Source organism: Lepus europaeus, chromosome 11, assembly GCF_033115175.1.
Source record: "Lepus europaeus isolate LE1 chromosome 11, mLepTim1.pri, whole genome shotgun sequence".
In the NCBI taxonomy this organism is placed as follows: Eukaryota; Metazoa; Chordata; class Mammalia; order Lagomorpha; family Leporidae; genus Lepus; species Lepus europaeus.
The window spans coordinates 56,505,283-56,649,461 of NC_084837.1; the positions used below are offsets into that span (position 1 = coordinate 56,505,283).

General features: G+C 41.9%; 2 protein-coding genes across 4 annotated transcripts; both read right to left on the minus strand.

Moving 5' to 3' along the window:
* Positions 1 to 12,222: 12,222 nt before the first annotated feature.
* On the minus strand, positions 12,223 to 74,098 carry SCG5 (secretogranin V). 3 transcript variants are annotated; one of them, XM_062205576.1, is made up of 6 exons: positions 74,007 to 74,098; positions 72,321 to 72,553; positions 33,016 to 33,165; positions 27,898 to 28,007; positions 17,444 to 17,497; positions 12,223 to 12,795 (listed from the first exon to the last, which is right to left on the minus strand). In XM_062205576.1, the coding sequence occupies exons 2-6, from the start codon at positions 72,544 to 72,546 to the stop codon at positions 12,700 to 12,702; spliced, it is 636 nt and encodes a 211-aa protein (XP_062061560.1). In that variant the 5' UTR covers positions 72,547 to 72,553; positions 74,007 to 74,098; the 3' UTR covers positions 12,223 to 12,699. The 3 variants fall into 3 exon arrangements, with proteins under 3 accessions (XP_062061560.1, XP_062061558.1, XP_062061559.1); XM_062205574.1 differs by having other exon boundaries at positions 27,898 to 28,010; XM_062205575.1 differs by lacking the exon at positions 74,007 to 74,098 and adding an exon at positions 73,797 to 73,978 and having other exon boundaries at positions 27,898 to 28,010.
* A 233-nt stretch (positions 74,099 to 74,331) lies between these two features.
* On the minus strand, positions 74,332 to 100,767 carry ARHGAP11A (Rho GTPase activating protein 11A). The gene is made up of 12 exons (XM_062205573.1): positions 100,134 to 100,767; positions 97,919 to 97,989; positions 93,239 to 93,335; positions 92,321 to 92,574; positions 91,507 to 91,670; positions 90,865 to 91,008; positions 87,470 to 87,544; positions 86,550 to 86,717; positions 82,314 to 82,437; positions 81,751 to 81,859; positions 80,398 to 80,536; positions 74,332 to 79,793 (listed from the first exon to the last, which is right to left on the minus strand). Exons 1-12 carry the CDS (start codon positions 100,260 to 100,262, stop codon positions 78,205 to 78,207), a joined length of 3,063 nt encoding a protein of 1,020 aa, XP_062061557.1. The 5' UTR covers positions 100,263 to 100,767; the 3' UTR covers positions 74,332 to 78,204.
* Between the last annotated feature and the right edge of the window lie 43,412 nt (positions 100,768 to 144,179).

Below are 144,179 nucleotides of genomic sequence, written 5' to 3' on the forward strand. Positions count from 1 at the left end.
AGCCCTACTCACAACATTTGTTAAATGAACAGATTAAAGAATGCAGTCATTCTCATTCTCCTTTGGGCTATAGTCTCTGTTCTAGCCCCATTTTCCTTGCTGCTGCTTGTGTTTCCTGCATTTTAACTGGAACTCACTGGAAAACTGAGCATCTCTGGATCTGTGCTGTCCAGTGCAGCCTCAGTCCGTAGAACCAGAGAGCACTGCCCTGTGTTTTATGTGAGCTCCTCCCATCGAGTAGCAGCCACAGCAGTAATGGCACAGACTCACGCTAGGAAATTCAACTGCACCCCGATAAACTGTCCTTGCAAAACCACCTGTGAGATAACATTCCTCAGACCCCAAAGAAATAAATATCATGTCCTGTAGATAGAGAAACATCAATTTTACTAAACTTATCACAATAAAGTGTCATGAGAAATTCATAACACATCATTGCTTTGTGTTTCTGGAAGTTTTTTTTAAGATTAATTTATTTTTTTTGAAAGGCAGAGGCAGAGAGAGAGAGAGAGAGAGAGGTCTTCCATCTGTTGGTTCAGTCCCCAATGGCTGCAATGGCTGGAGCTGCGCCGATCTGAAGCCAGGAGCCAGGAATGTCTTCCGGGTCTCCCATGTGGGTGTAGGGGCCCAAGGACTTGGCTCATCTTCCACTGCTTTCCCAGGCCATAGCAGGGAGCTGGATCAAAATTGGAGCAGCTGGGACTCTGACCAGTGCCCATATGGGATGCTGGCATTGCAGGTGGCAGCTTTACCTGCTATGCCATAGCACTGTCCCCATTTCTGAAAGATTTTAAAGATTTGATGTAAGGGGCCAGTGTCATGGTGCAGCAGGTTAAGCTGCTGCCTGCAATGCTGGTATCCCATATCAAAGTGCCAGTTTGAGTCGTGGATGCTCCATTTCTGATCCAGGTCCTTGCTAATGTGCCTAGCAGACAGAAATGTGGCCCAAGTGTTTGGACCCCTGCCACTCAAGTGGGGCACCTGGATGAATTCCTGGCTCTTGGCTTTTGCCTGGCCCAGCCAAGGTTGTTGCAGCCATTTGGGGAGTGACTCAATGGATGGAAGATCTTTCTCTATATTTTCTTCCTTTCAAGTAAATAAATGATCTTTAAAAAAGAAAAAGATCTGGTGTAGGAAGATACTTTAGTTTTCTTAGCCTGCTGAAAGAGCACAAAAGAAGAAAGCAATATAGAATAAGAGAAAGAATATGTGGGTATGTGGCCAGGAATAATACTCATTTTGCCTCTGAGTTTATTTATCTTTTTACTCTTTGTTAAGAATAGAGTCAATTACATCCAATGAGCATCTATAGTTTCAAATGTCACTTCCTTTACTATTTACTGGTGAGAGATGAAAGTGTCCTATCACAATTCATCTTGAGAGAATCAGGTGTGGCAATAGCGCTTTGTCATGTTTGGCCACATGAAAGAATAATTCTGTGAAAGAATAATTCCACACTATAAGAATGGTTCGGAAGATCCATACAGCGGGAGATGGACTTATTGGGAAGGTCTGGTGTCTCAGAATCACACATTTTTTTAGATCTGGTAGGATTTTGGGAGGCAAATCATTGCTGTCATAGTTCAGTATTGGAGTAGGTAACATAGTGGGTTCCCTGTGTTGCTACCTGCTTCCTTCCGGGGCTCTTAATGTGCATGTATTCTTTTATTATTCCAAAAATTTATTTTATTTATTTAAAAGAGTGACAGAGAGAGAGAGAGAGAGAGACAGAAAAAGAGATCCTCAATCCATTGGTTTACTACCCAAATAGCTACAATGATCAGGACTATAGGAGGCTGAAACCAGGAGCCTGGAACTCCATCTGGGTCTCCCACATGGGCAGCAGGAGCCCAAGTACTTGGACCATCCTCTGCTGCTTTCCCAGGCACATTAGTGGGGAGCTGGATCAGAAGCCAAGCATCCATGACTCAAATGGACACTCCAATATGGGATGCTGGCATCATAGGTGATGGCTTAACCTGCTGTGACAGAAGGCCAACTCCTTTTCATCTATTCTTATGCCATTGTTCACCAAGGATAAGGCCATATCTGGTTGTAATTGTGTGCAAAGTTTCTCCAAGTTGACTGTGTATCAGAATTGCTGGAGAAGCTTTAAAAATTTTGATTCTGGGAGCCTGCTGTAGACTACTGAATCAGAATTTCCTGGGCTGGGACCCAAGAATCTGTATTTTTACAAAGTTTTCCAGATGACTCTGATAAGCAGCGAGGTTTGGAAATCACTGATGTAGTGGAAAGATTTCCATTTGCACCTCAACCACCAACCTAAGCCACTTTAAACCAATCAACACTTGAACTATCAGGAAAACAAGGGAAGTGACACCTGCGTCAGAGTTTTTGGAAGATTAAAAGAAATTATACATGTGATCTCTCCCAATGTGAGTTTAATAGACCAAGTTGTTAATACTCTGCTGAGGACCTAGAAGCTTGCAGAGTTGTTTTTATGAAAAAGTGTTTAGCCTCCTCTTCTGCATTTAATTCCTTATGAAAGCCAGCTTCTCCCTTCATCAGTCACCAAGGATAAGGCCATATGTAGATGAATCATAGGACTATTATGCCATGTGTTCTAAGAGACTTCCAAGTTCATCGCTGCAAGAAACACTCAACATTTAATGCATATTGTTTTTCGATATCTCTTTCCAAATTGCCGGTACAATTTCCATTTCTGGGAAATTACATAGACATGTCTGGATCCAGTTCTTTTATCTTTGCATTTCCAACTGCTCTGTTTTCCTTCTTTCTTCCCATCAAATTCTCGTATTTTGACAGTTTTAAGACCAGTTCTTCCTTGATCTTTTCCTTCCTATAATGTACTGAATTGAAATGAGCCCATTCTCCTTGGTAAGCTTTCTCTCCAAACACAAAACACTCTGAAGTTCATATTCTCTTTCAGTGAGTGGGTTAACATCACAAAATGTTTGTGGTTTTATCCATCATAAACAAGAGTGTTTTAAATGAACTCTGTTTCTTCTCTCCCAAGAATCACAGAAAGTTTGGGACAAAATGAGATGAGTTTTCAAAAAGAAAAGTTATTTATTGAAAATAGTGGTGATAAAAATAGGCAAATTTTTTCAGTAGGAAGAATTTATAAACCGCTTTGATTTAAAGAGATCTCCAGCTAAATGAGGATGGAAACAGTTTTGCCTCGAGAAAGTTATTTACTCTGTTGAGTGCTCACAAAACATACTCAGTAAAGCCCTTTCTCTTGTGATGTGAGGCAGAAAGGCAAACTGCATATGAGAGCATCTGATCATAGTCATCCAGGAATGTTACAGTTTTTGGTTGTGTGCCCAGTAGATCTGAGCATATTAACAAACATAATATTAGCTGCTGACAGTGTTTTGCATCAAACACATTCATTTGCAAAAGTAGAAGAAATACATATTCACATCTTCAGTTTTCCCTTTACTAAAAAACAGGCTGCAATGTGGTTTGAGTTGTGAATCTATTGAAGACATCTTTGATGAATCAACAGTCAAGGCATATTTAAAAAGTGATTTGGAAAAACTCTCATGGGTTGTTATTGGGGTACACAGAATATTGGGGCATATCTCCATCCTCTTTTTGTCTCTTCAGTTGGCTCCTATCACTAAGTTTACCCACTGTTTTGATGAAAATGACTCCCTCTCTCTTATGCCAACCTCTCCGAGTACTCTGGAGTATGACTGACTTATCTTTTGATTCTTCTTGGATAATTGGTATCCTCTAAATAAGACACATTATTCCCTTTCTAGACACCCTAAAATAGCATCATCCAACATGTAATCTTTCCAAAACTGTAGAGGATAAATATGCTAACGTGGCAACCCTAAAACTAAGAACAACAAGAAGCCAAAGCAAAGTATAAATGATATCTTTCTCTGTCATTCACACTCTTGTACATTAGGGACGGTGGTGGAAAGAATGCTCTTGTTAACACTAACTATAAAATTTGATTTTTGTTTGCATCTTTGTTTTGAGCACTTGCTTTTTTAGAACATACTTTCTGTATTTCACTAATTAAAAAGGCTAGAGGAGACAGGTGTTTGGCCTAGTGGTTAGGTGCCAGTTAAGACAACTATGTTCCACATTGGAGAACCGGGCTTCAATTAATGCCCGGTTCCTGCTCTTTTTTGTTTTGCAAGATTGCTTTATTTGAAAATCAGCATGAAAGAGAAAAAAAGAGGGAGAGGGAGAAAGGGAGAGAGAGAAAGAGAGGGAACGCTCGATTTTCCATTCACTGGTTCACTCCCCAAATGGCCAAGGCTGGGCCAGATCAAAGCCAGGAGTCTGGAACTCTACCTGGGTCTCTCTTGGGTAGTAGGGGCCCAAGCACTGCTTTCCCAAGTGCATCAGCAGAGATCTGGATCAGAAGCAAAGCAACTGGGAGTTGGAGCTCTGCATCACAAATGATGGCTTAACCCATGTGCTACAAGGCTGGCACCCAGCTCCTGCTCTTGATTCTAGCTTCCTACCAATGCAGATCTTAGGTGGAAACAGATGATATCTCAAGTAGTTGAGTCCCTGCCACCCACTTTGGAGACCTGAATTCATTTCTCAGCTCCCAGCTTTGATCTTGTCTCAGACCATCCCAACCCTGGTCATCATGGGCATTTGGGGAGTTAAACCAAGAAATGAGAATGCTCTCGTTCTCTTGCTCTCTCCCTTCCTATCCCCACTTCCTCCCTCATGCTTAAGTAAATATTTAAGACATCTCTTTCATCTGGAAGCATTCACAGTAAAGAAAATTGCTCTTGCATTGAAACCTAGTGAATTCTGAATTTGGCATTCAAACTGAGGTGCAGCACAGTTGCTGTATGGCAGGAATTTTTTTTTCACATCAGTTATATGAGGTAGGTAGTCTCCATTTGTCTGAAGAAAAGACTAAGTTTCAGTGAGATGGAATTTCTTGCTCAAATTTGCATAACTGGGCCAAATGCAAATCTAATTCAAAATTTTTGTTTCTGACTACTCAAACTGTGACAGTACAGGATCAAGTGCATAGTAGTAGTGTGCCAAGAGCTGAAGATATATTTTTGTCAACCGTGTTATAAACTACATGAGGACAAAGCCTATTTATTCAACATCTTTGTGTAAGATTTCTCAATCCCAGAGCATGGCTTAGTTGCTGGCAACTAGAACAGCTCCTTGATATGTTGCTACTGAATGAGTTAATGAATATTGTGATGAGTACTACCAAAGAAAATGATACCAAAATGATAGTCTGCTTGTACTGGAATCACTACAATTATCAGATGCACTTTCTTCAGATGTTTTTCATCCTTCAGATGTTCAATCACTGTAGCTAACAACTGTTACAAATATGTTTGTGATTTCTCTGTTTTTTATTGGGGGAAATAGTTTATTGACAAGTTCTACTGCCACATTCAACTCAGACAATAGAACACTCAGTCTATCAGGATGAGCTGTTAGATCTACCTCAGCCCATCTAGTAGCAGCTCTTAAGAGATTCTTTCTTTATAACAACATTTTTCTAAATCCAGATTCAAAGATATGTTTCTACTAGTTTCTTTGCAAACATCCTGACATCGCTTACAAACTTCAGAAGCCACAAATAAATCTCCTGCCAGCTTTCTCCATGGATTTTCCTGTGCCCAATAGCGATCAATACTTCTTTCGCTGAATAGTTATGATAAGTCTCAGTGGCCCTTGCCTTCTCACAGGGTTAAGTGGCTGCCAAATCTGCAATATTCTAATTGCCAAACCCATGAGTATTTTTGGAGAAAATTTGATCCACACATTTCTGATTCGTCTACAATTAAGTCACCAAACTGTTTTGTGAGAGCAGACTGACTGCAGAAAATTCTTGGGAAGGCCTCTTTATGTAGAAACAGGAAGTCAGGTATATGAAGAATGAGCACCTTTGCATTCTGCTATGCCTAGATTATTGGATAAAACCCAGGGAATGTTGCTTTTTCAGTCCACAAGAAGAGTCTTCAAAAAGTTCATGTAAATACATATTATTAAAAAACACTATGCATGGATTTCAAAACTCCATGCACCAAAATAAACTTCTTATAATTTTTCCATGAACCTTTTGAAGTACCCTTGTATTCTTGGTTAGGTAGGTCTGCTTTCAATAGATCTGGTGAATAATGTCCCAGGAGCTGCTTTTGGGATTTGACAACCACTCCCCTGCCTCCTCCTTGGAACTCTTCCTCTGTCCGTCAAGTAAGGCCCCCATTGTCTGGCCAACCTACCCCAAGGTCTCTCTGCTCTAATTTTCAAGGTTGTTACCCTTGCAATGGATCCTAGTTAAGGACTAGCACATTCCCTATGTATTATTCACCTGGCCATTGGATATTCTCATGCTCAGAGGACCATTGATCAGTGAAAGTCCATGGTGTAATCTGAAGCTATGGCTGCCCACAGATCTGCCCTCATGGTGAGCAGGAGCACAATACAGGTCTGGACTATCACCCTTATAAAAGAGTCATGCACAGCCATCTTTGTAGAAAATTGAGGTGTTTGCCTGGAACTCTGCCCTTTGATACTTCCTGAACTGACATTTGGGCAATTACTTAGGGAAGAGGAAAACCTGAGAAACATGCACTTAATATCAGTCTGTAAATATCACCAAAGTGAGAGATGATACCACCTCTTTACATTTAGACTAAGATGATCAGCATTTTATGATTTCGTAAAATATTCCTATTGTTCGTTCTCTCAGGAAACAGTCACTGCCTTTGTCAGGTCTTGTGCAAGATATTAGGATGAAAAGAAAAACAGGAAACAATCCACAGCCTCAAGGAGCTTACAATGTAGTAGAATGATACAGACACAAAGTAAATAAGGATCAGGGAGCAATGTGGTCAGTGTGGTTCAGAGAGAATCAACAGAGGAATTCAAGGGACTTAAGTTCCAACTCTGCCACTTACTCATTGTAGTCTTAAGTCTTTTTTTTTTAAGATTTTTAAAAAAGTCTATCAATCTACATTTATTTATTTGAAAAGCAGAGCAATAGACAGAGGGGACAGTACAGACAGAGAGAGAAAGAGATAGAGAGCGACTCAGAATCTTCCATCCTCTGGATCGCTCTCCAAATGACCACAACAGCCAAAGCTGGGCTGGACCAAAGCCAGGAGCCAGGAACTCTACCCCAACCTTCTGTATGGGTGGCAGGGACTTGAGTATCAACTGTTGCCTTCCCAGGCACATTAGCAGGAAACTGGATCATCAGAAGCTGAGTAGCCATTACTCACATCAGCACTCCAATATGGGCCATGAGTGTTGCAGCAGTGGTTTAACCTCCTGTGCCACAATGCCAGCCCCTGGCTAAGTCACTTTACCTTGTGCCTCAAGTGCTTCATCAGTAAAGTGTAGATAGGGATGATTAAATGAGCCACACCTAAGAATATGCTCTATATATAGAGTCACTCTTGTTAGTATCCCCTGTGCAGGGAATGTATGGAAGTGTGCATCAGGATCCACAGGAATACAGAGGAAGTGGCTAAGAAATTAGTGAGGGCTACTTGATTTGGGGGAGAGAGGGATATATGACTTCATTTCTAGTTCAAGTTTTCTGGACAAAGATCTACCCAGTTTCTGGAAATCCATATTCTCGTAAGGTCAGCCTAAAATGTTTCTGAAATCATGAGATGAAGTGAACACACCCACTGTTGCATCCACCAGGCTTACCAAATGGCTCCTAGCATTCCAAGGTGTGGGACTGCCATGTGTCCTGAACATTCAGCATTTCCTGTTCCCTTGCCTTCTTCCTTCTATTCTGTCAGGTCTAGATTGTAAAGTTGAACAGTCTTTGGCCTATTCTACACACTCTCATCAGTGATCATTTGAAATATAAACTTGATGGGCCAGCGCCATGGCTCACTCGGCTAATCCTCTGCCTGCGGTGCCGGAATCCCATATGGGCGCCAGGTTCCAGTCCCGGTTGCTCCTCTTCCAGTCCAGCTCTCTGCTGTGGCCCAGGAAAGCAGTGGAGGATGGCCCAGGTGTTTGGGCCTTGCACCCGATGAGAGACCAGGAGGAAGCACCTGGCTCCTGGCTTGGATCAGCGCAGTGCACCGGCCGCAGCGGCCATTTGGGGAGTGAACCAATGGAAGGAAGACCTTTCTCTGTCTCTCCCTCTCACTGTCTGGAACTCTACCTGTCAAAAAAAATATATATATAAACTTGATAATGCTCCTCCCTCTCCCGAGATCCCCTTGACTTCTCTGCTCCTTTAGGATACAACTGAGACCCTTTGATGTGGCCCATGTTGTCTCTTCATGACAAAGTCTCGGCCTCCCTGGCCAGACTCATCCCTTATTTCCCCACATTGTGCTATTCTTTAAACAATAACCTGACTGGGTTTTCATGTGCCCTATTGTCTCTCTTACTTTAGTTTTGCACTTGCATTCCAATTCCCCTCCTGGCTTTGAGAATCTCCTTCAAGGCTCAGTTCAAGGGGTACCTCTGACTCCTTTCCTGATCTAACTGCTGTGGAGATGCTGTCCCTCTTCTGTCCCCCTACCCCTTGTACCTCCCAAATTCTTCTGTGATTCCTGTTGCTCTCTCAGCCTCTCCATATTGTGAGCTCTAGGGTTCATAAGTTATGTCTCCCTGCCTAGCACAGTGCTGACTGATGCAATGGTTCTGAGTGACTCACAGAACCGTAGGGAGAACCTCAGTGTAGGGATGCCCTCCACAGAGATTTAACTAGACGTCCATGAAAGTCTGCTTCAAATGTCAGCCATCTCTGTGTTTGTGAGGAGAGCCTGCAGACCACCAGGAGCAGACACAGAGTGGGGAGTACTGTTTAAGGAAACATCATGGATCCTTCTGATTATGTAAATGTATCATGATAAGATTCCATTGTCTTGGAGTAAGAATATTAACCAGACCTAGCCTGATTTGATTGGCCTTTAAAAACCCAACCACTTAGAGGGCAGGGGGAGGGTGGTGCAATAACACCATGTGCTCCTGGAGCTGGACTGCATTCTAGAAAGCAGCTGTGACTGTGAACACAAAGTGTTTAACTTCATTGCACAATCATGGAGCCCCATAGCACTTATTCTGGTTCTAGCTTTTCAACAGGTACGTGTCTAGGCATCATGCGAGACCAAGCATCAACAGCAAGATTATGTGGTAGCAAGACAAATCAGCAGTGGCTGACCATACTCCAGTAACCACCACCCTACAATACACACACACACACACACATGCACGCGCACACTTCAGGTTGATGAAGTACCTGGAGGCTTGTAGATAAATGTTTGGAAGGGCCTTAATGAGGGAGATTCTGGACCACTTGCCATTAAGCTAGATATGTGCTTGAGTGAAGAGAGCTGTCTGTGGCAGTATGTCAAGTTCTGAGCAATATGGAGGATTCCTGTTGACTTCACAGCAATGAGGAACCCAGAACCCAACCAACTGCCCCTTGCAGTCAGATGCTCTACTGGGTGGTCTTTCCTGCCTCAAAAAGTGTGCTCCGCGATGGGCATCTGGGGCAACAGTTGGGTTGTTCCTTGGGATGCATCCCATATTTGGGTGCTTGATTCAAGTCCTGGCTCCTTTACTTCCAATCAAGCTTACTGTTAATGTGCATGCTGGGAGGCAGCAGGTGATGACTCAAGTACTTGGATTCCTGTCCCTCATATAGGAGGCCTCAATTGAGTTCAAGGCTCCTGACTTTGGCGTGGCCTAGCCCTGGCTGTTGCAGGCATTTGAGGTGTGGAGCAGTGAGTTGAAGATCTTTGTCTCCTGTCTCTTTGCTTTTCAAATAAAATGAAAATAAATAATTTTTTAAAAGTATGTTCACTAACCTTACATGCCAGCACTATAAAAGGGTTCCAGGTGAGGTTTGGCTAAACAAAGATGCTGTTCTTGGATGTCAGAGGATATGCAGTCTCTGTTTTGCTTTGTTGTGTTTTAATTTTGTAGCTAGAGTGAGATTACCAGAGTCTAGAATCAGGGTGTATAGAGGTAACTAGGCTCTGAGCCAGAGCTACAATGACACCTTCTCAAGCTCAGCAACTCAGGCCTCTATCATCTTTATCTTTCATTCCATGGACTCTGTGATGCCACCCCCGAAATGCATGTATGAGCCCATCTGAGCCCATTGGACTTTAATGGTTAGTTTACCTGCTGCTTCCTTCCATTGGTAAGTAGCCCCCATTGGTAAGTAGTCTCCCATTATGCTTAGTCATTTCATGAAGAATCCCAGACATGTGCTTCTCAGCCATTTTTTAAAAGATTTATTTATTTGAAAGGCATAGTTACGGGGAGTGGGTGGGAAGGAGAGAGAGAGAGCTGATATCTGTGATATATCTCAGTGAAGTTGGGAATCAGCAAGATTTCAAAGGAAAGAGGAAGAGAAGAGGTGTTTCTGCTGCTGTTTGTGCCTGGTGCGGTAAATAGGAAAGGTTCTCCTTGCAAGTGTACCAAGGGGATAGAATTCTGTCCCAGCGGGCTTGGAAGCTCTGGGGTAAGAGGTCATGCTGCTTCTTGTTGAGTGGCAGTGAGCGTGGGATGGTGGATCCAGTGGATGACTCCAGTTTTCCAAAATCACGTTGCCTCCAGATAGCTGCCCAACCCCGAGAGACTCCCAACTCCTTGGCACAAATACTTCCAGCCCAGAATTGATCCTTTCAGGAATCTGAGGTGTGTCCTGGAACATTCTACATTGTTGTGAGCAGATGTGTTTTGAAGAGCCATCCCTAGAAGGTCCAGCCTAGAGACAGCACATGACTCACTTTATAGGTGGTGGAAGGAGAGGGTGGCTTCAGATACCAGCTATAGAAAACACTCAACAACCTTTTTTTAAAACTCTGTCTCTCCCAGCAGCAATAACAGAGGAAATTCTCTTCTAGAATGGCCCCATTGTCAACCCTTCCAGGCTAAATCTCCATGTGTCCTCATGTTGTATCACGGCTCCTGGGGGCCTCAGCACATTGTGCCCACAATGAAAATCCAATCAGGATTAATCACTGGTGGTGCCTGGTGCTGGCACCATATGCTTTACATTCTAGCTACTGTGCCCAGCATGCTCTTCTTTTGTTCTCCACATGTTCCTGGGGTTCTACCACCGCCTTTCTGGTTTCAGAAATCCTTGGCTGGAGCTCTGTGGAAAGACTAAAGACTGAGACAGGAGGTGACAATACTCCCCAACCCAGGAATTCAACATGTATCTTCTGTAGATGCAGCCCAGACTCTACCCAAAGACAGGGTTTCAGATCCTGTCAGCCTGGTGGGAAGTCGCCTTCTCTACTGCCCCAAGTTTCCTTCCTTTTTCCAATGAAAGTCCCTGCTCCTCATGGTCACTCTGCCCCTAACACCCAGGATGCAATTCACCACCTTGTGCGCCAATCATATTTTCTCTACCAAGGACCCTTCTACTACTTCTTACTAAAGTGTCCAGGGAAAACCCTTTTCATTAACTTCCTTTATGATTCCTCTCGTTTTTTTTTTTTTTTTTTAAGTTTTATCCAATGAATCTTTCTACTTTGTCTCACATTGCTATTTCCAAGCCAGTGCTTACAATTTAACCTTTAACTGTGGTTCTGTTATAGAAAATTTTAAATATACACAAACACAGAGAAGTAGAATGAACTCCCATATGTATGACCCAGCTTTGACAGTCATTCATTCATGGCCAATCTTGATTCAAATGTACTCCCAGTTCCCGCTTACCTCCTCCCCCATCACTACCACTAGCTTATTTTAAAGCAAATCAATAACATAATATCATTTCACCTATAAACAATACATATATAAGACATAAGGGATCTTTTTAAAACAAATATAGCCATAATAACCATATAACACCTAAACAGCACCAAATATCTGATCAATACTCAAACTTCCCCAGTTTTCTGATCAACATTTTTTCAATTTTACCCATTTTAGTAAAGGCACAAATAAGGCACACACACAATGTTTGATTCATGTGTCTCATAGCTTTTTGGGAATGTCTAATACTCTTCCACTTTTTACCCCTTACCACTTATTTGTAGAAAAAAAAAAAGTGAGATTACTTGTCCTGCAGAGTCTCCCTATTCTGGATTTTTCTGATTACTTTCAATGCTGTGTTGCACATGTCTCAGTTCTACCATCTGTAAAATGGAGATAATACCTGCCCTGCTTACTTCATATCATTGTCATTAGGATCAGATAACATCGTGTATGTCAGGTTGTTCTATTCAACAAAGAGACTGTTTTCTATAGTGTTCTAAAAGAAAAAAACACTTCACATACCAATGCTTGCATACACATTTATTAAGTTGCAGCCAAGTGAAGTGTGTCAACTCCTCCTCTTGAATACAACCTTCTTTATTGGTGTGTAACAATACCCAAGGGCTGGAGGCACCACATAATCAAAATCAAATGCCAGCTTTTCAGTCTTGACCGAAGCAGTATAGTCTCAAACACCATCGTATGCTGTGAGGAATCTGAGCATTTCATAGTCTGGCCTTTTAGTGTTCTTGACATATATATTTTAATGTTGATGCTCATTGCAGATCCACATAAAAGAAAAACAAAAAAAGAATAAAAGCTCTTATTCTAATTCAGCAGAAAGCAGAGCTGTCAGTGTGAGGGACAAGACAATATCAAAATGCAGCTGTTTTTCATCCACAATTACCTACATAAGAAACATGCTGTCATTCTTATGGGCTTTAGTAATGCGTGCACATAAGCAATAGCATGATCTAATAGGACACAGTTTCACCCAGCATCTTCTTTTTACTCTGGATCCTTATCTTCTTCTGAGAAATGGGGGACAGACTTCTTGGCAACAACATTGTCCAGTCTCTGCCCTTGTAGATATGGATTGACACTCTGGAAAAAAAAAAGTTTGGTATTACAAATGAACATCCAATGCAGGCATTTCACAAAGTGAATAAAGAATTCGTTTTTGCCTATTGGATTACCACAGTGGTACCTACTACCTACCAAATAATTTCTCTAGTGCACTAATGAGCATCTGACTGGCCTAAGGAATATTGTCTGACAGATGTTTCTAATTGTCTTTTATGCAACTACACAGTTCTTTGTAAGATGCAAGGTGATCTTTTTAAAAATTATTTATAATGCAAAGATTTGGAGTGAACCAGCCAACAATTCTTGCTACTAACTTAGATACCAAGCTCCATCTGAACAGAAAAATTATTCTGTGGCCCTATTTGGGTGAGAGACGGAATCTGAAATTCTTTAAGTTGTTTTAGAGTGTTAAGAAAATCAGAGTAGGGCCAAAGGAAAGTTAGCTCCTGAAGACTGGTCACAGATCATCTTTGTGCTGTGATTCCTTCTTCCATGTCAGTATCCTGCTAATGAGAATTCTTTAGGGGCTCTAGCAAATATTTCTACCTTCCCTCAAATTCAAAATCTGAAGATAAGGAACTTATCCAGAATGCACCTCTGTTTTTGACTCAAGGCTCCACGATTTGCAATCTTTCATCTGTTTGTATTCTGAATGGGTCAGGGTTTTTCCATTCCTTCTCTAACACACATCTATTTCTTGAGGTTTGGAATTGAACCTGAAATTGAAGCTTTATAACAGTCTTTTAGCAAGCAGAAAACATTCCAAGATTTTTGGAAGATATTGTTTATGGAAGTTGCCTTCCAATAATGGAACAAAAATATAAGAAAGAAGCTGTTTTAGTTATAGATGGTCAGAAATTCTGTTGCATACTAGCTCCCAAGAATGAATGAGTACAGAATGCTCATTACATGTGGCATGAATCTTTTGAAAAGTGAGCATTCTCCAAAACAGAAGGAATGGGACATGAGTTTAGTATTTGTAAGTGTCCTTCCACATTCTGACTGGTAAAAACATGAATCATGAAAAACTGAACTCATCACAAAGAATTACAAAGTGAACCATGTCCCTGTATATCTGAAGAGTGACATGTCACAAAAAGACAGTACTTTGCTAGGAAGTCCTCTTTAATATATTTAAGGCAATAAAAATTTTAGGCCCATTTTCCTGTGAACATTTTGAAGCTTGCTCATACTTATTTCAAGGAATACCAATTAGCATCATCTGGTCTACCCGAGGGGAGCATATCATAATCTTTGGGTAGTTTGAAACTGAAAAATTATGTTTGATACCATAAATATTTGTTTATATATTAGTAGTAATATTTATTTTGAAAATTCTATTGTATTATTCTATTCTATTTATGAAGGAAATAAGGAATTAAAAGGTTGATACACACAAGGCCAGAGTTGTGGTGTAGGGGGTAAAGCTGCCATCTGCAATGCCCACATCCCATAATCCCATATGGGTGCTGGTTCTTATCCTGGCTGCTCCACTTCCAATCCAGTTCCCTACTAATGACCTGGTAAAAGCAGTGGAAGATGGCTGCTTTGTACTTGGATGCAAGCATTGTATTTGGAACATCTGGATTAAGCTCCTTCTCCTGGCTTCAGCCTGGCCTACTGCTGGCTGCTGCAGCCATGTGGGGAGTGAACCAGTAGATGGAAGACCTCTCTATCTCTGTCTCTCCTTCTCTCTATAACTCTGCCTTTCAAATAAATCAATAATAAATCTTTTTTTACTTTAATAATTCAAATAAGGAAAATTGTAGATCTCAAATATTATGGAGATTCAGCATAAGAGTAAAAAAATTTGCAAAGTCATTTAAAGGAAAATTGCCCTTTTCTTTGTAAGGCAGTTAAGAACTCAGTTGGATTTAAGTATAGAGAGTCACATAAAATCATCTGGAGCTCTTGATCAGTGAATTTCATAGGAGAAAGCCCTTTTTTCCAGACTCAGAAAATGCAAAGGGTTTGGTGTTAGACAGTGGAGGGCAGAGGAGAAAATGAATGAGAAAGAAACCAGGGTAATTACTTGAACATTTTCTTGAGGTTTAACTCAACACTTAGGAGTAGTAATAGTAATGAACGTTGGGCTTTTTATTTTTAATTTTTAGGTATTTTATTTGAAAGGCAGAGACCAATGTGTATATGTGGAGAGAGAGAGAGAGAGAGTCTCTCACAGACACAGAGAGAAACGGATCTCCCTTCTGTTGGTTTCACTGCTCAAATGTCCAGAGCAGCCGGGGCTGGGCCAGGCCAAAGCCAGGAGCCCAGAACTCAATCTAGGTCTCCCACATGGGTGGCAGGGACCAAACTGCTTGAGCCATCATTTGCTGCCTCCCAGAGTACACATTCACAAGAAGCTCTAATATGAAGTGGAGCCAGAGCTCAGACCCAGGCACCCTGACATGGGATGTGCTTTCATAACATCCAGGCCAAATGCTCACCTTGTTTTTAATTATGCTCTAAGGAACTCAAGGCATTTAAATATTTGTCTTCTTCCTTGGGTGAGAAACTGATTGCGTTACACAGAAAACAATATTCCCATTCCACAGCTGGAAGAATTGGACCCTGGCTTGGTGTCCTTTGGAAACCCAAAGGAGACACTGAGCTTTACTGGAGGAAGCCTTGATTTTTCATGAAAGCTGACCTGCAATTTCATCTTGATTCCTACCATTGAGGAGATGGTTAAGGAGGTAGCTTCTGTTTCCCTATCAGTCCAGAGAGGCCCATGATTTATGGCATGAGAATAGGTCTTTATAGATGCCTGAAAATAGGAAGAACTTGATACCTCTGGGTTGAAATGACCTTTATTTTCAAAAATTCTAAGCCTTTTCTATGTGGAGGAAGTTGAGGCTGAAGCAAAATACTTTATAATATGTGTCTTAGCCAGAATTCTGAGTTTTGGCAATCACTGGTCTCATGGAAAAAGGACCTAAATTGTGATCCATGGTCATTTACTGACTCAAGGCAAAAGGAATGGTGGCCCAGGAAGTAGAGACAATTAAAGCTTCATGAAAAGTTACTCATTTTGGGTCAGTCATTGGTCTTATTTGGAAATGTCCTTGTTGTATCAGGGGTGATATTCAAGCCATCTTACTAGTAAATTATGTGTATTCTGAGATCCTAGAATAGAATTTCTTGATGTTCTCTCAAGAACACACTACACCCTTCAGGCCCTTCCTGTCACCGTCTGCCATTGGAAAGTGTAACCGCCAAGAGAAACCCCTAATAACTCCTCAACTCTCTCAAAGGAGATCTGTTTCCAGACGTGAAAGCTTCCTGCTTCTCACATGGAACATCAGTTGTGGGTCTTCAGTGTCTTGTCGGCAGCACAGGGGCTTGGAGCCCTCTGTTGTAGGACCTGCGGATAAATGCTGAGGCCAGAAAACACACAGCTCTCAAAGCACTTTCTGACTGGATTTGGCAGAACTATTTAGAATGGCTACAGTTATCTAGATTCCCAGATTGTGCCAGGATCTGGGCACTTGCTATTTGGGGTAAACAGTGTCCCTGGATGCACAATTTGGCTTGTAGGTTTTAGCTAGAGTGGTCACTGTCAGCCGTACTTCACTAATAGTAATAGCAGCTTGTGGCTGTCCCTCCATGTCCTCAGAAAAGGCCGGTGGACAGGCCTTGATGTCTAATAAGGTACCAGTGGGTCCATAGAGAGGACCCAGATCGCTTACTAAGTCTCGATACCATAAAATGCATAGGAAAACCAAAGCAAATTTGACATTCAGCTTTACATGAGGCAACACTGCATTTATAATAGTTAAAGTAGATATCCTAGACCACAGTCCCACCCCAGACAGTTCTGGGATGACCAATAACTGAGCCTATAAACAAATTCTGCCAACAAATAGGATAGATCTAGTGGGTTATATATCAACATGGCTAGGCCAAGAAAAATGATAGGTAGGGGGAATGAGGTTTGTTCATCACGTCTTTTTCTTGTCACTTCTTCAAAATTATTGCCTATAGCATGAGGTTCAGCACTTCCTTGTGTTTTTATATAATTGGGACCTATGCATGAATGGTTCTCCTCACTGGCCTAAAGATATACCCTTCTATACTCCCAGAATTTCCCACACATATGTGAGGGATACACCTTTCCCAAATGTGAAGGAGGTGATGGATTCACCTCAAAACCAAGTGTTCCTTGGCCAGCGCCGTGGCTCACGAGGCTAATCCTCTGCCTGTGGCGCCGGCACCCCAGGTTCTAGTCCCAGTTGGGGCGCTGGATTCTGTCCCAGTTGCTCCTCTTCCAGTCCCTCTCTCTGCTGTGGCCTAGGAAGGCAGTGGAGGATGGTTCAAGTGCTTGGGCCCTGCACCTGCATGGGAGAGCAGGAGGAAGCACCTGGCTCCTGGGCTTCCGATCGGCACAGCGCGCCCGCCGTAGCAACCATTTCGGGGGGTGAACCAACGGAAGGAATACCATTCTCTCTGTCTCTCTCACTGTCTAACTCTGCCTGCCAAAAAAAATAAAAGAAAAAAAAAGTGTTCCACCAAAATTTAGGAGCTAATGATTATTGCAGAACCCAAGGGCAGACACTCTGGCCTTGGTGCTCATCACTGTTCTGCCCCTCTGGGCTGCATGAGAAAGAACTCTGCTACTTTCCAACAACAAGCACCCCAACAAACAACCCGGTCAGCTGCAAGTTACCCTCCGCTTTCGTCTCTGTGCCCCCTTCATCTTCTCATACAGGAGTTTCTTGTTCTAGAATAGGGAGAAAAGAAAAGACAAATGGAGTATGGATCAAATTTGGTGAACGTCTATTTTAAAAGCAATACTTGGTGAGTCCCCTAGATATTTGCATACACATATTTTGGAAACAAAACTGGATGAAAGGAATGTTGTGTCAGAAAGATAACCACAAGAGAAAATCTGGTGGTGGTGCAGCTTTTAATAAAGTCCTCTGTAATGCCCCAAGGCACACCAGTGTCACCAACAAACACATAAACAGGAAAATACGACATTCTAAAACAAAAGGATGCTGGAAACCCATCTCCTCACTTTGAATAGTCTTTTAAAATAAATAACTTTATCTTACTATATAACTCTTTTTTATGAACTGTACCATAAACTGCTCTCTACAGCAGTGTCTGCCTATTAACAACAACCCTCCGTGTAAATAAATGAGACATTCTAACTTCTGCAACCATTCCTTCTGTGGCTGAAGTCAGGGCCCCCAGTCAAGACAATCGGAAAACCATTTGGTTTATAACGTTTTTAATAGAGTGAACCTTTTAAAAACTGCCAAAAACCTTCTTGGCAGAAAGGAAAGTTACGTTGAGGGGGAGAGCTCTGTTACCACAGTTTGTATAAGTGTTTCCACATATTGCTGTGTTTCAAACACACAGTGGACTTAAATGAGCTCTAGCGTATCAGACACATGCTCAGCAGATTTCCGTGCCATAGGATTATAAAAGACAGAACACTTAACCTGAAGGCAGAACGGGAGAAGGGATTTGGATGTTTTACTAGTGTTGTTTTGTTTATTTGATTTTTTTAATCAGAAGAGAAATAATGTATAAAAGAGGTGATTCATCTTGCACTAAATAAAACACCTTGACATTGACTTAGGAAAAACAAAAAAGAAAGAGGGAGAGACAACAGAGTTTTGGTAAGGAACAAGTTTATACAACCCTGTATCCTTCAAGCTGCCTGGTTATAAAGATTTTTTTAATGGTAGATTTGAAAGTGAAAATGACAAGTGCCAAGATAAGCTTCATCATTTTCATGTTCATTAAAATCCACCCCACCTGCAATTTACAACGTGTATCTCTTGCCCAACCTTAACTATTCAGGGAGGCTGTGCCAGAAGTGAAGGAGCCTCCGCTGCCAAAAACACTGATACTGGCTGCAGTTTCTATCTCCCGCTCCCTTGGGAAATGGATCAACTTGACATCAATAGGGAGAAACGGTAGATGTGCAGATCATTGCCTTGAGAAATGAGGATGGATATTGTGGCACTCACTCCCTGGGGCTGCATTTGTGTTTCTGTAAACTTGACACCATTGCATGCATAATAGATATGCAGAAGGGTGACCGGTGGGGGAAGGAGCTGAGGACACTGGTTTCTTCATGTGCAGCTGCCTGAGCTGGAGGGGATGGAGAGGGGCCCAAGACTTGGTATTGTGGTATGGACCTGCTACTAAGCCCTGGCAAATTCCACTGTGCCACCTGCAGTGTTAAGGCAGCATCATTTTAATTTCCTTTAGAAGATCTATAGAAGCCTTCATTAAAAAAAGAGATGCAAGACGTCTGGCAACTCTTTCTCTCAAAGCTGGTCTCTGCTCTCCCTAAGAGCTAGTGTTAGAATGAGGAGGATATTGCTCTATTAACCATTGCTATTTTATGGATTTAAAGGGGGAGGTTGGCAGGTATGGCATGGGAACAAAGTAAAGACGTATACAAAATGAACGAGAAGAAAATGGTCATCTCTTTTGACGCTCATTCCCTACTGGTTTCTTGGGGGAGTGGGGAACCTATCCTCTGTGTGAGCAGCAGGTTTGAGTTCATTAAAAGGACTTTCCCTTGTGCCATCAAGGTTTTGGACAACTGCCCAGATCCTGGTTTCAAATTCCAATCCTAAGAACAGAGGCGGGGTGGGGTGGGGGGGACCCTCTTTTCAGGAATGTCTGATTCCAGGGCTAGGGCAGGGAAAGTACAGGGATGAATGATTAGATCCGAAAGTAAGCACTCAAAATAATGGGATTAAGTCAAAGGGAAATAAAGATTAACTCAAAGAGATTTCCACTGGCCAAATCTAGGACAGTTTGAACATCAAAATAAACAGGAATCCGTGAATCCACACTGATAGTAAACAAAACATTCATAAATGAATAAGGAAGCAGGGGAACTCTTGCTTAGAGTAAACTGACATCTAGTAAAAGCAGAAAGCTAGTAAAGAAATCACACTTTACAACTACCACAGTTAATTCTGGTAAGCATTATTAATGGATGCTAAATTTGTTGTTAAAAGTTTAATGGGGTACAGAATATTTATACAGTCTCAAAATACCTCCCCCTAGATTAACTGTTAATCTCAAAGGGGAAAACAGGTAATTGTTCACTGGAGAAACCTGGTGGAAACCACTTTAACAAAGTGAACAAAGTTAACACTACCAATCCTGGGACAAACTGGCATCCCAGGCTTCCTGCTATAAAGTACTCAGAAGGCCATATCAAAGAAGGCATAGTGCATGGAAACCTGAGACAGATGTAAACTGAAAGGCCTTTTGACTTTTTGGACACATTGGTCCTTGGCCCTCATTGTCCCATGGCTCAGACTTTGGCTATGACCAGCTACTAATGAAGATCTATGGAAAGCATTTAGAAAGAAGTGTTTGCCTTCGGAGGCAACTTTTTCCAAAGCGAATAATTCAGCAGCTAACATATAAAGGAGGGTGGGGATAATTGACATCTAGAGTAGCCAGCCTTCAGTTACAGCCCCTCAGTGTTGCAGATACACTGTCTGAGAGGCAATCAGCCTTAGGCAGGACTTGACAAGACCTCTGCTCAGGTCACATGATCAACGAGCTCTGAAAAGACAGAGCATTTATACAGTTTTTAAAGAACTCTGGAACCAGATGGTTGAGTTCAAATCCCTGCTCTGCCAATCATTAGCTCTGTGTTGCTAAACAGGCTACTCTAATGCCTAATCTTGCATTTTCTCATCTGTAAAAATTAGAGCAATAAGGATGGGCAGATTGAATAAGATAATTGAGGTCAGGTATTTAATACAGTGTCTGGCACATAGTATGTGCTCAGTAAATAAATATTACTATTTCCTATTGTGTTATATAACACCATTACTATTGTTATTCAACTCTGTATTCCCATTACCTAACACAGGGCCCAGAAGGCATATGATGTGCGTTTAATAAATGTGTCTTGATGCATTAACAAAGAGAGGCATGCAGGAAACAAGACAGACGCTGATATTTATAATATGTGAATCATTGCTAAACATGCAGCTCAGCTCCAGTTAATGTCAAAAACAGGGAAGCATTATTAGCAAATAAGGAAGCAGGGTCTTGTGTGTAGTTCTATTGTGAAAGATGATTGCTTTGTTAACTGAAAAGATGGATGAGCTGAAGACAAGCATGAGACTATCACTCTACACAAATACTGAGGAAGGTTTATGGGCCCCAGCTTAGAAAAGCAATACATACTTAATTCACATGTCCATGTGAAGAGCAAGCAAACCATGTTTTATTGCTAGGTGGTAATGAGAAAATAAACAAGGAGACTTAAGTTTAAACAAATACATAATTACAGGTGATAAAAGATGTGTAAACATTGTCCCTGATCATTGATGCATAATAGCACTTTCTTTTTACGTATAATCCTGACTTCTGGTCTTTAATTCTGATATAGGTGAAGACTAGGAATGAGTGAGAGAAACACAAGTCAGTGTTTAGAGAAGCAACTAAAAGAATGAAGGACAGTGATTGGCCTTGCACTGGAATGCTGGGAGTGAATGAAACTTGGTGAGAGAAATCTGTAAACGTTTTCGGGAAGAGGAAAGTTGGAAAGAGAAGTTTCCATCTGTCCCATGCCATCACAGTCCTAACTGGGCTCTCTTCCTTCCAACTCAGACTTCTCCTTTGACTTCCTCAATGACTATTGTATCAAGCAGCTGTGCCGATGCTCTCTCCTGGGTCATTCATCTTTCTAGTAATTGCATCTGGCCTTCATAGTACAGCTAGAACTTGATGGTGAAAAATGCTAGCTTTGGTTCATCTTACTTTCATGCAATTCTTCTCAACCACAAGACTGGAAGCTCTGTGAGTACCAGTAGCATGTCTTGATGCCTACTGCATTCTGAGCACCCATCCCAGTGTCTGGAACAAAAACAGGCTCATTATCTTATTTGCTACTTAACGAATTTAATTCTGCTTCTGCTTGATCATACTTTGCCCATTTCTTGCACAGATCTTCCCAGTGCGCCTTTGTGATCTTTTACTCTTTCCTTCCCTCTCCCTGCTCCATTTTTTCCCCTGCCTCCTCCCTCTTTTCCTCTTTTTTAAAATGCCCTCAGTGGGAAGCTCATGCCATCCAACTCATATAAACCAGGTATATGTCTATTCATCCTCGTGCTATGAGAATCTATGCCATATATTCCAATTCTAGTTTCCCCCTTTGAAATACTTTTAATTCTCATCCTTCTGCACATGTTCCTAGCCATCATAGCTGGAATTACTTCCCATATTTCTTCCTGTCTTTAGTCTCTTGTTTTTCCATATCATCCTTTAATATACCATCAGATAATTTCATTTATAAACAGCTTTCATAATTCCAACCTCACATTGTCACATAGATGCTTTTCCACTTAATTCAACATATTTAAACTCTACCAGTAGTCTTGAAAATGGCTCTACAAGCCAATACTAGCTAATAGAACTGCCTATGAAAAATAGAAAAAAGTGCAAAATAGAAGTGTTGTTGCTTTAGCGTCCAAAAGGGGGTAATATGTGTTTGTTGAAGGCAGAGGAAACTGACTAAAGGAAGTGGAAACAAGATGGTGGGAAAAAGTGAAAGTGGCCATTAATGAGGATGGACATCTTTCTCTAACATGGTGTGGGAGGAAGGCATGGGGTTTAGTTTTGAGGTTTCAGTATTCCCAGTGAAGAAGGAAGCAAGGTCCTCTGCCAGAGGCCTCTCACCCACTCATTCACTCACTTATTTACAAGAGTCTTGACTGCCTACTATCATATGTGAGTTAGCACTACAAAGTAGATCCCTACTTTTCTCAACTGGCTCCAGTATTTGATTCCATAGGTCAACTTCAGAAACCTAGGCATATCCCATTTGATTTTAATCTTGTTTGGTTCATTGTTGCAGCCTATTGGGATCATCTTGAAACCCAACTCTGTCATCTGGTGTTAGCCATTCCACCTTTGTGGTATCTTTTGATAATCTGATAAGTAGGTGTTCTATGTTTTATTATAAACATTGGTAAAAACATGGAGGGGACAGTGCTAGGACAGGCAGGATCTAAGTGAAATCTCCTTCTCTGTTGACATGGATTCTTCAAGCTCCCTTTTGGTAATACTCTACTGCCTAGGCTGTATCTCTCCACCTCTTCCAATAGATCATAAAGGATCTTGTTAAATACTTTGCTGAAGTCCAAATACATCATGCACAATTTATTTCCCATGTCAAGCTGGCAAGTAAATGAATATTGGCAAATCAAAGAATACAATTAGATTGACAAGACTTGTTTTTAGTACACTGATGTTAAATGGTTATGATTTATTTCTTTCTGAGTGCTTATAAACAACTTATAACTAAGCTCACTGAGCACATTTTGTAATTTTTCCTTCCATAAAGTAGAATTGCATGTTCCTACATTCTGGCATTTTTTTCCCTGACTACAGAGACCACTTCCCTTATTCTAGAGGTCAAATTAGCAATTTTCCTCAGGACCCTTTATTAAAAAAAAAAACATAATTTGATAAAATCCTATATGATCTGCATGAAACACTGGTGAGACTTTAGGATGCATTAAGGCACAGACTGTGTGGTAGGTCAGAGTAGAAGCCTCTGGAGACTGGCCTTTCTAGATGGGTTTGGTATATTGTTACATAGTCACTCTAGCTTTAATACTTAAAGCCCCTCTGTCGGACCCTCGCCAGCAAGGGTCCAACGCAGTCACAACACGGTCACTGTTCATCGGTTCTCAAGGAACTTTCACTTATGGGGGTAAAAGGAAAGTGGGGAGAGGAGAAGAGAGGAGGAGCCGCGGCGGCCCGCCCAGATCCCAATGTCCCTTTATGCTGATATCGTCCAATCAGATGAAAGGGCGCGTATAGTCTCAGGTCGAAAGTTCATCTGTTTCACCTGGTTCTTCCTAGTTTATGCAGAGTCCATTCTGTTTCATCTGTTTCACCTGGTTGTTTTCGTAGGCCTTGTGGTCAACCGATTGCAAACCATGTAGATGAGGTTCCCACAGGTGGCCAGCCTACGGTTCCCCACAGCTCCCCCTTTTTTGTTATTTATGGCACGGAGTATCTGCTGCTGAGGGTCAGCAAGCATAGCCTGTCAGACCACTACAGATATTAATGATTTTTGTATGAAAAGTAAGGAAATTTGAAATTCAAGTCCTCAGGACAACAGAAGTGATTAAGCAAGACCTCGAGTAACAATGTTAATGCCATTTACAAAGGAGAAAACTGATACAAAAACATTCTTATTTACATTACACAAAGCTTAGGTGTTAGCCTTGAACGTAACTTTCAAAATACCTTCAAATATATCCAACTCAGGTCACTTTGCCGATTTGCTGCAGTACAAATCACATGCAACATCTTTTCCTTAAGACAAAACAATTCTTCAAACAATACTGCAAGTACATCACTAAACACTAAACACCATGAACTCAGGAGTTTTGCCACACTTTTTCCTATTCAAAAAACTTGTAGCATATAGAGCTATAGCCAATGCATCGCAATTAGCTACCATATATTCTCCTATTCCCCCTTTTTGTTTATTAAAGTTTTTAAGTACAGGTGAGTGTTCAATTACCTGCCCTTGGGGGTTATAGGGCACACCTGTAACGTGCTTTATGCCAAGTTCTTTTAAGAATGTAGCAAAATGGGCCGAAGTGTACGCTAGCCCGTTATCTGTTTTAATAATTTTGGGTACCCCCAAGCGGCAAAGAACTGTAGACTGTGTTGAATAACCTGTTGAGTTCTTTTAGAGCCGTGGCTGACAATTCCAGAGAACGTGTCCACCGACACGTGCAAACTGCTCTGGCGTTTTTGAATCTGCGTGATTTTAAGGCGTTCTTCAACCTTCTGTAAGATTGCAGCTGTATGAGGTGAGGCGAGCTGTGAATCGCCTTCCAAAATGTTTTACAATAAGGCCATATCCAGTTTAAGTTACCACATAATTTTTGGAAGTCATTTAAGGTCTTAAGTCCTGTGGTAAATATAACAAAATCTAAAGGAGCCACAGTAGTTGGTGTTAACCTTAGTCCTAGGTACTGGACCACGGTGCCCTTTTGAATCTTTTCTGGTGCAATTTGTAATCCCGCCATCTGCAAGCATGAGGTTAGCATGGTAAACGCTCTTTCTAGGGTGTCTTCTCTTGCAGCTGCTAACAGGTCTGCAAATGAAGTTGCTCTAAGACATCCTTCTCCCATAAAGTTACAGGGATGGCACACACGTAAGGTTGTACTTTGCCTGTGGTGCCTTCTTGATCTTTCCAATCTAGCACTTGCGCTTCGGGATTGGGCAACAGTGGTGCCTAATCCTACCAAGGTGTTATCTCCTTCCTGGAGGGGCCATGAAGGAGGCCAGTCTTGTTTGGAGATAATACTAACATCTGCGCCCATAACTAACAGCTCCTTGATTGCCTTTCCTTTTGATAATAAGAGTCCATAGTGGGCGCTCGCCAAGAGTCCTAGTGAGGGCTGCAAAATGCTTTCCTTGATTACCTCTAGTATCCTTTACAAGGCTTATTATTAGCAGCTGAGCGATGGGCTGCAATGGCAACAGCTGCACTATCCCCTTAGATTGGAACGTTACTTTGAGCTGTGAGCAAGGCAACTGAATAAGCCCCGTTATAACCACTAACCCCTTTAATGAATTTGTAGGCCTTCCTATAGTAATGCCTAAACCGTGGATATCATCCATGGGCTCCCGAGGTTCCACATCTATTGCCTGGATTCCCATTTGAGGTGTTAAACGCTTGCCGGTCCTTTTGAGACGGTCCTACTCCTCCCATGGTTTGTCCTTCCACCCACATTGAGTTTTCGGACCCCTGGGTGTGGGGGCCCGCCACTTTTTGGAATGTACTATTCTGGCCACTTGATCTGGTGGGCGATAGGAGCGAATTGCCTGCCTTATCTTGCTTGGAATAGCACTCATTTGCCCAATGGTTGCCTTTACCGCATCGAGGACACAGTCCTGGTTGGCGTCCCGATTGTCTGTTCTGTACATTCCCTTTTCACGTGACCTTTTCCACACTTAAAACATTTTCGTCCTAGCCCGTTCCTTGGAATGGCCTTCCATGCCCTTCGAGCTAGTTCACTTACTTGCATCAAAACCTCATTAGGGCAACCAGCCTGAGCCTGTTCGTCATTAAAAGCTCCTTTCTCATTTAGCATATCCTCGTTTCAGGCTGGCTGACCATTCCTAGCTTTATCATGGGCCTGAGCCCTCGCGAGCTCTCTGTAAGCCATGGACCAGAGGAGGAAGTCTCCCCCACCAAGCACTGCCTTAGCTAGGTTCCTCCAGTCCTCTGGGGCTAGTCCATCGGTGCCTAGGTTATCTAGGACCGCTTTAGTAAAGTTAGCATGTGGTCCATATAGTTGTACTGATTGTTATAATTCCTTCAACAGTTTATGGTCCAGGGGGGTCCATCCCCGGTTGCCCTGCGCGTCCACTATCACAGGGAAAGCCCGATTTATGTGGGGATATTCTTCCCACTTAGGGGGAGTGCCTCATCCTGCCAATTTTTCTCAAGGAGGTTCTAGGGAGAAGCCCCCACCTTTTGTCTCTCTCATAATAGGGGGGTGCAGAAGGAAGGGGTCTCTCATCCTATCTCTGTCCCGACCCATGTTGGTCCTCTGTCTCCGTCCTCTTTGTCTCCGTCTAGGCTCCCAGATTGAGATTCTCTCTGCGTTTCCTCTAGTAAATCAGCCCCTTCATCTAAGAGGGCTGCTGTTTCCTCCGAGTCATTACGGAGAGCTTGGTCGATCAGTTGCCATAGCCTAAGGACTTCAGGCGATTGCTCTGCTGCCCTCAGTTGTCTTCCGACCCCACGCCATTGTTCCTGTTCTAACTCACCGCTTTACAGCGGCCGCTTTCACGGCCATCCCCGCTACTTTTTTAAAAGACAACTTGGTTGTCGAGGAATTCCTTTTTTCCCGGTACCAACCCCAGACTTTACCGCCTAGACTCCCGTGTTTTCCACACGTTCTAATTTTTTTCCCGGTACCAACCCTAGACTTTACCGCCTAGATTCCCATGTTTTCCACACGTTCTAATTTTTTCCCGGTACCAACCCTAGACTTTACCGCCTAGATTCCCATGTTTTCCACACGTTCTAATTTTTTCCCGGTACCAACCCTAGACTTTACCGCCTAGACCCATGTTTTCCACACGTTCTAATTTTTTCCCGGTACCAACCCTAGACTTTACCGCCTAGATTCCCGTGTTTTCCACACGTTCTAATTTTTTCCGCGGTACCAACCCTAGACTTTACCGCCTAGATTCCCATGTTTTCCACACGTTCTAATTTTTTCCCGGTACCAACCCTAGACTTTACCGCCTAGATTCCCATGTTTTCCACACGTTCTAATTTTTTCCCGGTACCAACCCTAGACTTTACCGCCTAGATTCCCATGTTTTCCACACGTTCTAATTTTTTCCCGGTACCAACCCTAGACTTTACCGCCTAGATTCCCATGTTTTCCACACGTTCTAATTTTTTCCGCGGTACCAACCCTAGACTTTACCGCCTAGATTCCCATGTTTTCCACACGTTCTAATTTTTTCCGCGGTACCAACCCTAGACTTTACCGCCTAGATTCCCCTGTTTTCCACACGTTCTAATTTTTTCTTTCCTGCTTCCAGTGACCGGTCCGACTACCTGAGTCACGGCACCATTTGTCGGACCCTCGCCAGCAAGGGTCCAACACAGTCACGACACGGTCACTGTTCATCGGTTCTCAAGGAACTTTTACTTGTGGGGGTAAAAAGAAAGTAGGGAGAGGAGAAAAGAAGAGGAGGAGCCGCGGCGGCCCGCCCAGATCCCAATGTCCCTTTATGCTGATATCGTCCAATCAGATGAAAGGGCGTGTATAGCCTCAGGTCGAAAGTTCATCTGTTTCACCTGGTTCTTCCTAGTTTATGCAGAGTCCATTCTGTTTCATCTGTTTCACCTGGTTGTTTTCGTAGGACTTATGGTCAACTGATTGCAAACCATGTAGATGAGGTTCCCACAGGTGGCCAGCCTGCGGTTCCCCACACTCTCAACCAGAAATTTCTGGAAAATCATCTTCTAAACATTTTTTTCTCTCCTCCTACCCATACAGCTCATCTCTGCATCAGTATCTTCAGAGTACCAAATACAAATGTACTAGCAACTGAGATTAGACTTACCCATTTGCCCAAACCTGGGTAGTCATGTTCCGGATCAAAAAGGTGCTGGTGCAACTGGAATTCTCGACTGAACTCTGCTGTGTCAGGGGTGTTTTCTAGACATCCATCTTCTACTGCAAACAGCCAAAAGTTTTTGAGGAATGGCCAACACATTTACCATTATTCTCAGAGTTAATTTATCAAAAGCAACTACATATCCAAAAGTTAGAATCCATTTACATCAGCCACTCTAAGTCACTTTCCCTCTGGGATCCAGACTCCATGGTGGATGTGACTATTCATCCCTAATTCCCACTCCCATGGAAGACACTTATTGGCTGTGCACCAAACGCACTTCCCTTTCCTCTCTAGCACACTACTGGGCTAATTTTGAAGCCTTGCTTTGCAATCAGGTGGAGTCATATGCTTGAATTTGGGCCAATAGAATGTGGGTAGAAATGATGGTATTCCACTTCCAGCTCTGGCCCATAAACATCTCACATATCATGCTCCAGTCCTTCCCCCTGCCCCATTTGCTGATCTGTGTGCTACATGTTGCCATCCAAGGCAACTGTGAATGTCAAGTTTAAAGGTGGTAGTCAGGATGCCGAAGCTTCCACCTTCACCACACTCTTGCCTACCTCTGGCAGGCTATGACATGAGTGAGAAATATATTTCTGTTGTCTTAGGCCACCAAAAATGTTCCATCTGTTACAACGGCAAGGATTTCCTTAACATGTTTTTCTGCTCCACAGGACTCATTCTGTTTTCTCCTGGGTGAGCTCCTTAGAAAGTACTCCTACTTCTTGGATAAAGTACATTATGTAACAACAATCAACACATGGTACTTGATGTTGAGTGTTATAATGGTAATAGCTTGAGCTTTGGAGTCAGACACACTAGAACTCAAGGACCAAAATCCCAGCTCATGGGGCTAGCATTGTGACTCAGCGGGTTGAGCCTGCAGTGCCACTGCCTGCAATGCCTGCATCCTATATGAATACGGGTTCCAGTCTCGGCTGCTCCACTTCCTAGCCAGCTCCCTGTTAATGCACCTGAGAAAGCAGCAGAGGGTGGTCCAAGTATTTGGGTCCCTGTCACCCTGATGGGAGATCAGGATGCAGTTTCAGGCTCCAGGCTTCAGGTTGGCCCCGCCCCTGCAGTTGCAGCTATTTGGAGAGTGAACCAGTGGATATATGATCTCTCCCTCTCTCTGTCTCCTCATTCTCTCTCTCTGTTACTCTGCCTTTCAAATAAATAAATAAATAAATCCTAAAAAAAACTAAAAATAACCAGGTCAGATCCCAACTCATAAGACATTGATGGGTTTAGTTTCTTGGGAAAGTTAACTTATCCTCTCTAAATTTACTCATTAATCTGTGAGATGTAAATAATCTTACTTAAAAGGTTTGCTGTGAGGAATAGAAATTGTGAGAAGATAAAAATAAAAGATAAGTTTATTTTGGTGCAGAATTTTTTATAATTTCACACACAGTTAAAAAAAAAAAGAAAAAAATTAAAAAAAAAAAGAAATTTGGTTCACTCTCCAAATGCCTACAATAGCCAGGATTAGGCCAGGCTGAAGGTGGTAACTAGGAGCTCAATTCAAGTCTCCCATGTCTGTGGTAGAAAAAAGCCAATTACTTTAGCTATCACCACTGCTTCCAAGGGTCTTCATTAGCAGTAAGTCATAGTCATGGGTTAGAGCTGGAAACTGAACCCACACGCTCTAATGGGGACGTGGGTGTCTTAACTGGTGACATAAACACTAAGCCAGGGGCCGGCACTGTGGCGCAGTGGGTTAAATCCCTGGCCTGCAGTGCCGGCATCCCATATGGGTGCCAGTTCTAGTCCCGGTTGCTCCACTTCCGATCCAGCTCTCTGCTATGGCCTGAGAAAGCAGTGGAAGATGGCCCAAGTCTTTGGGCCCTTGAACCCATGTGGGAGACCTGGAAGAAGCTCCTGACTTCTGCCTTTGGATCGGTGCAGCTCCAGCTGTTACAGCCATCTGGGAAGTAAACCAGTGGATGGAAGACCTCTCTCTCTCTGTCTCTATATCTCTCTGTAATTCTTTCAAATAAAATAAATCTTTAAAAAAAAAACCCACTAAGCCAAATGCATATGCCCATAGTTTTCTCATAATACACATTTCCAAACATTTTTGAAGATCCCTCATGTGCATGCATTTCAAATTTTTTTGCATCAAAATAAATTTATCTTTAAATCCTATTTTCATGGACTTTTTCAAGTACCTTTGTAGAAAGCACCTGGCACATAATAGGATCTTAAATATGTTTTAGTTCTCTTCCTATCATCTCCCTTTAAATGGCAGTTTATATGATGTCTGCTCTTTGAAATGAAGCATGTCTTCCATTTAAACCAGAGAAAGAAAGTTACTCTTCATGTTGCTTTTGTCTACGTTCTATCATTACTAGGCAAATGTTCTAAAAATGAAGCTTTTTTTCCCCATCTCTAATGTACTTTATGACAGTAAAAAAAAAAAAAAAGGGTGGAAATGGGAAGGGAATTTTGTGCAGGACTGGGAACAGAAAGAGGGTCCTTTATCAAAGAGATAATGAGGCATCAAGGTCAATATGGTGTTGGGGTCTATTTACAATTAGCCAGTTTGTCTAACTCTTGGGACCACGCTGAAACCTTCCAGCAGCTTTAAGCATACTATCTCTCAGCTCTTAGTGGCATAAAGCTAATGTGGAAGTCAGCATTTGGACAAATTCCTTTGCACCACTAATGCAGTGCCCCATTTCTCACCGAGCTGTTCACTTTTCACCAAAGCAAGAAAATTCAGGCAGTCTTCAAATGGTGGCTTTACAATCTTTCACAACTGTTTCCCCAGTACCTCTGAGTGGACCCAAACTGAGATGGAGAGAAAGAGCCCTGCTGGAAGAACTGAAGGTTATCTCAAGACCTAAAAATGTGCCCTAGAATCCAAAGCCTTTTCCCTGAGACTGGGAGATGGCTTTTTGGGTACTGCTGCTCCATCCAGGATGAGTGGGCCATGATTCAGAGATGAACATGGCATGGGAGGAGGAAGTCAATGTTTTATTCGTGGGTTGCTCAACTGTGCTGGGCTGTGTCATGCATAATTTGAGGCTGTTCCCAAGAAACTTCTCACAAATAAGGCTAAACTTGGCAAGTGATTTCCTTCTTAGAATACAAATTGTGGTAGAGCAAAGAATGAGGACCATGTTCACTTAACGGAAGAATAGCAAAGGAAATGGCAGATAATCTGGGATGAAATGTCTGGAGATGAGGTTGCATCCGACTCCATCAGCCCACCTTGATTGCTCTCCTCTCAAAGCTCCAAAGTGCACAAAACTAGGGATGGATTACATGGGTCTGCTGTATTCTTTTTTCTTTTCCTCAGGACAACTTAGAACAACACTGCATGTTTCCTTAAGGCTTTGTCTTCTTTTTACAAACGAAGAGACTGAGCCCATGAAAGTGAAGTTTAGCATACTGTAGCGAAGGCCAGAATTCAGACCTCTTAACTCAAATGTTGGGCCTCTTTCCACTCTCCTACAATAGTGGGTCTCAGACTTCAGAGTGCACCAGATGCATGTGAAGGCCTGATTACCACACGCTGGCCAGGCTCGACCTCCAGACTTCTGGATTCATTGGGTCAGCGGTTGGGCCTCAGAATTTGCCTTTCTAACAAGTGTCCAGATGCTGCTAATGCTGCTGGTGGTGGGGTCACACTTGAACTTCAGCACTGTACTCTACCTAATCAATCAAACAGACCTCCAGAGAGACTGCTGCTTTCCAAACTCTGAGCTGATCTTTCTTCTTCAGCTTCCAAACCCTACAAGCAAATAAAAGGTGGCTGAAGTGATGGAAGCCAGGTGGTGACTCAGATTTTCCTGCCATCCTGGGCCAACAGCCCCATACTGGCTTGGTCAGATTCAGCTACTTTGGTTGTTCTCAAGATGGAAGATCTGTACCCCATGGAAAACAGAGGCCTCACTCTAAATGGAACAAAGAGTAACTTCTTTTAGAGAGTGTCTTTCAGAGAGAGGCTACCTTGTGTTCAAGAAAAGCCAAGGGGGACCATTACTGTCATAATTTTCAGAGTAAGGCAATATGTCACGGTGTTGTCGTACACAGTCTTGAAGCTGAATAATCTTGGGAAAGTTATATTCCAAGCTTCATATTTAATATAAAATATTATAATAAATGCCAACTATTATTATTGCCATTAGGCTTAGGGAAAAGGAACACCCTGGTGCTAGAAGTCAGCACAAGCCCAAGGAGCAAGGTGCACTAGCTACTACTGACAAAGCCAGTTGTGATCAGGATGACAATGAGTGAGTCTTAACTCTGTGCTGGGTGCTGAATGCTTTATATGGATAATTTCATATAATTCCCACCATGACCCCCATTTTGTAAATGAGGAAACTGAGATGCAAAGTGTTTATTTGTTCAAGGTCACATAAGTTTCCCTTGAACTTGAACTCATGTAGTCTGAGTTTTGAGCCTCTGTCCTGGTTACCTTTAAGGTAAATTGCTCAATGGTCAATATAAGTGCAACCCCCTCACGATACCTTTGGCATAGAAGGTAGGAAAGTAGAAGGGATACATGAGTTACATGAGTAACACGGGAAAGTTTCAACCTTCTTCCTTAACCAAATTCTTACTTTCCTGAGCCCCTCTCTATGCTAGCCCCTGGTTTCCAAATAAACAGGATTTCAGGATAGATGCTAACTGGGTGTTGGTCTGGGACATAGTTGATGTGCTGATTATTAAGAGAATGGAAATAAATAGGAATGAATTATCTAAAAAAGTAACCAGTTCCAAAGATGCTAAAATCAAGCAGAGATTGTATCATCAAAGGGCAAACAAATTTCTCTCTTCTCATGAAAAGCATAGCAAGTGCAGAAAAGAGCATCAACTCCTAAAGAAAGAGAGATGGAAGGTAAAGCCTTGGTGAGGGAATCATAAGTGTCTCTGAACGTCAGAACTCACACAAGCGTTCTAGAAGAAATTGCCCTGCTCCTTCTACTTACAAATGGGCCTTCCAGATATAAATACCAGTGCTGGAAATATTTGTAGCTAGTGTTTGAATTTCTGATTTTTTTCTCAATGCCTCTACTTTCTGTGAGAACCCAAGGGCATGTCCATTACCTGTTTTTCCAACGGGACAGGGATTGGGAGGGTCTGGGTAGCCCTGATCATCACTAAAGTCCTTAGGAATGTTGTCACCAGTCAACTCTGCCACGATGTTGGGGATGTTGCCAAAAGGACCCAAGTGTTGCAGACCTTCATGAGCTCCACCTGCAGGGAAATGAGAAATAGTTCACTGCAGTGCAGTTTCATTCATTTTAATTGATATTTATCCAGGCATAGCATAGAGGCAAGGCACTGTGTTCTACACTGCAGGGAGAGAAACAATAAATGAAATAGCTCCTTCTCTCTGCTTTAGAAATGTAGTAGCAGACACAAACACGCACTATAAATACATCATTTCCACACAAGGAAAACTGTATACTTGCTGTAATAAGAGAGTTAACTCAACATTATGAGAGCATGGAAAAGGAAGAGTTTCATCTCTTCTTGAAGGAGTTGGAATTTGAGTGGCACCGACACATATGGGTAAGGTTGTAAAAGCTAAGCATGAGGCATGGGACAGTGTTAGGGGCTAGAAAGGGAAGCCATTGCCTCCCATGAATATTAGGCTGAAAGTACATTACAAAAAAAAAAAAAGTGTATAAGAACAAATAGTCATGATCATCATGCCATTCTAGCTCAACCCCTTTAAAATTTGGTGTATTTACCCTTTTCTTCTCTGTTTATTTTTATACATTAATGTTCATTCATTTCTCATTTAATATTAAAGCATGGGCATCTTTCCATTTGTCTGCATTGTCTCAATTCCCATAATCATAAATGGCTATGAAGTTTTTTATCCAATGATTGAACCAAGACATAATAGCCATTCCTCTCTTATGAGACAGTGTTTCCCAATTTACTTTAGGCATTTAATATTTTCCATACTTGGGATTAGTTTTCCTCAGTCTAGATTCCCAGAAGTGAAATGACTGGGTCAAGGCTGTAAACATTTTCATGGCTCTTGATACTGCAATACCAAATTGTTTTCCATAAGGAAGGTGCTGATTCACGAAATGCCACCAGCATAAAGAAAAGTGAGAACATTGTTTTTACAACATCCTCACCAGCACTGGGTTTTACAAAAGTAAATTTCATGTTTTTTCCCCAATATAAGTTTAGAAAAATACAGCCAGACAATAATTTAGAGAAATTACAAACATTTCGCCACGTATTTACTGGCTAGTTTTAATTTTGTGTGTGTGTGTGTGTGTGAATTCCCTGTTTTTGCTCTTAGAATTATAATTTTCTCCTATAAGTTTATATGAACATTTTACATAATAAAGATATCAGGCCTTTGACTAACATTTTAAGCAAATATATTTTCCCATGTCATCTGACTTTCAATTTTGGTTATTACTATACTATTTTGCCAACATAATTTTTTAATATTTTCATAGTTAGATTTGTTGTTTTTAATTCTCTTTTGTGATTCTATTTCATCTTTCTAAGTTTACAAAGTCATTGTACCTTCAGTAGTAATATCTGGATATTTCTTTTAGTTTTCCTGTTTTATAAGTTAACTCTTAAATCCATATGCTATTTATTCTAGGGTATTTAAAATAGTTAATCAATTATACCATCAATATTGGTTAAATAATCCCATTGTTTCCCACTTACTTCATGCCTTAAATAAATATTAAGGTGCTTTATACTTACCAAAACCTGCTGAGCACCAAGACACAACTGTGGATATAAACAATTTTGATTGCTTAACTTGCTTTACTTTATATACAAAGGCACGTCAACTTCGGCACTTTCTTTTTTGTAGCCTTAACATCCTGTAAGGTTTGGGAAGTTTTCTTTTCCAGCACCAGAGCAGAGCATTTCTTAGAATCATTTCAGATTTATCAATTCTACCGGGGCACAGGAGCCCCTCATTCATGGTTCCCGTTAATGCACAAACAACCTGAATATAGTCTGACATAAGAAAAGCCAATTCAAAATCAAAAGAAGCTTTGGTGGACATGAAATTAGAGCCAAATCCAGCAAAAATAACTGCATTTCCAATTCCATGAGAAGAATGGTCTTGCCAATAAGCCAGACAAATTAAACCCAGGAGGATGAGGCTCCCTTCTCTCTGGATGAGCACTTGCACTTGCATTTGTGTTCTTGGCTGAACCAAGCTCGTTTTGATTGACACTTTTTTTTCCTTTGGGAATGTTAATACTTCCAGTAGTACCATGACTAGATCCCTGTGTCCTAGGAATCACATTGACTCTTTGAAGTCACTTTGTGTCACTTTCCATTAGTGATGTTTGATTAAAGTTTAACAATATTATCTCTTTTAATTCTTCCAACACCCAAATACACATATCACTAGTTTCTGGTTTTTTTTACATTTAAATTTGTTATTCTATTGCTTTGATGACAGTGGGTAGCCTGCAAATTTTCTATATATTGGACTATCATATCATTATTTTGTAAATTTTTTCATGTGAGTATTTAAAATAAGGTACTCTATATGAGCCACAAATGTCTAAGTATAGCTAATTATTCAAAATTTTAGATTATATTCTTTTTAGTCTTTATTCATATTTTATCTCTTTAATCTATTAATCTTATGACTATATATTTTATCTATTACTCCCAGTGAGTCTCTTATCAGTCTCTTATTTCTTACTGTTTTCATGTTATCATTTTGATGGTACACTAGTTGACATATCCAGGAATATAAATCCTTCATTTTAATTGTGTCAGTAATTTGCTGCTAAATAAAAACTGACAAATCATATCCTAATTCCTATTTCATCTGTTAGTTTGACATTCTTTTTCCATTGATATGTGTTTGATTGGTAAATCCTTGATCATCCTTTTATTTTTAAACTTCCTATGTATCTTTCTGGTGTTTGTCTAATTCATACTGTGTTAGCTACTTTCAGAGATATTCTGGGGATAAATATTTATTATTCCACACTAACTCAAAAGCTGCAAAAGTTAAACATACATAACAGAGCACGTGGTATTGATATATTTGAAGCTTTGTATAATCTTGGCACTGCAGTCACCACTGTGCTTGCTATAGGGCATGCTCTCTGGTGTGTCAAGACATGTCTCAACTTTTGAAAGCACCCTAGCATTAAGTGCCAGGAATTATCCAACTTGGCTCAAGGGAGAATGCATGTCTTAATGCTCCATTAGTAATTAATGAAGGAAGCAAACACAGTTTCCCTTATGGAAGGCCTGCCAAGGCTCTGTTTACCTCTGTGCACCAGTGCCACTAAAATGAATGCAGCACTTGTTAGGAAGCAACAGATGTTTAGAAGCAACAGATACATTAGAACACAGGCTCTTTTAATCCCACATTTAATGACATCAAATCAAGAAACACTCACTGAGGTAGGACCTGTGGGAGATGGGAAGAAGTAAAAAATGCTATCCTTGGCACTCCAGGAGCTGCGATTTTATAGGCAGCTAAATATGCATTTAGAAAACAATTTTACGATTTTATAGTTACATATACAACCAAATGCCAGTTATCTGTTTCATTATAATGTTTATATTATTTCAATCTCTTGTGCCTGAAGCCAAGCCAATCACAATGTTATGATGCCATGATATTATTTAGTCCATTCATCCCAGTCTTCTTAACCATCTTACATTAACTGCACAAACAACTGAACATATATTTGAAAATTATTATTCAATTTTTAAAATATTTATTGAGCACAATCTGTATCGTATGTCAAGACCTGAACTAGTACGAGAGGATCAATGATGAACCAGACAAATGTGGACCCTGTTTACAGCCCAAAAGGATTCAAAAACAAAAGAAACGTCTTACAAAGAAGCCATTCCTAATGCACTTGCAACGTAACTGGCATACTACAGATGTCACAGTGATGAAAAAGAAGTATCTAGCCCAGACCTAGGTCATGGAAGGCCTCCTACAGGAGGAATCACACCTAGGGTTATGTTAGGTGCGATAGAAAGCATAAATGTGAAAGACATGGTTCCTGGGGTTGTGGTGCAGTAGTTTAAGCCACCATTTGTAATGCTGACATGCCATACTGGATTGTCAGTTGGAGTCCACCTGTTCATCTTCCAAACCAGCTCCCTACTAATGCACCTGGAAAGGCAGCAGATGATGGGCCAAGCACCTGGGACCCTGCCACCCAGGTACAAGGCCAGGATGGAGTTCCTGGCTACTAGTTCTGGTCTGGCTCAGGCTTGGATATTGTGGACATTTGGGCAGTGAACCAGCAAATGAAATCTCTCCCCCCCGCCCCATTTTTCTTTCTCCTTCTGTCAGTCTACCTTCCAAATAAACAGGTAAATTTTAGAAAAAGCAACATGCTTGCTGTTCTCCAATCAGTTTTTTATTCTAGTTGATTACTGGAGAATAACACAATAAGCCAGCAGTTCGTAATAAGAAATATTCCCCCAAATAATTCACTGTGGTATAAGACAATAGGCCACTGTACAATGGTAGATTGGAGAGAAGTTCAGATCTTCTCTAAGCCTGAGATGCTCTCTCTCCTGACGCTCAGGAATGAAGTGAGAAGAATTGAGACAGAGTGGGTGTAACCTAAGTAGAAATAAGACTTCCAGCACTGTATGTGAAAGGCATGAGTCAACAGTCCATGAGGTTCCTAAACTTTAGAGGTCTGCTGATTTGAAAAGCAATGCCATTGTTAAAGACAGGACCTCTACTTATAGCTTTGAAGCATAATTCATTAATTCTATCCTGTGATAGTGATTTATTTGTTTCCACCACAACCACAGCTTGGTACAAATGTCTCTAGAATAAAAGGAAAATATTGCATTTTTCCAAGTGAGTTTTAGGCCCAGTTCTGTTTATATAATAAAATTGCTACCATGCAGCTGTTTATTTCAAAGCTTTAGATATCAAATCATTGATAGATTTTCTTTGTGTTGTCATAGCAATAAAGTTCCACTCGAGGCAGTGAGAAAGCAAAAGGGAACCTGAGTTTGTCTGATCTGGGTCAGAGCTCTTAAGTCTCCTTGGCCTGTCTGGAGCCCTCCATAAAAATATGCCCAGCACTTGACCACACCCTGGCTGTCTTCTGCATTCTTATCCCCTGCTTTGGGCCTGGATCCTCCCTCCCCTGCACGCTCCCATATTAGCTGGGTAGTTCAGCCAGGAGATTGGCCCTGTTTGCAGTGTCTCCGTGGCCTGGGCTATCTGATCAACCTCTGCTCCCCACTTTGCCACCCATGGATCTGTCGAGTCTTTAGCATAGAACCCAGCAATGCTCCTGAGGACCTCCAGTGGGGGTCCAGTACCTCCAATGCTTCCTCATCCAGAACGGCACTAATTGTGTCTGGTTAATCAAAAGTTCCTTTCAGTTTTGAATCCATTTTCTTGCCTTCCTAATTTTAATCAGCTGTTGTCATCTAGTAATGAAAATGTGATCAATTGAATACCTACTGAATACCTAAATTTTTACCAGGTTCAAATAGACATGAGCTTTTTGTTGTACTGGTTGAAGAGGGTTTTTTTAGCTGTCTAGTCCTCCAGTAAATCTCTGGTATCACATCTTATCTTGATGTCATTTGACTCCTAAAAGTAGTACATAAAAAACAAAATCTGAGTTAACTGAGGTTCCCAATTACTATAACAATTACTGAAGGATATGGTTTTCCATATAGCATCAAAATGACTGAAATATCCTCTGTAAGTTCAACATTTATTTAAGCACTGTAAAGGAAAATATTCACTATGAAGTTAGATGAACACTTTATTATTTTTTAAATTTTCATTTATTTTTATTTTCCTTGAAGGGCAGAGAGAGACAAAGATTTTCCAAATGTCTACAATAGCTAGGATTAGGTCAGGTCAAAGCCAGGAGCCCAGAACTCCATTTGGGCCTCCCATATGGGTGGTAGGGACCCAAGCACTTGAGCCATCATTTCTACCTCCTAGGATACACATTAGCAGGAAGCCAGATGGGAAGTGGAGGAGCCAGGACTCAAATCAGGCACTCCAATACAGGATATGGGTGTCCCAAGCTAGGACAAAACTACTGCACCAAATAGCAGCACTCTTAAGTAAATATTTGAAAGGGTAGCTTGGGAATATGACTTCGCACTTCATGTTAAATGGGACTATTATTGGGAACATCAATGGCTATATAGAATTATCACAGTACGCTCTTGGGGTATTAAAGAGTATGTAGCAAAGTGTTCAGTGGTTTCAGCTGCTATGGACTTTGTTCTTTCTCTCTTCCTTCCTTATAAGCTATTAATCTTAGTCATCCCAAATCTTTCTCATGTTGATATACTATGTAAACAAATCAAATGAATGTAGGCCAAGTTCCTATGATTTCCTTCTTCTAATTTGCTTTGCCATAAACACATGTGGGGATCTTGTTAAAATGCAAATTCTAATTCATCAGGTGAATGGTTGGACTCAGGTTCTGCAGTTCTAACAAATTCCCAGGTGATGTTGATGCTGCTGGTCCATGACCTACACTTCCAGTGGCCAGGGGCTAAGAAATGAGAGAGCTAGGCTTACAAGAACTATGTAGAATACATTCACTCTGAGCAAGCCTATTGAGCCTGCTTTCTGGAATTTGCACTATCCAGTGTGGCTACTGAGAGCTTTTTAAAAGATGAAGCTGGGGCTGGTGCTGTGGTGTAGCGGGTAAAGCCACCACCTGCAGTGCCAGCATTCTATATGGGCATCCATTCAAGTCCTGGCTGCTCTACTTCCAATCCAGCTCTCTTCTATGTCCTGGGAAAGCAGTAGAAGATGGTCCAAGTATTTAGGCCCCTGTGCCTGTGTGGGAGACCTAGAAGAAGCTCCAGGCTCTTGGCTTCATATTGGCCCAGCTATGGCCATTGTGGTCAACTGGGGAGTGAACCAGCAGATGAATGGAAAACCTCTCTTTCTCTCTCTTAATAAACTACTGCTTTTCAGAAGTATGTTCGAATTTCAAGATTCTTCTTTCTCACCAGAAATTAAGGCTTTTATATCTCTTTAGGGGGTTACTACACAGGGTGAATTCTGAGGATGGACATGGACAGAAATGACCCAATTCTTTTTATTTCTTCGTTTGAGCCCCCTTGACTTACTCAGGCTACAGGAAGCAGAAACATGGATAGTAGACTAAGACTGTCAGTCCCACCCTTATGCTGGCCAGTCTTTCCAGGTTTCGCCCCTGTCATCGAGAGCTAATTTGCTTGTCTTTCTCCTTGGCGGTGGTGGGTGCAGTTATGTGTGGCGAAACTGTCTGAGTGCTGCGCTAGGAAGGAATCTAATGAGCGTAGAAGTGATGGCACTTTTGTGAAAGTATCTGTTTACCTCAAGTTGTGGGAAAAATTAAACTTCTTGGGGCAAGTCAGACGTTTGTCAGCAAGGCGGTCAGTGTGTCCTGGGACATGGGGCTCCTCTCGGTTCCCTGGTGTCTTCGTGCTGGCGGTGTCCTGCCTCATCACCTGCCATGCTGCTCTCTGGCCTCTAGAGCCCATGGCAGTTGCTTTCTTTGCCCCCTCTTTCCTTTCTCTCCCTCTTGGCTGAAGCCGGGGAGCCTTTTCTGTCTCTCTACTTTCTGTCCTCGGTTCTCCAGGTGCTCTCTCCCAGGCCCCTACAGCTTGTCCATCAGGAGTCCTAAGGAGAACAGACATCTGCTGGGATAACCCATCTGAGGGCTCCAGGCTCCCAGACCATTGACAAAAGGAAAACTGGTCACAGCTTTATAAATGAGGTATTGAGACTCGCTGGAGGAATGAAGGACGAGACCACAGTGTATTTTTAGCGTCTGCTGTTTGTGGTCACATAAGTGAAAACTGCTGGATCCCTTCCCTGCAGCTCAATGGCTGGTATTCAGGGAAGTGCGCCCACTCCCTGCCAGACGCTCCTCACGGAACTCCCTTTTTATGAGAGGGGTGACTGGCTCCTTGGCACCAGGCGGCCCCGCCACAGTTCTCCTTTACTGCCCAGTTGCGTGATTTCATGGATAGCCTCAGTGTGGGGTGAGGGGTCCTGATGAGACTCTGCTGGCTGCGAGCTTGTCAGGGTGTTACCAAATTGGGAGGCAGAGTCTGCAGGGCAGGGTCACTGTCTGGATGCTCCCAGCTTCCTGGCAGGGGGCAGCACTCAGACATGAAGGGAACATGGTGGCCAGGACAAAGCTGACTGCCCATCTCAGAGTGGTGCTGCTGGTGCCTGCTGCAGAGCGGGATGCTGATGCCCTGGTCCCGGACACTTTGGGCCCCTTGAGGGAGCTAGACTCCATGAGAAGCCTGCATTATCCTGGCACATGGTTCTACCGACTGTGGCTTGGAGGCTAGTGTTCATCTCTGGAGGATGGAAACCCACTGCAGTGGATCTGGATGGCCACAGAAGGCCCAGTGGGGGTTCTCCTGCTGCCTTGATGAGTGGAAACAGTGCTGGAATTCTGGACTTGAGTGGAGCACCAACTTGCTGAGGGGCCTTTGGCAAGTAGCCCTCACCTAGGACTCACTTTTTCACTTACTATTATGAATAGTAATTCTCATCTTACTTATTCCACTAGTGCACTTTGTTTTTTAAAAAAGAGATTTATGGAGGCTGGTGCTGGGGTGTAGTGGGTAGAGCCACCGCCTGCGGTGCCAGCATCCCATATGGGTGCCAGTGCAAGTGCTGGCAGCTCCACTTCTGATCAGCTCTCTGCTGTGGCCTGGGAAAGCAGTGGAAGATGGCCCAAGTCCTTGGGCTCCTGCAACACCTTTTACAGAAAGAACTTTTATAGCTTCCTGTTGGGGCCTTGGGTTCAAGTTTATGTTCTGCCATGTACTATGCTTTTCTGATAACCTCCCAATCTCGTTAGCCCTTGATTTCCTTTTGAACCTGGGGATAAGATGCTTGTGGGAGGATAAAATGAGATATTGCATATCTCTTACTTTTATTGCAAAACTCTTACTTTCAGGCCTGGCGTGGTGTAAGTACTTGATAAATGTTAGCTGCTTTTATTATCCGTTTAACATTTCTGCAGTCAAATGCTCTACCACTGAGCTATATCCCCCCCTGTTTAACATTTCTTAACAGCATATTTACTAGAGCCCAAGTTAATGATCCTACATATTTTTCATTCATGTGACCACAGTCCTGTGTTTGGCGTATTAAGCAACAAGGTCTCAAAACAGCTGAGCTTGGGAACTGGCTTCTGGTACAGTGTGTTAAGCTGCTGTTTGTGACTCTTACATCCTATAACATAGTGCTGATTAGAGTCCCAACTGCTCTGCTTTCAATCCGGCTTCCTACTAATATGCCTGGGGAGGCAGCAAATGATGACTTAAGTACTTGGGTTCCTGCCACCCATGTGAGAGACCCAGATGGAGTTCTGGGCTCCTGGCATCAGCTTGGCCAACCCTAGGCTGTTGTGGCCATTTGGGGAGTGAACCAGTGGATGGAAGAGCTCACTCTCTCTCGCTCTCTCTGTATTTCCCCCTCTCTGTCACTCTACCTTTGATATAAATAAATATTTTTTAAAAGTTGAACTATTTACTGACATCAGTGCCTCCTTATTGATTTTAAACTAAAGAATTAATACTTGTGTGGGTGCAAACTGTTGAAAGCTTTACTTAATATATGCTAAATTGACCTGTACATAAAGATAATTGAAAATGAATCTTGATGTGAATGGAAGGGGAGAGGGAGCGGGAGAGGGGAGGGTTGTGGGTGGGAGGGAAGTTATGGGGGGGGGGAGCCATTGTAATCCATAAGCTGTACCTTGGAAATTTATATTCATTAAATAAAAGTTAAAAAAAATTAATACTTGTTCTCATCCTACTAAACTTCAGGGATGGTCTCCCATGTCCACTCAGGCAGCAGAATCCTTTCTCTCAGGGAGCTTGCCCTTCAGTCACAGGGGACAACACCTATCCATATGCTATACGGAAAGAGAAAAACATGTCCTAGAATGAGAAAAGGAGCACGACTGTTTGCACTTAGCGAAGGATATTGTCGCCTCAAGTCCCCTCCCTAGTAACAGATCTTAGTGTAAGCTGTTTAGAATGGTGGGGGCTTATGTTGCAATACCCAAATTCTCTAAACTCATGACATATGACCCCAAACACACAGCACTTGGTAATTGAGAAAAACAAAGGAAGGATTCTATCTATGCTGAATTGGCTTATTTGTTGATTTGCCTCAGGGCAAGGTGCTGGCCCAGGCGGTTTGCTAGTTTTATCCTTATGCTCTGAGTTCAAGTTTGGTCCCTCATAGGGACTGACCTTCATAATCCACAAGGGCAAAAACAGTCCAGTCTTGGCATCCTGTTGTCCCTGCAGGGGAGATCTGAATAGGGGTAAGTTTGTTGGCAGATAAGCAAAATGAAAGGCATCGTTTGGATACTTTGTCTTGAAAAGCATTTGTTTTCATTCTTCTTCTGCCTTCATGTGACGATCTAAAAATCACAGGCTCCTTCAAGACCAAAGACAGCATTATCATCATCTACTCAGAGGCACGCAAAGAGTGAAGGCAGAAACGCCGGATCTAAGCGTGCTGCATTCGTAGCTTTCACATCTACATGTGGTCCCAATTTAGGATCACAAGCAGAGTTGTTTATTTTAGAAAAGCTTTTTAGTTCACTTTTAAGGTATTTTGCTAAGACACTGCTTGCTTTTCAAAAGAAGAAAATGTGTATTTATTTCCCAAAGTGGTGTTTGTTTTGGCTGTTTACTCATTTGCAAAAGTTCAAATTTTATTCTATGAATTTAAGTAATTTTCCTGCAGCCACCACAAACTCCACCCCTCCCCAACACATACACACAAAACCCAACATTAAAATAAGATAATTTGGAAATGAGGCATTTTTTAGGATTGCTGTGAATTTAATAGGCTTTGAAAATGCCATTTTGAATAGGTCATTTGCAAATAGCATGTTCAGCTCCTTCATATAACTTTTATTTGCTGCCTGAGATGACGTCTCAGCTTGGCAGTATGTATGGAGACAAAGCATATCTCTAGACTGAGGTTAAGGTCCATTTTTTGGTCCTTTAAAAATTTTATTCTTGAGGCAGGTGTATTACCTAGTGGTTAAGATGTGGTGAAGATGCCAGGATCCCACATCAGAGTACCTAGGCTCACTTCTCAGCTCTGGCTCCTGATTGCAGCTTTCTGCTGATGCAGACCTGAGAGGCGACAGTGATAGCTCAAGGAACTGGTTTCCTGCCACCCACGTGGGAGACCTCAACTGAATTCCCAGATCCTGGCTTCAGCCCCAGCCCAGTTGTGGCCATTGTAGGCATTTGGGGATTAAACCACTAGATAGGCACTCTGTGTTTGTTTCTGTCTCTCTGCACCTACCTCTCTGCCTCTCAAATTTTTAAAAATGTTTAAGTTTATTCGTGCTGAAATTGAATGGCTTAGCTAGAGGTCAGAGTAGAGCTTAAATTCAAGTATCAGCAATTGTTGAAAAATAGTGAACTATAAAATTGTGGCCATCAGGATTAGGAAGGATGTGGACAAAACAGTGAAAAAGTCAAAATTCAAACCTGCGCCCTCTAGAATCTAGTTGTACAGAGATCCCTATGGCCTCTAGTTATTTAAAGCCCCCAACTGCATCTCCTTCATTACGCTTTTTAATTTTTACTTGTTTATTTACTTGAAAAGCAGAGAGACAGAGACAGAGAAGGAGAGAGATCTTCCAAGCACTAGTTCACTACCAAAACGCCTGCAGCAGCCAGGTTTCGCAAAGCCAAAGCCAGGAGCCTGAAACTCAATCTGAGTTTCCCATACCAGTGACAGGGACCCTAGTATTTGAGCCACCGTCTGCTGCCTCTAAGGGTACACATTAGTGGATTAGGAATGGAGCTGGGACTTGAACACAGATTCTGAGATGGCATGTGTCCAAATGGCATCTTAACCATTGTATCAAATGTCCCCTGAAACGGCACTGACTGATGGCAGCCTTGGATCAGAGCCTCCCTGCTCCCAGTGACAGTTCCTCTGGTCATTCTTTTGGGTTAATAACACAAGGAGTACCAAGTAATATGGGGACTCTATTCCTGTTTCATATACAGTTGCTTCCTCCACATCAGCAAGTTCCATATCTACCCATTCAAGCAACCATAGATCAAAAATACTCAGAAAAAATATTGCATCTGTACTGAATAGATATAAACTTTTTCTTGTTTTTATTACCTCAACAATATAACAACTATTTATGTAGTATTTATCTTGTATTGGACATTGTAAGTAATCTAGAGATGGTTTAAAGTATTTGGGAGTTGTGGATAGGTTATAGGCAAGTAATATGCTCTTTTATATAAAGAACTTGAACATCTTCAGAGTCTGGTATTCATAGGGGGTTAAGAACCAATTCCCCTAGCTCCTAGACATCAAGGCACAACTGTATTTGCATCTTAGAGGTCTTCTAGGATAATGATTTTAATTTAGAAGTAGTGACTTCTAGGCTCCCAATGTACCAGCTGAAGAGACAAGCAAGTGTGTGTCAGATTTTCAGGTACAGAAAAAGCACAATGGCGGTGATGATCCTGGCAGGCAAGCAGACGTCAAAGCAAGAGATGTCAAAGGCAAGACCAGGACCAGGTGGATATATGTAGAGTTCATAATTAACGACCCAGCACACAAGGAGGCAGGAGGTAACAGTTTAGGAAACATGGAAGCAATAAACAGGTGCACTCACAGATAACATCACTATCAAGACATTGTGATAGTGAAGGGGACCTTCTGTCCTAAAGATCTAAAGTTGTCCATAGTTTCTCTTAAGGCTCAACTTTCGAGCCAGCCTGGGATTCACAGGGAGAGCAGGACCCTGGGGTGAAGGCATGAATAAGTGGTAGCAGACCATGACGAGCCCATTACGGATGAGATAGAGGCAGGAGGTGGCAGGGCCTGGTAGTGCTGTGCCATCCAGGGGCCCCTTCCATCAGCTGGCCTGCTGTTGACGGTCCCCTTTCTGAGGTTCTGCATGGCCAGGGATGCAGCACCCTGGCCTGGCCTAGGCACACATGGTTTGGGAATGCAGTTCTTCCATTATGTCAGTTCCCTCCATGTGTCTGTAGACTAAGACAAGAGGACTCGACTGGGGTCCAGAAAGGCCTTCTGTGCCATGACAAAGAACATTCTCATTTGGCCTTGTAAATTGGCACCTGCATTAATTTTTGACTCCCTAGTTCCCTTTCTCTGTTGAAGGCTGCCATAAATCACTAAGTGCCCTTTTTAACCAACTAGGATGAAGTGTTTCAGAAAACGTCGATCTCCTTTTAGGACATTTTCCCCTATTTCTGAACTTCTAACAGTTATTACCTTTTTTCCTTTAACTCGAGCCTTGTGAAGGGAGGGCAGGTGGTGTGTGTATTGGTGGGGAGGAGGGAAGTTCTGATGAAATCCTGTACAGTTAGCAGTGTTTGTACTGTTCCCATCTCACACAAACGTTCCCAACTTCTTCCTTTTGCATCCTTGCAATCTCTGCCTGTTCTTATGAGCAGAACAATAAAACCACCACCACTAATAACAAATGCTTAGTGATGTATCCAGTATGAACTATGCACCAGGCATCGTACCTGGAGCTCAGATTCACTGGCACATTAGAAAAGACAGACTCAAACGTGGTCACAAAACTGCATGGAAAGTGATCAGCGATTTATACTATGAAGTCCAGAAGAGAGGGACCTAGCAAGGCACACCTGGACAGTACTGCACTCCACATAGGCACTGAAAATACGTAGCTTACATAATTCTCTTGAATTTAAAAATGGAAAAGTCTCTTACCCACACATGGTAAATAGGGGTGAAGAAAGCATAAGGAATTCAAATTCATAAAGAATGCTGGGGGTGGAGGGACACATGGCACAGTTTTGATGGGACCCCTCTTGGGACACCAGTGGGTTCCTGCCACCCACTTGACACAATCAGTTTGAGTTCCTGGCTCCCAGCTTTGGCCTGTACCACCCTAGCTGTTGCTGGTATTTGGGGAATGAGCCAGTGGATGGTAGATCTCTATCTGTCTCTGTCTGCCTTTCAAGTAAACAAATTAATACTTTTATTGAAACAAAACAAAAAAGAATGTCAAAATTAAAATGGCTTCAGTCTCTATCCACTTTCCAGACAAATGTTTAAATAGACCAACTGATGAGAAAAATGTTGGCTTGGGTAAATTTCAGTCTCTCTTTATATAGTATACTATACATAGTACTGTCTGATAGAAGTATAATGCAAACCATGTGTACGGTTTTGAATTATTTAGTAGCCTTATTTCAAAGAGTAAAAAGAAACAGGTGAAATTAAATTTAATAATTTATTTCATTTATCCCAATCTCTCCAAATTATTATCTTTCCAAATTATTATGTAATTGTTACCAAAAAATTAACGAGATATTTTGCATTTTTTTTGCACAGTCTTCAAACCATGGTGTATAGTTTATACTTAGAGCTAATGCAAGTGTTTCAAGTGCTTAGTAGCCATGTGGGGCTGGTAACTACCATATTGGACAGGGTAGATGTGTAGAAAAGGTTAGGCCTGGCTGGCATTCAAAAGTTTCTGCAGGTTCTGCTCAAGTTTGAATCTCAGCTCCTTCACACAGGCTGTACAATTCAGTCTGTAAAATGGAGATACTAGTAATACCAACCTTAAGGATTTGGTATGATAATAAAATGGTCCTTGTGAGGATTTCTGAATGAATTCTGGCAAATATTAGGTGCCTAGTAAGTGTTAACGTGGTCATCATTTTATAATGCACAAGTTTTATACTACTTTAAAACTTATGTGATTCTGAACAAGTTATCTTCCTGCTTGGAATATTAGCTTCCTTCTCTGTATAACCAGGGTGATAATAATACTTCATTGACAAGATTAATTAGTATGAACAAAGCATTTAATGTAAGTTCATTTTTTTGCCCCCTTGGAGTCAGGTGTCAATGAACAGAGAAATAGCCAAAGGACCCGCTGAAGGAGAACAGGAGTAAACAGGCCTGGTCCCTGGAAAACAGCATAGTCACAAAGTAAACAAGCTGCAGGCAAGACCCAAAGGGGTCCAGCCTATCTCATGTGCTTCTTTTGTAGTCCCTTTTTGTGGTTGTACCCACCCCAAAGAGTTCTCAAATCATTGCCTTGAAATCTATTAAAAATGCATTTTTGCATCACAGGCACTTTTCCCCAAAATGTGCCTAATGCTATGGAAACAACTAGAATAACATGAAGAGCCTGAATAATCCATGCCTCTTCTCAAGAAATGCATTTGCATTTTGGTAAAACCACATCTTTATCCAATTTTGTTTATTTAAATGATCACATCAGCATTTGGTCCTGTTTGTTTTGTTCTGTTTCTTTAAATCTGATGTCTGCCACTTTGTGAAAGACAGAGTTGGAGAGGAATCTAGAATCTAGTTTCTTAACAGCAGCAGGTTCTCTGTCTCACAGGCTGATTAAGAGAGCAAGTATCTGCATCTTACATGATACACTGAGATGTATTAGTAGGCAGTCATGTTTAGTATTTTAAAGCTAATAATAATTCAACACCTTTGTGTTGATAAGAAGAAAAACTTGGAAAAAAGAAGACCTACTTTTTTATTCTGAGATTGAAAAATCTCTAATGGTAATGGCCTTTATTGTTTTCCTACTTAGAAGTTTGTTTTTTCATATTTAATGGCTCATAGAGGATTTTGAGATGAAAACTTAAAAATGTTAATTAAAACCATATTCTAAGTATTCTTCTGCTCTTCTGGGTATTTGTTTACTTTTTCTTCAGATTGATTTGTTAAGAGTTTTGGAATTACCAGGGAATTGCATTTGAGGGTGTTTGAAATCCATGATTCAAAACAGGGAGGGACACATGGGTGATGAGATTGCTTATGACATCAGAAACGAGCAGCTGTTCCCCAAAGTATCGCTCTGGAACCCTACACCTTGGACTTGAAGGGGAGGTTACAAGCCCTGCAAAAGTTTTAGTACCCCTTCGTGCGTTAAGGGTTTAGAAGGCTCATTTCCGAATGATAGTAAAACTGTCATGAAAAACAAAATGAGTTTGGCTGATACTGAGTGCTCAGTCATTTCTCCCACCAATGGAAAGGGAAATTTTGATTAGAGCAAAATAGTGTTTGATTTACCTACAGAGACTTATGACTTCTCACATGGACTCCCTCCTTCTCCATAGGCATTGAATAAAACCAAGGATAGCAATAAAAAATGAAATCATGCAAGCATAACAAAAACACCTTCCACTAAGCCAGTTCTCCTCTTGTATCTAGATTTCTGCCTATCTCCACGTTGCATCTTTCAGAAAGTGGCAGAAATCATATTTAAAGAACAAAACAAATGAGACTGAATGCTGACATAATCATTTAAATAAACCAAATTGGACAAAGATGTCATTGTACCAAAGCATACATAAAGTTCTTGAGAATAGGCACACGTTACTCAGGCTCTTCATGTTATTCTAGTTGTTTCCATAGCATTAGACACATTTTAGGATTTGACGCATAAATGCAATTTGATTTTTAATTTTCTTAAAAGCTTATTTAGGTTGGCACTGTGGCCTAGCAGGTAAAACCACCGCCTGCAGTGCTGGCATCCCATATGGGCGCTGGTTCTATTCCCGGCTGCTCTACTTCCAATCCAGCTCTCTGCTATGGCCTGGGAAAGCAGTAGAGAATGGCCTAAGTCCTTGGTCCCCCACACCTTTGTGGGAGACATGGAAGAAGCTCCAGGCTCCTGGTTTCAGATTGGTCCAGTTCTGGCCGTTGCAGCCATTTGGGGAGTGAACCAGCAGATGGAAGACTTCTCTCTCTCTGCCTCTGCCTCTACGAAACTCTGCCTTTTAAAGAAATAAATAAATCTTAAAAAAAAAAAAAAGCTTATTTAGAAGGCAGAGAGATAGAGAGAGATCTTCCATCCATTGGTTCACTCCCCAAATTGTACAACAGTCATGGCTGGGCCAGGCTAAAGCCAGGAATCCAGAATTCAACAAGGTCTCCCATGTAGGTGGTGGAGACCCAGATACTTGAACCACCATCTCGTGTTTTCCATGGTGTACATTAGCAGGAAGGTGGAATCAGGAGTGGAGCCAGGCACTTCATCACAGGATGTGGGTATCTTTACTGCTCGGTCATAAATGGGCTTTTCATTCATTTCAAGGCAGTGACTTGAGACTGAAGGAGCTTTGCTGGTTGAGTACAATTACAAAAATATCACATAAATCATGAAGTATTCATGCAGAAATCCCAAGGGATTTTACTCTTACCAACCTCTAACTTTCCATTTGATAGGCAGAGAAAGAAGATTCTTTGAGAGTTAAATTGGAGACAAAAGCAGAGGCTGGACTCCCCTAGCCTTTCCTGGCCAGACCACAGCTGAGGAGGGGGATTGGATCAAGTGGACCTTTCTGCCTTTGTGCTTAACTCCAGGGTGATGATGTGGCTCCCTTGCCTCTCCTGTTTGCCCCCGATCCCTTACACATGTCAGATGCTCAGTTTGTATCTATTGATGGATCAACAGATGTTCAGTTTGCATCTCTTCATTCTGTGAGAGTAGAGGTGACTGTTCCTAGACTTAGATTTATAGGAAGTGAATGAGAGCCTCTTCTTTGCATAAACAGCTTGGAAGACCCTGCGCCTAATTTTGTATCTGTTATTTTGCATTATTTTTCTTTTTTCCCCCAAAGAAATCTTTTATTTAATGAGTACAAATTTCATAAGTACAATTTTAGGAATATAGTGATTCTTCCCACCAAACCTGCCCTCCAATCCCACCTCCTTCTCCCTCTCCCATTCCCAGTCCCACTCTCCATTAAGATTCATTTTCAATTAACTTTATACACAGAAGACCAACTCTATACTAAATAAAGATTTCAACAATTTGCACACACATGCACAAAGAAACTGTTTAAGAATAAGTTCTACAGTTAATTCTCATAATACAACTCATTGAGGACAGAAGTCCTGCATGGAGAGAGTTAGTACACAGTGACTCCTGTTGTTAATTTAACAATTAACACTTATGTATGACATCAGTGATCACCCGAGGCTCTTGACATGAGCTTTGGATTATTTTTCTTGAAAAGAATTTCCAAATTGTGCACTTTGGACTTCGCAAAGTTTGACTCTGCTCTGGATGGCTCTTCAATTCCATTTCTGGATGCCACCATGGGTTTTACACATGTCACTACTTTAACTCCTGTTCTTCCAAAGCAAATATACCTTAATTTGCTCTGTAACCATAGGTAAATGAGGCCTGGGTTTTCTCATTTCTGGAAATGAATGGTGATGGAATATGACTCTCCCAATCCCAAAAAGAGAGAGACATGAGGCATGAAGGCTCAGTGAGACACCAGAAGGTGGTAAAACCTTTGGTGCCCAGGCCATAGCTCTGGGTGCTCCTCTAATAGCTGGTATATAACCTTCAGCAAAGAATTTCACTTCTCAAAGCCCCAATTTTCTCTACTATGCTATGAGGAAGGTAAACAAGATGCTGCCTAGACCTCAATCTTTTCCTGTGATACCAAAACCCTAACGTATGCGGTGTCACGTTTCACATCCATCCTCATGGGATGCTCACAATAGTTCTACAACTCATCAATAGACTGTTCTCAGCAAGCCTCAGACTTTAAACTCAGTGTTCTTTCTGCTGTACCATATTGCAGATGTTTGCCAGCTAACTCAATAAATGAAGCTGATGTCATTGGTTTGATGGGCTTCAAATAGGCAGTGTTGTCATGCCCAGCTGACAACGACAGTCTGACATGACCCAGCAGTAGCAGTGCTGCCTGTGGATGTGGCAAATGTGGGGGTGCAGTTGCTTTCCTACCAGAGATGTCGGATCTGAAGCTGCAGCTGGTACCACCAGCCTACAGGAAAGGGCCATTTTCATTTTAGGCATCCGTTCAGAACCAGATTTCTTCCATTACTTGACTGTTAGGCTGTCATATCACCAGGGGGAGTGAAAACAAAAACCAAAACAAACAAACAAAAAAACCCCTAAGCATCCTGGAGTCCCCAGAACTACCAGCTTTGAACTCCTGGAGAGACAGTAGGCCAGGAATCTTTCCTTTTAAAAGCTTTCCAGTGGGTGAGCATTTAACACAGTGGTTAAGTTGGCTCTTGGGATGCCCGCATCCTATATCACAGTGCCTGGTTTTTGAGTCCTGGCTCTTCCTTCTAATCCAGCTTCCTGGGAGGCAGCAGGTGATGGCTCAAGTACTTGGAGCCCTCCCACCCATGTGGGAGACCTGGATCGAGTTCTTGGATCCTGCCTTCAAAGTGGCCAGTTCCTGGCTGTTGCAGGCATTTGAGGAGTGAGCCAGCAAATGGAAGATAACCCCCCACTCTCTCATGATACTATTAAGTATAATAATATAATGAAAATAAATGAATAAATTTTTTTCAAAATTTCAATATGATTCTGATGATTCACCAGGTAGAAAAATCACCTTCTATGTAGTTTTTTCATCCTAATAAGACTAGAAATACTTCTTCACTTGACGAAATCAGTCTACCTCACTTCTCAACACCTTCTCCCAAAAGTCAAGCTGATGCAGTGTTGGCCAAGACAAAAACTCCATGTATACAAAATGTCCAAGACAGGTAAGATCCACAGACACAAAAATTAGATCAGTAGGAGCTGGCGCCATGGCTCACTTGGTTAATCCTCTGCCTGTGGTGCCGGCATCCCATATGGGCACCAGGTTCTAGTCCCAGTTGCTCCTCTTCCAGTCCAGCTCTCTGCTGTGGCCTGGGAAGGCATGGAGGATGGCCCAAGTGCTCAGGCCCCTGCACCCGCATGGGAGACCAGGAAGAAGCACCTGGCTTCTGGCTTCGGATCGGTGCAGCGCGCTGGCCGTGGTGGCCACTGGGGGAGTGAACCAACGGAAGGAAGACCTTTCTCTCTGTCTCTCTCTCTCTCACTGTCTATAACTCTACTTGTTAAATAAAAAAATATTTTTAAAAAAAGTAGATCAGCGATCATCAGTGATCAGTGATTTGAGGGAAGGGGATTAAAGGGAGGAGTAAGGGGGCAGAGATGGCAGTGGCTTATAGGAGTGGAATTTCTTTAGGGGAGTGATAAAAACATTCTAAAACTTAGTATTGTGAATATATCAAAAACCACGAAACTGTATACTTTAAATGGGTGTATTGTATAGTATGTGAATTATATGTCAATGAAGTTGCCATGTGTAATTTTTTAAAAGTAGTTCTAACCTTCTCCTCCTCCTACACACACACAGATGCACGATTATTGGCAGGTTAATTACAAATGTCCCACTAGTGAAGGTCCTATGTATGTGATTGGAGCTCACAGTCCTTGTCACCTCACTCACGACCCCTTGCATTACCCTCTCCTCCTCTCACACTAGAGAAATTTAAATCGCTCCGGGCCAATGGCACCACCTGGTGGCCATCACAGAGAATTCACCAATCAAACTGCACTACCCACTCTCTCACTGTCCATGGACCTTGTAAGGAAGCCATTCTTTCCTCTTCCTCTAACTTCAAGGCTCAGTTAGGTAATCTCCTAATTAGACAAAAGCATTATCTTTCATCTCTTCTCCATGCTCTTGCCCTAAGTTTCCCTCTACTGCTGCTAGAAAGTTTAAAGAACTTCAGTTATATGTCTGCATATGAAAACAGAAAGTAGCAAATCAAATTAGATGGGAGTAACACACTTTATTAACAAATATTTCAGAGACTAAGAGAGGCAAATAGCTATATAATAGATGGAAAGATGATCAGTTTTATTGGTAATCAAATCAATGAAAGTTAAAATGACTGGGTGTAACATTTGCCTTTCAAATTCAAATATGTTTTAGAATGTTTACTTATTTTCATCTATTTAAAGACAATAGAAGAGAAAGACAGTGAGCTTCCATCCACTAGTTCCTTCTCCAAATGGCCACAATGGCCAGGGTTGGGCCAGGTGAAGCCAAGAGTTGGGAACTCCATTCAGGTCTCCATGTGGGTAACAGAGGCCCAAGCATCTAAGCCATTATCTGCAGCCTCCCAGGATGTATTAGCAGGAAGCTATGTCAAAGGCAGAGTGGCCTGGACCCAACTAGCATTCTGATATAGGAAACAGACGTTCCAAACACTAATTTAACCCACGATGCCCTAGCCAAATTAAAATATTTTTAAAAGGTAACACTCATAGTTAACAAGTGAAATAGGATGCCCATGAACTAAGAGAGAGACAGAGAGAGAGACAGAGAGAGAGAGAGAAGCACATGGGTGCAACATTTAGAAAGAGAAAGAGCCATGTAAGAACATGTGGGAAATAGAGTCTAAAAATATGTGCAAAGCTTGACTCAATCATCCTTTCATGGGAATATACACCCTAGAGAATTTATCAGGAGTCTACAAAACGATTTGTATGCAAACATGTTCATGGACGCAACGTTTATGATGAGAATAAACTGGAAAAACTCTAAATGTCCAACATTTGGGGAATGCTTAAATTGTGACATAAACATATAGTGGGATATTATGCAGTTACTAAAAATAATCACATTGATTTATTATAATGTAGGAAAAGGATCTTTTTATAATATTAAGTATAATTATCAATATAAAATATTTATAGCATGATTCTTAAAACTACACAAATATGCACTCAATAAAAGATGGAAGAAAACACAAATGTTGAAACTGGGTATCTTTATGCAGTAAGATTATGAACGATCTATATTATTGATTTTCCAAAAAATATCCACATTGACTTTTATTACTTTCATGATAATAACTACTTTCATAAAAATAATGTAATTATTTTCAGAAGAAAAATCACTTAAAACATAAATAATTGAAGACATTTTCTTCGGAATATGTCATGACAGAAAAAAATAAAATAAGGCCATCAGAGAAGTGATTCTCCCCAGCAGGGGACATTTGACACTATCTGGGGACAATTCTACAGGCATCAGTGAGTAGTGGCCAGGGGTGAAGCTCCCAACAGAGCACTGTCTGGCCCTTGTGTGAATAGTGCCCAAGAGTCACATACATAATTCGAATCTAGATCCTATGGCCACTTAGGTGTTCGACCTTGGTACACTGCTCACCCACATGAAACTCTGATTTTCTCTTGTAAAATGGAATCATCTGCATACAATTTCTGAGAATAAAATAACAACATATAAAGTATTTGGCACATAGTAGCTACAAAATAAATATTAGTTCTCTTCCCTATGAATACTATTACTCAATTTTTTAAAAAAGATTTATTTATTTGAAAAGCAGAGTTAAAGAGAGAAAGGGAGAGATTGAGAGAGAGATTTTCCATCTGCTGGTTCACTCCCTAAATGGCTGCAAATGTCAGGGCTGGGCCAGGCCAAAGCCAGGAGCCAGGAACTCCATCCAGTCTCCCACATGGGTGGCAAGGGCCCAAGCACTTGGCCATCATCCACTGCTTTCTCAGGGAGTTGGCCTGAAAGTGGGGCAGCTTGGACTTGAACTGGAGCCCATGTGGGATGCTGTTGTCACAGGTGGCAGCTTAACCTGCTCCGCCACAATGCTGGCCCCCTATTACTTACTTTTGTATTTCCTTTTGCTAGGGATTATAAAAAAACAGCATTTTAAGCCTTCTAATTACATCTTCAGTATCAATTCTGGAGTCATGTCATCTTTGAGGTTCTCTCCACAGACTAAGAAAATGAATCCTTGAAGGTTCTACAATCTGATGTTGGAGGCATTTGTCCCAAGTACTGGGAGCCATGCGGGAGGAAAGCTGGTCTCTTGCAGGCAAAAGGCTGCATCTGCAAAGAGCACAGGGCATCTCCCATCACCCAGCTCTGCCACATGTGAGTGACTTGGGCTCCTGTGGCCACTTGGATTACTGGCATTCTCCCCTCTGCTGCGTGAGTTCTATTTACCATTTTGCCTGTGGACATTAATATGGTGTAGAGAGAGAAGAATTCTAACCCCCAGAGACCCTTGTTCTTATTTCATCTCCATCAGAGCAGTGCTGGCACTACCTGCTAGAGCCGTGGGTTCTCCTTCCAGCTGCCTCTCAGCCACTGGGGTGGCACTGAAGAGAGTTGAGGATCATTCACACACGCTCCTCAAGGGCACGCAGCAAGCGAGGTGATTGGACTCATCCCAGAGCACGGACACATTGAAGCAGGAGCAGGCTTCTCCTGGGATGGGGAGCAGGCTCTGAGAGGGAGCCATGCAGGGACTACCCATACTTACTCTCCTCACAGCCTGGGATCCCGTGCAACCTGACCACTCCCTGCCTGCAGGCACGTCTTGGCCTGTCCACAATCCAGATCCCTAGGCACCAAAAGTCTGCCCGTAAAAAAGCCAGAGGCACTTAGCAGGCTCCACTGTACTGTCTACAGATCTAGTTAAATGAGAGCCAACTGCCGAAAATTCTATTCGCCAATCATACATGAGAACAAAAATCCTTCCCATATTAGCATAATGTATCACTTGCTGTCAGAATAAGCACTTTTCAGACAACAGCACCTGCACTGCTGCCATGGTTTTGCACACTTCAGCGACCAAGGACTATTCGGAGCCTGGACAGGCTCAGCAAATGGGCTCTCCCATCATCCGCTGAAGGATTCACAAAAGAAGGAAAGCAAGCTAGAGACAGCAGAGACCCGCTGGTTCAGTTCAGAAGACAGGCATCGCTGGTCATTAACAGCAGAGGGATTCCTCCCAGCAGGCTGGTCCATTCCTGCTGCTCAAGAGGAAAACGTTAGTCACTCCCATCTTGTCCACGCTGTGCAGGGCTTGCTGACACAGGCCTGCTGAGCTGTCATACCAGAAATCTGGCATGAGGATGATCCCTCGGGCCTCTGCAGGGCAGGCCAGCAGCCTAGCAGCCATAGTGTCTGTCTCATGCAAAGAGAAACTTGGACAAGCTACAGGGAAAATGACTTGTAGCGTCATAGCTGTCGCTGCCCCCACGCCTGCCACAGCTGCCTGCTGCAAGCACCCAGCTTCCTGGTCACTTCAGCTCCTCAGGAAGTCAGAAGAAAATGTGTCTTCCCTCTGCATGCATCACCATCCATGAAGGGCACTCTGAAGTGAGATGAGCAGTCTGTATCTGGCCCTCTGGGAGCTAACAGTCTAATGTGTGCCAGTGATCAACCACCTATGAAAGGCAGGGCTTCCAGAGGAAGGATCACTTTACAGATGACTCGGCACCTGCAGCCTTGCTGTTTCTGACAGCCTCAAACGCTGAGTGATGGAAGAGCCACCTACCTCCATTCCCTAAGACTGCAATGGGGTTGGGGCCATCTGTGTATCTATGAGTATTTGGGTCACACAGAAAGAAATATCCAACCCACCACTCCACTCCATAGCACTCCCACTGCCACTGTCACCATTGAAGGTATCTCCAGGTTTGGGTCAACCTCTGTACCTGCAAGAGGTGTGAAGGGACACTCTGCAGGTAAGGCGCAGGTAGGTTGTGGAAAGCAGGAGCCTCCCGGGGTGAGCCCAGGGCCCTGAGGAAGTGGGAAAACTTTTGGACAGTCTTTTATGCATCCAGTCTTCCTCATCCTTCCTCCTTCCATAACCACCCTGCACTCAACATACTTTGACTAAAACGTTTGTTCCTTCTCAGGTTTTCCTTCCTGGACCTGAATCCCCATACTCTATGTCTGATCTAACCTTCAAGGAAGCCCAGTTCGAGTTTGATGGTGATGTCCTTCCTGGGGGGTCAACACTCTCCCCTTGCCTGAATCTTTTTAGTGGAGACGACAGCCTGACCCACAAGCGTGGCCCTTAGCTCCTAACCTACTATGGTGCAGGTGCATATTTTAATTCTTACGTCACTTCCTCTCACCTAGACTTCAAGCTCCTTAACCGAGGGCTGCCAAGTCCTAATAAGATGATGGATGAGACCTACTGCTTTTCCTTGATGTCCCCTGAATATCAGTTTGTATCTCATCCATTTAGCCCACCCACCTCGATGGAGTGAGGCACTTGATGAAGACATGGTTCATTATTTCTTATTCTACTCATGTTTTGTCACTTGTGCACCTCTAGGTAGAGGTACCAATGGAAAATGCTACTAGGGAATGAGAAAGCATGGAGGAAAGCAGAGAAATCCTGCCCCATTCCTCTGGTCAGAGTTCAACCTTCACTAAAAAGCTAAAAGAAGATAATACTTGACTCTTCTTATTTCACAAAAATCCTATGCAAATAAATGAAATGTATACTTATCGGCCTTGGAGTGAGTACATCAGGGCCATAATTCCTGGCACATTGCAAACATTTGGTAATTGCTTGCTGAATGAGTAAAAGTGGAAATGTGCTAGTTGATATTTTGATAGAATGTTTGGGAGGTGGTATTGATCCTGAGCCACTAGAGATGCCAGCATGTGGACACCTGCTTCCAAACCAAAAGAGGCAGCTTCCCAATTCAGCTGCACACCTTCCTGGAATGGCCATGTCTCACATCCACAAAGACATGCTTCACTATTGCCTTGGCAGCTGAGGTAATGATCTTCTTGACTTTGAAACTCACTTCTAAAGCCTACCTCATGGCGATGTGTAATATTGACAAAATCACAAGGGCAAGAAATGGAGAGGAGCCAATTTGAGTATGGAAAAGTTGCTATTTACAGTATTTTCAGAAAGCACTCATTCTAACTATGGCCCCACTTTGCTAATTCCCAAGGTTGACACCAACGGGGAAGCAGAGCACTTAACAAGGTCAGGTGGGAGACTGACTGCCACAGTTTACTATACAACCACCAAGGGCAGATTTCTTAGGCCCTGCCAAGAACAATATCAGAAACAGGGAACACAAGACGAAAAGATGACCAGGTTCCAACTCTGAAGTGGTTGACATGTGGAGATACACGGGACAAAATGCAAGAAATAATGACCATGAGAATGGTGCTTCATACTCGTGTAACATTTTACATTTCCCCAAATGATCTTCTAGTCATTATTTACAGTGACTGCCGTGTCAACCTTGTGAGATGGACTGGACGGCTTGTCTCCCTCGTCATCCTGAGAAACAGGTCTGTCGAATTTAAGGGATTTGCTCAGTGCCACGCGGTCATTCAGTCTGAGCCAGGACTGCGTGCCCTGGGCTTCCTGCCATGGTGCTCTCTCTGCTTGCTATGCAGGACCAGCCTCTCCTCACTCTCCACACCACATGCCCCTTCCTCTACTCAAATCACGTGGCACACCCTGGTCAAAAGTGTATGCTGGGTTTCAGTTGTGGTGTCATGCTGTGGTCTGCTAAACCCTTCCAGCCTGCTTTAATAACTCTCTTTACGAACTGTGGTGGCCAAGGTATTTGCACCAATTTGTTCCAAGAGGGCAGTCTGTCAGAACATTTGCTTCCTGAAGCTTCACGACCCCAAAGAACCAGCCGCCCAAATCCGCATGTGGTTTACCACGACTCCCAGCATCATTACAGTTTCTCAGCTAAACATCACAGGATTATACAAGTCTACGGGGATAGAAGACAGCTGCTTGGAGAGATGCATTCAAATCTAACACAGCTGGCTTGCCAGTGCACTCGTCAAGCTGGAGCTGTGCGATGGTGGGCAACTTTAAACTTTTTAACCATTATAAAGGTTATATCAAATGAGACGGAATGCAGAAAACCCTGTTTGCAAACCATAAAATATTTCATAAAATTTAGTTACCACTATTGCCTTTCCTACATGTGAATGATCCACTTTGTCAATTATCTGTGGAAAATTGCTCGTGGCAGCTTCCCAGTGACTCAACATGCTTCTTGTTGCCTCACCCTTGTTCCAGATGGCAGGTCTCAGGTGACAAGCAACAGGGTCCCAGCTGGAATGCTCTGGGCTTGGGACAGATTGTATGGGGCAATAACTGTCAGAAGTCTGTTTGCATGAGGACTGAGATACCTCCCAGGAGAAGCTCATACTAAAGGGCAGAGGCATCTGGCTTGCTGACACTGAGGCAGGGCTCACTGAAGCCTTAGTGGCCAATGGGAGGAATGGATTTTTAGTCCCTATGGTGCCCACTGCTTAGATTGACTCCCTGTCCAACCTGCTATGGGGATTCTATGGAAAGTGGAAGCTAGAAAGTGGTGGGGGAGCTGTTTTTCTAAAAACTCACTAGGATTTAGGGATCCTAAGGAATTCTGTCTTGACCCACTTGAGTGGCTATCACAAAATACCACAGACCGGATAATTGACAAAGAACAGAAATCTATTGCTCACGTTCTCGAGAGTCCCAGACTGAGATGCCAGCAGATTCTGAGTCTGATGAGGGTTTGTTCCTCGCAGCTGGTATCTTTGCACCTTCTATGTGTCCTCACACAGCAGGAGGGACAAGCATACCCCCACAGGCCTATTTTAGGAGAGCACCAATCCCATTCATGAGGGTGGAGCCCTCATGACCTAGTCACCTCCCAAAGGTCCCACTTCTCGCTAATGTTGCATTGGAGATCAACTATGAACATGGTAGGGGGCATACATTCAGACCACGGCACACACTGAGGGGTACTTCCTGTGCCCACCCAACTCAGCACTCACTACAACAGAACACCCTGAGGATGCAACCACTGGAGTCGGGGAGACAGCAATAGCTTGAGGTCACTGGAGTACCCAGCTGAAAGGAACAGGGGATGGAAAAGGGGGAAATGAGGAACCCCCACAGTAATGGACCAGCTCCTTATGCTCAGGATCACACACAGGGATGCTCTATGCCCTTTGGGAATACTGACAACACTGTGCAGGAGCTGAGGTCCTCAGTGAGCAAATGTGAGAAAAGCCAGTACACTTGGGGCTCACTGTAAACATGTTCCAGATGTACTTGAAGGTGGTGAAGCTGGAATAACACCAGTCTCATTCGCTGGTGTCTCCAAGGTCGGTGTGTTTCAAAGGAGCAAACACAGTGAGGTTCTTTCAACAAATATTCAGTGAGTGTCTATTATTTGCCTGGTACTTTCCAGGCACTAAAGACACCAAAAGCAGGGCAGATATTGCGTCGGCTCTTACAGATCTGATGTCAGCACAGTGAGGAAGGCAAGCAATTCCTCCTCATTGCCAACTCACAAAGAAATTGTCAGTAATGAGTCCAGGATAATCTTTAAAGAGAAACACCTACTTCACAATTTGGCCTAAGTTCAAGCTTGAGCGTATCTGTGCCTAGTATCACCTAGCCTGAGAAGCAGCATGAGAAGAGATGAGAACACTGGGGTCAGTCTCTGAACCCACAGACAGATTCTGAGGTTCACACTGAATATTCACATTCCATTCAAAAGTCAGGTTGAAGCTCGGTCTCCAATGCCATGGTAATCCAAAGGGCCCAGAGTGTTCTCTCACCCCTTCTGCCATGTGAGGACATGGTGAGAAGACAGCCATCAATGGGCCAGGCAGTGGGCTTTCAGCAGATACCAAATGTGCACTTCCTAGCCTCCAGAACTATGGCCAATGAACGTTTGTTGCTGAAGCCACCCAGCCTATGGCATTTTTGTTACAGCAGCCCAAACAGACTAAGACAAACTCTATCCCTAGATAAGTCAGTTCTCTGAGCTTCTTTTTTCTACATTTGTAAAATGTGGCAAGGGAATGCTGGGAGGAGAAAGCACCATACTGTGCATGAAGACAACTGGAGATCCAAAATCTAGAAATAAATAATCAAAAGTGCAGCATGATCTTTATGTATACTAAGATCAATTTTCTTAGGAAATAGTGGCTTGGGGCAGGCGTGTGCAACAGCACAGCCACTACTTGGGATGCCTACATCCCTTATCAGAGTGCTTGGGATAGAGTCCCACTTCTGCTTACAATCCAGCTTCTTGCTAATGAGGACCCTGGGAAGCAGAAGATGATGGCTGAAGTACTTGAGTCCCTGCCACCCCCATGGGAGATGCTGGCTTCAGTCTGGCCCACCCTTGGATGTTGCAGGCATTTGGAGAGTGAATCAGTGGATGGAAGATCTCTGTTCCCTTCCCGCCCCCTTGTTCTGTCTTTCAAATAAATAAAAATGAATAAACAAACCTTGTGAAATGCTTTTAATTTAAAAAATAGGGGATTCTTGCTAACTGTATTGCTTAATTTTATATGTCAGCCTATCTCGGTTATAGTAACCAGTTGTCTGATCAAGTTGTAAGCTAGATATTGCTGTGAAAGTATTTTTTGGATGTGATTAACATTTTTTTTCCTTCTTTTTTTAAGATTTATTTATTTATTTGAAAGAGTTACAGAGAGAGAGAGAGGAAGAGATAGATGGTTAGAGAGAGAGAGAGAGAGAGAGAGAGAGAGATCTTGCACCCACTGGCTTACTTCCTAAATGGCCTCAAAGGCAGAGAAGAGCTAGGCTGAAGCCAGGAGCCAGGAGCTTCACCCAGGTCTCCCACAGGGTGGCAGGGGCCCAGGCACTTGGGTCATCTCCTGCTGCCTTTCCCAGGCACATTAGCAGGGAGCTAGATTGGAAGCAGAGAAGCAGAAACATGAACCAGCACCCATATGGGATGGTGGAGCTTAACCTGCTGTGCCACAACATGCCCTGCCCCCAGGTAATTAACATTTAAATCTTTAGGCTTTGTGGAAAGCAGATTACTCTCCATCATATGGGTGATCTAATCCAATCCATTGAAAGCCTAAGCAGAAAAGACTGAGGTCCCCTGAAGGACTTGCCTTCTGACCCCAAATTACCAATTCCTGAGGGCCAGCGCCATGGCTCACTTGGTTAATCCTCCGCCTGCGGCGCCAGCATCCCATATAGGCACCAGGTTCTAGTCCTGGTTGCTCCTCTTCCAGTCCAGCTCTCTGCTGTGGCTGGGGAGGGCACTGGAGGATGGCCCAAGTGCTTGGGCCCCCCTGCACCCGCATGGGAGACCAGGAGGAAGCACCTGGCTCCTGGCTTCAGATTGGCGCAGTGCTGGCCATAGCGGCCATTTGGGGAGTGAACCAACGGAAGGAAGACCTTTCTCTCTGTCTTTCTCTGTCTCTCTCACTGTCTAACTCTATCTGTCAAAAAAAAATATATTACCAACTCCTCCCGGGGTCTCCAGCTGGCTGGCCAGTTCTTGCAAATTTTCAATTTAGCCAGCCCCCACAATTATGGGAGCCGCTTCTTTAAAATAACCCTTTCCTTCTCTCTATACTACCTTATTGGTTCTGTGTCTCTGGAGAACCCTAAAAAGCAAAATGTCTGGGTTCTAGTGGCTTTCATTAAAAAATACTCTGGGGTTCAAGCCTGTCTGGGCTTCAACATTCACAGAAGTGAGCATTTCACAAAGATTGTGCTGCAGTCAGACAGCTGGCACAGCAGTTAGCCATCATCACCCAGCAAGCTGAACGTCAGCAGTTGCGTTGCTTCCCTGTGTCCCTCTTTGCCACTCCAGACAGCCACATTTTATTGAAAGAGAGAACTGAAGATCTCATATGATGCAAAGCCTACATAATTCCAGAACAATCCAAATCAAGGATGACGACAATCTTGGTGTATCAGCGAAAATGCAATAAGCATTGTTTATAATTACTAAGCCTTCTACTTTGAAACTGAGATTCTTGACAAATTGTTATTTTGGCAAGATTCGCATGACTTCACATTTTGTGAATGTAGTAAGACCATGCTAAGTTTTTATATCACACTGTTGCAATGACACAAAGTGCTTGCACAAAATTCCCCAATGGCCCATTAAAAAGTTATTTTCCATTTGTGTTCTAAGCTTTTGCCTCACTAAAGCAGTTATTAGTGTTAAGCAAAACAATGGACAAAGATAACACCCTCTAGATCTTTTGATCTTGGATTTTATTCTACAAGATGTTTGGGAGTTATAACATGTAAGTATAAAAAGTTTATCATGCAATTAGCAAATAACTAGTAGTTAGATTATGAAAATAGTTAAAAACAGTGTTGTCTGAAATTTCAAAATATTGGAGAGCAGAGGGACAAGTATTTGGCTAATTGGTGAAGTTGTTTGGGTTGCCTGCAACCCCTATGAGAGTGCCTGCGATGCAGTCCCACCTCCAACTCTGATCCTGCTTCCTACTGATGTGTACCCCAGGAAGCAGCAGGTGATATAGCTCAAGTACTTGTGTCCCTGCATCCATGTGAGAGACCAAGATGGAGTCTTGTGCTCCTGGCTTTGAACTGGCCTAGTCCTGGATGTTACAGGTACTTGGGGAGTGAACCAGAGTCTCTCTCTCTCTGCCTTTCAATCAACAATAGTAACAACAAAACACAGAGATGAGGCATATGAGATGTATAAGCTGGCAAGAAAAGAGATTTAGGAGACTGCATTTCATTCCTACATTCTTATTTTAATTAAGCAAGTGGCTAGAAATAGTCCCAAACATCAGCAGATACCTGAGGCCAAACCTCCCAACTTTGCAACTCTGCCTCTTTCATTTTGCCCAATTCAGGAAGGACCCAAGACCCAGGTTACACCGGCTTGAGTTCTCAACCCCTTCCACCTCCTCGGACGCTGCTCTTCACTCCCCATCTCCAGCTCTTAGCAATTACCCCTTAAACAAGTTCAAATCTCTTGTCCTGAAACAGTCTTAACCAAAACCTTCCTCATCTATACATTCCCTACGCTCCTACCCCCAACACACACCTTTGCCCAACTTCTACTCCCTCCTCTCCCCTTCACCTGTGTCTTCTCTCTTGTTTCCCATTATCACCTCAGGCCATCAGTGTGGTTTTCATTCCCACCATTCCACCGAACCAGCTCTGCCCAAAGCCCCCATTCACCTCCGTGTTGCCTCAGCTGGTAAACACTTCGTACCCAATGGGCTTATTTCACATTCCCTCTCTCTCTGCTGACTTTGACAGTGGTGACAGCTGTCCCTTCTTTTCTTTTCTATTTTTTTTTTTTTTAAGATTTACTTCTTTCCCAGGAACATTAGTAGGGAGCTGGATTGGAAATGGAGCAGTTGGGACTAGAACTGGCACCCATATGGGGTGCTGGCACTGCAGATGCGGCTTAACCCACAATGCCACAGCCCCAGCCTGATGGCTGCCCCTTCATGGGACACTCTTTCTTTGCCTTCTTTATATTTCATCTTTCTAGCCCTTCTCCTTTCTGGTCAGTTCTGTGTAGTCTCCTTTGTAGGTTCGTTGTCTACTTTGCCCTTAGGCGTTGGGTCCTCCAAGCCATGGTCTTAGGTGCTCTGCTCCTCTCATTTCATACTCACCCAGGATAAGCTCATTTACTCCTATAGCATCAACCACCACTAATATGGGGATGACTCTGAAGACCTTTCCCTTTGCCCCCACATCTCTCCTGTTAGACACATACATAACAGTGTGCCTTCTGGACACTTGTACCTGGATGTCCTGAGGCATATTAGATATACATAAAAATAAGTCATCATTTTCATCTTCCCAATTCTGTGCCCCTTACCCCCCCACCACCAAGAAAATTTCCTATTTCTTTTTAATTTCTCTATCATTAGCCATGCATTTGTTCAACATAGAAAACTGTACATCACCCAGGGAATATTTTAGGGATTTAAGTTCAGGGCAGGCTCAAGACAATCTCAAAGGACATGGGCCAAACTGGAGGCCCTTGTCTTAAACTGTTAACTCAGTCTGAGGCCATGGTCTACTCAAAGATAACTCATAGGGTACAGACATCTGGTGCAGGGATTCAGACCTCACTTGGGACACTGGCATCCCATTCTGGAGTAACTGGAATCAAGTCCCAGCTCTGCTCCTAATGCCAGCTTCCTGCTAAAGTGCGTACTATGGAGGCAGCAGTGATGGTCAAGTACTTGCTCCTGGGCACCCATGTGGGAGACCCGGATGGAGTTCCAGGCTCCTGGCTTCTATATGGCTCAGTCCTAGCTGTTGCTGACATTTGGGGAGTGAAAAATGAACCAGTAGAGGGTAGATTTCTTTCTCTCTCTTTCTCTCTCTCTGTCACCCCCTTTCAAATAAGTGAAAAATTGGGGGGCAAGGAGCCTATAAACCCAGTGTTCTCATTGATGCCCCCTAGATGAGGATAACTCAGATCTAGGATACCCAGATCAAGAGTCATCCCTACACTCCTTCCTCTGACTGCAGAGAGAGACCAGGAAAAACAGGTTCCTGTACTGTTCTTTCATGTTTATTTCTCTTCATCTCAATCTTCCAAAAGGAGGAAGCTGTTGCCTCCCTGTGGCAAAGTAGAGGTACTGCAGCTCCTTTACCTAGGCCACAAACTGGCTGAGAGGAGACTCCTTAGGATCTGCTTCCTCAAATAGGCTACCTTACAAGGGACTATTTTCACACTTGTTATTAAGAAAATAATCTTGGTCCTCTTTATTTTGAAATAATAAATTCAGATTTCAAAAGTCAGTCTTATAAAAAAGAATTTTGGTCTTTTTGTTTGGCAACATATGTTTAAAATTATTCAGGACTATCAAATGCTAATACTAATAAATTTCTATCTTAATGGTCCAGTGTTTGGTATTTCACAATGCTAGATAACCGATGGTGTAAAATTATGGGGAAAATGAAGATTTGGTACTTAGAAGATTATTTTTTGCCTGAGGTCGTTACCATACTGAAAACTAAAACATATTTTCTGGTTTGATGCATCCAAGCCCAACATTAGTGTCAGCTGGCAGAACCAGTTTTGACTCCAAAGAGTTCTCAACCCACAGAAAACATCTCTGAATTGCCCCCCTGGCCAGCTGGTAGGCTTACTTATTTCTGGGGGGTAAAATAACAACAGTAGTCATTTAGTAGTCGTGGAGTTAAATGAGCAAACTTGGGCTTAGGGGTAGATGGACCCTGCTGAGATACCAGGTGCACTGCAGCATATCTAAAATGTACTGCTATAGAGGGTGAGTAATCAATAATAAGATCGGGGCAAGTCATTAAAGAGTTAAAGGGGCAGGTGTAGTGGTGCAACAGGTAATACTGCAGCTTGTGATACCAGCATCCCATCTCTGAGTGCCTGGTTCAAGTACTGGCTACTCCAGTTCAGATCCAGCTTCCTGCTAATGCATCCTGAGAGGTAGAAGATGAAGACACAGGTACTTGGGGCCCTTCCCCCATGTGGAAAACCAGGATGGAGTTCCTGGCTCCTGGTTTCAGCTTGGCTCAGCCCTTGCTGTTGCAACAATTTGGGGAGTGAAGCAGCAGAGGGCAGATCAATCTCCCTGTCTATCTTTTTCTATTACTCTGCCTTTCAAATAAATAAGTAAATGTTTTTAAAGGGAGAAAGCAGGCCTGCAATTTGGTTACTAACAACATTTACTGACTGACTGCATGTGAGTGAGCTGTAGCCTCGTTGTATACATCAGTTCCCGAAAAGTTGCCAAGATCACACTCCACTGATAAATAATCTGACCATGACTCAACCTCAGTAATCCTTGCTATCAAAGCATGTGCTGTTCATATATATAAAGTGTATACACACACACACACACACAAAACATCAAATGGGTTCCCTTTTGTCTTTAGTTTGGGCTAAGAATATATACATTTGAAAAAAAAAAATGTTCCCTACCAAATTCTTTTTAAGGTGCTCATAGAGAAGTAAAAAAATAATCCCCACCACTCCCTGGGTGTATTGGGCTAATGCCTCCTCTCTAGTGACCACTTAAAGCTACTAACAATCCAGAGACTGCCTACCAAGTTTTCAGGAACCCTGAAAAGTGTACTTCTAGTCTAGTTGGCCCTCTGCTGGTTCAGTTCAGAACTGTGAACAGTCCTGAAAACCTGCCCCTCTTGCAGAAAACTGCTCCTCTTCCCAGTCCTCAGGCAGGCCCCAAATCTTGGTATCACCTTTGATTCTTCCCTTTCAGCTCCTGTCTCCACCCCACCAGCAAATCCTGTTTGCTTTAGTATCCAAATATGCCCACAATATGACCACATTTATATAGCGATCAGACTAGTACATCTCTCACCTGGACCATTACAATAACCTCCTAACTAACCTCCCTCACTCTGCTACTCCCTCCCAATAGGGGTATTTTCAGCACAGCACTCACAGAAATCCTTTTAAAAGGTAGCTAGCCACAGCACAATGGCCAAAGACAGAAATGACTTCAGAAATACACTCAGAGTAAAAGCCCAAGCCCTCACAGGACGTTAAAACCCTATGCAATCGGTCCCTCTGCCCCCCAACATCCTGCCTCCTCTTCCTGCCATTACCCCAATCTCATTCTCACCTCCTGGAGTCTTTGAACTCCAGCCATACTAACCCCTTCCTGCCCATGTCTGGCTTCTGCACTTGCTGTTTTCTTTGTCAGTGAAGTCTCCCTCCATAGATCACAAAGTTAACTCTCTGGGCTCTTTCAGATTTTTGCCTGCCTTCCATGTGGCATATTTTAAGTACTTTCCTCCATCTCTTTCATTTTTTTTTGCATTCTATAGCACTTATAACCACTCACATATTATATATTTTACTTAACTACTTTTTGAAGGGATATATTTCCCTGCTTTGCCACTTTGAGGTTTATGTTAATTTCCTCAGTACCTTAAACAATGCCTGACAATAAATACTTGTTGAGTTGAAACATGAAAGGTAGCAGAGAATGAGAAGTGAGGAAGTACAACCAGCAGTTTTGCAATGTTAATTTTAAGAAGCTTTTTTTAGACAGTACTTGTCAAGATCAGCAACTTCCATGCTAAATTCACTTAGATTGTACTCTCTACCTTCATCCTATGCAGCCTCTTAGCAGCATTCAACACACTGGGTCATTCCCTTCTTAAACTCCTTTTCTTGCTGTAAAACAAAGCAGAAGAATTGTACAGTAACCAAAAGGGATATGTGATGAAAGAAGGGAACTTTTTTAATAGAATGTATGATTATACTGACCTAACGCCTAATTTGGAGTGAACCCAAATCCTATGCTTAAGAGATTATATAGGCTGGTGCCGCGGCTCACTAGGCTAATCCTCCACCTGTGGCGCCAGCACCCCGGGTTCTAGTCCCCGTTGTGGCGCCGGGTTCTAGTCCCGGTTGCTCCTCTTCCAGGCCAGCTCTCTGCTATGGCCCGGGAAGGCAGTGGAGGATGGCCCAAGTGCTTGGCCCTTCACCCACATGGGAGACCAGGAGGAAGCACCTGGCTCCTGGCTTCGGATCGGCGCAGCACGCCGGCCATAGCAACCATTGCTATGTGGTGAGAATATGCTGAGAATGCACTTCTGGGCACCACCTGATTTCTCATCTAGTGAGACCAAACAGAGAAGGCAATTAATCCAGGCCAAACTCCTGACCAGTGGAACCTGAGATAAATAAATGGCTGCTGTATTAAGCTGCTAAATGTGTGGTCATTGGTTACACAGTAATAAAAAACTAGAACACAAGTCAGACCCTTACTCAGCCCCTGAGAGGGGAGATGTAAGGTTGCAATGATAGCACACTGCTTCATGAGTAACTACGGAAGCAGAGTTTTCTATTCTGAATGGTCCTGATCCCGGCACTTCATACCTCCCTGGTTTTTCATCTGTGGTCCTCTGATGAATTCCTATTCAAACTTCAAAACCTAGGTTAAGGGGCTGGCTCTGTAGCGCAGAGGATGCAGAACAGGCATCCCATATGGGGTGCTGGTTCAAGACCCAGTTGCTCCACTTCTGATCCAGCTCCCTGCTAATGTTCCTAGGAAAGCAGCAGAGGACAGCCCAGATACTTAGGCCCCTATACCAACATGGGAGACTCAGAAGAAGGTGCTGGCTTCCTATCAGCCCAGCTCCAGCCGTTATGGCCATTTGAGGAGTGGGCTAACAGGTGAAAGATCTCTCTTTCTCTCTGTAACTCTGCCTTTCAAATAAAATAAATCTTAAAAAAAAAAAAACTAGGTCAAATATTGCTTCTTCAAGGAAGTATTTCCTATATCCACCCCGTCCATTCCTGAGCCACTGTCCTGCTCTCTGCTTCCACTGCAGCAGCCTGTTTGTGCATCTGCCAACACCTGTGCCCAGAAGAATTGCAATCACTGTGCAGGTGTGTGCCCACTCCTCAAACTGTGCATCTTTCAGGGCAGAGCTGCCCCAGTCTCCTGCACAGTGTCCGGTCCATACTGAGTGCTAAGTAGTTGGACACTGAGTGAAAAAAATGAGGCACTGGATACACATAGGCTTCTGGTACCCAGGGAAGGGCTGCTTTTTTATTTTATTTTTGGCATAGGTGATGAGGCCTCAGGTATTAATGGAAACTTGGAAAGCTTCTCCATGACAACAGCTGGATGACTAAGCAAGCACTTCCTGTGTTTACAGGGCAGATATTAACTCTCAAAAGAGCTGGTCTGAAATAGATAGGTGTGCTTGAAGCAATAGGTGGCAGGCACTGAGGGTTTAGGTTCTCTCAAAAGGGATGATGAGAAACCCTGTGTGATTTGTTCTGATTTCACACCCTATGCTGTGTTTGCATGCTTGATGACTCGAAGTATTTCTATTAACCTTCTCCTGCAATCAAATGTTAGCCTAAGGAGACAACAACCTCACCCAGTTAGTCTTACTCAATGCATTAAAACTATGGGTAACAAGACAGCGATGAAAATCATATATCAACAATGTTCATGGCAATCACAGAACCCTGAGGCAGACAGCATTTTTAGGAAACCATAGACTCAGGCAAAATTATGCTTCACCAATCCACAGGGAATTATATTTGCTGGTTGTATGTTTTGAGAAAGTTTAGAGAGATAATTCATATTTTTCCCACGGATCCACTCCTATGGACAAACCTTGGAACTGTAAGGAAACGCTCCCTCGCATTTCACCTAAATTGCCCATGATACTCACTTAGCATCCGCCTCATGGAGAAAGCCACTAGGCAGAGAGGACACCAGGGAAGGCAGGGAAATAGGGCACCAATATGATGCTGCAGCTCTAGTTCACAGGAACTATTTTAAGCTTCTCTTTATGAAGAAATTATTAAACAGTAAACATGTGAGTACTGCTGCCTCACAAAAGTATTACAGTCATATTGTCAGAAACTCAGCAACCTGGAAAAAGCTTCAGGGGAAAGGGTTTTGCTACCCTAGAATAATTTAATTATTCTTAATTTATTATTCAATAAGATTGCTACATTTTTTAAAGTTTTAACTTAGTCCAACACTTTAATATCATCACCTCTTTTGGATCCTGTAGGTATATTGGAGTTAACCCTAAGAATTAAAACCAGATCCTGCAGGTCCTACATTTTAAGGATTTTTTATAAGCACTGGCTATTATTGAGGCTGATGTTGTGGTGTTCTGGGTTGAGCCACCATCTGCATCGCTGGCATCCCATATGGGCACCAGTTCAAGACCCAGCTTCTCCACTTGATCCAGCTGCCAGCTGATGCACCTGGGAAGGCAGTAGATGATGGCCCAGGTACCTGAGCCCCTCCAACCACGTGGGAGACCCAGAAAAAGCTCCTTGCTCATGGCTTTGGCTTGGCCCAGGGCTGGCAGTTGGGGCCATTTAGGGAGAGAACCAGTGGATTGGAGAACTCTATCTCTCCCTCTCTGTCTCTGTAACTCTACCTTTCAAATAAGTAAAATAAATCTTTAAAAGAAAAAAAAGGGGGGGGGGGCAGCGCTGTGGCACAGCACCAGTTAGAGTCACGGCTGCTCCACTTCCCATCCAGCTCTCTACTATGGCCTGGGAAAGCAGCAGAAGATGACCCACATCCTTGGGCCCCTGCACCCATGTGGGAGACCTGGAAGAAGCTCCTGGCTCCTGGCTTCAGATCAGCACAGCTCCTGCCACTGCGGCAAATTGGGGAGTGAACCAGATGAAGACCTCTCTCTCTCTGCCTCTCTTTAACTCTGCCTTTCAAATAAATAAATAAACAACAACAAAAAAAAAAAAGCAGAAGAAGAAATAAAGAAAAAAGGAAAAGAAAACAGGAAGGAAGGAAAAAGGCATCTATCTCAGAATATAATTTCCTGAAGATTAGCAGTGGGGGAACTCATGGAGTTTGGATTCCAGTCTTTATTAAGGAATAGCGCTAGATGCTGCTTCACTCATTCAATAAATATTGACAGGGTGGGCATTGTAGCACAGCAAGTTGAGCCACCACTTGGGATGCCCACATCTCATATCAGAGTGCCAGCTGAAGTTCTAGGTGCTCTGCTTCCAATCTAACTTCCTGATAATGCATCCTGGGAGGCAGTGAATGATGGCTCAAGTGCTTGGGTCCCTGCCACCCACATGGGAGATCCTGATGGAGTTAATGGTCCTGGTTTTAGCCTGGCCTGGCCTGGCCCTGGCTGTTGCACTGGGTGAGGAACCAGATGATGAAAGATTTCGCACTCTCTCTCTCTCTCTGCCTTTCAAGTAGATAAAAGTAAATATAAATATTTTAAAACAAACATTAATTGAGCATCTATTATGTACCAGATTTTGTGGTAGAGCTACAGCTGTGAGTTAGAGAAGATCCTTGGTCACACAAACCTTATATTCTCATGTGAGTTATATGTATTTACATATGTATACAGCATGTAGAAGAAGAAAAGAAAAATAGAAAGAGAACATAGACTCTCATAAAAATGCATTATTTTAAATGCTAATGGATACTTTAAACCATCAGAACACAGTAAATACCTTCAATGCTCTGTGGGCCCACAAGATTCATGGCCTGGTGAGCTGGATATTCCACCCGTGGCCTGGCAATGCCCAGCTGCTCCATAACACCATGGAGCAGTCTCTGGATGTCTGTTTCTGAGACCCGGTCAGGAGTCCGGGGACTGTAGGCAAATGCTGGAGTCCCTCCAAATGTGAGCCAAAACAGTAGCCCGGATAGCATGGTAGAGAACATTCTGGATATCATTTTCAACCTGCAGAAGAGATAAAGCTCATATTGGCCACAATTGGCAATTGTGCTGATGCAAACAGTTAACCACTGCAGGTTGTGGTTCCAGAACCACTCCGAAAGAAGTTGCAATGGAAAACCCTTAGGGGTTTGGTTTTGTGTTAAGTGTCTGCGCTACTCAGGACAGCACAGTGGGAAGGTATTAAAGAAGTAAAACAGCAGGTGGTACCCAGTTCCCTCTGTACTTGCATTCTTGAAAAAGCAAGACCAAAATGGCAGTTCTCACCCACTTATTTATTTTACATTTTCTGCAGCTCCCTTAAATCCAGCATCCTCACCCCGCCCCAGCAACCCCCCCCCCAGCACCACTCTTCCCATCCCTTGGTAAAACAAAAACTTACTTCAATTTTGAGAAACAATAACATCTTCAGTTTTCCCAGTCTCAGGGAAGAACAGGCTAACAAGAGGGAATTACCTACATACAGATGGTCAAGAAGTGCAGAAAGGCTGGGAGTGGATAAAAAACACTTAATGTTTTTGAGATCCCCACCCAGCTATCTGGTAGGTGGGTGTGCTTGCTGAGCCACACACTACTCAGGTGGTCTTGGGCAAGAACCTCTGCAAAAAGGGGGTAATAAAAACATTTGCATTATATAGAGTTGCCGTGAGGCTAAGTGTGCAAATGCATGAAGGAGGGTATAGGACAACATCCGGCACAGAGTGAGCCCTCTATATTCTGTCATGATGTTGATAACACCACCTTCCTAATTCTGGAGGTTAGGATTTGGGGAGGTAGTAATGATGAAAGAGCAGGTGAGGAGAGAGAGGAAGCTAATCCAAGGAGTTAACAGTTCCTACACGTAGGCTTCTGCAGTTATGCCTGCAAAACAAGGTTCCACTATTCATGCAGCTTCCCCTGCTGCTCTGGCCCTTCAGGATGGATGCTGCGAGCAGTGGACATGCAAACCCAACCCTGCTCTTGCACCCAGGGGTGGGGTGTCAAGGCAGTCTGAGAAGGCAGGGCCCTGCATTTTCTTTCCCGAAACAGAAATATTCATTCCCTCCAATTTATTTTTCTGCAAACGAAAAGGCTTTCTCTAGTCCCCCAGTATACACCACCAAGCTCCGCAATGAGCCACAGCTCCTGGTTGCAACAGCAAAGTCTGCCATTCTAAGAAAAGACCGGTGGCAGACAACCAGCCTCCTTATCCCTCTCCATCTTCCCATCGGCTGAATGTGGGTGATATTTCCTTTCCACCCCTGCTTACCCGCGTTGCGATCTGAGGAACTGTCCAATCTCCTCCCTCGGTTCTCCTTTCTCTGTTTATTGCCAACTCCCTCATCCCCCTCCCAGCCTTTGTCTGACCCCAGCCTCCAGCTCACTACGTCATCCCCCAGTCCCCGATTCTTGATCTCGAAGGACCGCATATTTCTGGATAGAGAGCCACACTGGGCTGAGTCATCGGCAGGGTACTCACCCAGAGGAAGCCCGACGAGCCTACCGCGGTGTGGGCCTGGGTTGGGGTCGGGCCGGGAGCCTGGCGAGCTCGAGAGCGTGTGCGTCACCTCCCTTCGCATCTTAGCTCCGCCCTGGCCCCGCCTCCAGCAGGTGGAAGCGGCCTCTCCAGGGATGCCCAGAATGTGCGCTAAATGCCAGTCTTTGGCCAGGAGCGCTTCAACCCCCGCCTTGACTCCGCAACCTTCTAGAGAGCCCCTTTCTTCCACCGGCTGTAGAAATCATTCATTTGCTTTCTCAGTCTCAAAAATTACATAAACGCGGTGCCAGAGAGCCTCTTTAATTTTTCGCCACAATTTTAATTTTGTCACGTTCTTAGAACTGCTTTTTTAAAGTCCTTTAGGTCAGAAGGAGAGGCAATAGTGGGAGTGAAGAAGGTAAAATCCTGAGAACTTTAAATGGTAGTAGCAAACATTGCTTTCAGGGGCCCTTTTATTTTGCAGGAAAACTAGGGGGCGGGTATTTCATTCAGAATGCTAGAAATCTCTGAGTATGAGCTGTATTATTTCTAAACTTTCACAACCACCAAATAAAATTCACCAGGCCTGAAGAGAAACCACATTCCCAGAGTATTGCAGAATTACATCCAGATAGACCACTTTTGTTAAATGACTGAGCAATCCTGAACTTTTGCGATTTGTTCAGATACAATTGAAATGTAAAGCCATGCAACACAGAATTGAAAATTTTTCTGTCAAGACTAGGGATGAGTAAATAAGTAAATAGTAGTAGCTGCTATTAAAACCAGGGGCCTGAGAATAAGTAACTTGAAGGAGTTAGAACTCAGGTCTCTTCACCTTAGCTCTGTGGGAAAAACCCCTTACCATCCGTAACAATTTCATGCAACAGAGAGGCCAGCAACATTCATTCACAAGACACAAGATCTCTTGTTTTGAAGCTAAGCCTTCTCCTGGGCCTTTTTCTTCCATAGCTGCTCTTCTCTGTTTGCTTCTTGTTTCAGTTCATGTTAAATCCACAAAACCAAAACTATGTATTGGTTCCGGCTTCAAAGACTGTTGCAGTTCAGTATTTATTATTATTTTTTAAATTTTATTTATTTATTTACTTTTTGACAGGCAGAGTGGACAGTGAGAGAGAGAGAGAAACGTCTTCCTTTGCCATTGGTTCACCATCCAATGGCTGCCGCAGCCAGCGCACCGCGCTGATCCGAAGGCAGGAGCCAGGTGCTTGGGCCATCCTCCTCTGCACTCCCGACCAGACCAGAGCTGGTCTGGAAGAGGGGCAACCGGGACAGAATCCGGCACCCCGACAGGGACTAGAACCCAGGGTGCCAGCGCCACTTGGCGGAGGATTAGCCTGTTGAGCCACGGTGCCAGCCCTCAGTATTTATTATTGACACATAGTTTTCCAGGTTTTAAAAAAAATTTTTTTTTTTTTTAATTTGACAGATAGACAGTGAGAGAGGCAGAGAGAAAGGTCTTCATTCCGTTGGTTCACTCCCCAAATGGCCGCTGCGGCTGGAGCTGAGCCGATCTGAAGCCAGGAGCCAAGTGCTTCCTCCTGGTCTCCCATGCGGGTGCAGGGCCCAAGGACTTGGGCCATCCTCCACTGTCTTCCTGGGCCACAGCAGAGAGCTGGACTGGAAGAGGAGCAACCGGGACTAGAACCTGGCACCCATTGTTTTCCAGTTTTGAATTTTACTTTAGCACTGTCCTCATTTTATGCTTGGGAAAATGAAGAAATTCATGATCTATTGGTTCTGTATTAAATGGACCTTTGACTGAAATCCATCAAAATTTACTTCTGTGAATTTTTTTTATTTCCAAAGTAGCATATATATCCTGGACTTGATTATGAAAACTCTGATTTAAATTCTTGGTGTTCACAGGATGTTGTCAAGCAGCCTACTTAAGTAAGTTGTATATACTCTGTTGTATTGTTCTCAACAACCAAATTAATATTATATCTTTAAAATTACACTATCAAGTGAAAAGAATATTTGATGTTACTGCTCATGTCCAGACACTTCTGATGTCCTTTGATCAAATATCCCATAGCTTAATAACTTGAAAACTTAGTATCTCCATGCTATGTAAGAAAACAGGAGCAAGCATTTGGAACAACTAGTAGTCACCACTTAGGACACCAGCATCTCAGACTGCCTGGTTGGACTCCTGGCTCCTCCACTTCCAATCCAGTTTCCTGCTAAATGAGCACTCTGGAAGGCAACAGGTAATGGCTCAAGTATTTGGGACGCAGCCACCTATGTGGACTGAGTACCAGGCTCCTGGCTTTGGCCTGGCCAAATGGTCAGGGCATTTGGGGAATCAACCAACAGATGGAAACTCTTCCTGTCTCTCTACCTTTCAAGTAAAATGAAAATTTAAACATGAGAGAAAAAGATAAAAGATCAAATCAAGTCAAAAACTCACCTTTCCTGACTGTTCCTCCAACTATATCCCTCTAAGCTGTTTGCTCCTATTCTCATCCTCTCCATCACAGCTTTCAGCTAATAAAAAGGGGGGTGGCACGTGTGTATTTTTAAATAAACTTCTTTTGTTATTAATTCATGCTCCAGAAAAGAAAGCATTTCATATTATTTACAGTTAATCTCCTAAACCCCTTTACTGAATTAAAATCTTCCAATTCAACATTTCATACTCCCCTCTATGGCTATAAGATTATATTAATGCATTTTCAAATTCAAAAGTGAAGTCTAAAAAACTGTTTTAATCCAGACAACATATATCTGAATGTACAAATATTTCATCTTTTCTTATTAGAAATACTATAAACATCTGAAATGCAGACCTAATTTACATTACAAACTTGTTTTTGTAACAGATAGACATGTTTATATCTAACTATTTTTACAGTCTTCAGATAATTCAAATACTTGTTCTAATAAATGACTGGCTTCTTTCTCAGAAACATGAAATAGCTTTGAAGTAACAGTTGTGCTGTCACTAAAACATCTGATGACTTGAAACGCCTCATACACACATCTTAAGTCTGGCTGCTTCAACTGCTGTGCCACACTGCTCTATTCTGCTCCAAATAACATCAAAACATGGCATTCTAACAACTGACCTGCAAAACTGTCTTCACGGTTGATTCTGTGTGCTTCTTCCTTCTTCTAGTACTTTTATTTAAAGATGTCATTTCTAGTAACATACATTATAAATTCATTCAGATTTGCTCAACAACTTAGTATAAGTTCTAAATGGCACTTTGGATTTCAACAGTCTCTGGCCAATTCATTTTCCAGAAAGCTATTTTTAATGTCTATGCTAAATAAATAGCATTTACACACAAGTCAAAACAATCGAAGGGTTTTTATCCCAAGTAAAATGTAGAGGTGCATCAACTATTTCAAATTCTAAAATCAAGCATCTTGAATATATAAAAAAAAAAATCACCTTTATTAAATATTTTCAAATTTAATTATTCCTCCTTAAATAATCCATTTTTATGTTGGACTAAACAGGTACAAGTGTATTTGTGCAAATTATCTTTAAAAACAAAGTATGGCTTGAAAATCATCAATTACTTCTATATCATAACCCATAAGCACACTTGAGTCATTACTCTGCCTTAGTCTGCCTTAGCCATTATTCTTAATTTCACTGAACACATTATACATCTGTAGGCAATATCAATCAAATTATTCTACCCCAAATAATAAAGTACTGGGAAGCCTTGAAGCAAATTAATTTATAGTGATTTTGGTAAAGATAATAAACACAATAATCCAATTTAAGACATAATATTTGCAGGGCTTATTTTTTCCCTTTTCAAAGTAGAAATTTTCTGCAGAAAACTTATTTGACCTGGAGGAATACAGGAAACAGGCACAACTTGCTCCATTTTTCCTATCACAAATTAAAAAAAAAAAAAAAAAAAAACCATGTAATTTTCAAAAACTAATTTCTTACAAATCCAGGTAACTTCTTTAAAAATGTAGAGTAACCTCTGCTTTAAGAGATCATGATAAAACTTAAAAGGTGCCACAATTAAGAAAAAAGTCATTTGTACAAGCATGAACATCCAAGTTCTTTGTGCAGTGAAATTAAAAATAGTTCAGAGAAAATCTATTGCTTAACATTCATCCCAAGTCACAAACTAACATGTAGATTATCCTGTAACTCACATCAATTTCTAATTTTATTTACACTAATGACAAGTATAACATTTACTAATTACAAGTCTACAGGTTTGCTTGTTGGTAGTAGTTGAGCTTTTCCAATAGGATTTTTGGGGGAACCTTTGTACCAGACCCTTTCTCTTTCTGATGGCTTCCTAAGGACCCTGTTATTTTTCCCAGCAGAAAAGCCTATATTTACAACAGACTTTAAATTATCATGATTAGTCAGGTCATCCAAGGGAATTTTAATTTGGCAATCAGATACCACCCCCTGTTTACAAACTCGGGTAGATGCAAGATTAGGATTCATGGAATCTGGGTGCCTCTTTGTTTTTGAGAAAGACTGAGATGTTAATTTTACACCTGATTTTGAAATTGTATCATTTGACGATTCACAAGATGTAGACTTCTGTTCCTTAGAACCTGATTTGGCACATGAAGTAGAAGAATCTTTTGCTGTACTTTTTACACAAGAGGAAAGAGCACCGTCACAGCTCACTGATTTCACCAGAGGAGAAGCTGCATCACCAAGCTGACTTGCCAACTTACGTCGGACAGGTTCTCTGCTATATTCCAGCAAAGAATTAATTCTTCTGACAGACTGGCGGACAGGTGTACGCTGAAACTTCAGAGGTGACTTCACTTTTGTTCTATTTGGTTCATTTAAAGAAAGCTTGTTAAACCACTGTATGTGATCTGAAACCTTTCCATGCTCTGTCACTTGTAAACTTCCAGAAACCATTTTATCACAGGGTTCTACCAGGGACTGCTGCTTAGCAATTCTCCTAGGCCGAGGTTTTGACATGTTTGTTATATTATACACACTCTGCTGTGAAGAAGAGGATTTAGCCTCATCCTCCTCAGAAGCAGTGTATTTCAGTAAATTCTCTTCAATCACATTCTCATTCTCCATTAATTTTGTATTTAGGTTTTTGCTTGGAGATTGCTGTTTCTCTGTTTGTTCATCACTGGTGCATTTTTCTTTGCTTAAGTTATCTTTTGCCATATTTGAATGAACATCTTCTTCATGTTCTACTTTCATCTGAGTTGAGCAACACTTTACAGTTGCTTCTGTACCAAATTTTTGAGTTTGATGTGGTGAGAAGTCTCTTTCTGAAAAATGACTTTTATCTTTACAAGTGTAGTGATCACATTTTTCATTTGATTCTCTCACAGTTAAATCATTAGTTTCAAATAGATTTTTCTCTGGGCTATTTTCTATAGCAGATGTTTCATTTGATTCTATGTTAGCCACATCAGTTACCGATGACTGCCTGTGATTTATCAATACATTAAGATTACTCCCAGATTCAGAAAATGCTCTCTGAATTTTTACCAAAGTCTCTGTAGTCAAATTATTTTCATCCCCACTAAGAGAGCTTCCTGTTACATTGCTATCATGTGGATTGTGTAAACTGGAAGGAGTGAGTTCATACAACGTAGCAGGTGACTTCTCAACTGTAATATCAGGCTCCAAAGAAGAGTTTTCCACCTCAAGATTTCTCACTATTGGAGAATCTTCATTTGCATCCATTTCTTGAAAACTTGAATTACTAGGCCCTGTCCAAGACATCCGATAACTTGTTCTATCTAGTCGCTCTGGAGTTAGTAAGTTTTCCTCAGATTTACTGATCTTTTTTGAACCTAAAATAAAATGGTTCAGTACTTTTATTCTTTTATATTTGAACTAGTTTTTTAAATATTAACCAAAGACATGACAAATAAATATACTAAGTATCCAATTTCAATAAATTAAAGACTCGTGTTAAAAGAATACTTTAAATAAGAATGTCAAACACTTTCATATTTATATTTATATGCATTATCTAATTATTGATAGAAAGATGTACTGGCAATTCAAATTTTTACTATTTAAATGCGAAGTTTAATTTCTAAATAGCAAATTATTTAATATATTTTACCAATAAGAAAAGCAACTCAAAATAAGGGGCTGTTTTTGCACGGCAGTTAAGTTGCCACTTAAGAGAACCAGGGTTAGAGCTGTGACTCTCAATTTCAGCTTCTTGCTAAATAAACTGCACTCTGTGAAGCAGCAGCCAATGGCTCAAGTACTTGGATCTCTGCCACCAATGTGGGAGACCTTAATTGGGTTCCCAGTTCCCAGGCATCTGGGGAGCAGTAGATTGGAGGTCTCACTGACTCTTTCAAATACAATTAATTAATTATATTTAAAAACCAACTTAACACAAAATTTTTTGGAAAAACTTATAGTATTACAGAAACATACCTTTCTTCGGTAATCCTTCATTAATATCTGGGCTAAAAAGCAGACCTGTTTTTACAGATTCAATTTTATTTTTAAAATTTTGTTGATTTGCAAGTCGCCGACCAACATTTTCATATCTGTTGACACCAGAACAACCATTCTGTACAGAGAAGAAAAGTTGAAACATTTTGGTTATGAAATAAACCTGGTTAGTTCAAAATAATCAAGACGAAGTAAATTTTTTGTGGTGCTCAAAATCAACAGCTGACTTAAAAGGCACATATACCTGGGAAACAATTTTATTACAAAACAAATATTCTTGCCTAATAATAGAAACTACAAGCCTGTGATTTAGCTACCAGACATTCTGACAAAAAATAATAGCATATTAATTAATTAAAAAGAATTTTTGTACTGATTCTGTGCCAGGGTCAGTTCATAAATAGTGAAAAGGAAGAAAACCAAATCAAAATCTTACATACATGGAATTTATATCCTAGATAGATCAAAACAAAACCTCAGGTCTTAAAAGTCCAGTTTGAACTATAGTACAGCAAGGGCAGAAGTGGGTAGATCTGTTAGTAGGAGCTTATTGGAGTAATCCAGATGAGAAATGATACAGAACTTTAGGAGATGGAATTCAAAAAGTAACCAGCAAATAAACAAGGAAATAAAATACACCAAAGAGGAGCAATTCATCAACAGTGTCAAATGTTGTTGACAGGCCAAGTTGAGTAAGTTATTTGATATTTGATTTTTGATTTGAGCATTGTTAAATTTGTGGGTGACCTTGATGAGAGCAGTTTCAAAAGAGTGTTGGGGGCCGGCGCCGTGGCTCAACAGGCTAATCCTCCGCCTTGCGGCGCTGGCACACCGGGTTCTAGTCCCGGTCGGGGCTCCGGATTCTGTCCCGGTTGCCCCTCTTCCAGGCCAGCTCTCTGCTGTGGCCAGGGAGTGCAGAGGAGGATGGCCCAAGTACTTGGGCCCTGCACCCCATGGGAGACCAGGAGAAGCACCTGGCTCCTGCCATCGGATCAGTGCGGTGCGCCGGCCGCAGCGCGCTACCGCGGCGGCCATTGGAGGGTGAACCAACGGCAAAGGAAGACCTTTCAGTCTGTCTCTCTCTCTCTCACTGTCCACTCTGCCTGTCTTAAAAAAAAAAAAAAAAAAAAAAAAAAGAGTGTTGGGACAAAGGCCTGACTATAATTGATTTAAGCAGAGTAGAAACAGGAACTGGTGATACTAACTCAGATATAAGCGTTTGGTATGAAGAAGTATGGGACGATAAAGAAAGGGAGAGTCAAGAGGGCCTCTTAGAATCGTCAACAGATTTTTGCTACTATAAGCAGATCAATAAAATAATACGACACTTACTACATCTCTGCTATTTTTCCCCAGACTAAATTTCAAACGAAGAGATCTTCGAACCTTTTCTTTTCTACTGATTTTAGGAGAGAAGCAGCCTGCTTTTCCTGATTCCACCCTAAAAATAAAGGAATTTAAAAATGCCAATTTATAACACAAATATTCAGAGAAATTCTTGCAAAACGAAATTGAAAGTCCATAGCAAGTCATATTGCCAATAATGGAACACAGAAACAATTTTTTAAAATCACTTAAGATACCATGTAGGAGCATACTACGTTTACATTTGAAAATGTTTATCATAAAAGTTATTTAGTCACTTATATAATCAGATCATTAGGATATACTAGCTTTCTAAACTAACAGGAAATTATACTGTAAAGCAGGATTTTAAGGAAGCAAAATAGACTCAAATCAGGGAACATTTTTCTGGTTGATAGATAAGGACAGCTGATTTATAAGTCAGGAGAATTTTAAAAGCATGATTCAAATATGATTTTCATTGAAAGACAAAATATTTTATGAATATCAAATATTTATCCAATATAAACAAACTGTCCTGGATAAATTACCTGCAAACACTTTTGCCCGCGATCCTTTTACTTCGCCTTAGCACACCTGCATTGATCAAATGGTTTCCACTGACAGGAGAGAGTGAACTCTGAGATGATCCTCCTGGGCTTGTATCACAGTGTCCTATAAAAATAACCACATATATAAAACATACTTAATTTCTATTCAAAGTGTAAGATAATAATAAAAGCAGCAAATAAATCCTTAACTTTGACCCCTAAGCAAAAACAAAAATCACGTAATTTCTGGTTAGAAAACTCAAGAGTCAAATACCCAATTCATACCACCTCTCCTACCAAATACTGATTTAATTTTTCAGTGACAACTAAAAGTTGGATTAAGTATTACTCCTTTTTTGGTAATGTTTATTTTCAGCTACTAGAAAGTCATACACACACACATACACAAAACCTTCTAACCTCTGGTTTACTTCCCAAATGCCCCTAACAGCCAGGGATGGGCCAGGCTGAAGCCAGGAGCCTGGAATTCCATCCACAATTGCCAAGGGGATGGCAGGGGCCCAAGAACTTGGGCCACCACCTGCTGCCTCCCAGGTTATATTAGCAGGAAAGTGGATCAGAAACACAGTAGCTGTGATTCCAACAAGCACACTGATATGAGATGTGGGTATCACAGGTGGGAGCTGAACCAGTTGCACCATTACACCTGTCCCCAAACATTACTTTTATATTGAAGTTATGCTTTAAACTCTTAACAATACAAGGGAAAGGATGGATCCTGTTACAGACTAGAAAAAAAACAAGCTTTAGAGACAGACATGAGTTTGTCCCACCACTTGCTAAATAAATTTAGACTTTGAAAATGGACTTCACTGATGAATATAAGCATTACTGTAATGTACACAAAATGTCCAGCAGTGTCTAGTATATTCGAGGGTAGTTCAAAAGTTCATGAAAAAACAAAATTAAAAGATAAAGTATTTTTGGTGCAAAATAACTTGAAATCATATGTTTAAAACTACATAGATTTTAAACCTTTTTGACCAAAACAAAAATTTTTTTAAAAGTTTCATTATTTATTTATTTGAAATGCAGAGTGACAGAGAGAAATCTTCTATCCACTGTTTCACTCCCCTAATGGCTGCAACAGCCACAGTTGGGCCAGACTGAAGCCAGGAACCAGAAGCTCCATCCTGGTCTCCCACGTTGGTGGCAGGAACAAAAATACACAGAGTTTTCCTGGCACATTAGCAGGGAGCTCGATGGGAAGTGGAGTAGTCAGGACTCAAATTGGCACTCTAATATGGAATGCCAGCACTGCAGACGGAGGCTTAATCTGCCATGCCACAATGCCAGCTCCAACATCTTTTAACTCAATTTTCCCATAAAATTTTTGAAGTGCCCTCATAACATTATTATCAAAAATAAACTACTGACAAGTCTCTCAGTATCCAAGATACAATTACTAGCCAACTGTTGGTCTCCTCATTCTGGGTTATAAATTGTCCAACTCATATTTCTGACAAATAAAAACTAATCATCTATAACAGTGCCTAGCCACTTAGCTGCTGCTACATTCTGACAACAACTGGTTGTTATAACATAAGTTAAATTTAATTAAGTTGTTTAAAATCATTTATATCATTAACTAGTACTAAAACAGTATTTTTACACTTTGTGTCTCTGTGAGGGTGCAAATTGATGAAATCTTAGTATATACTGAATCGATCTTCTGTATATAAAGATAATTGAAAATGAAAAAAAAGAAACCTGGTGTTAAATTGGAAATTGAATAGAAAATTAATTAATTTTTTAAAAATATCATGTAGGATCTCTGTCTTTAATGTGCTGTACACTATTATTTAATGCTATAACTAGTACTCCAACAGTATTTTTTCACTTTGTGTTGCTATGTGGGAGCAAACTGTTGAAATCTTTACTTAATATATACTAAACTGATCTTCTGTATATAGAGAATTGAAAATGAATCTTGATGTGAATGGAAGGGGAGAGGGAGTGGGAAAGGGGAGGGTTGCGGGTGGAAGGGAAGTTATGGTGGGGGAAGCCTTTGTAATCCATAAGCTGTACTTTAGAAATTTATATTCATTAAATAAAAGTTTAAAAAAAAGTCATTTATATCATTAAATCAACTACCGTATGAAGAAAGTGAAATAGTTACTAACAAAGCCTCCATATATCTTTTAGCTTATGTTTGAATCGTACCCAGTAAACACTCAATAAACATGAACTTTCTCAACTTATTATTATTGATAAAGCATTCACAAAGTTCCAATAACAACCATTACAATGGCTTTTGACTGCCTTTGGCTGAAGAAAATTTTGGTGGCCAATATAATACTTTCAGTATCACATGGGTAGCTTTAAAGTCATCTTGAGAAAATGTGCCTGTGATCACAAGGAGGCACAGTCAGAATACATGTCACGCATTTAAGAAATAAAATATAAATAGGTACTCTGAATTGTAGATTAATGTTGCCTTTATACATTAAAAATAGCATCAGAGCTGTTAAAGTTCAAATTCAGAAATGAGCCTATCAATTTTGTATTATTGAATTGTGGCTGACTTTTTAGCAGGGCCAAAGAAAAATGATGAATTAAAAATAATGGAATTATTTTTGCACTATTATAATTTTTAGTAAAGAAATTCATTAAGCAGGCTCAAGCTAATGTTAAAATAACACAAGAATGTTTAACTTCTTTTTGGGCAACTTGAAAAAGAAATCAAAAGGCTCACTCTTTGGGGAAGATGTTGTAATGGTAATAAGCAAATGCAGGCAGAACTACTGTTCCTACCTGTCATTTGGAAAATGACTTCCAAACTGAACACTTTTAAATATTTAGAAAACATCAAGCTACTTTAAAGAAACTTCAAGCTCCAACTTCTGAATCCTGAAAGAGCTACAGAAATGTTTCAGGAGACCAGCATTTTGGCATAGCAGGTGAAGCCACCACCACCTGTGGTACTGGTATCCCATATGGGGACCAGTTCAAGTCTTGGCTGCCCCACTTCTGACCCAGCTCCCTGCTGATGTGCCTGAGAAAGCAGAGGAGGAAGGCCCAAGTGCTTGGGGCCCTGCACGCATGTGGGAGATCAGGAAGAAGCTCTTAGCTTCTGGCTTTGGCCTGGCACAGCCCTGGCCACTGCAGCCATTTGGGGAAAGAACCAGCAGATGAAAGATCTCTCTGTCTCTCCCTCTCCCTGTCTTTCAATAAATAAAATAAATAAACCTTAAACAGTTTCAGAATTTATCATTACACTTAAATGAACCATATGTGAACTCTCAAAAAATATAAAGAAGATGCTTTTCTTCTGGAAAAACACCAAGATGGTATTCTGTTTGACTCTGTAATAAAACAAGGAAAATATAAGCCTTTCTAGTAATAAACAAAAAGCAGCCTTTTGAGGAGGGGCTCATAACTCAGATATTGAATTCAAGATAAAACTTTTAACTGTCTGAAATCAACAAAATAAAATCTAGGAGGGTCGCTGTGGCATAGCGGGTAAAGCCTCTGCCTGCAGTGTTGGCATCCATATGGGTGCCGGTTCAAGTCCTGGCTGCTCCAATTCCCATCTAGCTCTCTGCTATGGCCGGGGAAAGCAGTAGAAGATGGCCCAAGTTCTTGGGCCCCTGCAACTGTGTGGGAGACCCGGAAGAAGCTCCTGGCTTCAGATCAGCGCAGCTCTGGCCATTGTGGCCATCTGGGGAGTGAACCAGCAGATGGAAGACCTCTCTCTCTCTCTTCCTCTGCCTCTCTGTAACTCTGCCTTTCAAATAAATAAATAATTTTTTTTAAAAGATACTTAAGTACAACATTTTAAAAATACACTCCTCCCCAAAACTAACTCACAATGGTAATACCTCCACTCTGGACTCAGAAATGATCAAATTCTTGGCAACTTGACTCAACAACAAGCAATACAGTCATAGCTATAGATACATAATTAACTAAAGGAGGATGTAGACATCCAGTCTCTTAAAACCTCAGCATCAGTGTTACCCACAAACACAAAATTCTCACTTTTATTATAATTTTCAATAGATATGTCCATAGACACAGACACACACACACACAAGAACTACTGTCTAGTTTTAAAGGTATGGGACTTAATAAAAATTCAGAGATTTGATAAAACAGAATAAAGTTCTGGTTCTTAAGAGTGTTATTAGTAGGAAATATCTCTTTGCCCAGAATAGCCACTCATGCTAATAGCCACTCATGCTAATCCAACTACATAAAAATTCCATTTGCTACCTGATACTGGCGTAGAACTGCTACTGAAGAGATTACTCGGCAACAGCTCAAAGTTAAAGTTGTGCTTGACAGACTTCCTTTTTTTACTTGAGAAACCATGAGAAGAATCTACTGGCAGTTTACGTTTAGCATTTGGAGTAAGAATCACTGGTGATCCAGATAGCTGGGCTGAAAAGAAAACCAAATCAATTTGCTGTTTCTTCTATAGAGTTGATAAAATACAAAGATTTATATAATTTCTTCTTATATAGCTATTATTTAGAGCTAATCAAAAATGGGGAGATACATTTTCATTCTCAAATACAGGTTATATAACTAAATTGATATTCTTCAACTACTTAAAATGAAAACAGGGAAACAGCACAACTCTTAAGAAATAGCAATAACTGAAACCAAATACACAAAAATTGAACATGATACATATTGAAAAATGTTAATATAGGGAAGAAAATCATAGGTCAGAAGTTAAAACAAAAATGGATCTAAACATTATTTTTGCCTCTCCCAACTATTAACCACGGCATTTCTTCACTCTGGAGAACAAAACAAAGAATCACTTTTTCTGTTATTGGCTGAATGTTAGTCACAGCAAATTAAGATAAAAAAAATCAAAACACATAACAATAATCTTCTGGTTCTTATACAAAATGAACTACAGCCACTTTCTCATGTTCAATAGTATACAAATGATAAGCAACCACAAATCATAAATAAGAGATGAAACAATAGCTAAAACAATTATTACCTACCATCATCTCCACTGTAATTAGCAATGTCACAACATAGTATACACAGTACAACATCTTCATTGAAATGATACTGGATATGACTAAACTAAATTTGATCATTAACCAAAATAAGTTAATAATTTTTATACAATACTACCAAAATTTTCATTCAAATAAATAATAAATACTTACTAATTCTTTCTGGTTGAGGTGTAAAGGTGGGTGTTCTGGTAGACCTAAGTTTACTGAGTGCTCCATTAACAAAATCTGAAATGCAAGGCACATTTAATTATATAATCAATTATAAATTAACATATACCTATCTTTCACCAATTATTCATATTGAAATTTGCAGTCTTCTTTCAATATCTAACTTCGTATTAGCTTATACATTTTAAAGTTATTTAAAGCCTTTAAAATGAATTAATTTAAAATAACAAATAGAAATATATGAATGGGTATATTTTCCTTTAATTCCCCATCCTTTAAAGACAAAATACAGAGTGAAATGCAATACAAACATATACAGGGAAGGGAATTACTACCTGTTGAGGCAAGAGATAAAGAACTGAAATGAGGCAGAAGCAATGGAAAGCAGAAGGAACAAAGGAACTTAAGAGACCACAGTGACAATAGTTTTGGTCAATGGATTTGGGGGATGTGGAAAATGATAAAGACAACTAGAGTTCTGATTTTGATAACTGAGCAGACAGCTGCATCACTAAAGGAAAAAAGCAAAGTATGTAAAGAAGAGTTAGACATACTTATGAGATACTGAAAGGACATGGATCTCTCTGTTAGGACTACTGAAGTTCAAGCCAACAGACTGAGTCATAGCAGACAACATACAATTAGGACAGCAAAATCAGGAATATCAAAAATAGTTTCTTCTATACTCTGAAATTGTCCAGATTCCATGATGAACCACACCAAAGATACCTGGAATATTTAGAGAAATGGAAAAATTATGTCTCAATCCCTGTAATAGTCTCATGAGCTTACTGTTTATAATATAGGAGGTATTTTACTAATAAGGTCATCATTTTAATCTGCTTAGCACCACTCTCTGTGAAAAATATTTGATAGCACAATGAGAACAGAGGCACACACTCACATATTCATGCATACTGGCAAGAACTGGAAAATTCTGATAAACTGAATCACTTTGCTTTTAAGATTTACCCAGAGTCCTGTGTGGATTATGAAACAATACAATTGTTAAGAATTATCATAAAATGAATATTTATCAAAATAAAAGTTTTGGAGAACGGCACAACAATGTAAATATAATTGACACTTTTGAACTGTACACTTGAAAATTGTTAAGATAGGGGACAGCGCTGTGGCACAGCAAGTTAAAGCCCCTGCCTGCAGTGCTGAATCCCATATGGGAGCAGGATCAAGTCCTGGCTGCTCCACTTCCAGTCCAGCTTCCTGCTAATGTGCCTGGGAAGGCAGTGGAAGACGGCCCAAGTGCTTGGACCCTTGCAGCCACATGGGAGATCCAGAAGAAGCTGCTGGCTTCAGATCAGCTCAGCACTGGCCACTGTGGTCATTTGAGGAGTGAACCATCAGATGGAAGACCTCTCTCTCTCTCTCTGTAACTCTATCTTTCAAATAAATTAAAAAAAAAAAAAAGATGGAAAACTTTAACACATATTTTACTATAAACTTTTTAAAAGTTGAGACTTTTCAAAGCAAATGCAATCATATTTGTGGCATTTTAAAATAATGCAAAACAAAGAAAAACAACAACAAAAACCAAAATACAAATTTTGGGAGACACCAGGTGTCTCAAGTACTGGATGCCTTGCCACTGTGGGAACACCTAGAATGAGTTCCAGACACCTGGCTTTGGCCTGGCCCAGCCTTGGTTGTGTTGGGCTTTTGAGGAATAAAAAGGCAGGTAGGAGATCTCTGTCTCTTTCAAATAATTAAAATAAACATAAAAAGGGTAAAGATGGTTATTTTAAAAACACTGTGCTCAAAGCACCAAGGAAAAGCAGAAGTGAAGACATTTGCTTAGTAGGCCATTGGTAAGGTACAACTGTCATTTTTTTATTTGAGACAACAAGATAGGGATCTGATAAACAACCATAAAGATGTGACAACTGAAACTACAGAAGTGAATGAGATCACAAGGGAAAAGAGGTAATAAAGATGATCTGTATCTGAAAAGTATCTCCATTTGAGGTTAAGAACTTTCAGGTGTTGAACTGTATCCTTCAAAACCATATGTTTAAGTCCTAATCCCTAGTACCTGTAATCATGATCATACCTGGAACTGGTATATTTGCAGATCTACTAAAGTAAGAATGAGGTCATCAGGGTAAGCTCTAATCCAATGTAACCCTACAGAGATGGAAATATGAACACATAGCAAAAATGTCGTGGAATGACAAAGGCAGAAATAGGGGTGAAGCAACTCGAGCCAGGAAATGCCAAGGACTGAGAACTAACACTAGAAGCTAAGAAGGAAGGATTGTCTTTACGGGTTAGGTCTTGGAGGCCCAGCTAACTCTGTGATTTCAGACTTCTGGCCTCCAGAAATATAAGGCAAATTTTTGTTGTTTCAAGCCAAGTTTTTGGTGCTTTGTTATCATAGCCCTAGGAAAATAAGATAGAAGCCATAAGGCAAGTTCAAAAAAGGAGGCAAAGAAGAAACCTAAGAATGCAATAACATAAACCATAAGATTAAAAAAGGAACAGGATAGCTGATAACTTGTTCTGATTATCAAGAGACAAGAAATTTCCTAAGGCAAATGGAAAAGGACTGGCCTCTGACCCAGGAGATAAGAATATTAACAACTCCATGATGAAATTTTAGGCCTTTTGATTCTTCTTTGTAATACATCCTTTATTACTTAGTTTGTCCTCCTAATTGTCACTAACTTGTTCAAATATTAATTTCACACCTCGATTACTTGCCACATGCTTCAGACCATTCTTCAAATCATATAATTTTCTTAAATATTTTAATTAGGCATGACTCAAGTCATAAACCTTCAATGTTTCAACAACACCCATGTTACTGTTCTAATTCTTTATCAAGGCATTAAGCTGTCTCTCTCTCTGCCTCTCCTCTCTCTGTGTAACTAAATTTCAAATAAATAAATAAATCTTAAAAAAAAAAAAAAAGCATTAAGCTCACCATAACACCATCCTAACCCTTAGGAAGAACCCCTTCACTCAAGTTACACAGACCTATTTACAGACATAGATATGGATAACTTCTTCCCTACACAAATATTCATCATTCTCATTTAGAGTAGAATACAAATAATTCTGACCCTCCACCCAATTCCCTAGATTCTACCCATTCTTTAAGAAGACTAGGTTTGATCTCTTTGCTGAGTTTTAATCATTACAATTAAGGGAACTTTTCTCCTTTGAAGATATTTTATGTTTGTGCTGAAGATTCAACAATTTTAGTATAGATGGTGTTGTCATTTTAGCTCTTCATGTACATGCCATCCTTCCAACTGTGACAAAAGCATCAAAAGGCATATACCATAGCTTACATTTCTTTATGTTCAAACATATTTTAGATAAAAGTAAACTGCTGCACCTCATGAGATGTAACTTACCTCCCACACTTTGTCTTCGCTTTCTCTTACATTCACCAGGAGTTAATTCACCTTCTTCAAAGCCTTCTAGGGATGGAGTCGCACAGAGAGCATCAATACCCAGCATAGCTGGTATCTTTTCCAGAATAAAATCTGGTACTCGTCCTACATGAACATATTCACAAGAAAGAAAGACAATTATTATCCTTCCTTTACCTCCTCCACCAAAATGTTTATATAATATACTAACTTTCTAGGAGTTGTTTCTTTTCCTTTCCTTTTTTTTTTTTTTTATTAGATATATTTATTTATTTGAAAGGCAGAGTTACAGAGGGAAAGAGACACAGAGATCTTCCATCCACTGGTTCACTCCCCAATTGACTGCAACAGCTAGGGCTGGGTAAGGCCAAAGCCAGGAGCCAGGAGCTTCTTCTGGGTCTCCCACAAGGGTGCAGGGGCCCATGGACTTGGACCATCTTCCATTGCTTTCCCAGGCACATTAGCAGGGAGCTGAATCAGAGGTGAGCAGCTGGGACCTGAATTGGTACCCATGTGCTGGCATCAGTCTGCAGCTTTAACCTCTGTCACAGTGCCAGCCCCTCTAGTGGTTGTTTTCATAATTCACTTGGCAAAATTGTGTTACTTAATGCAACTATATCTTACCAATATCAGATGCACAATCAATAAGAGTTTGTACTACTGCAGCCTGTAATCGCAGCCTTTTCTCTGTGTTTGCAGACATCTTTTCATGTCCTTCACTTGTCTGAAGAAGATTTGGTGCAAATATTACTGCAAGATTGCTGCTATCCATCTTATTCTCATTGGACCTTAAATGAAACAAAAATCTTATTCTGGAGTCAAAGATAAAAATACAGAGTTAAAATAATATATTGAGCACATTTTGTTTCAAAGACCTCTTACTTTATTAGTTAACACGAATGAAAACATGGTGACCTTTCATCTACTGTGTCTATACAACTGGCTTAAACATGTGAACCAAAAATATGTCAACTCTGTATCTTTAAATATACCATAAAACTATGCTAATTATAGAATTCACACTACTTTTCCGCACAAATTGAAGACGTTAACTCATTTTCAAACCCACACAAAGAAAATCAGAAGCATTAGAAGGCAGCAAGTATGTCTATAGCAAATGGGTTCAACCTACAGCAGGGAGAGGGAAAAAATTTGTAAAGCAAAAGACAGATATTTTAACCATACAGTAATCAAATGCTATTCAGTGATGAATCCTAAAAATACCTATAAACTTAAGGCATTCACAATGGTGACTTTAAGACAGCAAGAAAATATTAAATAATTTTTTCTTAAATTATACAGGTATACATAGAGTAAGGGAATGTAGTATTTTAAAGAAAAATGTCCATTCCAAATGACATTTATTATGACAAGGATAAATCTTTAGCTTATTGAGACATTAAGCTACCACGTCCCATGACATTTAATTTCCACTTACCTAAGAGAAACATTCTTGAGAAAGTTAAAGAAGTATCTTAATATATGAACCGTGTGGTCAGCAATAAGACAGGAGAGCAACAATGTAGCTTTAGTCTTCTCCTCGGTTCCTAACTGTTGAGCTTTGCAAAGTGCTTCATGCAAATCAGCTGGAAGAATAGGCTCTGGCAATTCCCTAAAAAACTGCTTAAGAAGCCCCGCAATATCACAAGGAGGTGCAGAAGCCAGGCAGCCTTCACCATGATCCAGTTTATTCTGAAATAAATATAATATTAGTGAGCATAAGGGGGGGGGGACTTAAGAACTTATTGCAAGCAAGTATCCTTTATTACATTGTATAGAACTTCCTTTGTCCCACATTGGAGTATCTGGGTTCAACACCCAGCTAGGCTCCTGGACTTAAATTTCCAGCTGATGCAAACCCTGAGGGGCAATAGTGATGGCCCAAGTAACTGGGTACTTGCCACCATGTGGGAGGCCTTAAACCTGACTCCCAGCTACAGTCTGGTCAATCTCAGCCATTGCAGCAATTTGGGTAGTAAACCAGCAGATGAAATCCATGCTTGCTCTCTCTCTCCACCCTTCAATGTTTTAAAAAAGAGCTTTCTTTAATACATTTCTCTTAATTCTTAATATATACAGCATGCTTTTCTAGTTGAAAAATAATAAAATTTAAATTTTATTTTATATATTACATTGTAGAAATGACAACCATGAATTTGAAAGTACTCTAAATTTTCAAAGTACTACAGAAATGATATATACGGCCCTCCAAAAAAAGTTTTTTCTGCCATGAAAAAAGTCATATACAAATTCAGTTTCCATCAATTATTTATGTCATAGTTGTAAATATTTTTCATAACAAATAAAATCAGAAAATGGCATAATCGAAAATATTATAGTTCAAGAATATGCTTACCTTTAGTGCTTTTAGACGAATAACAGATCCTGATTTCCTAAAAAGCCCCTCAGTATGAATATGCTCTTCTAAAGATGTGCAAGCTTCAACAAGAAAGCTGAAAAGAGAAATTTTTCAGGTGGCTATATATGCATCTAACCAAATCCTATTTTCCTGCCAACACACATGACCAGGCCACACACTATGCTCCTTACAGAAAAGCTCTGACTGCACAAAACAGTGTAATATTAGTGATAAAATGTTACTTTTAGTTGTCTTTCTTGCTCCTAAATACTTCTCTAAGGCCCATCTTTTTACTCATGCCAACTTTGGTGTGGCCACTCAGTTTCATCCCTCTTATGCCTACTCCGTTTCTCTGCTTCCCTTCAGAGCACAACAGATATCTTTTTCACTGTTCTTCATAACATAGTCTCTACTCATCCCTCTCATTACTCTCATGAAAACAGCATTCATCAAGGTCACCAGTGGTATCTGCTTTGCCAAATTTATGGTTAATTCACTGTTCTCCCTTACTTGACCTATTAACATCTGATAAACTTGACCACTCCCAAAATAATCAAATCAGAAAATGGTAGAATTGAAAAATTATAGCTCAAGAATATGCTTACCTTCAGTGCTTTTAGATCAGGGGTAAGGAATGTCGTGGGCAGTATAAGACCCATGAAATCATTAAGTCTGGCTCTGCCAAGACAACTGTAGGTGGGACTCAAAATTCAATAAATCTTTAGCAGGCTAATTTTTCAGTTAATAATTTTGGCCCACGAATGATGTTATAAATATCCAAATGACCCTGGCAGAAAAACGCTTCCCCATCCTGGTTTTAAATGAATAACAGACCCTGATTTCCACTGTGTATAAATATGCTTATCTCCAAAACATTTATTCACTGCTCTTCTGGTTTTCCTGCCATCTCCCTGGTCATTCCTTCTCAAACTCCTTTACTGGCTCCTCTACCAGAGCTTTATGTACTGGAAAAACCCAATGCTCTGCCCAAGGCCTTCTTTTATCTACTCTTTCCCCATAGGTGATCTTGTACAGAACATAATAGTTTTTAGATATTTATCATCTATACTGGCCCAAAACTAAGGGAAGGCTCCCCCTGCCACAATCACCATCCCAACATTTTCCCTCAGAAAAGATACATTCTAGCCCTTGGAATTCTACATGTATTAAGGGTTATAGATTCAATTTATTTTATTTTTGAGCAATAATCCCAATCAACGCTGGATTTAGATACTTAGATATTCAGCTGGTACCAACAAATTAGAATGGATGCTACCTGCAAACAACTGATAAAGCTGTACAGGTGCCCACGGCTGAATGTCAGCCCTGTTTATGGAGAATGACAATATCAATTTTTTTTTTCTAAAAATAGGTCAGGAAATTACAGCTAAGATTTAGTCATTATTCCTGGGATACACTTGCAATTTTATTTATTTGACAGATAGAGTGAGACAGTGAGCAAGAGAGACAGAAAGGTCTTCCTTCCGTTGGTTCACCCCCCAAAATGGCTGCTACGGCTGGCACCACACTGATCCGAAGCCAGGAGCCAGGCGCTTCCTCCTGGTCTCCCGTGCAGGTGCAGGGGCCCAAGCACCTGGGCCATCCTCCACTGCCTTCTGGGGCCAGAGTAGAAAGCTGGACTGGAAGAGGAGCAACCGGGACTAGAACCGGTGCCCATGTGGGATGCCGGCGCCGTAGGTGGAGGATTAACCAAGTGAGTCATGGCGCTGGCCTGATACACTTGCAATTTTAAATGCTGAAAAATCATCATAGGTTTTTATTACAGGAAAATCAAGTTTCCATACATCATTCAAAGAGAAAAATGGTGAACTGTTGGTTACCTCTTTTTTTTTTTAAGATTTTATTTATTTACTTAAGAGTAGAGTTACAAAGAGAGGGAGAGAAAGAGAGAAGGGTCTTCCATCTGCTAGTTCTCTCCCAAGACAGCCACAATGGCTAGAACTGAGCTGAGCTGATCTGAAGCCAGGAGCTTCTTTTGGGTCTCCCACATGGGTGCAGGGGCCCAAGCACTTGGGCCATCTTCTACTGCTTTCCCAGGCCATAGCAGAGAGCTGGATCAGAAGAGGAGCAGTCGGAACATGAACTGGCAATTCAGTGCCTGTGCTGCATGCTGAGGATTACCCCACTATGCCACAGCACCAGCCCCAGTTGGTTACCTTATAAAACTGCACATCTACAGCTAAGAATGAATGGAGGAAACTGTCTACAGCAAAGGATTCAACATATGCTTTTGAATAATGAATCAATTAAACCTAAATTATTAGACTAGAGTATCCAAAATGAACCCTACTTTGAATACAGAGATAAGGCAGCTTCTTTATATGCATTTTAAAACTATTTTCTGAAGATATAATTCCCGTGGCCAGTGCTGTGGTGTAGTAGGTTAAGCCCCCCCCTGCAGTATCGGCATCCCATATGGGCGCTGGTTCAAGTTCTGGCTGCTCCACTTCCATTCCAGCTCCTTGCTAATGGCCTGGGAAAGCAATGGAAGGTGGCCCAAATGCTTAACCCCCACATCCACCTGGGAGACCTGATAGAAGCTTCTGGCTCCTGACTTCAGACTGACTCAAGTCTGTCTGGTCGTTGTGGCCATTTGGGGAGTGAACCAGTAAATGGTTTGATTTCTGACTTTTTTCATTACTGTACCTTAAATTCAATCTTGAGAATGTAAGCAAATTACATATTTAAACTATGTAAAAGTGGGCAGACATTTGGCCTAGCAGTGACAATCATTCATGTCCCATATGAGAGTCCCTAGGTTTGATACCCAACTCTGCTTCCAATTCCTGCTTCCTGCTAATACAGGTGAAGCCTCAAGTATCTGGACCCCTTCCACTTATGCAGGAGACCCAGACTGAGCTCCTAGCCATGGGCATTTGAGGAGCGAACCAGTGGATGTGAGCTCTGTTTCCTTAGCAAATAAATAAAAGGATTTTAAAAAAAAAAAGATTTTATTTGAGAGCTAGAGTTACAGACAGTGAGAGGGAGAGACAGAAAGGTCTTCTGTCTGCTGGTTAATTCCCCAAATGGCTGCAACAGCCAGAGCTGTGCCAATCTAAAACCAGGAGCCAGGTGGCTCTTCCCGGTCTCCCATGTGGGTGCAGGGGCCCAACGACATGGGCCATCCTCCACTGCCTTCCTAGGCCACAGCAGAGAGCTGCATTGGAAGAGGAACAGCAGGTACTAGAACCAGCACCCATATGGGATGCTGGCGCTGCAGTTGGAGGATTAACCTACTGCACCACAGCACCAGCCCCTAAAAGTTTTAAAACTTTTTTCTTTATTAGCTACCTTTTAAAAGATTTATTTGAAAGGTAGAGCTACAGAGACAGAGAAAGAGATCTTTCATCCATACTGGTTCACTCCCCAAATACCCAAGCTTCAGGCCAGGCTGACACTAGCAGCAAGAACTCCATCTGGGTCTCCCAAATGGGTAGCAGAGGCCCAAGTACTGTGGCCATCTGTTGCTGCTTTCCTAGGCACATTAGCAGAGAGCTAGATCAGAAGCAGAATAGCCAGGACTCAAATCAGCACTCCTATATGGGATGCTGTAGTCAAAGCAGCAGCTAACTAACTGCACCACAATGCCAGGCCCCTTCTATACTAATTTTTTTTAAAAGATTCACTTATTTTATTTGAAAGGCAGAGTGACAGAAAAAGAGAGGGAAAGAGATGTTCCATTTGCTGGTTCATACCCTAAAGGGCCGCAATAACTGGAATTGGAGCTGGGCCAGGCCGAATCCAGAAGCCAGAAACTCCACCCGAGTTTCTCATGTGGCAGCTAGGACTTAACTAAAACTCCAGTATGGGATGCTGGCATCACAAGCAGTGGCTTACCATATAGCCAGCTCCTTATATATTAGCTACTGTTAAGAGATGAAATCAGGGGCTGGCACTGTGGTACAAAGGGTTACGTTGCATCTTTTGACAATTGCATCCCATATCAGAGCACTAGTTTGAGTTCTCATTGCTCTGCTTCTGATCCAGCTTCCTGCTGTTGCACCTGGGAAGGCAGCAGAAGGTGGTCCAAATTCTTAGGCCCTGCCACCTATGTGGGGAAACCCAGAGGGTTTCTGGCTCCTGGTTCTGCCTGGACCAGACCTGGCTATTACTGCCATTTAGGGGAGTGAACCAGTGGATAAAAGATCTCTGTTTCTCCTCTTTCTGTGACTCTACCTTTCTTTCTTTTTAAAGATTTATTTACTTATTTGAAAGTCAGTTACACAAAGAGAGAAGGAGAGACAGAGAGAGAGAGAGATTTTCCATTCTCTGATTCACTCCCCAATTGGCTGCAATGGCCGCCAATCCGAAGCCAGAAGCCAGGAGCTTCCTCTGGGTCTTCCCACGTGGTGCAGGGTCCCAAGGACGTGGGCCATCTTCTACTGCTTTCCAGGCCATAGCAGAGAGCTGGATTGGAATTAGAGCAGCTGGACTTGAACTGGTGCCCATATGGGATGCTGCGTTGCAGGTGATGGCTTTACCTGCTATATATATCAGCACTGCCCCTTCCCCCCCTTTTTAAAAATCTACCTTTCATATAAATAAATCCTAGAGAGAGAAAAATGAAATAATTTTCTATTTTCAAACAACTATTTTTAAGCCCACTAATACCAGTTTTAAATACTCATTTTATTCTTTGCTTCAAAGTCACCTCACCTTGGAATGTGTCCATATTCTGGTACAACAGAATGAGGCAATACATTAAAAGGTACTCCAAATATTTTAGCCTATGAAGACAAATTCAATTGTTATAATAAAAATTAGACAAAATATACTTTTTCATATACGTTAGACAAATTAAAAACCTTAAGAAATAAAAGATAACAGAAATAAACTATACATCATCAATCAGTATAAAACAATTGTGCACTTGGTAACAACCACTATATTAGACACTATGCTAGGTGGTAAGAGGATAAGGATGGCCAAGATATAAAAGTCACTGCCCTCCAACACTCTAGTAAATGCAGCTAGTCTCCCATCTGATAATAGAAAAATCAATCCAGGCACTGTTTAGTCAGAAAATTCTCCACAGAATTCTGTCCAAACACTGCCATTTTCTCCAAAATAGCAGTACTATAGGTTTCTTTAGTGATTTATAAATACTAACCTTATACTTTCCTTTGGTCACCTTATGAATACTACACAAAAAGATAAGTCTTTCCTTACATCTCATTTTTAGTAACTAGCTTCACAAAGAACTGCTATAATTTAATCTCACAGAACAACAAGATCTCAATGTTTTATGTATTATAAAATCATTTGCAATATCATTTTAAGATTTTCAGCTTAAAATGCTCAAAAACTATCAGCTAACAAACTCCAAGAGCTAAAGAAATCTTTCTCAAACTGTCTATCCTCTCATTCATATAACACATTTATCCCATTTATATAACACAATGATCTTCTGCATTTTTATTAGGATATTTCTGTTAGTATCCCTAACTGAATTTCTATAGCATGATTAGCATCAAGAATGTAGACCACTGATTATCATAACTATCATTAGCTGACTTAGTGGCATGTGACAGAGACCATGTAGGACTATCTGAAGACCTTATTGCCATCAAAATCCCCTAAACAATCCAAGGAGAGATAACATTATTCTTGCTTTATAGATCAGGAAGCTGAAGCTTAAGGAATTAACAAGCAGCCCAAATTCACAGACCCGAGTCAGAACAGGGCTCAAACTCAGGTCTGACTCTAAAAGTAGGGGTCATTTTATCTTGTGAAGGGGTGAAAAAAAAATTTGTGTATAAATTCTTCCATATACTTACAAAGATCTTGGAAAGCAAGTTTTATCATCAAAAGAAAACCACTATAGTTTTTGAATAGAAATAAGGATGTTGTCATTAATTTGCAAGCAAAAACAATTTCTGCAGAATTTACAAGATATTAAGAGGTCTATGAGGGGTCATCAAAAAAGACACAGAAAATACATATTAAGAAAAATTATGCTTAGATTTCAAAATTTTTTGCACTAAAAACAATTCCTTTCCTTCCATTTTCCAGAAACTTATTGAAGTACCCTTGTACATATCGTTTGTTAGTTTTCTTCTCCAGTTACTTATTTAATAAACTATAGATGATTAAAAGCTATGGAAATTACTTTTATTCATTTTTGTCTCCACATACTAGAAAGTGGCATATAAATTAGGTACAGTTTAAAGTTTCTTTATTTCAGCCACCAAAAAATTATCAACAGCTTTTCAATCGTTCCACTCTGGCTTCTCAAACTTGTTAATTTTTAGAAATAGCTTTGTCTTAAAAAGTATGATATGAAGTAACAGCAGGATTTCTTGCAGATTGCTGAGTGTAGAGGTATCATCATCTGAAGCCTGTTTCTAATGTTCTGTCACGTCTCCCATTCGAATACATTCAGAAAACGCACTAGACACCCTTGTACCTCTGCAAGTCTTATTCCAAAGCAATGGTGGAGAAGTGGTCTCTCTCTTCACACACTACTGCTTCAAAATACAATAAGTTGGCAATACCTGGAGGCATTTTTAATTGTCACAACTGGAAGATGCTATGGGCAGCCAGTGGGTATAAACCAGAGGTACTGCTAAACATCCTACAATTCACAGGGCATTCCTGTCTCCTCTCAGCAAAGAATCACCTAGTCCAAAATGTCAACAGCGCTGCGGCTGGAAAACCCTACAACTTTCTATATCCACAAGTCCCTGAAAAGAACTAAGAATGTCATCCTTTAAATATCAGCAGTGGCCATCTGGATTGAGTTAGACGCACCTAAACTCATTCTCTTCTTGATCCACACAGGGTGAACATCTTAGCATAACCCGCTAGCACGTGATCGCACAGACTGTGCCTTTTCAGCAAAAAATCTCAAAACCCCTTTCCCAGAACTTACCCCTGTATCCGCGGCCGCTGCGTCGTGTCTCCTGCGATCGCACTGCCCACGGCCGCCCTTGACCTTAATGCCGTAGACGGACCGAAGCTGCTGCAGCAAGGCCAATCTCACCAGCCTCTGATCCCACATCCCGGACGCGTCGCCCACTCCTCGAGGCAGGCTCCGGCTCCTGACCCTCGTTCGCCACCAAGTCTTCCAAGTTCCGAACACTCTCCGGTTCGAGCTCCGCTCCGCTGCCTCCCGGCCACGTCGGGCGCCCCTCCGACCCCGGTCACTCCGCTGCCTCCCGGCCACTTCCACCGCTTTCTCCTCGATCCCCTCTCTACCCACTTGCACAGACCCTCTTCTCCTGCCCCTTAAATCCAGTCACAACTCGCTCTGCTTTACTTCCACCGGCTTTCTTTCTGACCACCCAATCCCTTCAGCGACCTACACAGACCTTCCTCCCTTTTCTTCGGTTCCTCACCCCAACGCCTGCTAACAGCTTCTCACCACTTCCGGCCTCTTTCAATAATTCCCCTTTGCTCCAAACCTCCCTCGGCCTGCTCCGGCTCTCGGCGAAATGCAAAGAAGACAAGCCCCCTCCTCGCCCCTGCAGCCCCAGCAGCCCCAGCTGGGCGTTCGTCTTTCAGCCCCACCCCGAGCCCCCAGCCCCAGCCCGACAGCCGGACCAGCCGGCTGCTCGGGCGCCGCTTCCAGTCCCGGTCCCCGCCCGGGCTGGTGGCCGCCGTCACGCCGTCTCACAGGCTGCTCGTTCTTCCCTCCATCCGCCTGCCCAGGGCGCCCGGCACGCACATCCCGGTGCGTTCACTGAAGCCAAGCAAGGACCCTCATGCCTCCGCCCCGCACGCCCTCTAACAAGCACCGGAGCCAGCACGGCCCTCACAACCGCAGTTCCTGCCCAGGCTCAAATGGCAGCGCCAAACAGCGCTCGGCGATCTGATTGGCCCACTCCTCTTTTCAAAATCAGGACCCCGGAGGGTGACCAGGAGCCGCCTGACTCAGGAGGCGCGTGCGACAGGCGACCGCGACGGGTGTGACAGACAAACCTAAGAACCACGAAAAGAAAGACGAGTTTCACTTGCTCCTTCATTGCCGTATTTTCTGGAGGGAAATGCTTTTTTAAGCGTATTTGAATCAGACGATCTATTCGGGGAGCTATAATAGACACCTTGTTTCCGAACCTGGCGGAGGTTGAAGGCCCCCTCACGGAGAAACCCGAGCTCACGGGACCCGAGCTGAGGCAAGTTAAGTTGGGCTTCACAAAAGCTGATTTTAGCGACTCAGACACACAGCCCTCGGTGGGGGACTTCCACTTGGGGGAGTTGCTGCAGATTTGGGGACCTGGTGGTGATGCGCGAGTGTTAGTGCCGGGGTAGTTGAGGACGCTGAAGAAGACCTGTCATGAGAGGGTAGAGTGTGCGAGGGACGCGCGGTCCACCGGGAGGCGGCAGCTGCAGACGCTTCCTAGGGTGGGCTTTGGGGTTCGGAGACCCGGAGGGGCCCGGCTGCCTCCCCAGACAGTGCTGAAACCTCGGTTATCTTCTTGATGTGACGTCCAGCTCCGGTCACGAACGGTGTCTCCACTGTCCCACATAAGCGACCCCATCAAGATGCCCTGTTCCCTGAGGTGTAGTCTTTTCTTCTGACTCAGTTTAAATAGAGACAACGCAGTACACGTTTACTTCCGCCCTGCCTCACCCCCTTGGGTTACAACCGCGACCGAGCGAACGTTATTGGCCTTGTGCGCTGGGCTGCTCCCACTGCCTCACGGTGGCAGGGCCACAGGAGTGTTTACCCGGTGAATGCCTTGAAGTAGGGAACATGTTCTTAGAATCACCGTGCTCTTTTGGAATTCAGGTCCTTAGTGTTCTGCCCTTCGGATCTGAAGAAAAGTCTGCATAACGAGATGGGGACAAAAAGGAAATTAAACAGTTTTCTTTATCGGGACAATTGTTTAGTGTTTATTATACAGTACAAGATGATGAGCAGAATCAATTTTAGCTCTCAAGGTAAAGGAAGATACTGGGATTTTTATCGACAGAGAAATGTAGTAAGAAAAGGGATATATGGCCGGTGCTGCGGCTCACTTGGCTAATCCTCCGCCTGCGGCGCCAGCACACCAGGTTCTAGTCCGGGTCGGGGCGCCGGATTCTGTCCCGGTTGCCCCTCTTCCAGGCCAGCTGTCTGCTATGGCCCGGGAAGGCAGTGGAGGATGGCACCCCATGGGAGACCAGGAGAAGCACCTGGCTCCTGGCTTCGGATCCACGCAGCGCACCAGCCGTAGCAGCCATTAGGAGGGTGAACCAACGGAAAGGAAGACGTTTCTCTCTGTCTCTCTCTCTCTCTCTCACTAACTCTGCCTGTCAAAAGAAAAGAAAAGAAAAGAAAAGGGATATATTTCCATTGCAGCGCACAATAAAATACTTTTTGGGGGGCCAGGGCACAAAGAGAGCCCCCAGGGATTAACGTACCTGAAGAACAATAGAAAATAACTTGGTGAAAAGTGGAAGTGAGGTGACTGAATGGAACCAGCATTCAGTCAGGAGGTAAATAATACCCATACAACAAGTCTTGAATTTTTTTTTTTTTTTTTTTGACAGAGTGGACAGTGAGAGAGACAGAGAGAAAGGTCTTCCTTTTTGCCACTGGTTCACCCTCCAATGGCCGCTGCGGCCGGCGCATCTCGCTGATCCGAAGCCAGGAGCCAGGTGCTTCTGGTCTCCCATGGGGTGCAGGGCCCAAGCACTTGGGCCATCCTCCACTGCACTCCCTGGCCACAGCAGAGAACTGGACTGGAAGAGGAGCAACCGGGATCGAATCCGGCGCCCCAACCGGGACTAGAACCCAGTGTGCTGACGCCGCAAGGCAGAGGATTAGCCTGTTAAGCCACGGCGCCGGCCAAGTCATGAATTTTTTACAAGAAACTTGGATCAGAGATGAAACTGAACCGGTTCCTTGTATACTTAGTTCAGACATCATTTTAAAAATGTCCTTAGCCTCAACCCTTTTCCAAACTACACATTGTTCTAGATTTTAGATGTCTCAGATTTCCTCTTAAAAACTCATGACAGCCCTTGGATACTGAGTGCCTTTTTCTAAGTGTTAATCCTTTCTTAATCAGCTGTGCTGTTTGATTTTTGTCCCCTTTCTCTTAAGATGAAAATACTGGTTTTAATGAGAACATAATTGCTATTTGTTTTATCAATATATAACTACATTTAAAGATAGAATAAAGGATAACTAAAATGGAATAATATTAATGATATTATCAACATATAACTGATGAATGATGTTTAATTTTTTTGTGCATCTTCTTTTCTTATACCACTAAGGATAGACAGTTAAAATACAGTTTGCTAAACAAACTGGAGACAATTTTTTTTGGTTATATATGGGTTTACCATAGCTTATTCAATGAGGCCTACTGATGAAGGCAGTCTATTTTAAGTCTTCTATTAGGAAAAGGTCCCATGTACATATGGAATATACAAGGGTACTTCAAAAAGTTTGTGGAAAATGAAATTAAAATATAAGCTTATTATGATGTAAAAAAAAAAAATTGGCGGGCCTGCGCTGTGGCACAGCAGGTTAAGCCACTGCTCATGATACTGAAACCCCATATCAGAGTGCTGTTTCAAGTCCTGGCTGCTGCTCTTCCAATCCATCTCTCTGCTAGTGTGCCTGAAAAGCAGCTTCCTGCTAATGTCCCTGGAAAGCAGCAGAAGATGGCCCAAGTACTTGGGCCCCTGCCACCCACATGGGAGACCAGGATGGAATTTCTGGCTCCTGGCTTCCGCCTGTAGCAGACTCAGCTATTGTGACCATTTGGTGAATGAACCAGAGGATGGAAGATTTGTTTTTCGCTCTCCATCACTCACTATGCCTTTCAAATAAATAAATAAGTAAATCTTTAAAAAATGCATATATGAAAGAAATTTGAATCCATGCTCGCTGTAAGCTCAGTCTTTTCATAATACATATTTTCCATCACCTTTTTGAATATCCCTCAGACTTTTTGCCAATGCATCTTTTTTTTTAAAGCTTTATTTATTTATTTGGAAGTCAGAGTTACGCAAAGAGAGAAGAGAGGCAGAGAGAGAAAGAGGTCTTCCATCTGCTGGTTCACTCCCCAACTGGCCACAAAAACCAGAGCTGTGCCAATCCGAAGCCAGGAGCCAGGAGCTTCTTCCGGGTCTCCCACGCAGGAAGTGGAACAGCCAGGACTCGAATTTTGGCGCCCATATGGGATTTTGGCACTGCAGGTAGCGGCTTTACCCACTGAGCCACAGCCTGGCCCCTCATCTTTTGTCCTTAAAGATTTATTTACTTATTTGAAAGGCTGGGGCTCATCCAAGCTGAAGCCAGGAGCCAGGAACTTTATCCAGGGTCTCCCACTTGGGTGCAGGAGTCTAAGTACTTGGGCCATCTTCCACTGTTTTTCCAAGCACATTAGCAGGGAGCTGGATCAGAAGTGTAGCAGCCAGGACTCAAACCTGCACCCATATAGGATGCTAACATCTCAGGTGGCAGCTTACTGTTAATCAACAATGCTGGGGCTGGCGCTGTGTCGCGGTGGGTTAATGCCCTGGCCTGAAGCACCGGCATCCCATATGGGCGCTGGATCAAGACCCAGCTGCTCCACATCCAATCCAGCTCTCTGTGGCCTGGGAAAGCAGTAGAAGATGGCCCAAGTCCTTGGGCCCCTGCACTCACGTGGGAGACCTGGAAAAACCTCCTGGCTCCTAGCTTCGGACTGGTGCAGCTCCGGCTGTTACTGCCAAGTGGGGAATGAACCATTGGATGGAAGACCTCTCCCTCTCCCTCTCCCTCTCCCCTCGCTCTGTGTAAATCTGACTTACAAATAAATAAATAAATCTTTTAAAAAAATCAACAATGCCAGCCCCTTGCCCATGCATATTTAAGCATAGATATCTACAAATGAAATCACAAGGTCAAAGGATAAAAGAATGTATGATTTTTGTTTAATATTACCAAATTTCTTTTCATAGTAGTTGTGAAATTTTGTATTCATATCAACAGCACAAGAGTTTCTTTTCCCCTACAGCTTCTACAATAGAGTAGGTGGTCAAACTCACAGGTTTTTCCTAATTTATTAGGTGGGAAATGGTATCTCAGTATGGTTTTTCATTTATCTTTTATGAATGAAGAGGGGTATCTTTTTAAACATTGTATTGTACAATGAAGTATTATGAAATTGTTGAGAAATATGAAAGACACAAGTGAAATGAAGATGAAAAGCACAAAAGAATGTGTTTAGTATGTTACTTTTGGTGTAAGTGGGGGCTAGGAATACATATACCACTGAATATTTGCTTATATGTTAAAACAATAAAAAAATGATAACAAATGGTAAAGAATGAGAGGATGAGGGAGAGGACAGGAATGGAAGCTGGACTCCTTTAAATATATTCCATTTTATAGTTTGATCTTGGAACCTGTACATGTTTAATCTATTTAAAACACAAAACAAAATTGAAAAGAAAAAAATTAGAATGGGAAAGTAAACAGAAATAGTCAAGCTTTTCACCTGTTAAAGGGATATTTGCATTTTTTTTTGTTTTTTATCAATCAAGATGACCTACTTTCTTAAAAAGTGGAATCTTTTTATAAAGTAGTATTTTGTGATATTAGTTGCACATTTTGGGAGACTTTTTTGCTTTGCCCTTTCTCTGCTTCAATTGAAGTCAATCTCTTTTAATGCTTCTGGATTTTGGTCATATGTAGGAATGTTTTCCCTATTTTCAGTTCACATTAATGAATTCTAGTACTGATTTTTCTAATGCCAGTTTTTTCTAGAAGTGTTACAGTGTCATACTTCTATTTTTTTTGCTCTCTGATCTATTTTGAAGTTATCTAGTGTAAAAAGAATGGATTCAGTTTTATCTTTTTCCAAATGGCTATCCAATCTTAGATATTTTTATTTTATCTCACTTCATTGAGTACTCACACATATCTCTCAGCAAAGTATTACTTCTGAAACCCCACAAAATGCTTTGTCTAGGAAAAGACAAATCATATTTGTTTAAAGATTAGGCTTTGTTTTTAGTTAGTGCCACTAGATGGCATGCACCATTTTCTTTAAAGTATCTGCTAAACAAAATTCCTGAACCTTTTTCCTGTATCCCTGATTGAAAGAAGATTATTTGTGCTGCATTCAGACTAGTTCAAGAACTTTATAAAGCCAAAACGATTGTCCCTGGAATCGCTACCTTCAGGGCTTGGCACATTTCACAGAAATATGAATCCATTTATTAATAAAACAGAAATGCTGCAATGGCGAGAGGGAGAGGGAATGTCTATCATACCCTGTCCTAAATTGGGACATGACTAAGACAGCAAATGATGCAATGATTTGTTCAGGCCATCAGGGTCTATAAACAGGCTAAAGGACACTGGTGCTTCATGTAGATTCAGGACTAGGTACTCTTCCAGGGCTGAGGCACTCACTCTCCCCAACCCCAAGTGTTGGTGACTGATGGTTCATAGAGAGTTACCCTCTGAGAACTCCTCTACGAAGATGCGTCCCCCAGGGCTGTCTGTCTTCTGGGACTGAACCCTTACTGCAACTCAAGACAATTGAAGGACCTCAAGTTCCAGAGCTCTCTGTAAACTCAGCCAAGGCTGATTTGATACCCATGTCACAGCCAGTCAGTCTCTCAGTCTACTCAAATTCTGTCTCTCTTCCTCCTCTGCTTGTGTTCCAAGAGCTCTACCCTGCAAGCAAATCTATGTCAGTTCTGTTTTTCAGGCAACTGAACTTAAGATACAGGGTTAATGATTTTCCTTAAACAATGCTCTAAAGTAAAGCCTTGTTAATGAAATTTGGTTTATTGACCAACAACATTGACATTATCTGGAAACTATTTAGAAAGAAATCACTCCAGCCTCACCCTAGACCTACTGAAGCAGAATCTTCACTTGTATGATTACCAGGTGATATCTGTACATTAAAATTGGAGAAGCCGTAGTCTAGGTTCAAAAGACAATGGCCTTAGTTCAAGACTATTTCTTACACTGACTTATTAGGTGGGAAAACCGAATAATGTTTTTTAATTTGCTCTATGTTATGCAAGTTAATGAAACAAAAAGTGGAGAACAGAAGCGAAAACAGACAATTTTAGGTATTACAGTCTCTTACAACATAGTGTTTTATCTGGTTTTTGCTCCTGAGGTTGCTTAATAGAATGCTCTAATATCCATTGATATGTCTTCAATGACTGACCAAACATGTCAGAGTAATAGCCTTCTGGGAATTGTGGGTAGACAACAATGTATATTCTTCTTCTTCCTCTTCCTCCTCCTCCTCTCGTCCTCCTCCTTTTAATTCTAATTCTAATTCTTTTTTTATTTTTTTATTTGACAGATAGAGTTAGACAGTGAGAGAGAGAGAGACTGAGAGAAAGGTCTTCCTTCTGTTGGTTCACCCCCAAATGGCTGCTTTGGCTGGAGCTACGCTGATCCAAAGCCAGGAGCCAGGCGCTTCCTCCTGGTCTCCCATGCAGGTGCAGGGCCCAAGCACTTGGGCCATCCTCCACTGCCTTCCCGGGCCACAGCAGAGAGCTGGACTGAAAGAGGAGCAACCGGGACTAGAACCTGGCACCCACATGGGATGCCAGCGCTGCAGGTGGAGGATTAACCAAGTGAGTCATGGTGCTGGCCCTCTAATTTTAATTCTAATTCTTCTTCTTCCTCCTCCTCTTCCTTCTACTTTTCTTTCTCCTCCTTCTCCTTCTTCTATTTAAAAGTAAGATATATTAGAGTCAAAGACCTCCAGTCAGAATGGCATGAAGGGGGGTTCCAAAAGAGGCAAAACTTGGCCGGCGCCGTGGCTCAACAGGCTAATCCTCCGCCTAGTGGCGCCGGCACACTGGGTTCTAGTTCCGGTCGGGGCGCCGGATTCTATCCTGGTTGCCCCTCTTCCAGGCCAGCTCTCTGCTGTGGCCAGGGAGTGCAGTGGAGGATGGCCCAAGTCCTTGGGCCCTGCACCCCATGGGAGACCAGGATAAACACCTGGCTCCTGCCATCGGATTAGCGCGGTGCGCTGGCCGCAGCATGCCGACCACAGCGGCCATTGGAGGGTGAACCAATGGCAAAGGAAGACCTTTCTCTCTGTCTCTCTCTCTCTCTCACTGTCCACTCTGCCTGTCAAAAAAAAAAAAAAAAAAAAAAAAAAAAAGGAGGCAAAACTCAAAGGGGCTGGTGGTAGTGGAGTTTTTAAGTACAATTTTGGGGAAGAAAAAAACTTGACATTCAGTTTCAAGGTGGGGATAAAACCCATCAAAAGACCTAATTTGCGGTTTTGATCCTATGTGGCTTGCTCATGATGAAAAAAAGATCCATCAGAAGGATGCTATTGAGTTAAAATTGTGAGCTCAAGAGGATAGAATCTCCACTCCTTTGCTATTCTTACAGTAAAATTGGAAGATTTCAAGGAGTGGGATGGCAGGCACTTTTTTTTTTTTTAGAAAGTTTTTATTTAATAAATATAAATTTCATAGGTACAGCTTTTGGAATATAGCAATTCTTCCCACCATACCTGCCCTCCCACCCCCACTCTCATCCCACCTCTTACTCCCTCTCCAGCCCATTCTTCATTAAGATTCATTTTTAATTATCTTTATATACAGAAGACCAATTCTATACTGAGTAAAGATTTCAACAGTTTGCACCCACACAGACACACAATAAAGTACTATTTGAAGACAAATTTTACTGTTAATTCTCATTGTACAACTCATTAAAAACAGAGGTCATACATGTAGAGCAAGTGCACAGTGACTCCTGTTGTTGATTTAACAAATGACACTCTTATTTATGATGTCAGTGATCACCTGAGGCTCTTGTCATGAGCTGCCAAGGCTATGGAAGCCTTTTGAGTCCACAAACTCTGTCAATATTTAGACAGAGCCATAATCAAAGTGAAAGTTCTGTCCTCCCTTCAGAGAAAAGAACCTCCTTCTTTGATGGCCTCTTCTTTCCACTAAGATCTCACTTACAGAGATCCTTCATGTAGATCATTTTTTGCCACAGTGTCTTGGCTTTCCATGCCTGAAATGCTCTCATGGGCTTTTCAGCCAGATTCAAATGCCTTAAGGGCTAATTCTGAGGTCAGAGTGCTATTTAGAGCATTTGTTATTCTATGAGTCTGCTGTGTGGCCTGCTTCCCATGTTGGATCATTCTCTCCTTTAAAATTCTATCTATTGTTATTACCAGATACTTGGTCTTATTCATGTGATCCCTTTGAAACTTAATCCTACCTAGATTATTAATTACACACACTTTAACATGTAAAATGGCGTTAGTTCCTACCAACTTAATGGGATTTAGAATCCCATGGCATGTTTTTAGGTTTACCCTTAGGTGGAAGTCCATGGAAACATGTGCTGAACTGTACATCTCCTCTCTTATTCTCTTATTTTTGACAAGGATCAATTTTCAATTGGATTTAAACATCTAAGAATAATTCTGTGTTAAGTAAAGAGTTCAACCAATGGAATTAAGTAGAAAAAGAAAATACTAAAAAGAATAAAATAGTAAGCTGTCCCTTGACACTCAACACAAGGACTGATCAACTCATTGCTTCTCATAGTGACACTTCTACATGTTTCCTTTTAGGTGCTCAGTTGTCACAGATCAGGGAGAACATAAGATAATTGTCCCTTTGGGACTGGCTTATTTCACTCAGCATGATGTTTTCCAGATCGATCCATTTTGTTCCAAATGACTGGATTTCTTTTTTTTTTTTTTTACCACTGTGTAGGGTTTTATAGAGTACATATCTCATAATTTCTTTATCCAGTCTTCTGTTGATGGGCATTTAGGTTGATTCCATGTCTTAGCTATTGTGAATTGAGCTGCAATAAACATCGAGGTGCAGATAGCTCTTTTATTTGCTGATTTACTTTCTCTTGGGTAAATTCTGAGGTGTGGGATGGCTGGGTTGTATGGTAGAGCTATATTCAGATTTCTGAGGTATCTCCAAACTGTCTTCCATAGTGGCTTTACAGTATGCATTCCCACCAACAGTGGATTGGGGTACCTTTTTCCCCACATCCTCGCCAGCATTTGTTGTTTGTTGGTTTCTGTATGAAAGCCATTCTGACTGGGGTGAGGTGAAACCTCATTGTGGTTTTGATTTGCATTTCCCTGATGGCTAGTGATCCTGAACATTTTTTCACATGTTTGTTGGCCATTTGGATTTCCTCTTTTGAAAAATGTCTGTTTAAGATCTTGGCCCTTCTCTTAAGTGGGTTGTTTGTTTTTCTGTTGTAGTTTCTTGATCTCTTTGAAGATTCTGGTTATTAATCCTTTATCAGTTGCATAGTTTGCAAATAATTTCTCCTATTTTGTCAGTTGCCTCTTCACTTTCCTGTTTCTTTTGCTGTTCAGAAACTTCCCAATTTGATGTAATCCCTGTTGTTAATTTTGGCTTTGACTTCCTATGCCTCTGGGATCATTGCCAAGAAGTCTTTGCCTGTGCCAATATTGTGCAGGGTTTCTCCTATGTTCTATAATAAATTTGATGGTGTTGAGTCATATATTTAGATCTTTAATCCATGTTGAGTGGATTTTTCTGTAAGGTATAAGGTAGGGATCTTGCTTCATGCTACTGCATGTGGAAATCCAGTTTTCTCAGCACCATTTGTTGAACAGACTGTCCTTGCTCCAGGAATTGGTTTTGGATCCTTCATCAAATACGAGTTAGTTGTCGATGTTTGGATTGATTCCTGGTGTTTCTATTCCATTCCATTAGTCTACCCATCTGTTTTTGTACCAATACCAGGCTGTTTTGATATAACTGTCCTGTAGTATGTCTTGAAATCTGGTATTGTGATGCCTCTGGCTTTGTTTTTGTTGTATACGATTGCTTTAACTATTCAAGATCTCCTGTGCCTCCATATGAATTTCAGCATTATTTTTTTCCAGATCTGAGAAGAATGTTTTTGGTATTTTGATTGGTATTGCATTGAATCTATAAACTGCTTTTGGAATAATGGACATTTTGATGATATTGATTCTTGTAATCCATGAACATGGAAGATTTTTCTATTTTTTGGTATCCTGTTCTATTTTTTTCTTTAATGTTTTGTAATTCTCATTGTAGAGATCTTTGATATCTTGGTGAAGTTTATTCCAAGGTATTTGATTATTTTTATATCTATTGTGAATTGGATTTGTCTTAGAAGTTCTTTCTCAGCTGTGGAATTTTCTGTATATATAAAGGCTTTTGATTTTTGTGTATCAATTTTATATCCTACTACTTTACCAAACTCTTCTATGAGTTCCAATAGTCTCTTAGTTCTTTGGATCTCCTATATAAAGAATCATGTCATCTGTAAATAGGGATAGTTTGACTTCTTCCTTCTGAATTTGTATCCCTTTGATTTCTTTTTCTTGCCTAATGGCTCTGGCTAAAACTTCCAGTACTCTATTGAATAGCAATGAGAGTGGACATCCCTGTCTGGTACTGGATCTCACTGGGAATGCTTCCAACTTTTCCCCATTCAATATAATGCTGGCCATGGGTTTGTCATAAATTGCCTTGATTGTGTTGAGGAATGTTCCTTCTGTACCCAATTCGCTTAGAGTTTTCATCATGAAAGGGTGTTGTATTTTATCAAATTCTTTCTCTGCATCTATTGAGATAATCATACAGTTTTTCTTCTGCAGTCTGTTAATGTGGTGTATCACATTGATTGATTTGCGAATGTTGAACCATCCCTGTATACCAGGGATAAATCCCACTTAGTCTGGGTGGATGATCTTTTTGATGTGCTGTTGGAATCTATTGGCTAGAATTTTGTTGAGGATTTTTGTGTCTATGTTCATCAGGGTAATTGGTCTGTAATTCCCTAACTCTGTTGCATCTTTTTCAAGTTTTGGAATTAAGGTGATGCTGGCTTCATAGAGTTTGGGTAGATTCACTCTCTTTCAGTTGTTTTGAATAACTTGGGAAGAATTGGAGTTAGTTCTTCTTTAAATGCCTGATAGAATTTAGCAGTGAATCCACCTGATCCTAGGCTTTTTTTTTGTTGGGAGGGCATTTTTGCTGATTCAATTGTAGTCTTGGTTATGAGTCTGTTTAGGTTTTCTATGTCTTCCTGGCTCAACTTAGGTAGGTTGTATGTGTCCAGGAATCTGCTAGGTTTCCCAGTTTATTGGCATACAACTCTTTGTCGTAATTTCTGATGATTCTTTTTATTTCTGTGGCGGCTGTTGTTACATTTTCTTTTTCATTTCTAATTTTATTGATTTGGGTCTTCTCTCTCCTTTTTTAGGTTAGTTGGGCCAATAGTGTGTCAATTTTGTTTATTTTTTCAGAAAACCAGCTCTTCGTTTTGCTGATCTTTTGTAATTTTTTTGGATTAATTTTGCTGATTTCTTCTCTAATTTTTATTATTTCTTTTCTCCTACTAGTTTTGGGTTTGGTTTGCTGTAGTTTGTCTAGATCCTTGAGATGCATTGATAGCTCATTTATTTTGTGCCTTTTTAATTTCTTGATGTGGGCACCTGTTGCTATAAACTTTCTTCTTAACACTGATTTTACTGTATCCCATAAGTTTTGATATGTTATGTTGTCATCTTCATTTGTTTCCAGAAAGTTTTTGATTTCTCTTTTGATTTCTCCTATGACCCCCTGTTCATTCAGGGGCATATTATTCAGTCTCCATGTGTTTGCATATGCTCTAGAGATTCCTGAGTTGCTGATTTCCAGCTTAATTCCATTGTGGTCTAAGAAGATGCATGGTATGATTTTGATTTTTTTGAAATTGTTGAGACTTGCTTTATGGCCTAGTAAGTGGTCAATCCTAGAGAAAGTTCCATGCACTGCTGAGAAGAATGTGTATTCTGCAACTGTAGAGTTAAAAGTTCTGTAGATATCTATTAGGTCCATTTGGTCCATAGTGTTGATTTAATATGCTGTTTCCTTGTTGACTTTCTGTATGGTTGATCTGTTCATTGCTGAAAATGGAGTATTGAAGTCCCTCAATACTATTGAATTGGAATATAACTCTCCTTTAAATCCTTTAGCATTTCTTTGAAATAACCAGATGCCCCATCATTAGGTGCATATACCTTTATAATAACTATATCTTCCTGTGGAATTGATCTATTAATCATTATATAATGCCCTTCTTTGTCTCTTTTAACAGTTTTTGTGTTAAAATCTATTTTGTCTAATATTAACATGGTTACACCAGCTCTTTTTTGGTTTCTGTTGGCATAGAATATCTTTTTCCATCTTTTTACTTTCAATCTGCATGCATCTTTGTTGGTGAGATGTGTTTCTTGTAGGCAGCAAATAGATGGGTTTTGTTTTTTAATCCATTCAGCCATTCTGTGACTTTTAATTAGGGAGTTGAGGCCATTTACATTTAAGATGACTATTGGTAAGTAATGACTTTGCCCTGCCATTTTCCCAAAAATATTCTCAATTTATTCTTTGAACTTCCTTTGATCTTTTACTGAGAGATTTTCTGCCTTTACCTTCTTTTGTAGTGATGATCTTGTTTCTGTGTTTCTCTGTGCAACATATCCTTAAGCATCTTTTACAGGGCTGGACAGGTAGTGACACATTCTTTCAATTTCTGTTTGTTATGGAAGGTCTTTATTTCACTTTTATTCCCAAATGAGAGCTTTGCAGGGTATAATATTCTGGGATGACAGTTTTTTTCTCTTAAGACTTGTACTATATCTCTCCATTCTCTCCTAGCCTGTAGGATTTCTGATGGGAAGTCTGCTGTGAGTCTAATTGGAGATCCTCTGAAAGTAATCTAGCATTTCTCTTGTGCATATTTTAGAATCTTCTCTTTATGTTTCACTGTGGTGAGTTTAATTACAATGTGTCATGGTGAGAATCTTTTCTGGTCATATCTATTGGGAGTTCTGTGTGCTTCCTGTACTTGGATGCCCCTTTCTTTCTCCAATGTTTTCTGCTATTATTTCCCTAAAAAGTCCTTCTAATCCTTTCTCTCTCTCCATGCCTTCAGGAACTCCTAGAACCCTTATGTGTGTGTGTGTGTGTGTGTTTTTAATAGTATCCTGTAGATTCCCAACAGTGTTCTTTAGTTTTCTAATTTCCTCTTCTTATCTTTGGTTTGACTGTATGTTTTCCTGTGCTTTGTCTTCTACATACAATATTTTCTCTTCTGCTTCACTGATTCTGTTGTTAAGGCTCTCCACTACATTTTTTATTTGTTCTGTTGAATTCTTCATTTCATTTTGACTTCCCTTTAAGATCTCAATTTCATGTTCTATTGAATTTTTTTTATTTTATTTTATTTTTTGACAGGCAGAGTGGACAGTGAGAGAGAGAGACAGAGAGAAAGGTCTTCCTTTGCCGTTGGTTCACCCTCCAATGGCCGCCGCGGCTAGCGTGCTGCGGCCGGCGCACCACACTGATCCAATGGCAGGAGCCAGGTGTTTATCCTGGTCTCCCATGGGGTGCAGGGCCCAAGCACTTGGGCCATCCTCCACTGCACTCCCTGGCCACAGCAGAGAGCCGGCCTGGAAGGGGGCAACCGGGACAGAATCCGGCACCCTGACCAGGACTAGAACCTGGTGTGCCGGCGCCGCAAGGCGGAGGATTAACCTAGTGAGCCGCTGCGCCGGCCAATTTCATGTTCTATTGAATTCTTCATTTCATTTTGATTCCTCTTTAAGATCTCAGTTCCATGGGAGAAATTTTCTTTCATGTCCTGCATGGATTTCAGTAGTTCATGTGTTTGCTTTTGAATACTTTGATGTAATCTTATGATCAGTTTTTTGCATTCCATTTCTTGTATTTCTTGTATCTCCTTGTCTTCACAATCTAGCATTGAATTGTTGTGTTCTTTTGGGGGCATCATGTTGTCTCCCTTATTCTTGTTTCTTGGATTGGTATGTTTGTTGTCTGATATTTGTGGAGATAACCCTTGGTTCCTCCAGCCCCTGTGCTGTGGCAGCTTTTATTGTTACACTATGACTCTGTAGATAAGTGGAATGTGCTTTCAGTGAATCTCTAGAGGCTTGTAGTGGGTGTGGCCAGAGAGCTCTGTTCAGTTCTCCAGGGTTAAGGGCATGCCTAAGGTGACACACTCAGGTTTGGCATGGTAAATTTCTCTCTCTTTTTAAATTCAGAATGAAGGTATATTCTGCTTAGCTGAACTCTCCTCAATTGAGACCAGTGCCTGACTGGTAGCCCAGTAGGTATAATATTCATCCACTCTGTCCCAAGGACCACACAAAGGATCTGTGCAGTCCTCAGTGTAAGTTCAGATTCTCCAGCAATGTCTCTCACCAGGTAACCAGGAACCCATGAGCTTATGGAGTCTCCCACTGAGACTGCTCAAAGTCCCAGCCACACCCGAGTCCTCCCACACATCCTCAGTTTTTTTCACAGTCCCGGTACAGAGGCATCACACAGTCACAAGCTCCTAGACCTCTGTTTGTTCTCCCCACCAGAGTCAGGAGTCTCCACTTGACTGGTTGCCAAGCTGGCACAGCTGTTACATATGTCCAAAATGGAGCCTGCTCTATTGGCTTGATACAGGACACCGTTTTAATGTGATAGGGGAAGAGAGAAATATGTCTGTCCTTTTTTTTTTTTTTCCCTCTAGTTTGGCTGGTACACTTTCCCCCATGGGACTCCAAGCCAGGTTCCCTCTAGGCTCTTCCTGCTGCTTTTTCACCAGTGGCTTGGCATGCTGCAGTTTGGTCTCACCTCACTTTCCAGTGCGGGTACGTAGGCTCTCAGCTGTTGGAGTCCCAAGCCATGGACACACACGCCCTCCATACAGTTCCATCATGTGCCTCTAATTTTGGTAGAGTTTCTTCTGCTGTTTTTTCCCTAACTCCTCCCTGAGACTACACCATCTCCACTTTTTTTAAACTATCTTTTCGGCAAGCACTTTTGACCTTGCTAAAAACAACCCTTTGGGGAAAGTAAGCACTCTGTACCCTAGTTTCCACCTGAGTCCTCACATTCCCTCCTAACTTCTGTTAGGGGAATTGGGCAATGATCCCTCTGGCTGCTTCATGCTGAAAAGAACTGTTGTTGGGAATGGCAGACAAGACAGGGTTCCAGCAGGAGGTAGCTTCTCAGCAGGAAGTGGCTTCTTGAGAGGGATGGCAGTGCCAGCTTGCAGAAACTGCTTCCATCCCAGGTTTCATGTGCATGGCCATCTAGGTTTCACCATTTCAAGTCTAGAGAGAACGAATCTAACAAGCAGTTTAAACTCACAGGGTCTAAAACAAAGGATGGAGTCATTAGAGGACCTTAGAAAGATGCTGTCTAAACCATGAGCAAGTTTTCCCATTGAGAAGCAAATAGATACAGAAGCGGCTTGATAATAATCATATGAGATTTAAGGTGTATAATCTTTAAAATGGATTTCCGTTCTAGAGCAAGAGATTCAAGCTGCTGTTTTTTGTCAAGTGGGAAAGATTAGACTTACAGAATAGTATATAACTACAAAATAATAAAATAAAAATTATGTAAGGGTTGAAAATCTGTCCTTTGCAAAACTAAGAAATGGAGAATTTCGTAGAGGCTTGGTTAGATAAATTATTGTATATCAATTACATTGGTGCTCTTTATTGACTTATTTGGAAGGTGTTTATAATATGATTTGCAAAGAAAAGTCACAAAAATAGTGTGTATAATTGTTGTAATTTGCATTTGTATATGCAAAGAAAAATGGCGGGATATTAACAGTGGTTATCTCTAGGCTGTAACATCGTAAATGATTTATATATTCTTCTTTGTGCTTTTCTGCTATTGCCATCTGAAATTTTAATAGCAAGGGCTATCGTTTATTGGTTTGAGAGTCCCCCAAAGGCCCATGTGTTTAAAGCTTGGCCTCCAAAGTCATACATTTATGATACCAAGAGAGTGGAAACTTAATCCAGTTATGATATTTAGAAGTAGAGCCTTTATAAAGTGATTGGATTGAACTTTGTTGTTAGAGTAGAGGTCCCATGATAGGATCATGGTGGCTTTCTCTCTGTCTCTCAAATTAAAAGATGAAAAGGTAAAGCTATTTCCATTTTGAAAATTAAATGGAGGTATAAGGAAGGTAAGATGATACTCAGAGGCCAGCACAAATATGTCTTCTCCCACAGTGTGTTCCTTGAGGGTTCAGAAGCACAGTAGAGCCCTTCTCAGGAGCAACTCCTGCTTAAGGGTCTACTGTACACCTTATGTTTCTTCCTTTAGGTCTAATTTCCTAGAGAAGGCAGTAGCCAAGTGCATGTTCACATTCATGACCACTTTCCAGCAGTTTGAATAAAGTTCTCAATGAATTATTTTTGAGTTAATATGGAATTCTTACTAGCAAGAAATGCTTTCAGTCAAGAATCTTGTAGGGTAAACATCTTGAGGATGAAATTTGTTTAATTTGGGTCCGGAGCCATGGCTCACTTGGTTAATCCTCCTCCTGCGGCACCAGCATCTCATATGGGTGCCGAGTTCTAGTCTCGGCTGCTCCTCTTCCAGTCCAGCTCTCTGCTGTGGCCCAGGAGGGCAGTGGAGGATGGCCCAAGTCCTTGGGCCCTGCACCCACATGGGAGACCAGGAGGAAGCACTTGGCTCCTGGCTTCGGATCGGTGCAGCGCCTGCCACAGTGGCCATTTGCGGGGGGGGGGGGGGCGGTGAACCAACGGAAGGAAGACCTTTCTCTCTGTCTCTTTCACTGTCTGTAACTCTACCTGTCAGAGAAATAAAAAATCTTTAAAAAAAGAAATTTGTTTAATTTAAAAGAGAGACAGAAACAGACACAAGATGGGAAGAGATAGAAAGAGAAAGAGATAGAGATAGAGAGAGAGAGAGAGAGAGAGAGAGATCTTCCATATACCTGTTCACTCCCCAAATGCCACCAGTGCTGGGCCAAACTGAAAACAGGAACCTGGAACTGAATCCAGGTCTCCGACATGAGTGACAGAGACTCAGGTAAATGGGTCACCCACTGCTGTTTCCCAGGGTGTGGATTAGTAGGAATCCAGAGTTGGAAGCAGAGCTAGGACTGAAATTTGATATGGGAGGTGCTCATCCCAAGTGACATATTAATCACTGTACCAAATGCTCTCCAACAATGAAAAATTTTAAACTCTAGATTTGGGATCAGGAAAAGGCAAGTCAATCTGTACACAAATTTGTCTGTATGCACTGGCTGCAGATCTCTAGCTCTGTGGGGTGGTAAAAAGCAGATCTCTTGTCAAATAAATAGGGGATTTAACCCAGTTTCCTTGACTTAAGATCTCCAGAGCATCTAAATATGCCATGGGAATTTCCAATAATGGAAGGCATTAAGCTTTACTTCCTGATATTTGACTGTTGGGTTTTTTTCTGTAATTTTCTCAAAGCACTGTGGTGGCTGCTGTTTAGGGAATGAGATTTGGTATTCTCTTCACTGTGTTCATGTGCAGTCACAAAGAACACCCTTCTGGGTTGCCTTTTGATATTTAGCAAGCTTGTCTGTCTCTGCACTCACATTGTGGTTCCAAGCTTCAGCCAAACAGGTTTCTGTGGCCCCTGAAATCTAAGAAATTTATACTTAGTTGTATTTAATATAATGCCTTTTCATTAAAAGAGATGATAGAATGAGTATGAAGAAAATAATACTTTGAAACCATCAGACACATTCCAAAGACAAATATTAATAAATACAAAATGTTACTGGAAATTCTTGCTTGACCTTGGAGTAAGCATACAAGGATAGTTTAAGCCACATTACAGAATCACGCAGGGGTAATGTGTTGTTTGGGACACCCATAGAGCAGATGACAAGACGGCACTAGATTTGCAGTTGATGCATTAGAAGGAAGAACTGTTAAGCATAAACTGGAGAGAGCCAGAGCAGGTAAGGAGAAGCTGTAGACCAAGATATGGTTCAGACCCCTGCAAGAGCTGCAGGGAAGAAAGATTGCAGAGAAAGAACCTAAATCTACAGCACTATTTTAAGAAATTTTAGACAGTTTGATGGGGAGTCCCTCACCCAACGTCTCATGTTAGAGGAGTCTTGCAACCCACAAGAATGGGACAGTGCTAGTAATCCTCAGTCATTGGCTAGCAGCAGCCCTGAGTGCAAGTGCCGTGATAGATTCCAAGTCCAGCGGGAGATATTGCCAGTCAACTCTGCTCCTTGCAAGAGGAAATCTGAGTGGTGGATTTTTATGGCAACTTTGAGGAGTGAAGTCAAATGACCTGGGCTTACTTAATTATAGAAAAGTTACCTAACTTGTCTGAGCCCCAAATTCTTCATCTGTAAAATGGGAATTATTAAGGCATCCATGTCAGTCTTTTTATGAGAATAACATAACTCATGTAATATTCTTACCACTTTGCCAGCCATATTGAAGACTTCAGTACATGCTAACTGTTTTTATTACAGATCCTTACAGCCAGTACAAAGTCAGAAGTCTCAGACCTCAAGGAGTTTTGACAGCTGGAACAAAATGCTGAAAGGTGAGAGACAGCCTTTACTATATATACCGTTGAGTGCCCATAAAACCCTTTTCCAGGCTCTTTCTAATGTGATGCTTCCTTCCTGTGACTCAGAACTTCACCTCCAAGTACTTAATATCAGGGAAAAAGACAACAGCCACATTTCTCTGCTAGATTGATGTGGCTGATGTGAGGACTCCCATTTTCAAGTTTCCCTTGTAAAGTTCAGTGTATTTATCTATTTATTCTGTGTGCCTCCTCTGGAGGTCAATAATGTTGTAAACAGAAGCAAGCCTCATGATCAGTCAAGCAATTTACTGGATATTGAGAAGGTCATCACTGTAAAGTGCAACACTATAATCCACAAAATATATGAGGCTTTAAAGTCTTAATGCCTTGACTTTTGATCAGAATTTATAGGCGAGAAGAACAATGACTACCTCAGAACATTTTTATGATTAAAATTAAAACAGAGGTGGATTCACTTAACCCCTGCCAGCAGTCTTAAATTCATTGAACTGCCGTCTGTGTTCATGGAATGCTGCCTCTCTGGAACTTATGGGATGGGAAACAAAGATAAGAGATGGGTAATTCTAGAAGCAGTTGGTGAGACATCTTTATGGCTTTGAGACTGGTCTGATGGTTAAGGTTTCTCAAGGGTATAGGGCACTTGGTTTATGCATCTATGACATTGACTGGCTCAACTGGATGACCTGTCCTTCCATTGACTGTGCAGAGGGACAGTTCTACAAAAATTCTGTTTCTCTGCTTCGCACATCATGTAGAAGTGATTGTGTTAGCCAGAGATAGTAGCTTCACAGCCCAGGGAGAGAGTGAACAGAAGGAACTACATGAAACCGTGTGGACAGCTCACATCCAGAATACAGTCCTCTATCTGTACAGGAAATCGAGTGTGAAGCAACTGATTTGGAAATACTTCCTAGGAAAAACTACATAGATAGAGCTTTTTCACCTCTGAAACCTCATAACTGAAATTATTAGTAGTGTTATTTTGTGAAATCTTTTGGAAAAAGTTAAATTACTCTGCCATCTGAGATGCTCCACCAAGGAGGAACAGCATTCATTGGACATAATATACCAGACTTTAATCCTTGTGTTATACTTAGGTATTGTCCTCGTTTTACAGATGAGAAAACCAAGGTTTACAGAGGCTAAGAAAATTGCATACGATCTCGAGCTGTTAAATGAAAAGAGCTGGGATTCTGATGTGGATCTTCATGACTCCAAAATCCATGCTCAGTCCAACACTCACACCACCATACCTTTCTTGTGGGAAAACTAGTGACCTTAGAACAGCTTTGACTGAAAGCCATTACCTTTTGACTTGAGTGGCAACTGAAAAACCTTCATATGTAGGAGGGTCTCCCTCACTGATATTGGCAATATCAGCGCTGGTTGCTTTCGCTTTTGTACTTTCTTTTTTTTTTTTTTAATTAATTAATTAATTTTATTTTTGACAGGCAGAGTGGATAGTGAGAAAGAGAGACAGAGAGAAAGGTCTTCCTTTTGCCGTTGGTTCACCCTCCAATGGCCGCCGCGGTAGGCGCGCTGCGACCGGCGCACTGCACTGATCCGATGGCAGGAGCCAGGTGCTTATCCTGGTCTCCCATGGGGTGCAGGGCCCAAGTACTTGGGCCATCCTCCACTGCACTCCCTGGCCACAGCAGAGAGCTGGCCTGGAAGAGGGGCAACCGGGACAGGATCGGTGCCCCGACCGGGACTAGAACCCGGTGTGCCGGCGCCGCTAGGCGGAGGATTAGCCTATTGAGCCGCGGCGCCGGCCTGTACTTTCTTTTAAAAGTGTTTATTATCCTGGTATACGAGACATTAACTGTGAATACATGTTTCAGATACTTCAGTTTTTAAAGGGAGACCTCGATAGCATTAGACCATTGATTACTTAGAGAAGGGAGAGCGGACTTATAGGGGAAAGGCCAAAAAAAAAAAAAAAAACGAAAAATTGGAAAAAACACGTATATGCATCTATTTTAGAATTTTTTAAATTTTATTTATTTTTATTTTTATTTTTTTTTGACAGGCAGAGTGGACAGTGAGAGAGAGAGACAGAGAGGAAGGTCTTCCTTTTGCTGTTGGTTCACCTTCCAATGGCCGCCGCGGCTGGCGCGCTGAGGCCGGCGCACCACACTGATCCGATGGCAGGAGCCAGGTGCTTATCCTGGTCTCCCATGGAGTGCAGGGCCCAAGCACTTGGACCATCCTCCACTGCACTCCCTGGCCACAGCAGAGAGCTGGCCTGGAAGAGGGGCAACCGGGACAGAATCTGGCAGCCCGACGGGGACTAGAACCTGGTGTGCTGGTGCCGCAAGGCAGAGGATTAGCCTAGTGAGCCTCGGCGCTGGCCCTATTTTAGAATTTTATCTGAAGGCCGGCGCCGTGTCTTAACAGGCTAATCCTCCGCCTTGTGGCGCCGGCACATCGGGTTCTAGTCCTGGTCGGGGCGCCGGATTCTATCCCGGTTGCCCCTCTTCCAGGCCAGCTCTCTGCTATGGGACGGGAAGGCAGTGGAGGATGGCCCAAGTCTTTGGGCCCTGCACCCGCATGGGAGACCAGGAGAAGCACCTGGCTCCTGGCTTCGGATCAGTATGATGCGCTGGCCGCAGTGGCCATTGGATGGTGAACCAATGGCAAAAAGGAAGACCTTTCCCTCTGTTTCCTCTGTTTCTCTCTCTCACTATCCACTCTGCCTGTCCAAAAAAAAAAAAAAAAAAAAAAAGAATTTTATCCGAGACCAACCCCAGTGATCCTTTCTGCTTTTTAAGCATGTTTCTAAATTTTACAGTGTAAGTATGTATCCTATGGCACTGTTGTGAGAAATTCATGAGACATGTGAGGATGCTTTGTTGTGTAAATGGTTTAATATAAGAGACATATGGTGAGGTGGTGGGGTACTTTTTCAATTTTTATATTTGTTCTGACTTTAATGGCCAGATATATTTTCTTTTTCTTACTTTTTAAAAAAGATTTTATTTACTTACTTGAGAGGTAGAGTTACAGAAAGAGAGAGAGAGTGAAAGAAGAGAGAGAGGTCTTCCATCTGCTGGTTCACTCTCCCAAATGGCCACAACAGTTGGAATTGAGCCAATCATTGAGCCGATCTGAAGCCAGGAAGCCAGGAACTTCTTCTGGGTCTCCCACACAGGTGCAGGGGCCCAAGGACCTGGGCAATCTTCTACTGTTTTCCCAGGCCATAGCAGAGAGAACGATGGGAAGAGGAGCAGCCAGGACTAGAACTGGTGCCCATATGGGATGCCGGCTCTGCAGGCGGAGGATTAACCTACTGTGCCACAGCACCGGCCCCCAGATATATTTTATATTCCACTGGGCTCCATTCTCTTGATCAGACAGCCAAAATAACATTTAAAAAAACAGTCTGGACACTAGAAACAAATTATACAGGCCAATGACTTGCTCTACAAAATAATACTTAAAATTTTAAACTGGGGAAAAAAATTTCAAACTGAAACAAATGTTTTATAAATAGATTAAAAACATGTTGCATGATGTTCAACATTATTTTATCTTGTAGTTTCAACTTTAAAAAAGTATAGGGGCCGGCGCTGTGGTGTAGTAGGTTAATCCTCTGCTGGCAGGGCCAGCATCCCATATGGATGCCAGTTCAAGTCCCGGCTGCTCTTCTTCTAATCCAGCTCTCTGCCATGGCCTGAGAAAACAGTAGAAGATGGCCCAAGCGCTTGGGCTCCTGCACCCGTGTTGGAGACCCAGGGGAAGCTCCTAGCTTCTGGCTGCGGATGGGCTCAGCTCCGGCCACTGCGGCCATCTGGGGCAATGAACCAGCAGATGGAAGACATTTCTCTCTGTCTCTCCCTCTCACTGTCTGTAACTCTACCTCTCAAATAAATAAATAAAAATCTTAAAAAAAATTATGAGCTATATTGAAATTTACCAGCAGAGGGGAGTAAAGGAACACAAAATAGCTTTAAGTTTAGAGTAATTTTTGTGCATAAACAGGGCAGCAAAGTCTTCAATTCTATGGTTTTTTATTTTTTATTAGCTAGTGGATCTGGGTGAGCACATTAAATTTTATTAATAGCTCAGTCTCTATAATGGAGGGAAAGCAAACAGATCTGTAGGTTACAAAGGAATTGACTTTTGGTCAGAAGATATAGGCAATGTGGAGAATGAACTACATCAGTGCATTTTTATGGCCAGATTTTCTCAGTTTGAAATTTTAATTTCCAAGTTTCTTTTTTGTTGTTGTTTTTCTATTAGAAGCTTTAACTTCAGTGATCAAACGAATGTAGCAGGGTGAGGGGGGGGCTCAGTGCTGTGGTGCAGCAGGGTAAAGCCCCTGTCTGCAGTGCTGGCATCCCATATGGGTGCTGGTTAGAGTCCTGGCTGCTCCACTTCTGATCCAGCTCTCTGCTATGGCCTGGGAAAGCAGTAGAAGATGGCCCAAATCCTTGGGCCCCTGCATCCACATGGGAGACCAGGAAGAAGCTCCTGACTCTTGGCTTCGGATGGGCGCAGCTCCAGCATTGGAGCTATCTGGGGGAGTGAATCAGTGGATGAAAGACCTCTCTCTCTTTCTCTGCCTCTGCCTCTCTGTAACTCTGCCTTTCAAATAAGTCTTAAAAAAAAAAAAAAAAGAATGAAGCAAAGGGATTGATTAACACTAGGCATGTGCCTCTACCTGAAACTGCTAGGAGTTTTTGACTGCCTAAATTTTTATTTAGAACATCTTTGTTTTTTTGGTACTCTGATATACAAAGTAAGTTAGCTGCTTCTTTGTGGCAGTCTAGTAATGAGATTTCTGTTCACTGGCTAGAGTCCTACCTAACTAGAGGCCTCTAGGCTCTCAAGGTATTTTGATATACATTTTAAATAAATTGCAGTATACAGGAGGGAGAGAATCTAGAAATTCCAAGTGTACCCCACATTCTATTGATGTTTTTCCAGCATTAATAATCAGACACTTGATAAAGAGGCCCACAGCCAAGTGCTGATTTGCTCTTCTGCCATTGCTACCCTTTCTGACAGACACAAAGATTGCTCCAGAAATCTGAAATGATTCTGTACAAATGAGACTTTACTTTGTGGTCTCACTATCAAGTTCTATAAAGTAGATCAACTGTCAGATTATAGGAAGCAGTTAAGGGGACCTTGAGAAAAGCATAGTTCCTCTTGTAGGAAAGACAGAGACCAATCATCAACAGACCATCTGTCCAGTGTCTAGCAACGTTATTATTCCAACTTTTCTTTCACATTAATTCAAGTCATAGTTCTTAGGAGTAGTAACGAGTTTTGTGCTCCCTTTAGAGAGTTATACACAGTGATGTTAGAGAAGTGAAATGTCAGCTTCAGATTTCATTTCTTTGAAGTCTCTACTCATCAACTTCATTTTCACTGAGCCTTCATACAAGATCTAATAGCCTCGTTACTTTAATGGGTGTACTGTACTTACCTGCCTTCACAACTTTGAAGGTCCTTTTATTCATACTGATATTTTCAAGTACCAGTGACTCAAGCCATGGTAGAAGAACTTGATATCTTCTCCACTGACACAATGTGGTTCTAGAATGTGCTGTCAATTGATGAGACAACTTTTTTTTTTTTTTTAAGATTTATTTGAAAGAGTTACAGAGAGAGGTAGAGACAGAGAGGTCTTCTATGCACTCATTCACTCCCTAGATGGCCGCAAAGGCCGGAGCTGCGCAGTTCCGAAGCCAGGAGCCAAGAGCCTCTTTCATGTCTCCCACGCAGTTACAGGGGCCCAAAGACTTGGGCCATCTTTTACTGCTTTCCCAGGCCATAGCAGAGAGCTGAATTGGAAGTGGAACAGCTGGGTCTCGAACCGGCACCCATATGGGATGCCGGCGCTTCAGGCCAGGGTGTTAACCCACTGCACCACAGTGCCAGCTTGGACAACTTTTATTTATTACTGGTATTAGTGGGGACCTTAAGTGAACATGCCAGACAGTTAAGGAATTCTGGGATTGTGGTGGAGGGCCTGATGGAGAAAATGGGTTACAGCTGGGCTTTGAAGGTAGGTTAAGAATGAGATCATTAAAGGAGAGCAAAATGGAATTCCAAGTAGGAGAGAGTGCTTAGCAAGTAAGAAAGCAGGTATCATATTAGAAAGTACCTGATAAGTTATAAGGAATGATGAATAAAGCATGCACTTAAGTAGTAGAGATCCTTTAATCTCTGAGAGTTGATGGCCTACTAAAAAACATGGAATAAGAAAGATTTTACTGGAGCTAACACATACAGCTGGGAGCAGCTCTAGTAGATTTCTTTGTGTCTAAATTAATAAACTTAAATATATCAGATAAAATTTTGCACAATTGTATTCCAGATTCCCAGGCTACAGTGGGTAATCAGTCAACATTAGCAAGCTTTCCCTCTCTCTCTCTCTCTCTCTCTCTCTCTCTCTCTCACACACACACACACACACACACACATATATATATATATATATACACAGCCATGTGTATATATATATTCATTATTCACAAAGGGTAACATGTAAGCAAAGCAAATGTCTACTGACACATGAACTGATAAACAAATTATAGCTTATACTCATATACGAAATGGACTATTATTCAACCTTGAACAGAAACAAACTCCTGATATGCTATTATAACATGGATGAATTCTGAGGCCAAATGCTAAATGAAATCAGTCACCAAAGACAGTGTGTGATTCCATTTATATGAGGTATTCTGTTTTCAAATTAATGAGACAGAAAGTAGGATGGTAGTTTTAGTTCTGCAGGCTGAGAAAGTTCTGGTTATTGGTTGCATAACCTTGTGAATGTTCTTGTTTTTTAAGAGAAGGAGAGGCAGAGAATGTTCTTTAAGATTTATTCATTTATTTGAAAGAGTTATGCAGAGAGAGAGGTCTTCCATCTGCTGGTTCACTCCCCAGTTGGCCGCAACAGCCGGAGCTGCACTGATCTGGAGCCAGGAGTGTCTTCCAGGTCTTCCACATGGGTGCAGGGGCCCAAGGATTTGGATCTTCTACTGCTTTCCCAGGCCATAGCAGAGAGCTGGAATCGAAGTGGAGCATTTGGGACTTGAACCAGTGCCCATATGGGGGTGCCGGCACTGCAGGTGGTGGCTTTACCCATTATGCCACAGTGCCGGCCCTGTGAATATTCTTTATCCCACCACACTGTGCACTTAAAAATGAATAAGATGGTGACCGGTGCCGCGGCTTACTAGGCTAATCCTCCGCCTTGCGGCGCCAGCACACCAGGTTCTAGTCCTGGTCGGGGCACCAGATTCTGTCCCAGTTGCCCCTCTTCCAGGCCAGCTCTCTGCTGTGGCCTGGGAGTGCAGTGGAGGATGGCCCAAGTGCTTGGGCCCTGCACTCCATGGGAGACCAGGATAAGCACCTGGCTCCTGCCATCGGATCAGCGCGGTGCGCCGGCAGCAGCGCACCAGCTGCAGCGGCCATTGGAGGGTGAACAAATGGCAAAGGAAGACCTTTCTCTCTGTCTCTCTTTCTCACTGTCCACTCTGCCTGTCAAAAATAAATAAATAAATAAGATGGTAAATTGTGGGGTTTTTTTCTACCATAATTTTAAAAATCTCAGTAAGAATACAATAGGCTATGTATCTGCCATAGAATAGATGCTGTATAGAGGCCAAGGGGTGGATAAGAAAGCTACACAGCCATGACTTATTCTTTTATAGGGCATATTAATGTAAATGTTTTTATATAATCTTAAATGCTTTCCTTTGTGAAAAGAACTGTATAATATGAATAACATTATTCACATATAACACAATATGACAATAAATTACAAATATTCCTTTACCTATGATGGGATTATATCCAATAAACCCATCATAAACTGAAAGCATTGCAAATCAAAACTGCATTGAGTATATATAATCTATCTAACATCGTAGCTTAGCAACACAGTACACTATGAAGCATCAGTTGTTTACCCTTGCGACTGCATGGCTGACTGGTAGCTGTGGCTCAGTGCTGCTGTCCACCACTGTGCATATTCTTAGGCTGAAAATGAATCAAAATCTAAAATTTGAAGTGCAGTTTCTACTGATTGCAAATTGCTATTTGCCATCTTGAAGGTCTAAAAATTGTAAATTGAACCATCAGAAGTTGAGAACTGTCTGTATAATATGATAGGAATAACAAAAATAATCCATTTCCCTTTTTTAAGAAAGGTACTGTGCCTTTCTTTTCTTTTAAAAATGTATTTATTCATTTGAGAAACAGAGAGACACAGAGCTTCTGACTGCTGGCTCATTCCCCAAATTCCTGCAACCAGGCCAAAGCTGGGAGCTGGGACCTCAGTCTAGGTCTCCCACATGAGTGGTAAGGATCCAATTCCTGGAGCCATTGCCATTGCCTCCTAGGGTCTGTATTGACAGACAGCTGGAGTCAGGAGTGGAGTAGGATACTGGACCCAGAAAGTCTAATATGGGACACTGGTATCTTAACCACTAGACTATATGCTGCCCACCTCTATTCTACCTCCCATTATCTCCTTTGTTATAATTATGCTTTAAGTGTATCCCAATAAAGTTCAATATAAACAGACATAGGCAAAATCTTCCTGGAGCTTACAATTCAAACAATATGACCTCTATGCAGATAGTGAGCTAGAAAAATTTACAGAGTTGCTCAAAAGTGCATTTGAAAGTACAAATGTGGACATGTATGAGCACACTTGCATTCTGAGGCTTGTGAAGCATTCATGAGTCAGGTTTTTGAACAATTAAATAATACTGAGAAACTTAAGTAATTCCATGAAAGGTTTATAATGAGAAAGTGTTTCTGAAGAAGAAAGCAGAGCTGCAATTTCAAAATGCCTCTACCAATCTTCATTGACTTAAAAAAGTTGACAGAAAACCTCCCAATAACCATCACCAGTCATCCAAAGAAAATGAGCCTCAGTTTGAGCTGATTCTTTGGTCTTTAACAGTCCTTTAACAGCAGAAAGCATCTCAAACTGTCCCAGTAGTGTTTCAGAAATTCCCTTTCTCTGAACTTACACGCTTTCATCTCTCCCATGGAACACATAAACACCAGGGGTGAAATGGAATTCCGGATTCTTCAATGATCCCCTACACTAATATGGCTCATTTTCCATCATTGAACCTCTGGGGTTACTTCAATATAAAAGCCTCTTAACCACTGAAATGGAGCAGTTCATTCCAAGTGGTGAAACTGACAAGGAGAGGATCTGTGCAAATTGCCCTGTGCCTAGGGTAGAATAGGAAACCTCTGATGTGGCACCACTTTCCTCTATGTCTGCAGCTTGGGGACTCAGTACAACCCCCAGATCTGGCTTCTCAGCTCTTCCAAATCTACAGGAAGTGCATCTCTGGTAGTCTGAGCCCTGCCATTTCTGAGTTGCCTTGGAGCAATAGGAAAACATCATTAACTCAATCTGTGTTACTCTGAAATTCTAAAAATAAAAATAGCATCCAGGAGGCCACTTCTCTAGATTTCTGTTATTTCATATAAAGATTTTATTTTCCCTTGTGCTACTGTCACTATCTGACCATCTTCCTCATTATAGTAGCTCTTTTAGAATTTCATTTTGCATCCAGTTCTGACTGTCAGCAAATTTGCTAGACACCAGGGGAAATATTTTTGTTCTCCCTTTGCAAAGGCAGGAAATAGAGAATGCAGGCATATCACACTGTGGAGCCTCTCACTGGGCCCACTTGTATTTATACAGCTGACACCAAGTAAAGATGAATTCCTTAGGGACAGGTGTTGTGGTGCAGCAAGTTAACTCTTGCTTAAAATGCCTGCATCCTATGCCAGGTTTGAGTCCTGGTTCCTCCTTCCTATGCAGTTTTCTTTCTTGTAATGTGAATCCTGGGAGGTAGTAGATAATGTAGATAGTCAAGTACTTGGGTCCTGTCAACCCACATAGGAAACCCAGATGGAGTTCCTGGCTGCTGGCTTCAACTTAGAACAGTCCTGGTCGTGGCAGGTATTTGGGGAATGAACTAGCAGATTCGATTCTCTCTCTGTCTCTCTACCTCTATAACTCTGCCTTTCAAATAAAATAAATACAAAGCAAATTCCTTTTAAAAAGCAGTCTTAGTGGAAGAAATTGTAAATGGTCAAAACCTTTGAAAGCCCTTTAAAGAATCTGGAGGAAGAGGCATTGTGGCAAGTCTAGAGTTAGAAATGATGGAAGATTTGTAGGCTGATTGTGTTTTTGTGTGCAGTAGTAGTAAAATAAATCTGGATTTTTATTTGTGTGTTTTATTACTTATTTGTTGCTTCGTCTGAGCTTTCCACAGGACTCCTGATATGTGGCTGCTTTTCTCCTTCAGCGCATCATCCTTGGGACCTGTTGCTTGGTTTTCTCTTCCCAATTGAATGAAATTTCTGTAGATAATAGCATTACCTCATCTTACCTATAAAGGAATACTATATAATTATTTTCGAAACCAAGACACATTTTAGAATCAAAGTATTACTAAAGGGAATGAAAGGCCTTAACTGACGTACAAATGAAGTTTTGAGGATGCAACTGTAAGCTTATCAGGACATTCTGTATCTACTTCATTTTGTAGCCTCAAGAATAAGCTTGGCTATCAACAGTTGTCTATTACAGTTTTTTCTCAAACTAGCTCCATTTAATTACCTTAATTAACTTTTGTTGTTTCCCATTTCAAAGAATATTTTCTTTGGGCCTGTCAGGAATCTCTCTCTCTCTCTCTCTCTCTCTCTCTCTCTCTCTCTTTGAGACATGGACAGTGAGAGAGAGACAGAGAGAAAGGTCTATCCTTTTGCCATTGGTTCACCCTCCAATGGCCGCCGCTGCCAGCACGCTGCGGCCGGCGCATCGTGCTGATTCAAAGCCAGGAGCCAGGTGCTTCTCCTGGTCTCCCATGTGGGTGCAGGGCCTAAGGACTTGGGCCATCCCCCACTGCACTCCTGGAAAAGGGGCAACCGGGACAGAATCTGGCGCCCTGACTGGGACTAGAACCCAGTGTGCCAGCGCTGTATGCGGAGGATTAGCCTATTGAGCCACGGCGCCGGCAGGAATCTCTTTAGAATCCCAACTATCAGTGCTTACTTTGGGCATAGAGATGGGGCAGTTAGTGACAATTACAAGACTAAGAACTTATAAAATCTTGCAGTATATATGCAAGAATTATAGAAAATCAGACTAGTGTCCTGTGTGGGATGGACTGTGATCTCACATATGAGAAATGTGAGCATGACCTGGGCTAGAATGCTCAGGGATGTTCCATGAAGAAAATGAAGCATATTAAATCCTGAAGAAGGGTCCAGGAGGGTTCTCTGGGTCTAGGAAGCCAATAAACAAGTGATCCAGAGGAGGAATAAGAATGATTGGCAGAGGCTGGCACTGTGGCATACCAGATTAAGCCACCGCCTGCAGTGCCGGCATCCTATGTGGGCGCCAGTTTGAGTCCCAGCTGCTCCTCTTCTGATCCAGCTCTACACTATGGCCTGGGAGCAGAGGATGGCCCATGTCCTTGGGCCCCTGTGCCCACGTGGAAGACCTAGAAAAGTCTCCTGGCTTCAGATCAGCCCAGCTCCAGCCATTGCAGTTAAATGGGGAGTGAACCAGCGGATGGAAGACCTTTCTCTCTCTGCCTCTCTGTAACTCTGCCTTTCAAATAAATAATCTTTAAAAAAAAAATGATTGGCAGGGGACAGTGAGCAGCCCTCTGTCAGGAAGTATAGAATCAAAGGGGGAAATATGATTGGAAGGGTTGAGTGAGGTCAAGAAGTTGGATTTCAAGAGTATAAGAAGTTGGCTTTGAAGGAACTTTTCATAGGTGGTGTAGCCATTGCCAGCCTTTGGACAGGAGAGGGACCAGATAGTGTGGTTCTGGGGAAAAAAAAGTTCTGACAGGGCTGTTTTGATGACTGGCAGTGGGTAAGTCTGAGGTGAAGTCACTAGCATAGAGAGTCTGCTTCTAACAGGGCAAAGAATTTCATTGCAGTTTTGATGTTGTACCTCTGTTCTTCATCCATTTGCATATACATCAGATGCCACTTTCTGATATATTTGTAAAATATATCAATATGGGAACATATCTTATTTTTATTCATCATTATACCCCCCCCCAGAAAGCACTTATTATTTTTACCTTAGCCCCTACGTATCTCAATAGACCACCAACAGCCTGAATATTTCGTGAACTATCTAGCTTCTCTCAAGTAGGGCATTTAAGAGACTTGTCATACCTTTCTTCAATTTCCTCGCATTCATTCTTCTTCTCTCAGATTTTCAGGAGTGATTTTATGTTATGTAAGCTGTCTGTGCTTCATATATTTAAAAAGAAAAATAAACAGATCATGTGCATTAAAGAGGAATCTAAAAAGGTGAGAGACTTCTGGTGCTGGGATTTTGCCAGCATCAGAAAGAGGAAAGGAGAGCCTTCGCCTCCCCAGTCTTGGCCTACTTTGCAGAACGTGGGGTACCAGAAGACATGTAGAGGTATGCAGGTGGAGAAGGGTGATGCAGTCAGTGTGGTGTCACATAGAACAGATTTACTGCAGGTCTTCAGTTCCAGCTGACTCTGTGACACTAAGATTGCACCTAACTGCTTCTAGCCTCAGCTTCATCCTCAAATAGTAATGTGAGACCTAATGATCCATAAGTTTTCTCCCTGTTCTTAAACTTTTTTTATTTCATAATTTCAGGAAACATGCATTTCTGTTAAATTTCTGTTTAGTTAAAAATTTGGTAAACCTAGTTACATATTCATCTTGCATGTTTCAGGCCCAGAGCAAAAAGACAAAAACAAATAAAGAAAATGTGCTTTGAAATATGTCTTTTTAAAATTTTATTTTAAAAGATTTATTTATTTATTTGAAAGTCAGAGTTACAGAGTGGCAGAGGCAGAGAGAGAGAGAGAGAGAGAGAGAGAGAGAGAGAAAGTCTTCTATTGGCTGGTTCACTCCCCAGGTGGCTGCAACAGCTGGAACTGTGCCAATCTGAAGCCAGGAGCCAGGAGCTTCTTCTGGACTCCCACGCAGGAAAAGGAGCCCAAGGACCTGGGCCATTTTCTGCTGCTTTCCCAGGCAATAGCAGAGAGCTGGATCAGAAGTGAAACAGTGAGGACTTGAACTGGCAATGATATGGGATGCTGGCATTAGGTTTACCCGCTACACCACATCACAGGCCCTGAAAATAATGTCTTTAAAAAAAAAAAAAGGATTTATTTATTTGAAAGTCAGAGTAACAGAGAGAGAGAGAGAGAGAGAGAGAGAGAGAGAAATCTTCTAGCCACTGATTTACTTCCCCCGATGGCCACAACAGCTAAGGCTGAGCCAGATCAAAACCAGGAGCCAGGATCTTCATCCAGTTCTTTCATATGGGTGGTAGGGGCCCAAATATTTGGGCCATCTTCTGCTGCTTTTCTCAGGTCATTAACAGGGAGTCGGATTGGAAACAAAGAAGCTGGGATACCAGCTGACACCCATATGGAATGCTGGCATCACACGTGGGGCTTAACCTGCTGTGCCACGATGCTCACCCCTGAAAATGAGTCTTCATGTAAAATGTCTTATAAAGAAGAGGTACCTATGACAAATTACTTAGCACAGGTATTTATTTATATCATGCTATTATAAAGCAAAACTTGGCTTCTTTATTACTCATCAAATATTGAACCAACAGTATGACTCAGCTGTCAAAAACTTAACATACAGCCTCAGGCCATTTTATTTGTTGAGTATTTCCAAATTATAAGGAATACAAATTGTTCTGTTCAGATACTCTGCTCTGTCTGATCAGGTAACATCTGGGGTCTTTTTATTTAGTTCTGAACTCCACATTTTAAGGGAGCTTTGTGATGCTATTGAGCTATGGGAATGGTACAGGTTCTAGAAATCTTCTGCTCTTGGAGCGATAAGCCTGGACCAGAAGAGAAAACGTACAGCCTCTGTGGCCTTTGAACATAGAAAAAAATCTAAGTATAGGCTGACTCTGTTCTGTTTTGAAGGGTATACAATGCAAAATGAATACAAATTTAAGACAGGTAGATTTTGTCTCAAAATAATGCAGAACTTTTTAACATTTAGCATCGTCCAATGTGGGTGAACTGGGAAAGGTACCCTCCAGGTCCTCCACTCTGGGACTGGGTTTGCTAGTGCTACATTCCACAAAGTTATCTACGATCACCTCATGGGAACTGGGGTTGCCCTATCTGTATTTCATTGCTCCAGGCCCACAGCATCCAGTGCACTATCTCTAGCACAACCTGCGCTTGCCCCATGGGACCTGGGTAAGGCTGCCTCCATTTCCTGAAGCAATGGGCCTGGGACTGTTAAAGCTATATTCCCCCTAACTCAGCTAAGTTCACCCTCTGCACCAGGGAAGGCCCTATCTTCATCTACTGCTTCAGGCCTGTACTTGTCCTTTGAGCTTTGGGTATAGTACCCTCCATGTCCCCTAGTTCTGGGACTGTAACTGTTGATTCCACAAGCCCTGGTATTACCATTCATGCATTAGGAACTGGGGAAGGTCCCATCCACACCCCACAGTCCCAGAGTCATGTCTACCAGTGCCACAAACCCTGGCACTACCCACGCTCATTTGGCTAGATCCAGGAACAGCCCCTTCTGTACCACAGCACCAAAACTGTGGCTTCTGCCATCACAAAGCTCAGTGTGATTGGCATTCAATTCTTTGGGACTTGAGGACACTCATTTTGGAAGCTCATATCCTCCACAAAGTAACATCACTATCTCCATCTCAGTAGTTGTCTTAGTCAGCTATAGCTGCTATAATAAATAGCAGAGTTTAGTTGGATTAAAATAAATTTATGTCCTAGAGTTCTATAGGCTTGGGAAGCTCAAAATCAAGGTCCAGCTTATTTAGTTCCTGGTAAAAGTTACTTTCCTTACTGCCTTGTAGACAGTTGTCTTCCTATTCTTCTCTCACATGGTAGGGAGGGAATGAGAGGGAACAAAAGAGAAAGAGGGTGGGAGTTAGTTCTGGTTTCTTTATCTTCTTGTAAGGACATGAATCCCATTTATGAGAGCTTCAGTCTTATGACCTACTTACCTCCAAAGGCCCTACATTGAAATACCATCACATTAGGAGTAAGGTTTCTTTTTTCTTTCTTTCTTTCTTTTTTTTTTTTTTGACAGGCAGAGTTAGACAGTGAGAGAGAGAGATAAAAAGAAAGGTCCTCCCTCCGTTGGTTCACCCCCAAATAGCCACCACAGCTGGTGTGCTGCACCGATCCAAAGCCAGGAGCCAGTTGCTTCCTCATGGTCTCCCATGAGGGTGTAGGGCCCAAGCACTTGGGCCATCCTCCACTGCCTTCCTGGGCCACAGCAGAGAGCTGGACTGGAAGAGGAGCAACCGGGACTAGAACCTGGCGCCCATATGGGATGCCGGCGCCGCAGGCGGAGGATTAACCAAGTGAGCCACGGCACCAGCCCCTAGGAGTAAGGTTTCAATATATGACTATATGACTTTTGGGCTACTCAAACATGTCGTCCATACAATTAGTCTTTTTTTTTTTTTTTTTTTTTTTTAGTTGAAAGGCAGAGTTACAGAGAAACAGAGGTAGAGACAGAGAGAGGTCTTTCATCCTCTGGTACTCTCCTCAAATGGCTGCAACAGCCAGAGCTGGGCTGATCCAAAACCAGGAGCCAGAAGCTTCTTCTGGGTCTCCCTTGTGGGTGCAGGGACCCAAGGACTTGGGCCATCTTCTCCTGCTTTCCCAGGCCATAGCAGAGAGCTGGATTGGAAGTGGAACAGCTGGGACTGGGACTGGTGCCCATATGGGAAGCTGGCACTGTGGGTGGTGGCTTTACCTGCTTTGCCACAGTGCCACAATTAGTCTTAAATTGATAACTTGCTTACTTTCTGATATGATATTCTAGGCTCCTGTTGTCCATATCTGGCACCAGACTTGAAATCAGACATTTCTCCAAAAGACATTGTTGTTTTTACTGGGAAATAATACTTAGTAACTATAATTGTAGATCATTATTGTAGGATATTTCAATGGACAAATGTGGGAAATATACTTATTTTGAAAATAAACATGGGTGCCATTTAAGTGCCACTTTAGATGCCTGCATCCCATTTTGCAATGCCAGTTCTAGTCCCAGCTACTTTGCTTCTGATCCAGCTCTCTGCTAATGTTCCTGGAAAGCAGCAGATGATGGCTCAAGTACTTGAATCCTTGCCACCCATGTGGAGACCCCGATGGAGTTCCTGGCCCCTGGCTTCAGCCTGACCCAAGCCTTACAAATATTTGGAAAATGAAGCAGCAGTTGCAAGATCTCTGTCTCTGTCTCTGCCTCTCTCTCTCTCTCTCTCTTTTTCTCTGTGTGTCACTCTGCCTTTCAAATTAATTAACCAGTTTTTTAAAATATACAGTGTAAATGTATACGGATTCCAGGAAGAGGATATTTAATAATTCTAAACATAAAAGCTAAAAGAGAATATACAAAATCAAAAAGGACTTAAAGAAGTTTTTAAGTTTTAGGGTACACAAATTAAACCACATATGAGGTTAAATAATTGTATTTTTAATACAATTTATGTAGTTGAGTAAGTATAAACTAATAAAAGCTCCAAATACCAAATTATCAATTGTACACATCTACCAGTGAGTGAATATGTATTTAAGGCCTTTTGTAGGCCAGAGAATAAACCTGTTGGGAACACCAAAAGTAATAGGATGTGCCTTTACTTGGAGGAGCTCACAACCCAGTATAGGAGTCCAAACTCCAGCACCTGGAGAGAACAGGCAAGAAATGGAAATGAGTCATATAGGCCAAGGGAGTCTGTGTAAGCTACAGACCATATGGCTTATCTAAAGGAAGAAATTGCCACTCAGCTCCATCAAAACTATTGTCATTATGGTGAGCAGACCCACTGTTATGATAGCCCATTATTAAAAGAATAGAAACCCTAAATCCATCTTTAATGACATTCCTCAATTTTTAAATGTGGACAACTAAACTTTTTTTTTTAATACTATAATACAAGAACCATTTAGACCTGCAGAATGCAAATTGAATTTTACCCAAGAGGTATGTTCAGTAAGTTTTATCTAGTTGGTAAATGCCTACAAATAATTACAGGTTTGTTTGTTTGTTTTTTTTTTGATAAGAACTCTGAAGACAGAGTAACAGTCAGATGCTTAAAAATATGCAAATCAGTTAGTACTTCCCTTTAGGGAATTTATGATAAATTAGAGTGAAAATTAAATATCAAGAAATCTGTATTAGTTATTTATATTGAATAGTAAATTATCTCAAATCTTAGTGTCTTGAAACAACAATAAGCACATATTGCCTCTCATAGATTTTGTTGGCCGTGAATTTAAGAGCATCTAAGCTAGTTGATTCTGGATTGGAGTTTCTCATGAGGCTGCAGTCAATGTTGAAGATCTCAGAACCTTCTCTGAAGGTTCATACACATGGTGAGGGGTGTTGACTGGAACCTCAGGGCCTCACTTGGACTTCCTTTTGGGCTTGTAAGAATTCTCACAACATGGTGGCCAGCTTCCCCCATAGTGAGTGATCCTAGAGACAACAAAGTGGTAGTTGCATTTTTTATGACCTAGCCTAGGAAGTCTCACTCCATCACTTCTGCAGTTCAAACTGCTAAACAAAATGCTATAGATCAGATGATTTAAACAACAGCCATTTCTTTATCACAGCGTTAGAAACCAGGAAGTCCAATGACAGTGTACTGGCAGGTTCAGTTCTTGGTGAAGATCATCTTCCTGGCTCTGTCCTCACATGGTGGAGAGAAGATACTCTGGTGACTCTCTTATATGGACTCTAATCCATTCAGGTGGGCCCTGTGCTCACAACCTCATCTAAACCTAATTACATCTCAAGACTCTTGCCTCCAAATGCCATCACCTTGGAGGTTAGGACTTGTATGTATGCATTTTGGGGAAAACAAACAGTCAGTTAATAGCAAGCTATTAGTCATAGATCAACCCTATTCAATAAATATTCAAGATACTACTAAGCAGGAATCAATGAGGACTTTTGTGGAGATGAATTATGGCTACTATAACCCCTAATGAAGTTACTTTGAAGTGGAACTTCTTTAAGAGGTTACCTTGCCATCCTCTCACACCTCTAATTATCAGGATAACAAAAACAATAGCTTCCAAAAGGAGATAGAGATGGCACAAAGACTTTTGTAGTAGGTTTGTAGAAACTCCCACTCCATCATCCCTATAATAAAACAAGCCAAAGTGATTCTCTGGGGCTTGCAGGGAGATGGGTAGATAGGAAAGATTCTCATCATAAAATTATGAAGTAGAATCAGTCCATGAGCCTCCCTGCTCCTTTTGTTCAGGAGTTGCTTAAGACATTATCTCTCAACTGGGCGTATGATACATAATCCTGTAATAAAAGATCACAAAGCTTGAGGTCCCAGCCTTAGCACCTCTCTTCCAATCTTGTCTTCCCCAACATCAACATTCATCTATTTCCTATGCACTTGGGGTCTTCCTTTCTTGACAGAAATGTTTTAGTAGTGGTACATATAACTTTTTCTTTGGGCCCCAACTTATCATTTTAGTTAACATCAATCTACCACATTCTGACAGTTTACGGAGATGAATTAGGTAGGTAGATAGATGAGAAGAAAGGAGAGGGAAAGGGAAGGGGAGAGGGAGAGAGAAAAGAGAGAGACTGAACTGGAAATGGGGTCATTATAAAATGTGATTGGAAAATGATAGAGGGTTTCTCTTCAAGAGTCTCTCTCCCATACCTACATAGTTCAAACCAGATGGGCTGTCTCATGTAAACTATTTGAGAGAGATGAGACACTTCAAACTCCTCAGGCTAGAGGCATGATCATTTTGCAAATTTCAGTTATATGGACTTATCTGAGGACTGGGGTGCCATGGTTGTGTGCCATACCTCCAGTGATAGTGGTAGCAACATCCAAATGGAGCCAGGTGCTGGAATAAGATACGAACTAGGAGACAAAAATCACCTTGCAATACAACAGTCAAGGTTCTGGGATGTGAAATGCCAGCTGAAGTTGGGAAGTCTGTCTGTTTTCATTACAGCTCAGAATGAGGGAGCCCCAAGCAAGCATTCTAGGCTGATGGTGCCTGATGCGTAGTCAGTGTTGATAACTCATTATCCTCCAGGGGTGGCAGCTGGGGAGCTCCTGGTGACATTTCATTCTCTCTATGAGAGAGAGTGTCAACAAGGTTTCCTCTGACACAGAAAAGTGAGCTGCAGGGATCAGAAAATGCATTTTTGGGCTTTCATTGTTAGTGACATTTATGGGCTGCAGATAATTCAGTGGAGGGATAAAATCATGAAGTCATCAGAACTGGAGGAACTTTGGTAGGTCCCAAAATCATCTTTCTATGTTGACACACTGTATGGAGACATGACTGAGGATGGATGGGGGGACTTTAATGAAGAGACCTTTCCAGCCTAAATGGCCAAATATGATTGAAAGGTGGTGGAGGGGCAAATGATTTTTCATTCCATTGTGCTTTTAAAATATTTATGATTATTATTTTAATTATACATATTTGAAAGCCTCTTATTTTAGTAGGTAAGCAGGGTAAGTCACCACTTGGAACACTCACATCCTGTATCAGAGTACCTGGGAGAGAGTCCCACCTTTGCTCTAATCCAGCTTCCTGCTAATGCACATCCTGGGAAGCTGCAGGTCATGGCTCAGGTACTTGAGTCCCTGTCACCCGCATGGAAGTCCCTCCACCCGCATGGGTGGTGGTTCTGGCTACCGGCTTCAGTGTGGTCCAGTCTAAGCTGGGCATTTGTGAAGTGAACCAGAGGATGGAAGATCACTGTGTCTGTCTGTCTCTCCTCTCTGCCACTTTGTCTTTCAAATTAAAAAGAAAAATCTTTAAAGAATACAATAGGTAAGCAGAGGCCTTTGAAATTTGTGTCGTATGCTGAACAGAATTTCCAGAATGAATTTGTGGTTGAAGACACAGACAGGAAAAATGTGAAAGTTGAGGCAAGCACACAGAGAATATGGAAATCAGGTATTTGAAAAAGAGATCCAGATGTAGCTTTCAGCTGCAAAAAAAGTAATTTCAGAGTTATCTACAGGAGTCAGAGTCTAAGTCTCTGCAAACCGAAGGGAAACAGGTACACACACACACACACAATGGATAAATGCTTGAATTCTATGAGTCTGAACAAATTGGCAAGAATCAGGAAACCAAGGAGATGGCAGGGACCACACAAGGACAATTTCCTAAGTCTTAGCATTGGAAGGGAAAGTTTCATACTGCCAGTTTAACAGTTGATTGCTGACAAAAGACAAAACTAGCTATTTTTTTCTCTTTTCTCAGTGCACTGTGGAAGAAAGTTTATTCTTCTTGGAGGTCCTGACCATTCTTACCCTCTTTAAACACTCATCCTCCAAGACTCAGCAGTTAATTTTTGTATGAAGCCTGCATACACACTCACACTTCAATGTATCACACATACACCAGTCACTCATGTACACATATCATACCAATAGATACTATACACACCACACCATCCATATGCTTAGACATACAACGTGTGCACCAACCACACACACACACATTTCAGTCACACACATGCACACACACCATACTATACACCCTCTACCATTCACACACTTATATATACAGCACACACACTTCCACCATAGTGGCACCCACTCATACACACAAACCCCCTTCCCATAACACATTCACCACAAAGTTAAGGGCCTTTTCTTCAATGCTAGTAATCCAAGTTGACATGCCTCTACTGCCAAACATATCATGCACTTTAAAATGATTTTCTTATATTAAGAAATTATAACTAAATAAGAGGGGCCAGCGCTGTGGCACAGCAGGTTAACACCCTGGCCTGAAGTGCCGGCATCCCATATGGACACCGGCTCATGTCTCAGCTGCTCCTCTTCTGATCCAGCTCTCTGCTGTGACCTGGGAAAGCAGTAGAAGATGGCCCAAGTCCTTGGGCCCCAACACCCATGTGGGAGACCCGGAAGAACCTCTTGGCTCCTGGCTTCGGAGCAGCGCAGCTCCACCTGTTGCGGCCAATTGGGAGTGAACCATCGGATAGAAGATCTCTCTCTCTCTCTCTCTGCCTCTCCTCTCTGTGTGTAACTCTGACTTTCAAATAAATAAATTTTAAAAACCCACTGTGACACAGCATCAACCCCGTGAGATTTTAAAAAAAATAAAATAAAATAACTAAATAAGAGCATTTCAAGTAGTGTGAATTCTAAAGTGGTTTGTATCCATCTGCTTAACCCAGCCCCATACCTAGAGGTATTATAGTTTTGGATCAGAAGTCAGTGTGAATTCAAAATCTGTGATGGTAGAAAAGAGAGAAGCTGCAAACACTGATGACTTTTGATTTAATCCGAGTTCCATTTTCCATTACTTTATTTCAAGTAACAAGAGAAAGATCTCAGTCACAAGTGCTAACATATCAATGGGAAACACCATAATTTCCTTCTCCTAATAGAGAAAGTGCTTGGCCTCTTCTTAACCTTAGCTCCTTACGTTGTGAAGCTTTGTTGTTTCCAACATGACACTGAATACCTCCTTACTAACCGTCTAAAACAGGATCAGGTTTACTTCTTCTCTATTGAGATTATTTCTTTCTTTAAAAAGGAGGAAAGCATGCCATTTATAATTACAGTCCAACCTAACAAAACACGATTTTTTTTTAATTTGACAGATAGAGTTATAGACAGCGAGAGAGACAGAGAGAAAGGTCTTCCTTCTGTTGGTTCACTCCCAAAATGGCCGCTACGGCCGGCGCTGCACCAATCCGAAGCCAGGAGCCAAGTGCTTCTTCTTGGTCTCCCATGTGGCAGGGGCCCAAGCACCTGGGCCATCCTCCACTGCCCTCCCTGGCTACAGCAGAGAGCTGGACTAGAAGAGGAGCAACCGGGACTAGAACCCGGTGCCTATATGGTATGCCCGCACTGCAGGCGGAGGATTAACCAAGTGAACCATGGCGCCAGCCCCACAAAACGCGATTTTTTAAAGCAAACATCAGTAAAGATGTAATTTTATAATAGGAGGTCCTCTGGGGTGACATCTAATTATACTGCATAGGGAATAACAAGTTATTCCATAGCCCAGGCTTGAAGTCAGCTATGCAATTGCCACAAATGACCAAAGAGCAGACTATGAGGAGAGGTAGTAAATGAAGGAAAAGCCAGAGGCCTGGGTAATTGGTCCTTATATCATCTAGAAGGCTGAGTCTGTTCACTAATGTGGAATTTCAGTGTTTCTGCTGGAAGGAAAATGAAGATATTACATCTTCTTACTCCATTTAGGGTTGCTTTGAATGCATACTCTTCTGAAAGGCTAATGTCACAGATCTTCAAGAGCAGAACAAGGTTTTACAGTTGTGGGATTGGAGAAGAGCGGGTGTTCCATCTTCCAATTCATTACCACACATTATCTATGGCTTTTGGGTAATTGAGCAAATAATACCCTTGACAACCATTTCCCTCTTTACCTCCAAGGCAAGGTAATTAATTAAGGCCAGAAGGGGATTGTTAGCATCTGTTAGTGAAGCACAGTTGAGGGAATTACTTCGGAGAGCACTCTTGGAGGCTGTGAAAGGACAAGAGTGGGAGTAGCTCTGGCACTAAAACAGCTAAGGTAAGGAGCTAATGCTCCATGTTCCTCCCATCACCGTTAGTCACCTGAGGGCACATTAAGTGCAACACGACTGGGGAATTTCCACACCATAACCCTGTCTGATTGCTCTTGTATAATTTGGAGTGGCTATTTATTTTCAAACTGCATAATTTTTAGAGAAACTTTTCTAGGGCACAGACCTAATGTGTAGCACACAACAAAACATGATGATTTAGCCAATGACCTGTGCAACTAGAAATTGTTCACTGCTATATTATACAGGCTAAGTGTCATAAAACACACTAAAAAAGGATGTGTGGTACTCTGTGCCCTGGAGGAGTTACTATCTCAATGGGGCTACATGATGGAACCAAAAAACCAGTTGCGAACAGTGTGACCTGATTGTATGTCATTATGTGCCCCCCAAATGCTGAAGAAGTTTAGAGAAGTGAGAGAGAGTTGTGTGGGCTGTAGGAGCACAGCAGGTTTAAGGGGGTGGGGGAGGGCCGGCGGCGCGGCTCACTAGGCTAATCCTCCGCCTGCGGCGCCGGTACACCGGGTTCTAGTCCCGGTTGGGGCGCCGGATTCTGTCCCGGTTGCCCCTCTTCCAGTCCAGCTCTCTGCTGTGGCCCAGGAGTGCAGTGGAGGATGGCCCAGGTCCTTGGGCCCTGCACCCCATGGGAGACCAGGAGAAGCACCTGGCTCCTGCCTTTGGATCAGCACGGTGCGCCGGCCGCGGCAGCCATTGGAGGTTGAACCAACGGAAAAGGAAGATCTGTCTCTCTCTTTCACTGTCCACTCTGCCTGTCAAAAAAAAAAAAAAAAAGAGAGAGAGGAGGAGGAATCTATGATGGGCCCTGAAGGAATCAGAATAGACCAAGAAGGATTTGTCCTGCTTCCCTGGGAAAGAATTCATTCTGTGGTCTACAGTATTATCCTTCCTTCTCCCTCTTCCTCTGTCAGAGAAACTTAAGGCTCTAAGTCTTCAGCTCCCAAATTATTTACCCAGTTTTTCCAGGGGTTCCCCAGTGAATCTCCCCAGGGCAGGGGGGTACTACAGGATATTTTAAATTTCCTACAGCAGAGACAGAGAGAGGAACAGAGATTCTTGAGTCCTACTATGTATCCCCCAACACACACACGCATCAAGAGATAGGCCAGGGAATTCACACACGTCTTTTGTGACAGAACATGGACATAGATTTGGACAAGCACCATCCCATTTATTTGGATCTGTGTGTGATGTCTTTCTCACTAGGGCCAAAAGAGTGAGCTAGATACATGAGGACAGGTTAAAAAGGGTTTGGATATCAAACAGACAAGGTTAGGCAGATAATGCTATAGACAAGAAGCCTCTCCGGGAAGTACATTACTAAGGAAGTATTGGGAATAACTATTTTAATGTCTATGATTTGTTAAGTTTACAGTATCAGGCTCTGCTAAGGAACTCACATATGTATTCTCATCTCAGGCTCACAGCAGCTCTCTAGGGTAGTAATGAAATTTATTCCCATTCAGAAATGGATAAGTTCAGAGATATCAGCTACTTTGCCCAAGGCAGATAAGGGTAATACCAGAGGTTCTGAAACCTGAGTTTTTAAGGTGTATGCATTATGACCTTTCACATAAGTCTAGCTTGTACTCTTTCTACTTTGTTACCCAAATAGCCCCCCCCCCAAAAAAATGTTCTCTACTTACTAGAAGAACCACCCCCACTCCTGCCCGGGGTTCAAATCAAATTTGGGTTGTCACAAGTCTGTGGAACATGTTGATGATGTCAGTGGGCAGAGTCCTGGGATTCTACTAAACATCCCCCAATGTGCTGGGCAGCCTACCTCAGCTAAGGATGATTCAGCCCCAAATGTCAGCAGTGGCAAAGTTGAGAATCCCTGCCCAAAAAGGTATTGAAAAATTATGACCCCTGGCTGGTGCCGTGGCTCACTTGGCTAATCCTCCGCCTGTGACACCCGGGTTCTAGTCCCGGT

Coding starts and splice junctions, on each gene's coding strand:
- SCG5 (XM_062205574.1), bottom strand. CDS start 72,546: ATGATATCCAGAATGTTCTCTACCATGCTATCCGGGCTACTGTTTTGG. Junction 33,166..72,320: donor GGGCCCACAGAGCATTGAAG/GTATTTACTGTG, acceptor ATTTCCCTGCAG/GTGGAGCTCATGAAGGTCTG. Junction 28,011..33,015: donor CTGTCCCGTTGGAAAAACAG/GTAATGGACATG, acceptor GGCTGTTTGCAG/TAGAAGATGGATGTCTAGAA.
- ARHGAP11A (XM_062205573.1), bottom strand. CDS start 100,262: ATGTGGGATCAGAGGCTGGTGAGATTGGCCTTGCTGCAGCAGCTTCGG. Junction 97,990..100,133: donor CAGCGGCCGCGGATACAGGG/GTAAGTTCTGGG, acceptor TTGTCTTCATAG/GCTAAAATATTTGGAGTACC. Junction 87,545..90,864: donor GCGAAGACAAAGTGTGGGAG/GTAAGTTACATC, acceptor CTTGCATTTCAG/ATTTTGTTAATGGAGCACTC.